Raw genomic sequence first — 144,179 nt, forward strand, 5'->3', positions numbered from 1 at the left:
ATGGCATTGCTCAGACCCTGAGGTGCAGTCCTGGTGGGGTTCAGTGGCCTCTAAGGCTATACCCAAGGGGTTCTGGAGTCCATGGGGTTCTGGGTTTCAGCTCTGGTTCCCAACTGCTGAGGCTTGATCTTCCAAATGTACGGAACGTAAGTATATAGTATGAACTTTTCAGATATTACTAGATGTGGCCCTGAACCACAATAACAACAAGAAAAACAAAACCCATACCCACCGACCTGTCTGATGCCTTAAACACTCACATCAAGTGGGTGCTCATTGACTAGACACCCAACTCTGTTCTCTCAGGGGTCCAGGTATGTGGAGCTCTATTCAGCATCACTGCCTGTATAATGAGCAGTGACAATGTTCAAGGCTTCTGCAGAAAATTAGAGAACATAGAGGCCGGAGTAATAGCTCAGCGATAGGGCAGAGTATTTGCCTTGCACAGAGCCAAATCTGGATGGAACCCAGCTCGATTCCCAGCATTCCATGTGGACCCCCATACCTGCCAGGAGCTAATTCTGAGGGCAAAGTCAGGATAACCCCTGAGCACTGCCGGCTGTGACCCAAAACCCCCAGCAAAAGAAGAAAATTAGAGAACATAGGAGTTTGATTTTGTGATTAAAAATGATACTGTTCAACTCCTACAGCACTACAATTCAGAGCTGAGGATGCGGTTCAGAGGAGAAACACCTACCTGCCCATAGGAGGCCCTAGTTTTAATACTTGGCACCAGAAGAAAAAACTTCTTAAAATAAATAAGAGGGGGCCAAAGAGATAATATTATGAGTTTGTCACTTGCTTACATCCATATGGTCCCCTGAACTTTCTTGGGTGACCAGAGAGCCTGAGCACAGCCAGGTCTGGCCCTCAAACCAAACCAAACCAACAAGTAATAATAAGAAGGTAACACTTCTTTATTCATTCAATTTGCTACTGTGGAGGAGGAAACCAAGGTGCAGAAGGAGGAAGAAGTTTTCTGGGAAGTGACAGAATCTGCACAAAAGCCCAAGTTTATGACTTCAATCTAGAGCTGAACCTTTAAAGACTTAGATTTGAGTGTCAAAAGAAGAAGTTGGCGGTGAGAAACTGAAGCCTGAACACAGAGAAGTTTCATTACAGAAACTCAGAGTAAGACAGACTGTAACAGGAAGAGGTGGAATCAGAATCAGAGAGCCATGCCTCTGGAATAGAGCGCCTGTCTTGCATGTGTCCACAGGCTTGAAGCACCACGCTCCCCACCACCATCTCAGAGTGCAATTTTGACATGGTTACTGTGATCTCTGCTGCAACAGAGATAACCTTTGATGAACATTAACTCAGCATCTGAGTTCGAGGAAAGATTTCACCTGGCTAGAAATTTCACCTATCTAGAAATTCCAGTACGTGATTTCTCTTCTCCAGTGGAGAGAAAATAAATATGGTTTTTTTTTGTTTTTTGTTTTTTGTTTTTCGGGCCACACCAGTTTGATGCTCAGGGGTTACTCCTGGCTAAATGCTCAGAAATTGCCCCTGGCTTGGGGGGACCATATGGGACGCAGGGGGATCGAACTGCGGTCTTTCCTTGGCTAGCGCTTGCAAGGCAGACACCTTACCTCTAGTGCCACCTCGCCGGCCCCGAGAAAACAAATATGGTCTGAACTCAACACCTGGAATTTTAAAAAATGACTAAATTGGGTTTAGAATCAATTGCAGAAAGTAAACATGGTAAAGAATGTATGTTAACTGTCCACACTCTTCTTGTCTGTTGCTAGAATATTCTCTTACAATCTATTCCGAGCTACACCTTCGTATTCTCTTATCACAGTTGCAAAAAGATCTTGCATGGAAAGATTGGAAACAAAAAAAAAAAAGGTCTATGTTTAAGATGTCTTAGTCACTTGGATATGACCATTACTTTTGTTTACTTAGAAGACACCAGAAGAAAAAAAGCTTTTTTTTGGATTTTTGGGTTTTTGGACTATGCTCAGTGGTGCTCAGGGCTTACTCCTAGATCTACACTCAGGCAGAGCTCTTTGTAGCGCTAAGGGGACTATATGGAGTGCCAAGGATCAAAGTTGGGTTGGTCTTTTTTAATAAAAGGTTGGCAAGCTGAACCCTGTAAGACATATCAAGAAACTAGACTCACGCCCAGGAGCCTTCAAAGGGCTGGAGTGCAAGTTTTGCATGCAGGAGTCCCTGGGTTTAATTCTATGCACTGTGTGGTCACTTAAACATCAGCCTGGAGCAACTTCCAAGCTCAGAGGGGAAGTCCCTGAGCTCCACTGGGTGTGACCCAGAGGAAAATACAAGACACCAAATATCTCAGGTTCTTCCAAGTGGGGGGGAAAGTGACTTGCTGACTCTTTTAATACACCACACACTTTCTCCTCGTGTACTTCCTCCTGCTTCATGTTGTGGAAGAATCCATTTTCTTGCAGGGGTAAAGGTTTAGGGTTTATTCCAGGATCTGCACTTGGATTCACTCCTGGAAGGTCTGGGGACCATATATGGTGCTGAGGATCAAACCCAGTTGGCCTTGTGCCTATCTACTGTACTAGCTCCCCGATCACCATCTTTTGGCTTTTTTGCCTTTTTTTTGGGGGTGGGGGCACACCTGGTGATGCTCAGGGGTTACTCCTGACTCTGCACTCAGAAACTGTTCCTGGCTTGGAGGACCATATGAGATTCTGGGGTATGGAACCGCCATTTGTCCTGGGTCAGCTGCGTGCAAGGCAAATGCCCTACCTATGGCCATCACTCTGGTCTTGACTTTTTTGACTTTCTTTTTTTTCTACACAGGGCAGTGATTACTTCTGGCTTACATCTGACTCTGCAATCAGGGATCACCTCTGGTGGGTTCAGGGATATAGTAGGGGACACCATATGGGGTCCTAGGGGTCAAACCTAGGTCTGCAGCTTGCAATACAAGTGTCCTAACTTACTTAGGCTCCTCCTTGCTTTCTTCATCTGCTATTGGCTCAGCTCTTTCTGACTCTCTCAGAAGGAATTTGTGATAATGGATGCAGATGAATGGTCCAGGATAATCTCTCCATCTCCAAATCGATAATCAAACCCAAGAAGTCTTTTACCATGAAAAGTGGTGAATTTGCAGGTTCTTGCAGGCAGGTGCTGCTGGTAATGGCACCATCAAGGCCCACTTCCATGTGTTACTGTGTATCTCAGGTTTGTTCTAGTGTACTTTAAAATATTTGGGTAAAAAGCATTTAAGAAATAGTCTTCGGTCATCAAGATCCATGACCTCCAGAATTTGGACTTTACATAGTAAAATTCCCCTTATTGAAACACTTGTCTCCGCCTCGCCTATTTAATCTATTCCCTTGTTGTGTTTTTTTTTTTTGTTTTTGTTTTTTTGTGTGTGGTTTTTGGGTCACACCCGGCAGCGCTCAGGGGTTATTCCTGGATTCAGGCTCAGAAATTGCTCCTTGCAGGCATGGGGGACCATATGGGACACCGGGATTTGAACCGATGACCTCCTGCATGAAAGGCAAACGCCTTACCTCCATGCTAGCTCTCCAGCCCCTCCCTTGGGGTTTCAACATTCACTTTCCCTCCAACCGAACCAAGGCCACAGCAGCTACCAATTTGCCTATTTGACCTCATCCAACTTGACCTTCTCAAAGTATTCAACACATTGCACTACTCCCTTATTGAAAAGGTATTTCGGGGCTGGAGAGATAGCGTGGAGATAAGGCATTTGCCTTTCATGAAGAGGGACGGTGGTTTGAATCCCGGCATCCCATATGGTCCCTGAGCCTGCCAGGAGTGATTTCTGAGCGTAGAGCCAGGAGTAACCCTTGAGCTCTGCTGGTTGTGACCAAAATAAATAAATAAATAAAAATAAAAAAATAAAAAAATAGAAGAAGAAAATAAATGGTATTTCAATTTCTGGGACTGGAGGGATAATTCAGTGGGCAAGACACCTGCTTTGCATGTGGCTGACCCTTATGCAATCATCAGTCCTCATGGACCCTCAATCCAGCCATCAGATATGGTCCACCTGAGCACTGCCAGGAGTGATACCTGGGTACAGAGTCTAGAATAGCCCTCAGGACCACCAGGTGTGTCTACCCACCACACACCCACAGTCTCAAAAAGAAATTTTCACTTCAAGCCTTATATTATCCAATGTCCTTGCACCTCAGCCCTCCATGTCATCACCTCCAGAACCATTCAGTATCTTGTCTTCTTCTCCCTGATCGTAAGAGTGGGAAGGTTACAGGTCCTGTCTCAGAGCCCTTGGCCTCCTCTCTCCTCAGGGAATCTCATGCAGTTACATCTTAATTACCAGCTCTTGAAGTTGAACCTCAACTTTCCTGATCTCTGCAGTCCTGATCACTCGCATGATCTTAAGTCCTATGACCAACTGACTACAAATGCAACCCATTAGGCATCTCAAACCATCCCAAAACAGAACTCTTTTTTTTTTTTTGGTTTTTGGGCCACACCCGGCAGTGCTCATGGGTTACTCCTGGCTGTCTGCTCAGAAATAACTCCTGGCAGGCACTGGGGACCATATGGGACACCGGGATTGGAACCAACCACCTTTGGTCCTGGATCGGCTGCTTGCAAGGCAAACACCGCTGTACTATCTCTCCGGGCCCAAAACAGAACTCTTGACCCGTCCCTCTCACCATGTTCCCATCTTGATAGATAACACCATTATTCACTCAGTTGCTCAGGAAACACCATAGGCATATAAAATTAATCCTCATGTTCTAAAACCAGGATACTGGAGATACACAGGTCTGGAAGCAGTCTATCTAAGAAATAACACACATACACATAGTCTATCTAGGAAATAACACACACACACACACTCACACACACACACACACACACACACACACACATGCGGATTCAACAATTCCAACATATAAGTCTCCAGCCTCTAAGAAGCAGCAAGCTCCGGGGGAAGTCTGGAAATGTTTCTGAAAATCCAAATATTTATTAGAAAGGAACAGATCACACCCAGAAGTGGGATTAGGTGGTCTAAACACCAATCCAAGGTGCTACATATAAAGATGTTTCCAACCTATGAGTAACAAGGCATATACTGAGTGGGTGGGATCCGAACCCAAACATAGGAAGGAGTCACCTCTAACTAAGTCTCAGAAGATAAACGCTTGTGTCAGACATCAGGGCTACCTCCAAAATAGTCCTGACTGCAGCCACTTTCCCACATCACTTTGTTGTTCCAATTCCATTTTTGCTCACATGGACATACTAGTTTGACTATACCCCCTACCCCATAGTTGACCCCATTATGACCCTTGCTTCAACACGCAGGGCTCTTTAAGCAGCAAAGGCAAACTCTTCACTACCTAAATGGGACTGTATCTGATTTCTGATTGAATCACTCCTCTTGCACTAAAGTAAAATTAAAATTTGTTGGGCCCGGAGAGATAGCACAGCGGCGTTTGCCTTGTAAGCAGCCGATCCAGGACCAAAGGTGGTTGGTTCGAATCCCGGTGTCCCATAGGGTCCCCCGTGCCTGCCAGGAGCTATTTCTGAGCAGACAGCCAGGAGTAACCCCTGAGCACCGCCGGGTGTGGCCCAAAAACCAAAAAAAAAAAAAAAAAAATTAAAATTTGTTGATCCCTTGTCTCCCCCCAAGCTCATCTGTAAGTAAGTGGTAAATTCCTACATTGTGCACTGGCCATCAAATCTTCACTCATTTCCTCTTCATTTTATTCCTTGACTACACCAAGCATTTCTTTCCCATCAGGCCTTTGTGCTTGTTCTTTCAGTCCTTCAGACCCCCTTCTCCCCGACATTTGCACAAGTATCTCCTGATCACACTTAATGGAAACCTTCTTCAAAGGGGCCTTCTGTAACTTCCTTAATAAATAAAGAGAAAATAAAGAAAAAAAATCGCTATTTGCTTTCTTCAGCCCAGTTTTCTCTTCCAGTTAAAATGCTTATCACGGGGCCAGAGCAAAAACACAGCATTAGGGCGTTTTTCTTTCACGGGGCTGATCCAGAAGGGACCTCAGATTGATCCCCGGCATCCATATGGTCCCCTTGCCAGGAGCGATTTCTGAGGGCACAGCCAGGAGTAACTCTAGAGCGTCACCATGTGTGGCCCCAAAATAAATAAATAAATAAAATGCTTATCACTAGGTGAACTTGGGCTTCTGACTTAATGTTCTATTGACTTTGTCTCATCTTGATAGAATGGAAACTTCTTGAAGATACTTTTGATTTGTTCACTGTTGAGTCCCCTAGCACCTGTTAAATAATTTCTAAATGAGTCAGCAGCCTCGAATTCTAAAAATGAGTGCACGAGCTGGATAGTACAGTAACTAAGGCACTGTAAAGAAACAAAAATAACAAGTCACCCAAACTAAAATACATGCATGAGAGAACTTGCAATTTATGTTAACTTCTAATTCTCTAACAAACATATTCAGTGAATATGGATACAGGTCAATAATTTTCATCTTAACAAATGCTTCAAGGGATTCTTGGGCTCAGCTCCGTTGATCAGACTTTTGAGAAATATTTATTCATTCTGTAGTCATAATGTTTGTAGGTTGGAGAATTTTAAATAATTAGAATGAGCAGAATTACCTGTTCAAAGTTCATGAATCAGCAAGTGAATTCGAAGAAATTCTACACGTAAACTAGTCCTCCCTTGTAAACACACACACACACACATCCCCCCACTATTTTGAATCACAAATGTCTCTCATCTCAATCATTAATTAGATTTGCACTGTCTATTTGAATAACTATAATGAATTGTTGAGGAAAGTAATATTCTTTAAAAAGGATTAAAGAAAAGCCAGAAAAGTATACTGTATTTAGAAAAGAAGTCATCAGAATTTGCTTTGCAAACTTTGTTCTTCAACAGGAGGAAGGATGCTTGAAGAGTAATTCAGATACCAGTTTGTGACATGACACTTCAATGGGGGGTGGGAGGGGCCACAAAGGTCAGCTAACAGTATATACTGTTAGACATGAAAAGTTGCAATTGATGAGGAATTTGGTGGTCTGTTACTCTCCCCCAAGACACTATTTATTAGTTGTGAATCACACTGTACAGTGTATAGTGCTGGGGGCTTACTCTTGGCTCTACTGGGGAGTAGGTTTGTAGAGCCAGGATCGAACCACGTATCCTGCATGGAAACCATGCTCTTCAGTCTGTGGAACTATCTCCCTGGCACCAAAGGACATTTAAAAATTCCCCTACAAAGAAAAACAATTTATTCTGGATCTTTTTTCATTTAGAGTTCAGACATCAGAATTTTTAGTGCACATGACATTATCTTTCCCATAATCCTTCCCAGGCAAAGAGGACCTCACTTCACTCTGGATAGCAGCTCTGCATATCAAAGTGAAGATTTATTTGTATAAAAATCCTAGTTGTAGTGTTCTCAACTCTTATCTGACAAGGTTACCTTGTTTCCTTCCTGGGGCCCTCCAATCTCTTACCATTCCCCTCCTTCATTTACATGAATTTCACCTGGACTCCCAACTATCCTGCAGGTCTAGAGGGGCCACATATCCTGTAGAGCATCCCCAAATATCAAACTTGTCCAACCAATGTTATTTCCATTTGTTTTATATTTTAGACCACACTCAACAGTGTTTAGAGATTGTTCCCCATAGTGGCCAGGGGACAGTGCAGTGCTGGGGAATGAACTTGATCCTTCCACATTGTATGTATTTAGCTCTTTACACTCTCTCCAGTACCTATTCTTTTTTTTTTTTTTTGTTTTGTTTTTGTTTGTTTGTTTGTTTGTTTTGGCAATACCCATTTGATACTCAGGGGTTACTCCTGGCTAAGCGCTCAGAAATTGCCCCTGGCTTGGGGGGACCATACGGGACACCGGGAGATTGAACCGCGGTCCTTCCTTGGCTAGCGCTTGCAAGGCAGACACCTTATCTCTAGTGCCACCTCGCCGGCCCCTAAGTACCTGTTCTTAATTCCTTAAGAGACTCTCTCCTTTCCTTTACTGGTCTGTAAGCCTTGATTTTAGTTCACCTTTGAATCTAAAATATGATCTAAGAGGGCTTCCTAATTTTTCCACCTTCGATATCTTTGTACCCAGCTGAGTGCTGCCAGAAACAACTTACGTTATGTGATCATTATGCAATTGATTCTGAATTAAGTTTTAGTTATTTAACACTCAAAAACCTTGTATGGCTGCCATATTTTTCACAACTCCCATATGTAGTACTTAACCCCATGGAGTCAGGACACATCAATTTAAGAAGGTAGGCTCTAAGGTAGCACTGTCTAGGGCCAGAGCAATAGAACAATGGCTATGGTGTTTGGCGGCACACAGCTGGCTTGGTTTCAATCCTTGGCATCTCATATGATCCCCTGAGCACTGCTACCCCTACCCCGAAAATGAAAGCACTAACAGAAATGTGCAAATCACAAATGTAAGCCTTGTAAAATTTTCCAATAGCCACATAAGAAAAATAAAACAGATAAAATTGACATTCTAAACCCCAAACAACTTAAGGACAGCAAAAACATTTATTTGAAAAAATTACTATGTATTGAAAATATACATCAGAAATTATTACATACGTCTCCCTCCCCCACCACAAAAGTAGAAATATCTGCTTGCTAGGCTAATGCCATAGGTAAATCCAAACAAAAAGGAAAACATTATCAGTGCCGAAACTTTCCTCGTACAGTAGAGTTGGGGGAGAAGAAAGGTCGGTTTCCACCTGCCAATCAATAGGAGTTTAACAAGTCCCAGTCTTCCACAGCCAGACACACGCAGTTCTGTTTTGAAGCTGGGGGAGAGTCACTCTCCTTCTCTGGCTGCTCGAAAGCTCTCTTCTTGCCCTTCTTGGGCTCCTGGCTGGAGACTTCTTCATATTTCAACACTGGCCCATGGCAGTCTGGGGCCTTCTCTTTATAGAACTGGAGCTTCTCAACAGAATTCACGAGGGAGTCTGCCAGGGGACACTTCACTGGGGCCTCGGTTCGAGTCCGCGTGCCGTCTATAAGAAAGGCAGGGGAAAGGGAGTGAGTTGGCCTGTTAAGCTTGGCCATGTGGGGCTAAGGGAAGGACAGGGCCCAGCAGGACTCCACTTCTGTATGAGCCCTGTGCTGCAGCAGTGCATGTACACAGGGATGGCTGTGTAAACCCCAAACCTGCAACTTCCTGGATATGTGTATTTGTGTGTGTGTATGTGTTTGTGTGTGTCTGTGTGTATACAAAGATCTGTCTTTAGATTCAGTTTTCTCATCTTTATAACAAAATTTGTTCCTAAGAATGTGAAAAGAAAAGAAATAATTAATATAAAACACTCAATGCTATGCCTTGGCATCCAGTGAAAGTTATTATTTTTTCAAAACCTGGACTTGGTTCTACATGGAGTCAAATTTGTAGCATAACTAGCAAATAATACCACCATCTTTATATTTTTAGGTATGCTTTGGGTTCTTATCTCATTACCTTACTTTTCCCATCACTTTGCTTGTTACATTTAGCTCTTTTTATTTGTTAAAACATATAAACATATATTTACCTTTTCTTTTTTATAAACACCAGTGGTTACGGTTACTCTTGGGCTCTGCACTCAGAAATCATTACTGAAAATTCTTGGGGGACCATATGGGATGTCAGGGATAGAACCCAGATAGGGAACATGCAAGGTAAGCACCTTACCTATTGTACTATCTCCCCAGCCCCTATTAAACCGTTTTTTGAGAGTGCATCAAGTTTTATGCATTAAGTACCTCCACAAGTCGCACAAAGCTGAGACTCTGTAACACAAGCTCTATACAGTCCCTCCCTGACTCTAGTCCCTGACAACTACCATTCTATTTTTCATTTCTAGGAACTTGACTATCAATGGAATCTCAGGTAAGAATAATGCATTCAATGTTCATCCATGCTTTAAAATGTATCAAAGTGCCATTCCTTTTTTGTTATTTTTTTGTTGATTGTTGGGCAACACCTGGCAGTGCTCAAGCGTTACTCCTGGTTCTAAGCTCAGAAATCACTCTTGGCAGACTTGGAAGATCATGTGGGAAACCAGGGATCAGACCTGTGTCAGCCACGTGTAAGGCAAATACCATACCCTGTACTATAGATTTGGCCCTGCCATTTTTATTAGCGTAAGTTGCTTCTTTTATCTGTTTTACACTTAATTCCTTTTTCTATTGGAAGTCACACCTGGAGGTGTTCAGGGGTTACTCCTGGTTCTGTACTCAGGAATCACTCATGCTGGGCTCAGGGGAGACCACGTGGAATGCCAGGGATCAAATCTGAGTCAGCCGCATCCAAGGCAAACACCCTAAAAGCTGTACTATTGCTCCAGCACCATTTAATTCCTTTTTTTTTTTTTTTTTTTTTTTTGGTTTCTGGGCCACACCTGGCTGTGCTCAGGGGTTACTCCTGGCTGTCTGCTCAGAAATAGCTCCTGGCAGGCACGGGGGATCCTATGGGACACCGGGATTCGAACCAACCATCTTTGGTCCTGGATCGGCTGCTTGCAAGGCAAATGCCGCTGTGCTATCTCTCTGGGCCCCATTTAATTCCTTTTTAATCATCTGCATTCTATCTACTTTAGTACCATCAGAAATCTTTGCTGAACAAGATGAGATCTAATTAAACATATCTCTAAGAAGTTACTTTTCTGGTGTTGGAGATCCAAGCTAGTCATGAGCTTAGGATATAAGCTAACATTTACATTTAGCTCTTTTTTTTGTTAAAACATAGAAAACAAATTTACCATTAAACCTTTTTTTTTTTTTTTTTAAGATTAGGACTTCTCCTGGCGCTGCACTCAGGAATTACTCCTGACAGTTCTTGAGGGAGACTTTGGGATGCTAGAGATAAAACCCAGGTGGGCACATATAAAGGAAGTGCTTTACCCGTTGCACTATCTCCCCAGCCCTCATTCAACTCTTTCTTGACATGAGTCAAATTGCCATAGGAAAGGGAAATTCTCACAAAAGTGCTGAGCTGCCTTTCGGGCCTCTGTCGTTTCCCGTGGCTTCACAGCTTCTGAAGTCAGACGCTCCCACTGCCGTACAATCTGAAATAAATTTGGGAGGATTTGACTGTGAACAACAAACTTGTGAACTTTTACTTGCCAGGGTTCTTTTTTTGGGCCACACCCGGTGACGCTCAGGGGTTACTCCTGGCTATGCGCTCAGAAGTTGCTCCTGGCTTGGGGGACCATATGGGACACCGGGGGATCGAACCGCGGTCCGTCTCCTAGGCTAGCGCAGGTAAGGCAGGCACCTTACCTCCAGCGCCACCGCCCGGCCCCTTTGCCAGGGTTCTTTGCCATACCCTCTTTCCAAATACACAAAGGGGTGTACATTCCACCCCTGTGTAAATCTTACTTTCGATGAGTGGTTAAGAATATGAGCAAAGTCAAGTTGAAGTTGTCTGTTTTAATGCATGAGCTGACCAAAATAGAAACAAGTTGGAGAAATATATTTGAATGACTCAGGAAAAAAAAGACTGCAATGCTAACTCCATATTTCCATCCTTATTCTAAGAAATAAATTGTAAAAATAAAAATTAAAGTGAAATCCTTAGTCATCATAATCTGTATATATGCATAAATCCACTATTTTGCCTTCAAATGTACAAACTCAACTTTTTTTTTTTGGGGGGGGGGAGTCACACCCAGCAGCCCTTAGGGGTTACTCCTGGCTCTGTACTCAGAAATCGCTTCTGGCAAGCTCAGGGGACCATATGGGATGCCGGGATTTGAACAACCATCAGTCTGCATGCAAGGTAAACACCCTATTTCCATGCTATCTCTCTGGCCCCTCCAATTCGACTCTTGTATGTGTGTCACCTGCTTGCATTTCCATACTCTCATGACAGCTCATGCTCAATTTAAACTGTTTACAAATATAGTTCTCTTAAAAACTATTCTTTTTTTTTGGGGGGGGGGTCACACCTGGCAGCACTCAGGGGTTACTCCTGACTCTACACTCAGAAATCAACCCTGGCAGATCCTGGGGACCATATGGGATGCTGGGATTCGAACCACCGTCCTTCTGGATGTAAGGCAAACGCCCTACCTCCATGCTATCTCTCCGGCCCCCCTTAAAAACTATTCTTACTGAGGTACTGGGATTTATAGTACCGTTGATAATACTTTTCTTGCATACATCAATTTCCAACACCATACCCATCACCAGAGAGCCCGCTTCCATTCACCAGCTCCAAAACATCCCTCTCAACACTTACTGCCATATAAGCTCAGCTCTATTGACAGAATATCAAGTCTCATGCAAATGTAGTTTGACACTTAAGTTTTAGAATACAAATTCCTTTGGAAATCTGGATGACTATAAACTATAAATAAATAAAATTTAGTGATTCTTTCACATATTCCCATGAGTAATAAGAATCTTATATGTAGCTGTTTCTCATTATAGGATTTAAAAAACAGCTAAGTAAAACATTTTCAGGACTTAGAGGCAGTACCAGGGTTTGAGAACAGAGTTTCAAAATTAGCTCTAGGGGCTGGAGAGATAGCACAGCAGTAGGGTGTTTGCCTTGTATGAAGGAGGGGCCAGTTCTATTCCTGGCATCCATATGGTCCTCCAGCCTGCTGGGGGTGATTTCTGAATGTAGAGCCAGGAGTAAAATCTGAGCACCACTGGGTGTGGCCCAACAACTAATTAAATAATCAATCAATACATTAAAAAAATTAGCTCTACCATTTACTAGTCACAGAGGTTCTTGGCAAGTGGTTTAATATTTGGGTCTTTATCTATAAAATAGAAATAGCAAACTAATAGTACACACTCCCACATTAGGCCGTTAGGAGAAGGGTTTTTGGTTTGTTTTGGGATCAAACCCGACAGTGCTCAGGGCTCACTCTTGGCTCTGTTCTCAGGGGTCACTCCTAGCAGTGCTTTGGGGACCATCTGGAGTGCTGGTTCAAACCTGGGTCAGCAGCAAATGCCTTACCTGCTGCACTATTGCTCTGTCCCTGTTGTAAGGGAAAACAAATCACTGAGGTGACTCAGTGGCAAAACACACACCTTTGTACATGTAAAGATTAAATAACATATGAAGATTTAGCGGAGTTTGACTTACTAAAAACTTAATGTATGATGGTGGTCATTGCTTCTGGAATACTTTTCTGATTATGGAGAAGGGAGAGAGATGGACTGTTTGCATCTGGTGACTCAGTGAACAAAGGGGAAAAAAAATCATGCTTCCACCCCCAGGAATTAGAACTGCTTAGGAAAGGGAAAGAAAGAAAAAACAAAAAACACAAGTCTGGTTTACTAGACAAGCTGAGCGTGAAGTGGCAGATAATTTGTAGACAAGATTTAGGAACAGGAGCAGAATGAGAGAAGGGGGAACCACTCTGTGCAGGAATAGTAAAGATTCTGGGAACAATAGAGAACCTTAGAAAACTGAGTGCAGAGATGAAGAAGGAAGGAATCAGCAAGAGCTGAAGGGAGAAGTAAAAAAGTTAGGGGAACTGGAAAAGGTCAAAAGAGAAAAAGCTTAAGTCAACAACTTTTGTGATTTATCAACAGTGCAGGAAAGTCCAGGAAGGTGAAGAATAAAGTTACAGAATTCCAGAGAACACCCAGTTGAGGCCAGAACTAGATTACAGGCACTAAGATTTGACTAGTCAGAGAGGGCACATGAAAAAAAAGGAAACTGGGGCCGGAGAGATAGCATGGATGTAAGGCGTTTGCCTTGCATGCAGAATGTCGGTAGTTTGAATCTCGGCATCCCATATGGTCCCTCGAGCCTGCCAAGAAAGATTTCTGAGTGTTGAGCCAGGAGTAACCCCTGAACGCTGCTGGGTGTGACCCAAAAACCAAAAAAAAAAAAAAAAAAGGAAATTACAAAACAAATTGGAAAGTAGGTCAGGGATGTTTGCTTAGCAGCAAAACACAATGCCTTGTATGCAGAGGGCTTCAATATCTGGAACTACAAGAATAGGAAACTGTAGCAAGATATTCCAAGTTCCTGGATTGGAAAATGAACATTATAAAGATTCAATGTAATCCCAATCAGAATTCTAGTGGGATTCAAGGACATAGAGTATTAAGCAATTCTTATGAAGTAGGAGGGGACAGAGAGATAATATAGAAAATTAAGAACTTGGCAGTCCATGCAGCAAAATACAATTTGATCGGGGCCGGAGAGATAGCATGGAGGTAAGGCGTTTGCCTCTCATGCAGGAGGTCATCGGTTCGAATCCCGGCGTCCCATATATGGTCCTCCCGTGCCTGCCAGGAGCAATTTCTGAGCCTGGAGCCAGGAATAACCCCTGAGCACTGCCGGGTGTGACCCAAAAAAAAACCACAAAAAAAAAAAAAAAAAAAATACAATTTGATCTACAGAGTGAGCCCTAGCATGGAGCCAGGAGTAAGCCTGAGCACTGCTAGGTGTGGCCTAACACGGAAAGCAAAAAAAAAAAAAAACAAAACAAAAAGAAAAAACCCCATGGGGCCGGGCGGTGGCGCTAAAGGTAAGGTGCCTGCCTTGCCTGCGCTAGCCTAGGATGGACCGCGGTTCGATCCCCTGGTGTCCCATATGGTCCCCCAAGCCAGGAGCAACTTCTGAGCACATAGCCAGGAGTAACCCCTGAGCGTTACCGGGTGTGGCCCAAAAACCAAAAAAAAAAACCAAAAAAACCCCAAAAAACCCAAAACATTATTATATTCCCCAACTTTAAACTATACTATAAACTTAAAGGCTAGAAACAGATTGTATAGTGGTGGTGTGAGGTAGGAGGAGCTTGCGCAGCACACAGCCAATCCAGGACTCCAAGTTCAAGCCTAGGTAGTACCATATGGTCCCAAGTCAAGAGCAAACCCTGAGTACCACGGGGTATGGTCCCCAAACCAAAAATAAATAATTAAGCTTAGCAATGTGATTTTTGGATAAAAGCAGAAACCCAGGCCACTGGAACAGAATCAAGAGTGTAGAAAAAACACTCAAGTTTATTACTCACAAGGAAACCAAGGGCATGAGATGGAGAAAGAAGTGTGTTTTCAAAAACTGAATAGTCAAAAGCAAAGTAATGAAATTGGGCCACTATCACACCATGTACTGCCAGAGATCCAAGCTGTCAGAGATGGGCCTGTGCTACCGGTGTCCGAAGGGGCCTTGCAGGCAAGCTGACAAAACACTTCAAATCTTTTCTGATTTATTTATTTATTTATTTATTTTTGGTTTTGGATTTTTGGGTCACACCCGGCAGCACTCAGGGGTTACTCCTGGATCCACGCTCAGAAATTGCTCCTGGCAGGCACGGGGGACCATATGGGATGCTGGGATTCGAACCACCGTCCTGCGTCTAAGGCAAACGCCTTACCACTGTGCTATCTCTTTGGTCCCCAAATCTTTTTTAATAGAGAAGCCCAGGTGCCTATGACAAACCTCTAAGCCGAGAGAGGGTGAGAGAAATAGAATGAGAAAGAGCTGGATTTTGGACCAGGGTAAGGTCAGATTGAGGGGTAAAGGGGAAGCCAAGTGTTCAAAGTAAAGGGTAACCAGTTCAAGAGATACAGTCAAAATTAGGGAGAAAAGCAGCATGCAGAAGTAGAAAACAGTTCGGTCAGATTGCTGCTCCAAATGCCTTTTCAAACTGCCACAGATGCTACACACTGACTCTCCACCGCACCTCACTTTTATAGGTCGAGCTAGCCAATAATAATTAAGGTCTTTTTTGGGGGGGGGTTGGGCCACACCCAGTGACACTCTGGGGTTACTCCTGGCTATTCGCTCAGAAATCACTCCTGGCTTGGGGACCATATGGGACGCTGTGGGATCAAACTCAAGGTCTGTCCTAAGCTAGCGCCGGCAAGGCAAATGCCTTACCACTCCTCGTCACCGCTCTGGCTCCAATTAAGGTCTTTCTTAAAGAGTTGGACCCCTTTTATGGCTGGTGCTGGACTTCTAATGGGGCAATATGTAATGTAGGACAAGATTGCACAAAAGTTAACTCAGCTGGGTTAAGAACTTACGACACTAAAAAAAAAAAAAAAAAAAAAAGAACTTAACACACTGACCCAAATCTCTAAAATACATTGATGAAAACACCGGCAAAACACTCCATGTTATTAGCTTCAGTGTTATCTTCAAGGACCTTACTCTATTCCATCAAGGAAAAGAAAAAGAAAAATAAACAAATGAGATGGCATTTACCTAAAATAAACTGCACAGCAAAAGAAAAAACTATTCAAAGAATTATTATCCTACTGAATGGGAGAAAATAGGTGGATGTTATATACTGGTAAAATCCAAAACATCTGAAGAATTTACAAAATTCACAGAGAATGAAAAACTTATCCTGGTCTGGAGAGACAGTGTAACAGTTAAGGCTCTTGCCTTGCATGTACCTGCCCCCACGTACCTGTCCCAGGCTTAATCCCAGGTTTAATGCCCCCATGTACCTTCCCCAGATTTAATCCCTGAGTGTAAAGCTAAGAGAAAGACTTGAGTACTGATAAATATGGCTTCAAAAACAAAACAAGACAAAACAAAACCACCACCACCACCACCACCAAAAATCCCACAAAAACAAAAAACCACACACCAGACTGTTAAGTATATGAGGCTTTCATAATATTTCTCCTCAATATTCATTACCGTGCCTGCTTTCCCACCTATGACCTTCCAGGTGCTGTTCTAATCCTAATAAATAGGAGATTAGCTGGGAAGTCAGGGTCCTTTTGGGCAGTTGGCTGGTGGGCTCCTGGTCTTGTGGGGCTACGTGCAGGCTGACAAAGGATTTCGCGTCTGACCTTCTCGACTTTATACCTTCCTGTCTGTGTGGATTATTTGCTGCAGATAGACATTACCAGGATCGCTTCACCACCCTGGGGGACAGGGGAATGGGAATAGCTTTCTGGTTCTGTGAGCTCTTTGGGGACTAGGCCTCAACTAATCTTGGAGAAAATGTCACACTTCACCAGACTACCCACTCAAAATAATTAGAAACGGGGAAAAGAGCTGAACAGACATTTACTCAAACACATACAAGGACCCACAAGATACTTGGCTCAGTGGCCAAGTATCAAGAAAATACTTGAGGCATCCTGTTAACCCTCCTAGTAGGGATCCAAATCTGTGGATGAGGAAGTATCTCAAGGCCTGTGTGAGGTACTGAGCTTGGTCATAATGTTTGTCTGGGATTTCAAGAAGGGAGAGGAAAAACAAGGCAGAGAAATGACCAATATATATGAAAAAAACTCATTACAGCTAATTACTGGGGAAGAACAAATCAAAACAGCAAGGAACTACAGGTCAGAGCAATAGTATAGCAGGCATGTGGCAGACCTGAATTTGATCCCTGGCAGCCCATATAGTTCCCTGGGCACCACCAGGAGTAATTCCTGAGTGTAGAGCCAGGAGTAAACCCTGAGCATTGCCAACAACAAAACCAAAACAAGGAGTCAGAGAATGATGTTGCATCACAAAGCATTTATCCTGTATACAAAAGACCTGGGTTTATTCCCTGGTACCTAAAACAACAATGTACCAATAAAGAGATAGCACTTCATGAAAGCAGGAATGGCGGTACCAAAAGGGATGAAAACAAGTGCTGGCAGAGGTGTTGGGAAAGGAATAGGGAGGGCCCAAGCAAGAGTACAGCTGGGAGTGCATTTATTTGCCTTGTATGCGGCTGGCCCAGGTTTGATCTCCATCATACCATATGGTTCCCCGAGCACCATCAGGAGTAAACCTGGACCACTGTAGGTGTGACTCCCCACAAAAATACAAAAACAAAAAAACCTTAAAAACCCTTAACTTGGGGCCGGAGAGATAACATGGAGGTAAGGCGTTTGCCTTTCATGCAGAAGGTCATCAGTTCGAATCTGGCTTCCCATATGGTCCCCTGTGCCTGCCAGGAGCAATTTCTGAGCATGGAGCCAGAAGTTTCCCTTGAGCACTGCCAGGTGTGACCCAAAAACCACAGAAACAAAAACAAAAACAAAAACACAAACACCTAAACTTCTGGTAGGAATGTAAATTGCTTGAGCTTCTATGGAAAAAAGCATGTGAATTTCTCAAAAGATTAAAACAGAACTGGCCTATGGTCTAGCAGTTCCACTCCTATGTGTCTACAAAACACTAATTAGAAAAAATACACACATACCAATGTTTACAGCAGCACTATTTATAAAGGCCAGAAAAATGTGCATAGTCACACTAGAATACTACTCAGCTATCAGAAAAGCTTAAAGTTTACTTTTTTTCTACAACATGAGTGGAATTAGAGGGAGTTACTTTGTGAAATCAGAAGGAAAAACACAAATATCAACTCATGTGGTATATAAAAGAACAACGCCGGAGAATAGATAGTCTGCAATAAAAATCAACTCTTGGATTCCTGAGCATAGAATTGAGGTTTCCAAGGAAGTGGGTGTGGGTGTGAGGGTCCAAATGACTGTGATTCAGAGATACGGGTACTCTGATGGGAGGCATGGTAAGGTAACACCGTAGTCCTAAATCATATAGACATTTAAACTTAAAAAACAAACAAACAAACAAAACAAAACAAAAGGGTAAGTACCATATAAAAGCCATGGTATTAAGATTAAAAAAATGTGGCAGAGCACATAAGAAAAGAAAATAAATAAATAAATATAAATGGAGACATCCACTTCTATTATTGTCAATGATATGTAAGCCACTATGATTAAAATAAAAATTATATTTAATAAAAAAAAAAAACAGAAAACTTCACAACTGTTTTGGTTGAGGACCAAGAGATAGTTAGACATACAGAAACTAAACAGTTGAGAGGGGGTAAGAATGAAGCAGCAGCAATGGGCAATAAAGGAAGACTGACTGGAGGAAGCTGGGGATATCAGGGAACAGAATGTAAAAGACAACTACAGGCTTTATCACTATAATAAAGTGGCCCATGTGTCCCCTAAGATAAGAGGGAAACAGACAGGGAGAAACTCTGACACAGTGATAGGGAAGTACAGAAAGTCCTGTTAGATGGTCTGGTTTTTCTATGTCATCCACCACAGAGAAGGACAGAAGAATGGCAGCAGTCTGAAAGTTTTAACGAGGATTAACAAGAGAGAGCACATTACTGTTGCCTCGTGAAAAGTGCATGGTGTGAGCTACCCTGAGCCCAACCCAAACTGCTCTCGGGCCAGGTTGCCAGACATTTACTTAAGTCCTCTCAAGTTCCCCTAGAGAGAGTTCCTGGTTTCTGCAGTTTATAGATAACACAGAGACTACTCAAAGTTGCCAAGATCAGTCACCTACTTGGTTGTTGGGCCAGGATGTCAATCCTAGGACTCTAAAGATTCCAGAACTACATTTTTTCCTACCATGTCACCTGCAGCCAAATTCCACTAAGCTTTTGTTTATCCCCCATCTGCCCAAATTCACTGGCTATGTCTAGGATCCATCCACTGCTACAGACTCTGGGAGTGCATTGTGGTACTATTTCAGGGTGCAGTTCCCAAACTGAGTGAGTCTGATACACAGATTCACCAGCATGTCTGGTCCAGCAGAGGGAGGTGAGCTGTGGTCAAGACAGACATGGTTGGGGCTGGCGAGGTGGTGTTAGAGGTAAGGTGTCTGCCTTGCAAGCGCTAACCAAGGAAGGACCGCGGTTTGATCCCCCGGTGTCCCATATGGTCCCCCCAAGCCAGGGGCAATTTCTGAGCGCTTAGCCAGGAGTAACCCCTGAGCATCAAACGGGTATGGCCCAAACAAACAAAAAAGACAGGCATGGTGGAAGGCAGTTGGAGAGAAATGAATAGACCTACCACTGGACACTGCAGGGTGGAAGCACGGAGAAAAGTAGAACAAGGTTTGGGGGCATCCTTTATGCTTCCCCCAAGAAACATAGGGGAAGAATATGAAGAATATGAAGGAGGAAGGCACCTGCACAGACCACTTGGCATCTTCTACTTCCAACTTCTCACTTGAGCCTGTACTTACCAGGTGAAGGAAGATCAAGTAAAGGTTGGGAAAAAGAACACGGGAAAGTAAGAAGACATTCCACACTAAGGTTCTAAGAGGTGATACACTTGCACACAGGAGTTAGGGGTCCGAGCTGAGACTTGAATCCTTGCCACTGTGACTTACTCTCTAATAGATGCATCTGTTAGCAGAATCTGCCTTTTTGAAGCTGGCCCTGAATTCACTAGTTTTCCAATTCATTATTTTTCTTTTTTGTAAGATCACATTTTCTCATAAGTCTATTAAAATGTGGTATAATCAAGGGATCAGACCATGAGACTTAAAGACTACCATCTGCCACCTTCCCTTTAAGTAGCCGGATCAGTTATAGGTTATCAGGATCTCTGACATGAAGATGACAAGTCAGCTAAGGACCCTTAAGAGCATTAACATCTGTGCTCAAGTGTCGAGAAAGGTACATGAAATGAGAATAAACACAGTGGCATGAGCTGGGATGGGAGTTCGAGCCACTTTACCTGGTCAGCCCAGCCCTCTGTCTTGCAGTTACTGTGATCAAACTCCTTCAGAGGCACTTTGGAGTGAACAAGGCCTATGTGGGTCTGGAGCTTGTGCTTGACAGCTTTCACATCCTAGGGCGAGAAGACAGAACAGGAATGGAGGATCCGAGTCACTCTTTCTGGCTTCTAGTGGAAAATAAAATCCAGCCTCAAAGCCTACCCTTTCTAAGGACATGAGCAGAAGCAGCGTATCAAATGGTGAGTTTCGAAAAAAAAAAAAAAAAAAAGAGAAGGGAGTAATCTTACCTTGAGCCCTGTCCCAGAAATATCTAAGCAGTTTAGTTTTCTGAAAGAAAAGAGGTATCCAATTCCTGCATCTGTGATCTCAGGGTTACCTAGATGTTAAGAACATAGGTAGCTTTTATTATATTATGCCACACTTACTATGATAATATAGATTTGTTGCTAAACAACAATACACTTGGGGGACAAAGTAAAATAAGATCAAACATAAATTACTCAGTGAGCAGTTTTCATAGTCAATGAAACACAGGGATCTCATCTTTCCTATCTATAATATGAAGGAGCCACACAAGAAAACCTGGGAGTCTATTTACAGCAGGGGTCCTCAAACTGTGGTCCACCAAGGACATTTTATCTGGCTCACTGGATGTTTTTGCCACTGCTACCTGTCCAGCACAGCAGCCAACTTATCCAGGACATGCAGTGGGCATGTGTAGGATGTGTATCAAACTCTCCAAACCGCCCCCCCTTATCTCTGTCTCTTGACTCCTCCTCTCAGTCTCAGGTAGGGGTCCTCAAAGTAAGGTCCACCAAAAGCAGGCCCTTAGTTTCCACTGAAAAACTGCAGTTTGTTGACTTAACTTTACTTGTTCTTCATTTTAAATACTGTATATGTTTCTGTTTTGTTTATTTACTTCAAAGTAAGATATGTGCAGTATGCATAGTTTTTTTTTTAACTATGGTCTGACCCTCCAATGATCTGAGGGACAGTGAACTGGCCTTTTGTCCAAAGTTTGAGGATCCCTGCTTTGCATAACATGAGAAACAAATATAAAAGTGTTTCTGGGGGCCGGGCGGTGGCGCTGGAGGTAAGGTGCCTGCCTTGCCTGCTCTAGCCTAGGACGGACCGCGGTTCGATCCCCCGGCATCCCATATGGTCCCCCAAGAAGCCAGGAGCAACTTCTGAGCGCATAGCCAGGAGTAACCCCTGAGCGTCACAGGGTGTGGCCCAAAAAACCAAAAAAAAAAAAAAAGTGTTTCTGGGAACAGAGAGACAGCACAACAGGTAGGACATATGCCTTGCACACACCTGACCTGATCTAGGTTCAATATCAAGTACAACATATGGTCCCCTGAGCAAGTCAGAAGTGATACCTGAGGGGGCCGGAGAGATAGCATGGAGGTAAGGCGTTTGCCTTTCATGCAGGAGGTCATCAGTTCGAATCCCGGTGCCCCATATGGTCCCCTGTGCCTGCCAGGAGCAATTTCTGAGCCTGGAGCCAGAAATAACCCCTGAGCACTGCCGGGTGTGACCCAAAAACCACAAAAAAAAAAAAAAAAGTGATACCTGAGTATAGAGTCAGGAGTAACCTCTGAGCACCATTGGGAGTAGTCCCCCACCAAAAAAAAGTTCACATTTTTGTTGTTGTTTCTGGGTCACACCTGGCAGTGTCCAAGGGTTACTCCCAGCTCTACACTCAGGGATTACTCCTGGTGGTGCTCAAAGGATCACATGGAATTTCAGGGATCAGATCCAGATTGGCTGTGCACAAGGTAAATGCCTTACTAGCTGAACTACCACAATTTGGCACCACCACCTTTTTTTTTTCTTACTTCTTTTTGTCACCAGAAACTTTTAATAGCCTTTTCACATCCAAACTTAAGATTTCTTTAATGAAAATTTTCAAGAACAGTCAGAGAAATTATTACTATTATTGTAACTTGTCTTTCTCTCAGAACCCTTTCTCATCCACTCCTTTTCACATCAGAGTGTGTGCATTTCACACTTCGCCTTCAATGCCATGAGCACAGGGCCTGACACATTGAAAATGCTCAAAAGATAGGCTGAATGAATACACTTTCCTCAGAGGAAGGTAAGAAAATACTGCCTTCATTTTATAGAAGCCAAAATCAAGGCTCAGAAAGGCTAAATAACTTGCAACTTTAAACTCTGGCTCCTTCTGTTCTTTCAAGACCATCTTGTCCTCCCATATATTCATTGGATGCTCCACAGTCAAAATGAGCTCATCAATTTTCTACCACTGGAGTCAGTATCTGGCTAATCCTGAGAACAACATCACAATTGTGGGCTCAATCAGATTTAAAGCAAATATTGGTAAAAGACTTAGCTGACAGAGACAAGAGATCACCAACTCAGAGGACATCCAGATGAGCCAGATATCCTTTGCTATGAATATGATGAAAGGCTGCTCAGCTGGCAGAGAGAGGAGTGGCACAGGCAAACCCCTAAGGCAGGGTGCCAGGAGAAAGACATCTGGCTTTCATCCAGTCAAGAGCCTCTGGATTTTATCCTGCTTGGCCATTAACTTACTGTGACACGTTGGACATTTGCTTCTCAATTTTATCACCTCTCAAAGAAGTATTAGGTGACTTCTAAGTCCATTCTTCCAAATCAATAAGCTATCGTTTCTAATGAACTTACAAGATAGGTCTAATAGTGTTAGATTTTCAAGGCCTCTTTTCATGACTCGAACTGGTGCTGTCATTTTTCGAATGCCGGCATCAGATAAACAATTATCCTTCAGGTGGAGCTGAGTTACACTAGGGAAAACGAAGTCCAGAAACATATGACTTAGAGGTTGAGAAGTATGGGAAATACGTTTTCATAAAACTCACCAAAAAAATTGATCTCTATATGTTATTTCATACCCAGTGGACTAACAGAACTAACGACTGCTTGGTTGTTAGTTTTCCTGAGGGTTAACTTAGGGAACTAATTATTTAATATCTACCTCACATTGCAAAGGGTGATAAAGGTAAGTATGGTTGCATACAGCATATAAGGGCTTCATTAAGGGGGACAACTCGTTTTTGTGTTGTTGTTACTGTGTTTTTACATTTTTTTTTATTGAGACCATTGTGAAATACAAGTTCTTCATAGTTGAATTTCAGGTATACAGTGACAGTGAATTAGGGCCAGGTTGACTCAATACCAATGATGAATGGAATCTGCGGGTTATTTCCTCCAGCTCTGGTTCTTGAAAAGGACTTACTGACTATCTTTAATGGTTCACTGTTAAAATTAATGTATAGTTCACTGATAGTTAAAACAGAAAATGATGGGCCGGGAAGGTGACGCTAGAGGTAAGGTGTTCTAGTGTGCAAGCGCTAGTGTAGAACGGACCGCAGTTCCAGCCCCCGGCATCCCATATGGTCCCCCCAAGCCAGGGGTGATTTCTGACCACAGAGCCAGGAGTAACCCCTGAGCGTCAAATGGGTGTGGCCCAAAAAAAACAAACAAACAAAAAAAAAAACCCAGAAAATGATGGCGGCACTAAAAGTCCTGACTTTTGCTCCCTTGCTAGAATAAACGAAGGCTGGATAAAGTCATGTTTGAACCCAATAAACTGTGAGTAGGTACTACAGACTAAAATGAAGATCATTTAGAAAAGCAAACCTCGGGGCTGGAGAGATAGCATGGAGGTAAGGCGTTTGCCTTTCATGCAGGAGGTCATCGGTTCGAATCCCAGCGTCCCATGTGGTCCCCCGTGCCTGCCAGGAGCAATTTCTGAGCATGAAGCCAGGAGTAACCCCTGAGCACTGCCGGGTGTGACCCAAAAACTACCAAAAAAAAAAAAAAAAAAAGAAAAGCAAACCTCATGATCTATTACTTATTTTCCTGTTAATAACTTGTTTTCCTAATCATTGTCCAATCTATATTGCTTTGGTGGATTTTATGGAGAGTGTACTTAGTTTTTGAGGGGAAAAATCAGTAAATACTTCTTCAAGATAATACCACTGGATCACCCCTTTAAAAAGATAGTAACATTCATATACAAGTCATGACAAGTCAGTACCTAGATAGGGCCTCATTGGTGAGATGTTCTAGAAGTTCATGTTCATCTCCAAGTTTACAACAGGAAAGATCCAGGCAGGTCAGTTCCCGGAAAGACTTAATCTCCTCAAGTTTTTCTGAAATTACCAGGTATCTGTAGGGCATGGAAAACAATCAGTGACTTTTTTTTTTCCTCCTTTCATAATGTCTATGGCTTTGGCTATAGTCAATATTCCATCAGGACAAGGGACTGTGAAATAATCAGATTTCATTGACTAAGATCAGAACATGGGTTAAAATTTTTAATTAGAAAATGCCTCAAAAAATTTTTTTGCACAATAGTGGAATATAAACTTTAAATAAATAAAACTAACAGCAAAGGCAAGATACTAAAACCTTTAATTTTTTTTTTGCCCATTCCTGGCAGTGCTCAAAGCTGCTCTAAGCTCTGGGACCACTGGTAGTACTGGGATATGAAAACTGGGTTAAGAACTCTGGCCCTATAACCCTAAGAATATATACACCAAGAGATATTTGGGTGATCCTATTTTATTTTTCTAATCAAATCACTGTGCTTGTTATCAAAATTTACTCCAAAAAATGGGGTCAAGGAGGCAGCTCAAAGGGTAAGTGTGTATGCTTTCTGGCTTGAGCGGTAGCACAACAGTAGGGCACTTGCCTTGCACATGGCTGACCCAGGACGGACCTCGGTTCAATCCCCAGCGTCCCATGTGGTTCCCTCAAGCTAGGAGTGATTTCTGAGTGCACAGCTAGGAGTGACTCAAGTGTCACTGGGTGTGGCCCAAAACCAAAAACAAAAAAGGAGTGCATGCTTTGCATGGGGGAAACTCAGGTTCAATTCCCAGCAACACATGGTCCCTGGAATAATGCCAGGAGTGGGCAATGCCACTCCTAAAGCACCACTGGGTATTCCATCTCCCCACCCCCACCACCAAAGTATGTGCAGCATGAGTAGGACATGATCTAATCTGCTTGATTATTAAGACAAACCTCTGAGCACAAACAACTTAATTATATTGGATTCTTTTGCTAAATTGCTATCAGGGAGCATCAGGGAAGCTTCTGGAGATTTAAAGAAAGGCAATTTAAAGGGAAAAAAAAGAGGTATTCCACAGCCAGGGCTCCACCCTACTTTTGAGAAGTCAACTCTCTCAGGTGACATCAGTTATAAAAAATGAAAATGGATCAGTTATGAGAGGAAACAGAGAAGGATCCTTACAGGGAAACAAACTCATGTCAAGAGTTGGCCTCGTCATCCACCTTCCTCCTGGGTACCAAAATGTTTCCACTGTAAGATGGTCTACTAGGACCAGTGGGTTATATTTAAAAGTGCTCACCACTTTCTTCTGTCAGCAAGATCTTAACTACCAAAAACAGGATGGGATAATTTGAGGGCAAGAAAGGAGTTAGTTCTCTCTCCTTTCTATTCCACAGAAACGAAGACACACTGAAGCCAATCTCTGGCCTGCCTGGTGGGGACAGATGGCCAGGGGCACTGATACCCTGTCTAAGCTGGCTGGTGCCTGAGCTCAGCTGCACACACAACTGAGCCTTATTTACTCAGAAGTAGTTTAATTGCACTGTAAATAAAGCTGCTGTTTTCCATCTTCCAATCTCAGAGTTGAAGTGGGTTAATAGGGATTTGGGGGATTATTGGCAACCAGAGAAAGGAAAATAAACACATCTTTGATCAATTAGCAGAAGGATTATTAGTACTCTAAAACAAGGGTTATCTGTGGAGGACATAACAATGTACAGTGTGATAAATAAATACCTCAAGTCAAAGTTGAGAACCAACATGCAGAGTCACAGAAATGACTAGACTTTTTTATCTAGGGCATAAGTAAGACTCTAGGGTCTTGCTGGTAATGATTCTTCCAATATATCACTGAAATGGTTTAGAACAGTGGAAAAGCAACACAAGGAGCACAGGCAGATTTTAATGTCATAGAGACCCGGATTTGATTTCTAATAACCATAATTACTGTGTCATAGTGAGAAAACTAACCTGAGTCTCAGTTTCTACAGCTACGAAATGGAGCTGATAATAACTCTTTTGCTTGTTTTGATTTTGAGTGCTAGGGATCACACTGAGGACTTCATATATGAAACTCAAATCACTGAGCTCATTTCCTGGCCTGATGATTCTTTTCAGTATTAAGAAAATGATAAACAGGGCCGGAGAGATAGCATGGAGGTAAGGCGTTTGCCTTTCATGCAGGAGGTCATCGGTTCGAATCCCAGCGTCCCATATGGTCCCCCGTGCCTGCCAGGAGCAATTTCTGAGCCTGGAGCCAGGAATAACCCCTGAGCACTGCGGTGTGAGCCAAAAACCACACACACACACAAAAAAGATAAAACAATTTTCCAAAAGTACGTGACACATCTCATAAGCTCTCATTAAATGGTGGCTACTTCAGTTATATGAGTTGCTATTTTTAGGAAAACATACATGCCTCTCTGCCACCAACCAGTGTGATTAAAAATCACTAAGTTCAAACACCAGAAATTTTGCTGAGATGACATTCAATTGCAAAGACATGGGTTTCTTCAGGCAGTCAGCTTTGTAGCCCACTCGGGACAGCAGCAAGTGGCTGCATCTACTCAATTATTTTATTTTTCAATTATTTTCCTTAAGCTCAGCCCCCTTTTTCAAAGATGGCGAAACTTTTGTGACTACAGCTTCAACCCTGGATTGCAAAGACAAACCCAAATCTCCTGTCCTCTTCCTGTTTTCCTTTGGGCATTCAAAAGGAGAGGAAACTTTTTTTTTTTTTTTTTTGGTTTTTGGGCCACACCCGGCAGTGCTCAGGGGTTACTCCTGGCTGTCTGCTCAGAAATAGCTCCTGGCAGGCACGGGGGACCATATGGGACACCGGGATTCAGGATTCGAACCAACCACCTTTGGTCCTGGATCAGCTGCTTGCAAGGCAAACACCGCTGTGCTATCTCTCCGGGCCCGAGAGGAAACTTTTAATCAAAACTGAAAATCTTACTCATAACACAGTAAGATGGTAAAGCTTGTAACTGTTACAGTTAACATATAAATTCAATGATTAAGATATTTCTTATGTTTTCCTAATTATAAAATAAGACTCTTAAGAGAAAAAAATGTTTTAAATGGTAATGGAAAATAAAACCAATTTTATTTTTATTTTGGGCCACACTTGCTCAGGGATTACTCCTGGCTCTGGGTTCAAGGATAACTTCTGGTGTTGCTCAGGGGACCATATGGGATGCCAAGGATAGAAGCTGAATCAGTCCACCTCATGCAAGGCAAGTGCCTTATCAACTGTACTATCTCCTCAGCCTGGAAACCAATTTCAATCCTGCAATAGATTATATTTCAGCCAGGGAAGTGGCTCAGCAGTAGAGCACATGCCCCGCAGGTGGTGAGCCCTTGTTCTTTTGCTTAGGTTTTCATTAGTTTATTATAGGAACACACCAATATTGGCTGAGGGTATATATAAGAGATCATCTAGTGCTGGGGATCGAATCCAGGGCTCTCTAATGTGGTCCAGCCTCTTTCTGAGCCATCTTCCCTGTCCATTAGTTTTATTATCTAATGAACATTTTATTGCATCATCTTGAATGACCTTTAACTATTATTATATAGCATTTCATTACCCAAATATGATTATTAATTTAACTAGTTTTCTATTTTTGAACATTCAGTTTTCAGAATTTCACAAGTAGGGCTATAATGAATGCCGTTATGTAAAATAGTTGTTTCCATATGCAGTCAATTTTAAATTAAAAGAATCTTAAACTTATGAATAGCACATTTTCCCCCCTTTTTGGCCACACCCATAGATATAAGGGATTACCCCTAGCTCTGCAGTTAGGAATTACACCTGGCAGTACTCGGGGGACCATATGGGATGACGAAATCAAACCCATGTCAGCCATGTGCAAGACAGGTGCTGTACTATCTCTCTAGCCTTGAGCATTGCCAGGTGTGACCTGAAAACAAAATAAACAAAACAAATCAAAAAAGAAATATGTTATTGTAATGGGGGAGGGTAGGGAGGAAACATGAGAACAAATAGATTATCTACTCCCAAACACAGAAAGTTTGAAAATAATTATTAATAACAAGCTGATGAATTTTTACATATTAGTTTGTTTCCGTATGATCTTAGGCCAGAGTGAGAGCACAGCAATAAGACATTTGTTTGCCTTGCATGCTGCTGACCCAGGATGGACTTAGGTTCGATCCCTGACATCCCATGTGGTCCCCGGAGCCTGCCAGGAGTAATTTCTGAGCACAGAGCCAGGAGTAACCCCTTAGCACCAACAGGTGCTAAAAAACAAAAATCAAAACAAAAATAAAACCAAATAGTATGTATTATCTTTATAAGAAAACTTAAAACAATGTATGCATCCTATTTTTTCATTTTGATTTAATTTGCAATGAACATAAATAATTTGGAATAAATGTGAAGTAATAGAATTTATTCAATTTTGCTTTGTTGTGCTTTGAGGCCACTTTGTGGTGTGCTCAAGGCTACTTCCTGGCCTGGTGCTGGAGAGTCACTCCTGATGGTGCATGGTGAGAAGCAATGTGTTGAGGACTAAACCTCAGATCATCATGCAAAGCATATGCTCAAGTTGTTGGGCTATTCTCTGGCCTCTAACATATACTTTATATATATATATGAACCACAATAATCACTTTTTTTCATCTAGGAAGATAAACATTTTCTTTTCTAGTATCAGTAACCAGAGATCCAGCCTGAGCTAAGACTCTAGCACTGAACATGCATTTGTTTTCTTTCTCTTTTTGTTTTTTGGACCATGTCTGGTAGTGCTGGGAGCTATTCCCAGCTCTGTGCTCAGGGGCTGTTCCTGGTAGTGTGCAGAGGACCATGTAGTACAAGGAACAGAAAGTGGGCCATTTGCATGCAAGGCATGCATTCAGCTAGTTCTTTAAGTCACAGATTCAGGACTCATCAATCGCGTGCTCAGTTATAAATTCATAGTTCTATTTCTGTCTACATGTGTTTATGCCTCTTCTTTTTAAATTAGGAATGAAACCACTAGATCCTGAGTTGACTAAATACAGATTATGCCTTTCTTACTTTTTTTGCGGGGGGGGGGTGGGGGGGGCATACTCAGCAGCACTCCGATTACTCCCAGTATGCTTGGGGGACCAAATGTGATGTCAGGAATCAAATTCAGGTCAGCCACAGGCAAGGTAAACAGCCTATCCATTGTGCTATTACTTCGGCTCCTCTTACTTTTGTTCAGAATATGAGCTTGATTTATAGTATCTGATGAGTTTTCCTTTTTTTATTTATTTAGCCTTTTTGTTTTTGTTTTTGATTGTGCATCCTAATAACAAGCTGCCTGGGGTGAGTGATAGCACAGCAGTAGGGCGTTTGCCTTACCCGTGGCTAATCCAAGATGGGCCTGGGTTCGATCCTCGGTCTCCCATATAGTCCCCCAAGCTAGGAGCGATTTCTGAGCGCATAGCCAAGAGTAACCCCTGAGGGTCACTATGTGTGGCCCCCCAAAAAAACAAACAAAAAGACAACAAGCTGCCTTTCATATTTTCTAATTAAAGACATTTGTGGAATGATTTACTATATTATATATAGCTTTACACATTCCACAGGTATCCATGACTTTCAAAATATGAGAAATGAAGTTTTCTAATAGTGTACAATAGTGAGCTTCCATTTGCATGACAAAAGGCAAAGCTACATCTGCATATATAAAGATACAGACTATCTTTTTGATATGTGATTAGGTGGTAAGGAGGCTTGTTTAACCTTTTGATAACTAAATTTTCCTATACTTGAAAATTTTATTTAAAATTCTTTTTTGTTTTGGAGCTGGAGCAGTGGCTAGGGTGTTTGCCTTGCAAGCGCTAACCTAGGATGAACCATGGTTCGATCCCCTGGAGTCTCATATGGTCCCTCAAAGCCAGAAGCGATTTCTGAGTGCATAACCAGGAATAATCCCCGAGCATCACTGGTGTGGCCCAAAAAGCGCAAAAAAAAAAAAAAATGTACAAAAAAATATTTTTTTTTTGAAGCTACATTTGGCAGTGATCAGGGACTACTGCTGGCTCAATAACTTCTAGCAGTACTCAGGGGCCCATTTGGTAGTAGAGTTGAACCCAGGGTTGCTACATACAAAGTCTACACTTAATCCCTTTGATCTATTTCTCTGGCTCAAGGATATGTTCAGAAAGTAGGATTTTATCATGTAGAATAAAGCCATACATATAGATAATAGAATTATGTAAGCAAAGGCATATCATAAGAAAAAGACAGCTTGTTAGAAAAACAGACTTGTTAGTGGTGCAACCTTAGCTTAAGAATTTACAAACTTTACACGATGCTCAAAAATTTTGCTTTTGTTTCCTTTTGGGGCCACACCTGATGAGGCTCAGGGGTTACTCCTGGCTATGCGCGACCATATGGGATGCCAGATGGGGGATGGAACCGTGGTCCGTCCTAGGATAGTGTGGGCAAGACAGACAGACACCTTATCTCTAGCGCCACTGCTCCGGCCCCAATAATGCTCAAAAATTTTAAATCCTTTAATCTTTCCTTTTTTAATTTAATTTTTTTGATGGAGGGCCATACCCAGCAGTGGGTGCTCAGGGCCTACTCCTGGCAGAGCTTGGCAGACCATATCTGATGCCAGGGATCAATCTTGGGTCAGTAGTTTGCAAGGCAAATGCCCTACCTGGTTAGTATCATTCCAGCTAAAAATCACGCTAAAGTTTTTTATTTTTAAAGAGGGTTTTAGGGATTGAACCCATGTCTCATGCATGTTTATAGTGGAGCCATCTCCTGGCACCTAAAGTTGCTTTATAATTTTAATTCCCCCTCCTCCCCCGACAGTACTCAGGCGTTAATTAAGCTCAAGCTCTGGCACACTTAGGGAACCATATATGATGCTGGGGAATTGAACCAGGGTCAGCCACATGCAAGTTAAACACCCCACTTGCTGTACTATCACTCCAGCCCCAAGTTGCTTTTAATGATCAGTAACTAATGTTCTAGAAACAAGAGCGGGGGACCAGAGCAGTGACGATAGCTGTAAGGTGTCTGCCTTGCCTGCGCTAGCTTAGAATGGACTGTGGTTCCATCCCCTGGCATCCCATATGGTCCCCCAAGCCAGGAGTGATTTCTGAGCACATAGCCAGGAGTAACCCGAGCTTTACCAGGTGTGGCCCCAAAACCAAAACCAAACAAACAAACAAAGAGCAGGGCCCAGAATTGATTACTATCTCTGTATCCCCTAAAACATATCAAAAGGTGTCTGGTAAATTGCATTTTGTTTTTTTTTTCCTATGCTCTCACTAGAAAAGTTGGTAGAAAAGTATTTTCTGGGGCCGGTGAGGTGGTGCTAGAGGTAAGGTGTCTGCCTTGCAAGCGCTAGTCAAGGAAGGACCGCGGTTTGATCCCCCAGCATCCCATATGGTCCCCCCAAAGCCACGGGAAATTTCTGAGCGCTTAGCCAGGAGTAACCCCTGAGCATCAACGGGTGTGGATTTTCTACCTAATGGAAAAGGTATGGTATAATCATAACATTTGCAAATTGTCTTCGAAGTTCAACTGTGTTGTATCAGAGTGTGAGCAAGTAAAAATGGATTTTTCTTAAAATGGTCTGCCACTTTGTGCTTCAAGGTTCTTTCCTAGGTGTTATCTGAGAGGAAGTCTCCAAGCCCATTCACCCCAGTTTTACAGAATTAACACAGCCAATAAAATGCTCAACTATGCTAATCAGAACACCCACCTGTTTCGCAAACACAAGGAGCAAAGCACCAGACTTCCATAGGCTTCAGTGAATTTTTGCAAAGCCCTCAGCCCTGCACCTGGCTCTGTGAACTTCTGTCTGGCTTCAGCAGCAGAGAACAGCTTTTCTGCAATCTGCTCAGGGAAGCCAATAAGGGAATCAATGTGATCTACATTGTCAGAGATGAAACCCAGGACGAGGCTGAAGAGGGATTTGGCGGAGTAGCGGAGATTCCCCTCCCGGGTGTATGTGAAGATGAAATGATCAGTCTTCTCTTTCTGGGCAGTATCATCTTCCCTGTTCATGCAAAGCTCCACAGAAAAGCCTTTGGGAAACAGTCTGAAGGGCCTTGGCTTCTGCAGGCTACTCCTGACGCCGTCCAAGGCCAGATTGACCATGTGCAACTGCCCATTTTCTCTCACATAGATGGGTCCTGGGTCTAGGTGGTTTGCGGAGTTGAGGTAGTAAGACATTGCTTTGGTTGCTACTGCAAAGGCAAAGGCACAGGGGAAGCAAATCCAATTAAAATGCGATTAAAATACATGTAACTTTATCTTAGCGCCCAAAGCTTTATGAGCCTACCAGGCAAGCCCCATGGGTGATTTGGAGAAAAAAAAACATACCAGTTAGCCTGTGAATTTTGGTACTAGAAATCAATGCTGCTGCCTCTACCTGAAATGCCCTTTCTTTTATTCTCATTTGGGGGAGGGTATTTGTATTTTTGGCTATACTTGGGGCTACTTGGGGCTTACTCCCAGTTATGCATTCAGGGATCATTACTGGCAGGGCTTGGGGACCATATCAGGTACCAGGGATCAAACATGAGTAGGTGGTGTGCAAAGTAGGCGGCTCTACTCATTGTGCTATCCTATGGCTCCTAGTCTCCCTTTCCTTGTCTATCTGGTAAACTCCTTTCTGTCTTTGAAAGGCTAGATCATGGCTCAGGGATAGTACTAAGTTTGTCCCCTCCCCACACCTGTAACTTCATGGTTCCCCAAGCACAGAGCCTGGAAGTAGTCCCTAACAGCTAATGTGACCCAAACACCTACCCACCTCTCAAAAAAAAAACAAAAAAAAAAAACAACTACTCAATTCTTTAATTCTACCTGAAAAGTCATGGGAGCAAAAACAGTAAGAAACAATCTAAATGGGTGGCTGAGTCCCACCCATTGAAGCTGCTGAGCTGCACTCATATCCCACAGCCTCTAGCCCAGCTTCACAGCTTCAGGACTAATCTCGGATGCCAAGCCAATGAAACTCCCAAATACACAGGTCTTCAGGCTGAAAACTCTAGGGCCTTCTCAGTGTGTGCGTGCATGTATGTGTTGAAAACTCTGAGGCCTTCAGAGTGAGGTGGGCAGCCTCTTCATTGCCCACCTGGTCCCTTACTGTCCCAGCAGCCGCACCCACACTCCAATCTCTGGCATATAAAAATGGGCACAGCTCTGCAATTAATCTCAAGAGATGCCAAGTCAAAGAATTATCCCTTGGGGCCAGAGCATACAATGGGTAGGGCATTTGCTTGCATGTGGCAGCCCAGGTTCAATCCCCAGCATTCCATGTGGTTGCCTGAACACTACCAGGATGACCCGAATACAGGGCCAGAAAGAAGTGACCCCTGACCACTTCTGGGTATGGATAAAAAAAAATATATCCCAGATCTACAGCTCCTAAAGCATGTGACCCATAGGCAGCCATGTGACTCCTCCAAATTCCATAATACTGATACTACAAGAACATAGTAAATTAGATGGGAAAGTAGCATAGATGCCAACTAAGCGCAATAAACAAAAACAATAATACAGAAGCTTAATCAGCACAATAAATCCTCAAGACAATGACTTTAATAACCCCATTGTGAGGTATAAAAATTTTCACAAATTTTCTTTTACTAAGTATTTTTCGATAATTCCATTAGCCATTTTGTTGTAACAAAGCAATATAAAATAAATCATTTTGTGCCTGCTAAGGCTTATGGTGGGTGGAAAACTGGTGATAAGGGTGGAGAGTCACAATGGTGGTGTGATTAGTGCTGGAAACAAAATGCCCAAAAGAATTGTGTTATGAACAACTTTGTAAACCACAGTGTTTCAATGAAATTAAAAAAAAATAAAATAAAACCCACAACCTAAATATCAACAGATGTCTTATTACTAAATTATGATAGATCAATATCATGAATGTTATGCAATCAATAAAGAGTTTTTATTGAGGTAAAATTTAAAAACAGTTCAGTTTGCATAGAGAATAAAGATTAGAAATTCCACACCACATTAACTACCCTCTCTCTCCTCTTCATCTCACTCAGTATATTCCCTCCCTGCACAGTTCACCCCATTCACTACCCTCCCACTACTGTTCATCTTATTCACTACCCCTGCTTCAATATTTAAATACTGTGTTTCTTATAAATTGACAGTCTTGAAAACAACAAAATAGAGGTTTGAAGAAATCTTTATTTCTGCAAGTCTATTAGCCCCATTTTTCCAATACCATGAGCTCACTTCAAGTTGTCATTTATCTCATATATATATATACACACATATATATACATATATATATTTAAATCAAGACATTGGTTTACACAGTATATGTTTTAAGGGAACAATCTCACACCAAAGTCTGTGTTACTGCACTTCACTGCCATGGCATCAATCTCTTCCACCAATCCATTAGACCCCTTCCTGTCCATCTCTGGTAACCACAGCTTTGCAGTTTTGTTCAGAAACAAAAAAAATTTTTTATTGAGAAATGGACAGTTTCTTTTAGACACAGGTAGACACAAACTTTTGTATGTGCTGGGAAACCAAACATTTTCAAGCGACTCACTTTATTGCAAATTCACTCCACTATGGCGGTCTGAAAATTAAACTGGCAGTCTCTGAGGTATACCTAAGGATTCCAAACAGTGTATTTGTGGAACTGACATTTACTCAGATGCTAACTCTACAAACACCAAAGCTACTGGGGTCTACAAACAAAACCACCATCACAACTGCCAAATTAAAATGTTTCTACGTGCTTGCTTTGCACACTCTGGTTCAATCCCTGGTACTGCATAGTCCCCCAATATGGTCGGGCATTGTAATCCCTAAGCACAGATCTGAGAGTTGCCCTAGTACTGCTGGGTATGACCTATACCCAGGGTAACAAATGATGGCCAGTGGGTCACATGCAGCCCTCTGAGAACATTTTATCTGGCCTGCCGGGTGTTTTTGCCACAGCTGCCTGTCCTGCTTAGCAGCCCAACTCGCCCAGGACTCACAGTGTGCATGTGTGGAATGTGTGCTGGACTCTGACTCCCCTCCTCTCTCTCTCTCAACTCCTCTCAGTCTCAGGCAGGGTTCCTCAAACTATGGCCAGCAGGCCACTACAGTTCATAGGTTTTTTTTCTTCTAAACTATATTCTAGCCTTCCAATGGTCTGAGGGACATTGAACTGGGTCCATTTAAAGTTTGAGGATCCCTGAACCCTCCCACCCCTAACAACAACAAAAGATGACTCCAATCCTTGGAAGCATAGTATCTATGAAAACTCCATTAAGGGACTTTTGAGGTGAGGCAAAACAAAAAAATGAATTGGGTACTTAAGATAATCCTGTAGGTGACATTTGTGCCTCCTCCCCTCAACCCTGTAATTATTTTCTTTTCTTTTTTTTTTTTTTTTTGGTTTTTGGGCCACACCCTGTGACGCTCAGGGGTTACTCCTGGCTATGCGCTCAGAAGTTGCTCCTGGCTTCTTGGGGGACCATATGGGATGCCGGGGGATCGAACCGCGGTCCGTCCTAGGCTAGCGCAGGCAAGGCAGGCACCTTACCTCCAGCGCCACCACCCGGCCCCTGTAATTATTTTCTTGAGAAATTGTGAGATTTCAAAAATGCTATGTCAAAGAAAAGGAAAATATCATTTTCACAAATTAAAGGGAGAATAGAGGTAGAAATTCAACATATCAAAAGTTAAAAAAAGCTGATAATATCATTAAAGACTCTAGGCAGGCTCTTAGAGTGAGCCAGGCTAACTTCTGCACCAGCACAGAACTAGAAGGCAGCACTGGTGCCACTTCAAAGCAGAGGGTTGGAGAGAGTTCAACAGGCTGGAGCATACACTTGGCATTCAGGAGGCCTAGGTTCAATTCCAAGTCCCTTGGGCTCTGTTGGGAGCAATCTCTGAGCATGAAACCAGAAGCTTCTAAGCACTGCTGGGTAAAGTCTAAAAACAAACGAACAAAAAGTGACAGCAGATAATCTTGTCCATGATAAAAATACGGAGTCTCTTTAGGCCAGAGAGCCTGTCTTTGGGCAGAAACATGAACCGTATCTCTTCTGAGGTTAATTACTTGTATAAAACACACCAAAAAAGGAGCAGGAGAGATAGTAGACAGCGACCCAGGTTCAATCTGTGCACTGCAAATGATCCCCTGAGCACTGCCAGGAATGATCCCTGAACAAAGAAGGTGGTGCCTCCCAAACAAACAAAACCCCAAAACCTGCACCAGCAAAGAAGGCCTAACTCTAGCCGCAGTTCCCAGTTCATCTGCCTGGGATAATCTCCCTAGCTTATCATGTTCCCACTTCGGTCAAGCCACACAACCCAAACAAGTGGCTACACTCACTCATCTTGTTAGTCTTTGCCCATTTTGCTGGAGCAGCCTCTGCACTTCCCTGACCTCGCTAATCCCTACCCCTCATTAACAGGCAGCTGAACCACCATTCCTCTCCTGGGAAACCTTGCCTGACCCTGCACCACTATATGCTTGCCTGGATTTCCCCAGGCACCAGAGGATCTTTCTACCTACTGTCAAGCACTACCTACCTCTATCTGTTTACCTGTTACTGGCTCCTCCAGCTGCAGGCTCTTTCAAGGAAAGGTACTTCTTTGACTCCTCCTCCTTTTCCTTCTTTCCCTGACATAGTCCTGAGTACCGAGTAAGCCCCTTCACAGACATTCAATGAACCGGAGAGGAAGGGTCAGCTCTCAGAGGGACAGAGTTAGTGCTCTGAACTGTGGGGTGTGCTGCCACTGTTGCTAGGAGTCGGTTCCTCTACCAAGCTCCTCCCCTATCTGCCAGACCCTTCTGCAGGTGGCAGAAGTATAACAGATGATGGGAGCCATTGATGCTGACACCACCGGGGGGGGGGGGGGGGGGGGAATCTAACAGCCAGAAAGAAAAAAAAAAAATCCCTGTCACAGTGCCAATTTTTATAGCCCAGATTTTTCCCAGTACTTGGTGTCCGCTGCTAAGGTGATGGACTCCCTTCTTCTTGGCTTTCTTTCTCTCAGAAAGGGTTTAAGGATTTGGCCCCTGTAACCCCACACTTGAATTTCGATAAGGTAAAATCCTCTTTATTCTCAACAACTAGAAATTCAGAACCCGACTGTACCTTCGGATCAGAAACTATGGTTAAGTACCAAATCTGGCTCCAAAAAGGGAACAGTCTGATTTTAATTGCAGAAAGGCAAATACTGTAAAAGAGAACATTTACACTATAAACTCACCTCCAAACATGTGTACCACAAATTCTACAGTAGACTAGACAAATGAATGAAAGGAAGACAACAGGGGGGGGGGGGAGGGGGAATTTCACAAAGTCTGATTCTATCCAGCAGAGGGCACAAGCAAGCAGCTTGGAACCAGTGTGAGGACATTCACAGGGACCCAAATCCTGCTGGCCCAAGCTTCTACTGAACATTTCTCCAAAAGGCGCAGTTTTTGGCTATATTTTAACATTAAATTACTCATCAAATGACAGTCTCTTTCTAAATAATTAAAAACGAAAACAACCTTGGTGTTTCCTGAAAATTAAACCCACATATTCTGTAAAAAAAAATACAAGGCCTGTCCTTCAATGATGATTCTTCAGGAGCTGACCTTGGTCCAGGAAATCCTGACAACCTTTGGCTTCTACTGACTAACTCTGTGCATCTGTCTTCTAGCCAAAGTGAAGCATCCTGAGAGTTTGTGGGGTGCTAAGATAAATGAGCTGAGAATTAAATTAGTGTTTAAACTTTTCAAGATAGAAAGCCCCACAAGGGGCCGGCGAGGTGGTGCTAGAGGTAAGGTGTCTGCCTTGCAAGCGCTAGCCAGGGAAGGACCGCGGTTCGATCCCCCGGCGTCCCATAGGGTCCCCCCCAAGCCAGGGGCGATTTCTGAGCACTTAGCCAGCATCAAATGGGTGTGGCCCCCCCCCCAAAAAAGAAAGACCCACAAAGTCAAGCAAAATTCACACATAGCTCCTATACAGATTTGATTTTGCTTATCCCTGCTGTTAGACAAGATGCTCTATGAAGCTCTCAGGAGACAGGGTCTATAACAAGGCAAATCCTCCAGCTAAGGGGCCCGAGAGAAGTCTCAAAGGCTAAGGACATGCTCTGCATGTGAAGGCCCAGGTTTGATTCCCAACCCTGCACAGTCACTTGAGTACTGCCAAGAGTGACTCCTGAGCACCTCCAGATGTGGGGCCAAAAAAAAAAAAAAAAAAAAAAGAAAGAAAAGAAAAGAAAAGAAAAAACCTTGAAAAATTGATTAGACTCTACATAAAAATGCCCAGTGTAGATGTGCATTAGCTATATTTTACATTAGCTTACAGAGCAATGGGGCATTATAATCATCTTCCAGTTCTTTACCAAGAGGCAGTTTGTAACCCACACAACATCAGAGAAAAAAAATGTCACAAAAGTGCGTGCCCCCCGATGGCCCCCACAAATGAGCCAAAGTTGCCACTGTACATAAAAAAAATAATCATACGACAGTAAAAACTCCTGTCTCTGCAGTCTCTTTGAATAAGAAGATACAATAATTGATCGCTAAAAATGTCTGCTTTTTTACTAGGCCTTGAAGCCATTTATTTTTTAAACGGAGCTAAAAGTATGACTAGTCCAGACAAGGCATGCTTTTCCAGAAAGAGACTACGGAACAAAATTAAGATGGTGAACTGAGTCAATGGCTATTTCACTTAAAAAGAGAATAAAACATTTAACGTTAGTAGATAAAATGAACAATCCCCCCCCCAAATAAATCATAGTAATGATTACGAAGATAATGTGAGTGGACTTGATAGCTACCATTCATTAAACACCTCTCAACTGTAGATCACTGTGCTGAGAATCATAGAAAATGCTCTCAACAATTCAACAGGTCAGGACTGCCATTTACTTAACAGATGAAGAGGTTTCAAGGAGTAACTCGCTGAAGGAAGAAATTGAGTCAGTTGGGAGAGCCAGAAACCAACTCAAAGGTGTTATTACGCCTAACCTTAAGTTCTCTCCAAGGCAGGAGGCTGCCTCTCCAGGCAAAGAATGACACGATTTTTCAAAAAGGATGTAAAAAATTCATCTCACCCACCTGTCTGCTTCCTCTGGGGTTCATTGACTTAGGCTAAGGGGGAAAAGAGGAGGAGAACTAAAATCACCACCCTGGCCATGGGAGGAAAAATGTTGGTGGGAGCAGAGCCAGGAGAGGGCTAGAAAGAGGCCTCCTTTCGTCTCTAGGGCAGAAAATCACCCACACTCCACCCTGATCACCATCTGGCAATCTCTGGTCTTCACCCCAAGTCTACAGCCACCTTGGAGTTAATAGAAAATGCAGTATTTTTGACAAAAATCTCTCCCAGAAAAAAAAAAAAACAACCCATACAGAGATGAGTTCCAAACCAACAACCAACTCAATCTTACAGGCATTGTTCTATGCCGCCACCATTATTCAATGTTCAACCCTTCTGGTTTTCCCCTGGCTTGCAGGTCCCCCCCACCACCACCTTGCCTTCTCCCTCCGCACCCATCACCCCATTCCTTTCCCATCCCTAAATTCCAGAGGGTCGCACCATCCTCGACTCCCCAGGGTCTTCAGGGAACAACTTAACCTAAGCCAATTTCTTTTTTTTTTAAATTTCTAACCACCCCCCTCCCCAACCCAAGGGAGCCACTTCCACACGAAATTCCCACCCCTCCCTGCACCCTCCCAACTCTCCTGCCCCCCACTTTCCAAACCTCAGAACTGCCCGACCTTCCCAGACCCCTTAGGGGCTTGCTGCCACGTCCACCTGACACCCCCAACCCCAACACACCACGCCCTTGGCCTCCCAATAATAACCCCACATCTTTCCCTAATCCCCTTCCCTCCCTTCTTCCCTCCCTGCCACTGCAGGATCCCTCAGTCCTACCCCCACCCCGTCTCCCCATCTTTTTGCAGGCCTTGGCTGCTCCTCCACCTTCCCCCCCCCCAAAAAAAGATCCCCTCCTTCTTGCAACTTCACCAGCCCCCGGGGCCCCAACTTCTTTCCTCCAGATGCTCCCCAGTCCCTTGTGGGCCCAACCCAGACACCCCCAACTCCAAAGCCAGACAAGACACTCCACCACCCCCAACCCCAGCCCCGTGCACGCCTCCAAGCCCATCACCCCTCCTCGCTCGCCGGCTCCCCATTCCCGGTGGGACCTCAGGGGGGGCCCCTCATCAACGCCCCCAGCCCCATCTCCCTCCCCCGCCCCTCCCCCGGACCCCGCGCACCCCGATTCCCTCCCTCCGCCTTCCCCTCCCCCTGCCGCCCAGGGAGCGGCCCAGCCCGCGGCCGCCACCTACCTGTACCCCAGCCCGGGGTAGCGAGCGAGCGAGCGAGAGGGGTGGGCGGTGGGGCTGGGGGGGTGAAGCGGCGCTGCACCCCGCGGCACAAAGCTAAAGAGGGGAAGGAGCGAGATGGGGAGCGAGGGAGCGAGCGAGGAGGGCGGGGACTGGGGGCGACCCGGCGCCGGGAGACCGCGGGGCGGGCGGGCGGAGGCGGGGCCGAAGGCGGGGCCGGGGACACGCGCGTGCGCAGGACCCAGACCTAGGGGCGTGGCCAACTGGAGGGGCGTGGCCTTAGGGGTAGGCTTGGCCACTATGGGGCGGGGCCGAGGAGACGCGCGTGCGCTGAACCCGGCCCGAGGGGCGTGGCCAACCTGGGGGCATGGCCTGAGGGAGGGGCGTGGTCGTGCTGAGGGCGGGGCCGGGAGACGCGCGTGCGCGTGCGTCCCCGAGGGACGGGGCCTGGTCAACCAGAGGGGCGTGGTCACCATGAGGGCGTGGCCAAGCTCTAGGCCGGCGACCTGAAGGCCCGGGGCCGCGGAGTCGGGAGGAAAAGACCCGGGGGCGGAGCAAATTGCACGATTGCGCTTGCGCGCTCGATCCAGGGCGTGTCCCTCTCTTACCCCCCCGCCCCCGGGTCGAGCCTGTGGCCTGTGGGGAGGGAATCTCGCGCGCTGAGGGCTACGCGGAGTTCTCTGGCGCTCGCTTGGGAAAAGGGCTCACAGAGAGAGGGGTCGGCGGACACGGACATGATGGGTCTGCGAGGGATGTGAAGGAGACCCACCACGGGCTGAAAGGGTGGAGCTGAGGGCCAGGGCTTAGCCTGAGGTCGTCCTGGGCGCGTGCCCGGGAACTCCGTGTAGGGGGCGGGAGGGAAAGACTCGGGCAGCTCGCTGGGCGGGGCCAGGCCCTGAGGGGGGGGGAGGCGAGAGGGGGAGGGAGGCCTCGCAAGGCGGGGCGGGAAGGGGCGGGGCTACCGTGAGAGTGAAGTGCGCGTGCCCGAGAACGACCTGAGAGCGGGAGGGGCCGCTGTGCGCGCGCCCGAGAGCGGTCTGAGAGGGCGGGAGAGGCATGGTGCGCGCGTGCCCGAGAGCGTCCTGCGAGGGCGGGGCGGCGCGGCTCTGAGGACCAGAGAGCGCGGCGCGCACGTGCGCGCATGCGCGCGTCCGGCCGCGGCTGGGTGGAGCCGGACGGCTCTGAGGGCGGGAGGGGCGGGAGCGGCTTGTGCGCATGCTCGGGGGCCGTGTGAGGCGAGGCGAGGCGGGGCGAGGCGAGAGAAAGCGAGAGCTGCAGCTGTGGTGTGGTGTGGGACTAGTCGGTACGCCGAGAGCTACGGGGACGCCCAGGCGCGCGTGGGGCGGGCGGGGCGGGAGCCTGCGCGGACGAGGCCGACGCTTGGAAACGGTCGTGGCGGTGGAGGAAGCCCGGGGCCGGCGGGAGCGGCGGGTGGAGCTTGTGGAGGCGGGCGGTGGGAGGGAGCCAAGAGGGCGGACCCCTCGGGAGGGCTGTGTCTATGTGGCTTCACGCTTCAAAATTTTTCTTGAGTTCGGAAATATTTCTGACGAACACCCTCACCCCCGACATTTTGCAAAGTGGAATTTAGCCGCCACTGAAACGTCGCTTCGCAGGCCCCGAGGCGACTGCGAGCTGGTCTCTTCCGGGCTGGGCGCCTTTTAAACGGGGGCGTGGCCTGTGGGCGTGGCCTGGGTTGCCTTGGTGAGGTGGGCAGGTCTTACTTTTTTTTTCCCCCTCTCTTTCGAGATTTTCCCCCAACTCAAGATTTGTCCAGTGGTGGGGCCGGAGAGACAAGCACAGCGGTTGGGCATTTGCCTTGCAAGTAGCCAACCCAGGACCAACCGTGGTTCAAATCCCGGCATCCCATATTGCCTGCCAGGAGCGATTTCTGAGCACGGAGCCAGGAGTAGCCCCTATGCGCTGCCAGGTGTGAAACCAAAAACACACAAAAAAGATTTGTCCAGTGCTGAGAGTAATCAGAATCCAAGGGTCAGGCCAGACACCAGCTGAGGAAAGCAGGACCCGAAAAAAAAAAGGATGTGAACTGGAAGGAAAAGGTTGACTCTGACCCTGGGATCCAGAGAACTGGATAAAGAGCATCAAGGAAATGGACTTGTCAGTTTTAAAAAAGATCCAAGATTCTGGCTAGAGAGATGATGACACACGCGCTCTACATCCAGGTTCAATTCTTGGCATTCAATCCCTATGGTCCCTGGACCCTCACCCCCCCACTTGGAGTGATTGCAAACTGGCCAGGAGGATGCTCTAGGCACTGCTGGGGATGCCCTCCCCAATAGCATAATTGACACGAGTGACACCCCAGAGTGTACTTCTTTTAATAAACTTAGGCACTCTTTTTTTTTTTTCTTTTAAGGCATCCCAGTGCAGAGAATTTGACCGTACCCCCAAGCTGCTTTTTTGGAGTAGTGGCAACAACCTGTAATCTCTTTGAGATTAGATTTGCTCTTAACGCAAAGAAAAGAACTTCAAAGAGAACCCAACTTCTGTCATTTCTTCTTAATTCAATCATTGCCCCAACACAGAAATAGGATGTTGGTGGTTCTAGAAAGTATGAACTAAGTTTGGTGTTCAAGTTAGTATTTGCTTCCCTTGTGGTTCAGAAAAGGAACATTTGGTAAATAAACATCTTTATAGTTCTACTATCCTTTAATGCCAGATGCATCGCTCTAAAATAGATCTAAAGCAGTTTCTTTTCTTAATCCTACAATCTCTTTATTTTCACCCCTAAACTTAGGGTGTCTCTACTTCTAAGTTTGTGCCTTTTTGATCTGGGAAAGTGATATACGTGTTGAGTATAGTCCAGCCTCTTAGAGTTATAAAAGAAAAATTCGAGTCCATTTTGCTTTTGTAAGCACCTGTTATTTGAGGGTGTGGGAAGATGACCCCCACCCCTCACTAAGTTCAGGATGTCAAAATGGCCACGAGGCCCTTCCCAAAGAGCCTTGGATGGGTCACTGTGAGGTACAAAGGATGCATTGTCCAGGCCACCTTGGCAGTGTTTGGGGCCTTCAGGGCTGCACCCTGTCATGATCTGGAGAATGTGGTCCCAGAGATCTAATGAGATTGCCTGCATGAAGAATGTGTACTTTGATTCCTGTACTATCTCTTCAGCCTCAACACTTGTGATTTTCTTAGACAATTTTGTCATGGAGCTGAGGAGGCAAGCAAAAGAGCACATACCGAATGTGTAAGGTCCTGGTGTCAACTCCTGATATGGAATGACCCTCACCAGCACCACCAGTTATAACTCTGGCTGTAACCAGGAGCACTGCCAGCCTCAAGCTCTGCCCTGAGTAGCCCCATTAAAAAAATGAATCACATTTCTCTTGGTAAATTATCTCTTGAAATAACTCAGCTCTTATAATTTCAACTTCCGTGTAACACAGTTAATATAGATGATGATGAACTTTTTGGTCTCCTCTGAACAATATCATATCTGATAATGTTCTACTTAATATATGCTATTAGTACTGAACACCTTGTTCTAAATATTAAATTATTAGTTGCATCTTACCCAACTTCTTTTGACTCTGTACTTGAAGGCAAAAAACCAAATCTTAGTCACCATCTAGTCTTAGGTCATAATTATTTTTTATTACTGGCATGGTGACTTGCTATTACATTGGATAAAATGTAATTCTTTCTTATCTGAATTAATGTGCAATCACATTCCATTCCATTTGGGACAAAGCCAGTATATTCTTGCCTTATAGTGACTTTATAATCAATCAAACATAGATTTTACATATCTTTTCTGTAAAGGACCAGCTTTTATATATATATATATATATATATATTATATATATTTTTTTGGGGGGGGGGCCACACCCGGCGGTGCTCAGGGGTTACTCCGGGGTTACTCCTGGCTGTCTGCTCAGAAATAGCTCCTGGCAGGCATGGGGGACCATATGGGACACTGGGATTCAAACCAACTACCTTTGGTCCTGGATCAGCTGCTTGCAAGGCAAACGCCGCTGTGCTATCTCTCCGGGCCCTTGTTTGTTTATTTTTAACAAGTAGTGGTACTCAGAGGTTACTACTGCTACACTCAGGAATCACTCCTGGAGGTACTGGGGGTACCATAGGGGATACAGGGAACAAACCTGTGTCGGCCATGTGTAAAGCAAGTGCTCTACCCACTGTACTGTTGCTACAGCATCTAAAACAGAATTTTTTTCAATAATCTTACTATAGTTTTAACACTGTCAATACTAAATTAAAAAAATCACAATAGAAAATGCCATTGAGGGGCTGGAGTGGCATTTGCCTTGCACGTGGATGACCTGATTCAGACCCAGGTTCAATCTCCACCATCCCATATAGTTCCCTGAGCCTGCCAGGAGCGACTTCTGAGTGCAGAGCCTTGAGTAACCCCTGAGCCTGCCGGGTGTGGCTCCAACCCCCCTCCCCCAAAAAAAAAGAGAGAAGAAAAAAAATGCCATTGAACATAAGGTAATTTTATGTGAAGTACAAATTTTAAATTTTCCTCACAAAGTTGTAAAAAAATTGAAGAAAATGGTAGAAAAAAATCAAAACTCACCAGGTCAAGTAACCCCTATCTTACACTAATTGTTTCAACAATTAGAAAATCAGGAAACTGCAGCTTTTTATGATTGGAATATAACCTTTATTCCAAACCTGATGTAAACTGAATAACAAAGCAAATTTGTTAGCAAAATGACTCCACTATGATATGAATGCTTGAGAGATCTTTATTAGCCTTTAAACTACAGGTAAGGTATTTGAGCAGTAGTAGAGCAGTAAGGGTGCTTTGCCTTGCAACATCAGTCAACCAGGTTGGATTCCTAACACCGCATTTGGCCACTGGAGCCTGCCAGTTGTAATCCCTTAGTACAGCTGGGTGTGACTCCAAAACATATATCTAAATTTACATATATCGGTAGATATAGATGTAGTTGTTACCATGTAGATGTAACTAGAGGGTAGAGGAGAGACATAGAATGACCTTTCTCACATGGGATATAAAGGAATATATTAAGAGAACAATGGTCAAAAGCAATAGAGCTGAGCTGGAGCCAGAGCAATCTCACAATGGTTAGAGCATTTGCTGCCTTACATGAGACCAACCCAGGTTCAATCCTCAGAATCAAAATTAGGTTCACCAAACTTGCAAAGAGTGATTCTTGAGTGCAGAGCCTGGAGTAACTTCTGACCACTATTGGTGTGGCCTGAAAACAAAGAACCCACCCCCAAAACAACCCCACAGTATGTGTGCATGTGTTTGTAGATTGGGACAGAGGGAACTTGAGACAATAGTGGAAGGAAGACGACACTGGTGGAGGCTATTGAACTGGAACCTTATATGTATGAAACCCTACCATTAACAGCATTGTAAATCATGGTAACTAAATTGTAAAAAAAAATACCACACACTGATTGTACAGAGTTTATAGTGGTAACCAGAGATAGTATAACATTTAAAAATAATTGGTCATGGGGGTTGGAAAAAAAATAATTGGTCATGTTAACACCCTGTAGAAAAATTACTTTCTAGTAACTACTAGGAGAGCATTTGGTCAAATTCAATGCTCATTCATGCTTAAAAGGAAAAAAAAATGCCAGAGGAAGGAACTTTAATCTGATGACCTGAGGAATGTCATCAAAACCTTTAGAAACAGTACATTTAATAGCAAAATGTTAGAAATATTGCTTGTATGGTAAAGAACAAGATGTTTTTAAATAACATTTTAAGTACTTGCCCTTGAGCCACATGTCCGGCGATAATGTTATTTTTAAGAACTCATTCACAGTGCAATGAAAACCATAAGTCATAAAATATCTGATGAAAAATGTTGAAGGTATGTTTAGAGAAAATCATGAAACAATTTAGACATCTTAAATGCATACCGATCTTGGGTTCAAAGAGTACATACTGATTCTAGATTTGAAGACTCAAAAATATGTCACTTCTCTTCTGGCAGAGCTTAGGGAACCATATAAGGTATTGGGAATGGAACCTGGGTTGGCTGCATGCAGGACAAGCACCTACCTACTATTGCTCCTGCCCTTGTTTTCTATTTTTTAATCTTTCGGTACAGCTCAGATAGAACCCAGGGCCTCACTTCTGCAAAGTAAGCATTCTACTGCTGAGCTGCTATCAGGGAGTTTTAAATTTCAATTTACTTCTGATTTCATGTATCCAAGTTTGTCCCTATTTTCATCAGGACTTTGGGATCTAAGTTCCCCAGACCAAAGAAATGTTTGTTGTTCAGCTCTCACCCAGTTTCCTGTAAAGCTCCTTTCAGCAGTTGATTTCTTTGATCTTGTTAAGAGTTGAGGTAGATGGGGGTTGGGTCAGAGATTTACATAGTTACTTTCAACTTTGGTACACAAACCTGGTTAAGTCTCAATCATATGGCAATAAACAGGTGCAAATGAGTACAACATGACTTCTATGAAGTTCAGATAAAAGTTACAGTCTTAGAAATAAAGTGGGGAAACGATAAAAATTGTGAAGGAACATGAGGTTTCTCTAGTGTGGGGGTCATATCTGGTGGTGCTTGAGGACTGCTCCCTGCACTTGGGGCCACTCCCAGCAGTGTTTGGGGTTCAGGGGCACTAGATAGTGCCAGAGATCAAACAAGGCAGAGCCTCCATGCAAAGCCTATGCTCAGTATTGAGCTGTTGTGCACCACTGGTCATTTTTTTTCCAGCTGTATAATGATTACCTCGGTGGTGGTTACCTGGATGTTTTTACTTTGTCAAAGCTTACTGAGCTTTCTACTTATAGTTTGTTTTCTTTCCTGCATGTGTATTCAATAACAGAAAAGGGGGCTAGGGAGAAACTTTTACACTAAACAACTAACCAGCCCATAAATTGAGTTTAAAATTAAGCCAGAAAATAGGAGAAGATACTTATCATACATAATAGAAAGCACTTATATGTGGAATATCTTTTTTTTTTTTTTTTTTTTTTTTTGGTTTTTGGGCCACACCCGGCGTTGCTCAGGGGTTACTCCGGGGTTACTCCTGGCTGTCTGCTCAGAAATATATGTGGAATATCTTATTTTTAAACTTCCTATACCATCATAGAGTATACAAGTTAAGTTTGCATATGGAAAACCTCAGTTTGATCCCTGGCAAAACATAAAGTCCTCTGAGTACCTCCAAGTGTGATCCCTGAGTACCGATGGACGTGGTCCCAAAACCAAAAAAGAAAATAAATATAAACACTCTCGAAGCCGGAGAGATAGCATGGAGGTAAGGCGTTTGCCTTGCATGCGGAAGGTTGGTGGTTGAATCCCGGCATCCCATAGGGTCCCCTGAGCCTGCCAGGAGCGATTTCTGAGTGTAGAGCCTGGAGTTAACCCTGAGCACTGCCGGGTGTGACCCAAAAACCAAAAAAATAAAATAGGGCCCGGAGAGATAGCACAGTGGCGTTTGCCTTGCAAGCAGCCGGTCTAGGACCTAAGGTGGTTGGTTCGAATCCCGGTGTCCCATATGGTCCCCCGTGCCTGCAGGATCTATTTCTGAGAAGACAGCCAGGAGTAACTCCTGAGCACTGCCGGGTGTGGCCCAAAAACCAAAAAATAAAATAAAATAAAATAAAATAAATACTCTCTTACAAATCAAAAAGTATAAAAAGAAAAAAATAGAAAAATTGGCAAAGGATAATAAATAATAGAAGACTGTTATTCAACATCACTAGTGGTTAAGGAAATATAAATTGAAACATTTACTGAGTTATCATTTCATACCAATGAGATTGCCTAGAGCCAAAATATCTTGTAATGCTAAGCAAGTGGGAATATGAGGAAATAGAAACTGCCATACATTGTTAGTAGTATTTGTTACAAATAGAAAACAAATTCAGTTATGGAAGATGATCTAAACTTCTTCAATTTTACTTCTATAAAAAACAAAAACAAAGCTTCCCATATGTGCTATAGATGTTTCCACAAAGTGTTATATCATATTTGTTTATTTAAAAAAACTGGGAAAAGATTAAATATCATTAGGAGAGTGGAGAAATAATAACAATTAAAATGAAGGACCGGAGAGATAGCACAATGGTAGGGCATTTGCCTTGCATGCAGCTGATCCAGGATGGACAGTGGTTCTAATTCCAACATCACATATGGTCCCCGGGCCTGCTAGGAGCAATTTCTGATGCAGAGCCAGGAGGAACCCCTTAGAGCTAGTGGTTGTGACCCCTCCAAAAAAATTAAAATGAATAAAATAGGGAGGTATCCCTGGATACTGCCAGATGTGGCCAAAACCTTCCTCCCCCCACAAATAAAATGAATAAAAACAGGAGATAGGACTTGGCATGTGGTTAACCCTGATTAAATCCCTGTTACTACTGATTTGGTCCCCCAAGCATCCCCTGGAGTGATCCCTCAGCACAAAAGTTGGGAATAACTGATGGGTGTGGCCCCAGGCCCTTCAAAAAGAAAAAAAAATCCTACTAAATAGTAAGATTGTCTTCTCCTTTACATTCTGTTTTTAAAAAGTGATGTCTTTTAATACATAAATAATACTATTTTCTACTCATTTGTTAAGAGTGTGACTAAACACTTCCACGGCATCAGCTCTTATGATTAAGATTGTTTATTTTTGGTGCTCAGGAGACTTTTGGGGATGCTAAGAATTGAACCTGGATTGGCCACATGCAAGGCAAACCACATAGCCGCTGTACTATCACTCAGATCACTTGGTTGAGATTTTTTTTTTTTAATATTAGAAATGTAGTTGTAAATAATTTTTTCTTTACTAATTATTTTAGCTTATGAAGTTTCCATATAATTATTGATGACCTTTTATTTTAGGAAACAGAAGAATAATATCATAGTAGTTGGGGATTTGTTTTATGCATTTTCCCCTGAGAGAGGCCAGAAGTTTACTTAGGTAAACAAATGTGTTAGAGTCCCTTCCATTTGTTGAACATCTTAGTTGCTAGACTATGTGCTAGGCAACAGACTTCCTCTCCCTTTTCTTGGAGACAGTTCAGAAAATTCACAAGCTGCTTTTGCTATTTGATTTATTTTGTTTCATTTTTAGGTTTAGCACTTTAAGATGAAAACACCTGATCTTTGTTTGAGCTCTGAAGGGGCTGAAGTGATTTTAGCTACATCAAGTGATGAAAAACACCCACCTGAAAATATTATTGATGGGTAAGCATGACTAATATTCTTAAACTCCTTACGTACAGGAACTATGTGTTTTATATAACTAATGCTATTAAATATTTAATAAATGTTTGATGAACTATGTTACCTGACAGTATATAATACTTTTGGTACTTTAAATGGACACTAATTCAGTGCACACTTAAGTTTTTAACCTACTCTTTATAGTTTCTAAACTGATCTTTTTATGCAAATAGGCTTTTTGTTTGTTTGTTTGTTTGTTTTTTTGCCATACCTGGTGATGCTCAGGGATAACTCTTGGCTGTGTGCTCAGAAATCACTCCTGGCTTGGGGACCATATGGGATGCCGGGGGGATAGAACCGAGGTCCATCCCAGGCTAGTGCATGCAAGCAGATGCCTTAAGGCTTGCGCCATCGCTCCAGCCCCTACAAATAGTTTTTATAAGTGGCTTATTAAGGCAAAACTGCCTCAATTTATGAAAGCTATGTTTAAGTGATTGTTATTCTTAGAAGATTTTCTTGGTAAATAGTTATATAAATATTCTATCTATTGCCTAATATCCTATCAGAGGTTACAGGAGATTATATTATAGTATTATATAATTTGTATAAACAGTGTGCTGAAATAAATGTTTCACTTGATATTAGTCACCTTCCTTGGTTGGTTCCCCTCTTCTTGATAATCATTCCTACTTCTACTTGTCATAGTGCTCAAGATTTTTCTAACAGAGACAAGTATCATTATCAGAATTTTAAGTTCCCAATTGGAAAACTCCTTTTGTGACAGTGCTGGCTGTGCTGTTACTCTCCTTAGTCAGAACTCCTTCTTGGTGTCTGTATAATACCCAGAGTCTGAATTACAGAAGTGTGTCATTAGAGGTAGGACAACTTCAGTATACATCTTATTTAAGCCTTCCATTTTAGGGCCTTGAAGTTAGTTCTGAAGATTAGTGTGCCTAACACTATCATGACAATGGTAGTGAGTGAGAGAAATAGAATGCTTGTCTAGAATATAGGTAGGAGGGTGGGGGAGGAGGGAAATGGGAGGCATTAGTGGTAGGAAGGTTGCACTGGTTAAGGGGGGGGGTTCTTTTTGTTATAAACCCAACTACAAACATGTTTGTAATCATGGTGCTTAAATAAAGGTATTATATAGAAAAATGAAGTATTAGTGTGCATACTTAGCATGCACCAGGCCCTGAGGGGAGGGTGAAAGAAATGATGCTAAAAACTTTTTCATGTGCTTATTGATTAGTCATAGCTTTTCTTTGTTCTTTTTTACTCTTTTTTTTTTTTTTTTTTTTGTGATTCTAGGGGAGAGAACCCAGGGCCTCACATACACAAGTCACATGATCATAATAGACTATATTTACAGCCCTTTCTTACATATAAGAAATGTCACATATGTTAAGTTTGCTTATTTTGGGTTCATATCTGATGGTGTTTCGTACCAAGGATTCAACTGTGTGCAAGACTGATGTCTTAACCCATGTAATATCTCTGGAAACACTGAATTGGATGTTTATAATCCATCTTGAATTAATTTTTATTGTTTTTATGAGGTAGGAGTTGAGCTACTATTATCATTGTTTAGGAAGCATGTTTAAAATAGTAATTTTTTTTACCCCCCAGTGCTGCCCGGGATGGAACTTACACATGCGAGGCAAGGCAACCTGAGCTACATTTCCAGCCTACTTTATTTATCATTATTATATTTTTATCTGAAAAAAAAAGGGATTTATGTAATATTGTCAAGGGAATTACATTTCTAGCCATGCAGGCTCTGCAGAACCCTAGAATTTAGAGAAGTACAGGAGGATGAAAAAGAGGGACCACCCTAAGTGAAAATGCATTAGAAAGAGCTAGCAACCCAGTGCAGTCTGCTTTGTTTTGGTTTTGTTTTGGAGCCATACCCTGATTCAATTTCTTGAGTACCAGGGGGAGCGACCCCAGCTCCTTGAGCAATAAGCCATGAGTAATCCATGAAAATTGCCAGATGTGGTCAAAACCTTCCACCCTACAAAAAATTAAAAATAAGCACACAGGCTTTCTTGTTCTGGAGGCTAGCTTTTGCCAGCATGGGGTACGGGGAAGCCCCAGGCCGAAGGCCTTTTCCCTAGGGTGCTGGGGAGCCAGGGAGGCTTCCAGCTGTCTCCCCTCTCCTTCCTTCCGGACTCCAGGGCCATCCCCGGGTGCCTGCCCAGGGGGCCAGAGAGTTCTTGGCTCCTCAAGAAGTAGATCATGGGCTTGGAGAGATAGCACAGCGGTGTTTGCCTTGCAAGCAGCCGATCCAGGACCAAAGGTGGTTGGTTCGAATCCTGGTATCCCATATGGGCCCCCCCCCCCCCCCCCGTGCCTGCCAGGAGCTATTTCTGAGCAGACAGCCAGGAGTAACCCCTGAGCACCACCGAGTGTGGCCCAAAAAACAAAACAAACAAACAAACAAAAAAACGTAGATCATTATCCCCATATAAAGCCAGTTGCCAAACAGCACCCTAAGTGATAAGATAGACTCTCAGCCTGAGAAGATTCCCATACACTGTTGCTTTTGATCTACTCTCAGAGGCCTCCTTTCCTCTTCCTTCCTTCATTGTGGACCTTTGCTTGCTAAAAGACTCGGTTCTGAGAAGTCACTGCTTAAGGATTTTTCCTGATATGGGACTATCATCAGCCGGTTATAAGACTGCACAGGTCAAATCACAGGCCAAAGTGGTGCACCGGATTTAACACACCACCAACTATTTCAGAAGACATAAAAGGAACATGTATACATGAATATCTTATATGTATTTCCTTAACAGCTTTAACCCTTACTGAATATTCTCTTACACAGTGACAATTTCCCCCACTGTTTAGTTCTGTTCTTCTCTTTGTGATCTGTTCAATAAGGAATTCTGGTAGAAGAGTCCCTTGGTTTAGAGCTTATGTTAAAACCAAGTTAAGGGAATGTTGGACTTGTCCCAGTGACCCTCATATGCATCAATAATACCAAGTGGCATTGTTCCTCTTTTGCATAGGCACATTAAAATGGGAAAATACTAAACATATAAACAAGTTCTTATCTAATAGAGATAGGAACACACAAATCTTGTAATGCAGTGGGACCTTTCACCCTGTACATTGTCATAATGACCTGACTCAGGCCTCAGAAGAACGGGCATTGTTCATTCACGAACTAGGGATGCCATCCATCTACAAAACAACCAAGATTGTCTAACAGGGGTCCTCAAACTTTTTAAACCGGGGACCAGTTCACTGTCCCTCAGACCATTGTAGGGTCTGACTATAGTAAAAACAAAACTTATGAACGAATTCTTATGCACACTGAATATATCTTATTTTGCAATGAAGAAACAAAACAGATACAAATACAATATGTGGCCCACGGGCCATAGTTTGAGGACCATTGGACCTGGAAGCAATCCTCTATCAGGGAAGACCCTACCAATGTTGGCATCGACCAACTCCAAAGAGGGTTCCCTTAACACCCAGAAGACTTACCAACAACAACCTGTTTTCAGGGCAGGGCTCTCCACATTGCCCTCTAATTGTGAGGTGAAACTAGAGGATGCTCCACATCATCCTGACTTCGATGTAGGATATGCACAGAATCCAGGATCTTTAACTACAGAAACCTGACTGACACCAACAACAGCAACTGTGCAAAAAAAAAAGTTTATTGACAACACAATGACTTGGGTTGGACAACCTACTATGCCTGGAGCCCAGAGTTGGTCTTATGCCAGAAAATTTTAGGGGTAAGGTCTCCTTGTATTTAGGCCAAGGCTTTTCCTTTTCATGTCCCCCATATTTTTCTGGGCCTCTGCAAACAACAATTGCTGCTCTAACACCGTTTTTACTGTATTTCTTTAATGCTTAACCTTAAAAAAAAAAAAAAAAAAAAAAGCTTTTACTACACCTTCTGCTAGGCCTTTAATTGGTGATTCAATAATTTTCAAAAATATGCTTGCGGGCCTGGAGAGATAGCACAGCGGCGTTTGCCTTGCAAGCAGCTGATCCAGGACCAAAGGTGGTTGGTTTGAATCCCGGTGTCCCATACGGTCCCCCGTGCCTGCCAGGAGCTATTTCTGAGCAGACAGCCAGGAGTAACCCCTGAGTGCCGCCAGGTGTGACCCAAACCCCCCCCCCCCAAAATATGCTTGCTACTGAACTTTTTCGTTCTCTCCCATCTCTTTAGTTTTACTGTTTGTTTGTTTGTTTTTTTAAATAACTTTGCCTTTGCTCTTCCTGAAACAAATGCATTATGATCAATTGTGTCAACTATGCGATGTATTTTCTTTGAATAAATTTTAAAAAAAAGCACACGGGCTGGAGCGGTGGCGTGGAGCTGTAAGGCGTCTGCTTGACCGTGGTTCGATTCCCCATCATTCTGAGCGCATGGCCAGGAGTAATCCCTGAGCGTCACCAGGGATATAAGCACACAAAAAAGAACCACTGGGTATGGACCAAAACTAAAACAGGATTGCTGTCGTACTCAACTAGAGTGGCATTCCTGACAGCAGTGCTCATACTTCTGGATGATCACAGACTTTATTTTAGAGCTAGGGATCCCAGACAGCAGAGTTGCAGGCCTGGGTTCATACATGTGCTTTCAGCACCAGGGACTAAGCTCATGACTTCAGCTTACAGGCAGGCAATTTTAGCCACTAGGCTAAGTAAAGATAGGCCCCTTAGCATAATTTTTTATCAGAAAAATCATCATCCATATCCCCTCTACTAGACTGATTAAAATGGAAAAGAATAACAATAGTAAATATTGACAAGGATGTGAAGCAAATAGACTTTTCTTACATTTCTAATAATGTAAAAACAGTTCTATTTCTTAAACATACCTTGACCTCACAGTTTACTCCTAGTAATTATCCAAGAGAAACAAATATATGTCCACAAAAACCTTTGTACAGAATATTTATTGCAGCTTTATTCCTAACAGTAAAAAACTAAAGCAATCCAAATATCTAATGCAATTACCAAACAAAAGAATAAATAAGCAAACATTGGTAGAAATCAGAAATTAGAACAATGTGTGTTTAAAGGATACAGATGACTTGTGTGTAAGGAAAGAGAAGAGAGGTTTCTGCAATGATAAAAATGTCCTAGATGGGGCCCAGGCAATAGCACAGTGGGTAGGGCATTTGCCTTGCATGAGGCTGACCCACATTCAATCCCCAGCATCCCATATGGTCCCCTGAGCTGGCCAGGAATGATTTCTGAGTATAAAGCCAGGAGTTAACCCCTGAGTGCCACCGAGTGTGGCCTAGAAAACAAAAAAGAAGAAAAAAAAGTCCTAAATCATTTCAATTGTCTTTTTTGTTGTTTGTTTTTGAACTTAGCAGTGCTAGGGACCTTCTCCACATCCACTCCAGGCTCAGTTTTTGGGAGAGCCACACCTGGAAGTGCTCAGGGAACTATGCAGTGCTGGGGATCAGGACTGAACTCACAGGGTTGTCTCCTGGCTCTGTACTGATCTTACTGGGGTATTGGTTATTGTGAGATAACAGTTATATAAGTATACACATTTATGTATATTAGTATAAATCAAAACTCTCTGGATTAGATGGTTAAAATAGAAATGATAGCTCAAATGGCAGACTGATGCCTATGTAGAAGGACCTGAGTTCTCACTTGCCAGCACCATGCCACATGTCCCCCTCCCCTTCACCAGAATTGCCAGTATGACTGTCAACCACTAAATCTTCAGGCTTACCCTGTCAGGCTAAGCATCTCCAGGAGCAGCCCCTATAAAAAAATTAGAATTGAGGACCAGAAAAATAGTATAATGGATAGTGCACTTGCCTTATGCATGCTTAACTCCTGGCACCACATATGGTCCCCAAGGCCCTCCAGGAGTGATCCTTGAGAACAGAGCTGAATTAAGCCCTGAGTACAGCTGGGTGTGACCCAAAAGAAAGAAGAATCACAACTGAATGTGGTCTAAAAGGAGGAGGAGGAATAGGAAGAAAAATATTAGTGTATCTACTATATATATTATGTAGATGAAATTGAATACAAGTTTTTCTTTCAGCAGGCATCTATATGCACTCACTTTTTTTTTGTTTGTTTGTTTTTGTTTTTGTTTTTGGGCCACACCTGGCGGTGCTCAGGGGTTACTCCTGGCTGTCTGCTCAGAAATAGCTCCTAGCAGGCACAGAGGACCATATGGGACACCGGGATTCGAACCAACCACCTTTGGTCCTGGATCAGCTGCTTGCAAGGCAAACGCCGCTGTGCTATCTCTCCAGGCCCCTGCACTCACTTTTTTAAAAAAATATTCAAACTTGTTTATTGGTCATCCCTACAGCTAATGAGTACACATGATGTTATTTAAACTTGAATTTCTGCTGTTTCTTTGAATGACATAGGATCTAGTCTAATCTATTTTTTATTTATTTATTTATTTTTTGGGTTTTGGGCCACACCCAGCGGTGCTCAGGGGTTACTCCTGGCTGTCTGCTCAGAAATAGCTCCTGGCAGGCACGGGGGACCATATGGGACACCGGGATTCAAACTAACCACCTTTGGTCCTGTATCGGCTGCTTGCAAGGCAAACGCCGCTGTGCTATCTCTCCGGGCCCCTAATCTATTTTTAATAATAATTTATTTAAGCACCATGGTTATAAACATTTGTAGTTAGGTGTCAGCCATAAAATGTAAACCTCCTTCACTAGAACAACTTTCATGCCACCAATGTCCCCGATTTTCCTCCTCTCCCAACCCCTGCCTGTCTTGAAGACAGGCATTGTATTTCTCTCTTTATCATTTTCATGGTAGTTGTTAGTGTAGTTATTTCTGTAATTGCACTTACCACTCTTTGTGGTAAGCTTCATATCATGGTCTGGTCTTTCTGGCCTTCATCTCTGTTTTCTCTTGGTATTATTACTATACTGTCTTTTATTTTTCTTAACTCCTACAGATAAGTGAGACTATTCTGAGTCTATCTCTCTCCCTCTGATTTATTTCACTCAGCATAAGTGAATTCACATATTTCACTCCCCATATCCATCCATGTAAAGGCAAATTTTGTGACTTTTTTTCCTAACAGCTGGATAGTATTCCATTGTGTAGATGTACCACATTTTCTTTAGCCACTCATCTGTTGTTGGGAAGATTTGGTGGTTTCCAGATTTTGGCTATTGTAAATATATATGCACCCACACTTGATCAGCCATCATAATAGTTGTTGGCAATATAAAGATGAGCAATGGTGGCTGGGCACAAAAAGTCCAGGACTTAACAAGAGCCTTAAAAACACAACGAATGGGATAGGAAGATAGTTCTGTCCACCAGAGCACATGGTATGCATGCAGAAGCTAGGTTTGGTCCTTGCAGTTCTAATGAGTATAGCCCAACAAGAAATTATTTTTAAAAAGAGGGCCATAAAAATAGTACAATGGGCTGGGGCAATATGCTTTGCATATAGGCGACCTGGCTTGGTTGCATCTCCAGGAGTGATCTCAGAGCATTGAGCCAGGAATAAACTTCCTGAGCACTGCTAGATATAGCCCCCAAACCAAATAAGTCATAATAGTACTACTAATATTTTTTTTGTTTTTTTTGGGGGGGGGCACACTTTTTGAACGTCAGGGGCTACTCTTGGCGATGCGCTCAGAAATCACTCCTGGCTTGGGGTCCTTATGGGATGCCGAGGGATTGAACCATGGTCCATCCTAGGCTAGTGCCGGCAAGGCAGATGCCTTACCGCTTCATGCCACTGCTCCTGCCCCACTAATAGTAATTTTTAAAAACACACTGAGTATGATGTGAGTGCAAAAGAGGGAGAATATGGTTCTGATTTGCCATACTTGAGAGATGGAACCAAAAAGTAAGGAAAACATTTATGCAAAGGAATGGCATATTTTTGTTCGAGTCTCTTATGTTCTAAGGCACAGGCACATGTATCTGCATGATATAATTGTAGGTTATTCTTGTCTGTTTTATTTTAGTTGGGGGACCATATCTGGTAGTACTTGGGGGCTATTCCTGGCTCTGTTCTCTAGGATGCCCATCGGCAGTGCTCAAGGACCATATATGGTACCCAGGATTTATGCCACAGTTGAGCCATTGCAGCCAAAAGCAAGAAAAGTGCCTTACTCTAGCAATGGTTACAGAATTGTATTTTGTGGGGTTATTATTATTATTATTATTTATTATTAGTTTTGGTTTTGTTGATGCTGTGACACTCAGGGTTACCCCTGGCTTTGTACTCAGGTATTTCTCCTGATGGTGCTGGGGGACCATGTGGGATACTAAGGATAAAATCTGGATTAGCCACAGGCAAGGCAAGCACCGTACCCAATGTACTTTCAGCATACATCTATATGCATCATTCTTGGTCAACCATCATTTTAGTTGTTGGATATATTAAAGATGAGAAACAGTGGCTGGATTAAGAGAGTTCAGGATTTAACAAGAGCCTTAAAAACAGAAGAGATGAGACAGAGATAGGTGCTCTGGATAATTTTAATTGAGATGACTTGGAACCAAAATATACAGGCCATAAAATCCCCTTTCTAAGGAATTTAGATTTACAGGCAATAAATAGCTACTGAAGGCTTTTGGAGAAGGGTGTCATAAATTCTATGTTTAAAAATACTCATCTGGAAATGGTAAAGATGAATGAGTAAAGTTGGGAAGAAATTAGAGACAAAATGAACAGTTAGAAAGATGTTATAAGAACCTTGTGGTTTTTAATTTTTATTTACTAGAACATAGAGATTAAGCATTTTAATTTGGTTACTCTGTTCTCTTATTCTTTAAAATGAACAATAGGAATCCAGAGACATTTTGGACCACCACTGGAATGTTCCCTCAAGAGTTCATTATTTGTTTTCACAAACACGTAAGGATTGAAAAGCTTGTCATCCAAACTTACTTTGGTAAGCAAGTCATACATTAATTTTTATTCTTAATTTTTCCATAAGCTGAGGGCATGTCTGTAAACTTGAGAACACATTTTTTTTTTCCTTAACAGCATGGAATTCAGTTTATTGCTGCAGTAGGGGTGGAGCATACTGGTAAACTGCCTTGAGCATAATTAGCCTCTCTGAAACAGCACATTTGAAACCCTTCCAATACTATAATAATTTCCATGCAATTTACTGTGTGAAAGTTTTTGGCAAAAGATGTCAAGAAGCCAGCTTGATTCTTTGACATCTTTATTCCAGATTCATTTGCCTGAAGTTATTGTCAAATTCTGATAACCCTGATTATTTATACCTAACAGTTTTGATTTTCTTTCTTTCTTTTTTTAATTTGGCCTCACTTAGAAGTGAGAGCTATTTTCCAATCTGTTCTGAGGAAGGGCGTCACTCAGGCAGTGTTCAGAAGACCATGTAGTGCTGGGAACTGAACCCAGAGCTCCTGCATGCTAAGCCAGTTGAATTAATTCTCTCTTAGGCCCCTTGATTCTTTTTGTTTCTGTGTGTGTATTGTTGTTGTTGTTGTTTTGGGAGCCACACCTGGCATTTCTCAAGGGTTATTCCTGGATCTGAATTTATGAATCAATCCTGGTAGTACTTGAGGGACCATATGGGATGCCAAGGATCATACCAGGCTATCCACATATAAGGCAAGCACTGTCCTATTGCTCTGGCCCTCTTAATTCTTTTTTTTTTTTTTTTTTTTTTTACAAAACCAAAAAAAAAATTTTATTTTGTGCTGCTTCTTTTTTTTCTGCATAAGCACAGTAAATATTGGGGAAAATAGAAAGGGAATTCCCTTGGCCTAAGAGATACAGGGTTTCTCCACCCTTGAAGAAAGCAGTTGTATTTTTAAAGATACAATTCTTAGTAGTAGTAATATATATTAGTATTATTGCCTCATTAAATTGGAGAGAGGTGTTAAATACCTTCCTAAGAGGTCATAAGGTTGACAAGTTGAAAAATAAACATAGAAAAATCTTTATTGTCACAAGTTGTCTGGTAAGCATAAATCAAACATGACAATGAAGATGAGAAGTTATCTGATACCAGTGATAATTTTGTATATCAAAATACTAAAATCATTGAACATTGTCAAGGATGTGGTGAATACACAAACAAAACCCTTATCTATTGTTGATGAGAATATATTAAGATTTAGCCATTAAGGAAAACATTATGGAGATTTTTTTCAAAGTTAAGAATATGCCTCCTATATGATGCAGTATTCCCACTCCTTGGTATTTGATCCTAAAACACAAAAATGTGAATTTGAAGAAATAAATGCACACTGATTATTCTTTACAGTGCTTAGTAAAATATCCAGAATATGGACAAAATTTAATTTTAACAAGAAATTATTTAATGTAGAAACTGTGGTATATAATAGCAGTGAAATATTATACAGCTATAAAAATATGAAATGTAGATATAGAGAGGTAGCACAGCATGTAAGGCTTTTATACGACTTACTGTGATTCAATATTGATATCCATACCTTATCTACTACCCTGAGCACCACCAGGAGGTTATCACTTAGCATAAGCAGATGTAGCCACAGATCCCTACTGTGAAGATGAAATTTGCTGTAATTTGGATGAATTAGAAACATCTTCTTAAGTAAAATAAGAAAATAGTAAAAGAACAAATAATGGATGAATTGACTTATCTGTGATATATAAAAAGAGAGGAAACTAGAATAAGTTAATTAAAACTCTTGGGATTTGATTGAAGAACTGAGTGTATCAACTGAGGAAAGAGGGATTTGATGGGTTAAGTGACATAGGACAGAGGGAGAGGCTCTGAAATACTTGGGGTGGTAAAGGCACAGTAACTTAGTGCTTAAAAATCATATCAAAGGACCAGAGAGTACAATGGGGAGAGGATCTGCCTTATAAGTCGTGGATCTAAGTTCAATACCTGGTACCACATATGGTCCTGGAGCCCTACCATGAGTGATCCTGACTAAACTCCTTGGAGCACTGTTGTGTGTGGCCCCAAAACAAGGAGGGAAAAAAGGTTGACACTTTTTTGTTTGTTTTGGGGCCACACTGGTCCTGGCTTTGTGCTCAGAAATCACTCCTGACTTCAGGGACTATATGGGACGCTGGGGATCAAACCCAGGTCTGCCTTGGGTCAGCCACATGCAAGGCAAACGCACTACTGCTGTGCTATCGTTCCGGCCCCATTTCAAGCTATTTTTTTTTGATATTTCTTTTTTTTAATTTTTAATTATGAGATCAAAGATGCAAAGAAAGAAGACAAGGTAAAGTTACAGTGAAAAGACAATCACCCATAACAGAATTCTCAGAAGAAGTCCCCTTGCTGATATCTTAATTGAACTTTCAGCCAAAGAACATTAAGATAAATAAAACAGAACCCATGTACAATTACTTTGTCCCTTAAGTTCCCAGATTGTAATACATTATAATATTTCTTAGCAGCACACAAAGCAATCTAAAGCCATAAAACTTATGTAACTCCTTAAACATTAGAGGCATAGTATTTTTTTACATTTCCATGCACATCCATATTAGTTTAAGTTAACCTTTTTTTTTAACAAAGGCATTTTCAGGAACTTCAGAGAATAATTGTCCATTGGACCATACTTCTTCTCTTGCTTTGTATTTAAGGATAGTTTTGGGGAAATGATGGTAGGAAACAGAATAATTCCCATCTAGTTCAACAGAAGAAATTGATAGGACTAATTCCCAAAATTATGATTTGGGGTAAGGAAATTTAACCATGAATGGTGAACCATTGGAAACTAGCAGGCCCCAGAAGCTATCACTAGTCCCAGGGCAGAACTATGCTGGAGCCCACTGAGGCTAGAGTCTGTGGGCAAGGATCTTTCAGGAAATACAGAAGCACTATCAAAGACATGCCACTTTGTCAGAAGGGAGAGGGAAACCCACAGCCTCATATCACTCCCCCAGTGCCCTCTAATTCTCTCCCAGCATCTCCTATTGGCCAAATCCCACCTGTGGATATGTGAATTAGATGATACAGCCCACAGAGGTACCCACACAGGACTGAGAACAGAAAAGGGGAGCAGTGGGTTTGGGGGATGGACAGGCCAGTACAGAGGAAGAGGTTTGCATTCTGGTAAATCTCTTTTGCCATGTGTGGGAGGCACTGACCTACGTGGATTTCCATGCTGACACTCCAGTACTGACACTAAATAACACTAAGGTGTCTAAGTTCCCTGATTGCTCTTAAAAGATTAGCAGTAAAGTAGGTTAGTAATACTTTTCTCTGCAAGGCAATCATACAATGGTTGAGGCGCTTACCTTGCATGTGACTTAATCCAGTTTGATCCTTGGCACCCGAGGTGTGATCCCTGAGCCAGAGCTAGGAGCAAACATTGAATACAGCCGAGTATGGCCCATCCCACCTTCCAAGTAATAATAATGCTTTTTCCGAAAGACATAAGTTGGATGTGAAAAAAATATTCCAGACTCATAGTAGGATTCCTCATTAAATACTCGAGCAGAATTAATATGATTATTACCAATTTAAAAACCTGGATGATGCTTGATTCAACTTATTCTAGCTTGTATGCTTTCAAACATCCATAGTACAGCTACACAAGGGTATTTTTACTATAGGAAGTCCAGAAAATCAATGAAGGAGTGATTTTTGATCACTCATGGTGATCAAACTCATGTTGCTTTGATCCTCATACATTTAGCACTCTGCTAATGCCTAATAGTCTCAGGATGGCAGGGAGGAATATAGAGATAACAACAACATAGAACCAATAGTTAATCAAAATTTTAACTCATTTTGTTTCCAATGTCAGTGCGGACCTTGAAGATTGAAAAAAGCACATCTAAAGAGCCATTGGAATTTGAGCAGTGGATTCAAAGAGGTATGTGCTTATTTCACCAGCCTTATTTTAGGACAGGAGAGAGCAGAATTGTCCTTTGAGTTAAAAATGCAATTCAAGGGTCCCGGAGAGATAGCACAGAGGTGTTTGCCTTGCAAGCAGCTGATCCAGGACCAAAGGTGGTTGGTTCGAATCCCGGTGTCCCATATGGTCCCCCGTGCCTGCCAGGAGCTATTTCTGAGCAGACAGCCAGGAGTAACCCTGAGCACTGCCAGGTGTGGCCCAAAAACAAAAACAAAACAAAAAAAAATGCAATTCAAGATTTCTGAGCCAGTTGTACTTTTATGAAAAATAGTTACATGAATGATTCTTGTAACACTCTGGAATCCTAGAAAACATCTAGTTTTAAATGCAAAACTCTTCTCTCTATTGGTTCTGTAATTATTGTCATGTTACTTAATTTCTCTGAATTTCAGAAATCTTATCTGAAAAATGGGGCTATTACTTAACATCTAAGGGTTTTGTAAACATAGTGCCTGGCATATGGAGAGAAACAATAATAATTTCCACCTTCTTTCCTTTCTGATTTACAGTATTTAAATATCATCACAAAATTATAGCCTCTACTTGAACACTGCATATAGACCTCATGTGTCTATCTCTTTTACTGCCTTGCATGTATGAGATCTTCAGTTCCATTCACCACCTGTATACACACACACACACACACTAAAACACGCACGCACACACACGCTTACAAAAGAGAAACACGGTAATCCAACATAATCCTAGGAAGGTCAAGAACTTGAAAGCAAGTTTCCTTTAAAAGTAGAGTAAAGGGGCCAGAGAGATAGCATGGAGGTAAGACATTTGCCTTTCATGCAGAAGATTGGTGGTTCGAATCCCAGCATCCTCCATATGGTCCCCTGAGCCTGCCAGGAGTGATTTCTGAGCATAGAGCCAGGAGTAACCCCTGAGCGCTTCGGGTGTGACCCAAAAAACAAAACAAAACCAAAAAAATAGAGTAAGGCAGTGGTTGGAGAAATAGTACAGCAAGTAGTGCCATTGCCTTGCACACAACTGACCTGGGTTTGATCCCTAGCACCCCAGATAGCCCCCAAGTCACCCAGAAGTGATTACTGAAAACAGTATCAGGAATAAACCCTGAGCATTTCCAGGTCTGACCCTAAAACAAACAAAAAAAATATGAGTCGGGGGCCGGAGAGGATAGCACAGCGGTGTTTGCCTTGCAAGCAGCCGACCCAGGACCCAAGGTGGTTGGTTCGAATCCCTGCATCCCATATGGTCCCCTGTGCCTGCCAGGAGCTATTTCTGAGCAGATAGCCAGGAATAACCCCTGAGCACCACCAGGTGTGGCTCAAAAAACCAAAAAACAAAAAAATATGAGTCAGAAATGAACCAGAAAACAATTGTGATTAGTCGAACACTTATATAAAGAGTGATTATCTCCTAGCTTGGAAACTCTAGGTGGCCAATGTAGGCTCTCACAATCACCTTTAAATGACCATTTGAACACTGAAGACAAGGCTCACTGTCTCAGAGTGAGACATGGAGTTGAAAACAAAGAATCTAAGAGGATCTGTTATATTGGCTATACCATTATATTGGATGGTGGAAACGACAGCCCTTTGCTATATTCAGCTATTTCTGACAGTAATCAAGAAAATAGCAGCAGCCTGGAGATTGGAGAATTTATATATAGAGAAACTGAATTACCTGAAAAAAATATTTATGGATACTGACACAGGCACATTTCTTGGTCATCCTATTCAAGTCCACACTCAATGAGTGGCACATAAAACTTACAAAGGGTTAGTTCATAAGTCAAAGATCACCGGGCCTTAAATCCTGAACAAAATGAGTCTTTTAGTTCAGTTTACTTGTTTCTGTTTTGTTTTCTTATTTTACAGTACTATGCTTGAATTTAAGTATGCAAGTCAAATGCTCTACTGCTTAGCTGTATCTCAACCCTAATTATTTCTAATTCCTAAAATATAATAAATAAATAAATAAAGGGAATCTAAGAACAAATTGATTGTCATTATACAATTAAAGTCTAAATAATGTCAGTTACTGTATCATTGGTACATGTCATGTTTCCAAAAGGAATACTTTGATGAGCTCAGGACCAAATGGAACTAATCTGTCCTGAAATTATATAAGTAAGGGTATTATAGTGTTGGACACAGGAAGGATAATGATGAGTGGAAACTTGCAAGAAATAGAGCTCTAAACACTGCTTCTATATGTGGAGAGGGTACCTACCTGTCAGCCTTCCATTATTCTGCACTATCCTTACTTTGTCTTCCTTTCTAGAATTCACATTTGTTTATACTCACTATAAGTCAGAGAGATATATAAGCTAGAGATATTTTGTAGCTTATAGTTGGTCTTTCATATGTATTATAGCAATTACTCCTATTTTCACGTTAAATTTTAACTCCCAAACATCAATAATTCCTTTAAAACTGGCTATTAACTATAGTAGATCTGATACATGTTTTGCTGCATATCATTCTTGGTAGTTATCCTCATGAATCTTGAACCTTAACTAATATATGTTAAATTTGTATTTTAGATCTAACACACACAGAGGGACAGCTTCAAAATGAAGAGATTTTAGTAAGTAAATTGTAGAAATAGACATTACTGTTAGCCTGAACAATGAATTTAAATTTTAAGTTTATCTCCATTGTCAGAAAGTTAATCCTGTCATGATATTAAAGGTTTTGTACCTAACCAACCATTGGAGATTATTTTGGAGTTTTGTTGTTGTTGTTGTTGTTTTTAACTTGATTGATTTTTGGGCCACACCCAGCAGTGCACTCAGAAATCGCCCCTGGCAGGCTGGGGGACCATATGGGATGTCCAGGTCCCTCCTGGGTCAACCACATACAAGGCAAACACCCTATCACTCTCTTTGGCTCGGTTATTTTTGTTTTGTTTTATTTTTGTTTGGGGGCCATACTTGATGATACTCAGAGCTTACTCCTGACTGATCTCAAGGACCACTTTTGGTGGTACTGGGAAATCATTTGTGGCACCAGAGATCAAAACCAGGGTAGGGTACATGCAAGGCAAGCACCTTACCCACTGTATCATCTCTCCAGCCCCAAAAAGTTATTCTTAATAATATGTTGGTAAACTAATATTAATATTAGTTAATATGTAGTCTAACTAAATTAGGTTTATTTGCCATAAAATCAGAGTAAGTATAAAACAGATTGTACTTATTTTTTATTCTGTTCACTTATTTTGAAGTAATTATTTTTCTTTTGCTTTGCTTCATTTTGTTTGATTCTTTAGAGCTTTTAGAATAGGAATCTAGAAAGCAGGGAGGGGCTTGGAGAGCCCCCAGAATTGGATGTTAATTTAAGCGTGAAAGGACAAGGGAAATTTCAATAGGTTAACTGGAGCATAGGATCAGCAACAAATACACCAGAGATGAAGTAGAAAGAGAATCAGCTTTTCCCTGACCAACCCTTTGGACTCGGCCTGATAAGTGGAATGAATGTCAGCTCAAGTGGATGCCTTATCAGGAGTTCTTCTATTGATGCTAGGTCTGTGGGTGTTGGGGCCTGGTTTAGGCAGATACACAAGTGAATGCATTTATTTAAGGGAGGCAGTGTCTGTTAAATACATTGTTCTCAAAATGAAGGTTAAAGTTGCTACTGTGTCTATTCACTTCTTCACAACTCGCTGGGTACCTCTATTCATCATTTGAAAGATTTTGCGGAAAGTTTATGAATCCTGCAAATTTCCTTCTCTGCCATCCAAATATGCTCACTGACTTTGGGTCCAGAAGAATGATTAAGTAAACTGAATTGTTCTTTAGTGATTTTTCCTTTATGACTAATGGGTTGATTCGTGAACCAGCATTGTAGTTTATAGTGATAATGTAGGAACAGTGTTTTCTTTTTAAACTTAATGTTTTATCATGAGTTTCATAATTTTATTTTAAAATAATTTTATATAATTAAATAGCATGCAAATTAGCAAATGCTAACTAACTTCATTTGCCCTCTATCATTATAAGTAATTTTTTGTGGGGGGGCCACACCGGTGATGTTCAGGGGTTACTCCTGGCTATGCGCTCAGAAATTGTTCCTGGCTCGGGGACCATATGGGATGCCGGAGATTGATCCCAAGTCTGTCCTGGGCCAGCTGCTTGCAAGGCAAATGCCATACCACTGAGCTATCGCTCTGGCCCCTCATTTTAAGTGATTCTATAAGAGACCTCTTATGCAAATATCCTTTTTCTTTTAAGTAATTTTCTTACCTTTTGATAACATTAAATTTCAAGGAATGGAATTACTACACCTATAGTTATAAAAATTATATATAGCTTTTGAGATTATTTGGCTAGATTAATTACTAGACAAATGATATGTAAAAGGCTAGTAATGGGAATCCTTTTTGGCGGCATCTTTGAACAAAGGAAGTTTCTCATTGTGGAACAAGATTTTAGCAAAATGCTTTTAAAAACATGTTTAGAAAAGTAAAGTTGGGACAGAGAGATAGCATGGAAGTGGGGTGTTTGCCTTGCATGCAGAAGGACGGTGGTTCGAATTCCGGTATCCCATATGGTTCCCCCGAGCCTGCCAGGAGCAATTTCTGAGCACAGAGCCAGGAGTAACCCCTGAGCGCTGCCAGGTGTGATCCAAAAACCAGAAAAAACAAAAAACAAAAAAAAGAAATGTAAAGAAAATTGCCGTTTTTAACTCCCACTACTTATTTTTATCAAATAGATACTTGACAGTCACTCTTCAGAATCTCTGGACTATTTATCACACGTGTCTTTTCTTGTGAATGCCAGGTCTTACAGCTCTTCTCTATATTTACAGTCATTTATTTCTTTTGCACTTATTTAACAGTTAGCTGGAATTATTGGTGCTAGAGCAAGTAGTACAATGGGTAGGAAACTTGTCTTGCACGTCAATGACTCAAGTTCAATTCCCTGGTATCCTGTATGGACCCTTAACCCACAGCAGTAATTCTTGAGCATATAGCCAGGAGTAAGCATTTATCATAGTCGGGTCTGGCACCACAAAAATTTTTAAATTAAATTACTGATGACATCCATATTATCCCCACAGGTACGTGATGGCCATGCCACTTACTTGCGATTCATTATTACCTCAGGCTTTGACCACTTCGCATCTGTGCACAGAGTTTCTGCAGAGGGAATGGTCATCTCAAACATCAGTTAGAACAAAATGGTCTGGTATGATTTTTTTAACAGTATATTTATTGAAGAATGAAGTTGTAATTGGTATATTATTAAAGGGATTTATATTTATCTGATTCTGTTTCTGTTTATTTTCCCTGTGAATATTTTGCACAGCAGCATTTATTTCATTGGCCAGTAGTGATGGGCTTGTGTGGGAGAAAGACTTCAGCATCCAGCTGAAATAAGGGTGTGGTTATGCATGAGGCCAGCTATGCACACTATGCAGACAGTCCACTCCAGAGTTCCTCTTGCATTAAGTGATTGATTGATTGAGTGAATAGTACAGATGGATCAATGTCTGAGTTCAGAAAAAAGAAATTACTTAAGGGTAGGTTTTGTCTAAGTCATTGACACTGAGTGAGGCTCTATAAGGTCAAATTTTTTCTTTTAATATAATTTTTCCTCATTTGCAAACTGCTTAAAAAGTTAGGAAATCCTTACTTTCCTAATAAGAAATATTCTTAATTTCCAGAGACAATTATTATTGGACGGGGATACACACACACACACACACACACACACACACACACACACACACACACACACACACACACGGTAAAGAATAAGGTGATGACAGATGGGAGAGAAGTAAGATTTTTTTGAATAGGTATACTTTTCACTTTTTGCTTTCATTTGAGGTCTATAGACATCACAAGGTCATCAGCGGCTCTTGCTGGCTCTGTTCTCAGGAGTCACCCCATGGTGCTTTGGTGAACATATACAGTGGTAGATTCAAACCAGAGTCATAGGATGTAAGGCCAGTGCCCTGAATAGATATTATATAACTTTGTTTTGTAAACAAGTAGAGATTATGCCTCAAAATTTAAAAATCAAAAAATACTGCAGAGACCAGAGATAGTTAGAACACATGTTTTGCATGCTAGTTAGATCCTAGGCACCAGATGGTCCACCAAACATTGCCAATTATAGCTCTGCAGGTTCTTTAGCACCCTTGGGTAAGTCTTGAGGCCCCCTGCACAGCCCAAGTATCCTTGGCACTTCAGGGCCTGAGCAGCAGGATATCCTTTGGTTTTGTATGGAATTGCCAAACACAGATACACAGATTTATGAACATGTAAAAGTATATTTTGTTGTTGTTTTTGGGGGACCACAACCAGTGATGCTCGGGGTTACTCCTAGCTATGCACACAGAAGTCGCTCCTGGCTTGGCGGAACGCTGGGGGATTGAACCGCAGTCCATCTTAGGATAGCGCAGGCAAGGCAGGCGCCTTACTGCTTATGCCACCACTCTGGCCCCAAAAAGTATCATTTTTAACACATTGACACTGGTGCATAAATCAGCAGTTCACACATGGATAGACTTAACACAAGTTTAGGTTCTGGCATTAACGTGGTAAACCAGTACTTGGGATGGTCTGTAACAGAGCAGAAACTGACATATTAGTTAATCTGCTTTTTATTTGTTTTGTTTTGTTTTGGGGTCACACCCGGTGGCGCTCAGGGGTTTCTCCTGGCTCTATGCTCAGAAATCACTCCTGGCAGGCTCAGGGGATCATATGGGATGCCAGGATTTAAACCACGGTCTTTCTGCATGCGAGGCAATCACCCTACTTCCATGCTATTTCTCTGTTCCCAGTTAATCCGCTCTTAATTAAAAGAGGAGCAGATTCAGATGGAAACAGCTTGACCCCTTTTTTATGAAGCTCTGCACTCATCTTTCAGTGAAAGTTTTATCCATTAATGAGTTCTTTCAGCTTTTAATTTCACCTAGATTAACAATAATTATCTAATTTTATTATACTTTTTATATTAGTCACAGTTCTGCAAAGACTTTTTCTTAGTTACAAGATTTGTTCAGTAAACCCCCAAACTCATACTATGAGTGTCTAACTCTTGTTAAATACAAATTTTCAGGGAGGAATTTTTGGTTTTGTTTCATATCTCTTCAGAGAGAAATTCTTTCCTAATTACTTCCCTAAAAGTCCAATAAGGGTTTCTTTGTTTTCCCTCATTTTTGAATTCCATATTAGCTTATTAAAAGATGCTGTTATGATATTTTATGCTAAAACTTCTCCATCTTTGGCTATTAAAAGCACCTTCATATTCTGTATATATCTCTTGACACAATTCACTTGTCTTTTCTTAGTCACACAGTAATATTTCTAGACACATCTTCTGTAGTTGGGCAGGTGATTGAGTCAGAGGTAACTTGAACCACACTTCTCAGTACTGGGAGCTACTTCTGTCACAGTGATTGTTCTCCATAGTCCTTGGGAGAATATGAAGTCTCATAGATTGAGCCAGGGGCAGCTGCATGTAAAACACATGTCTTAACTCCTCTACTATCTCTTCCACCTATCTTGTCTTTTTTGTTTGCTTGTTTTTTGGGGGGGGTAACACCTGGCAGCGCTCAGAGGTTACTCCTGGCTCTGGCTCAGAAATCACTCCCTGCAGGTACAGGGGACCATATGAGATGCCGGGATTCGAACCACCATTGGTCCTGGGTCGGCAGCTTGCAAGGCAAACGCCCTACCACTATGCTATCTCTCCGGCCCCTATCTTGTCTTTCTTGTTCCATACCAGGAACCAGCCATTCCTCCCAAGAGCTGTGGCTCCAGTGAAAAGGAAGGACATTTAGAGACAACAATTTAGACACTTAGGTTCCTCTGCTGGATATCATTGTTTCTAGACCTTTCACTGAATGATAAAGAATAAATTTTATATTCTTTTTTTTTTTTTTTTTTTTTTTTTGGTTTTTGGGCCACACCCAGTGGTGCTCAGGAGTTACTCCTGGCTGTCTGCTCAGAAATAGCTCCTGGCAGGCACAGGGGACCATATGGGACACCAGGATTCGAACCAACCACCTTTGGTCCTGATCGGCTGCTTGCAAGGCAAATGCCTCTGTGCTATCTCTCCAGGCCCAAATTTTATATTCTTAGAAATTTAGGGCACACCATCCATTTGTAATCAGGGATTACTCTTGGCTCTGTGCCCACGGATTGGTCATGGCAGTGCTCAGGGAAACACAGAGTGCCAGAGATCAAACTGGAGTTGACTAAGTGCAAGGCAAGTATTCTACCCACTGTACGATCAGTCCAGTGACAGATTTTCTGAATAGAAGGATGGAAGGGGTTATATTAGTATTTTCAGTTAAAACAGAAGGAATTTAATTGATGTATTAGATTGTTAGACTTGTTTTTTTACTTTTATCTTTTCCCCCAAATTATTGAGATGCTATATGATTTTATTGAAGTACAGTATCATTAACTAATTAATGATAGAATTCTATGTTTACACAATTCCAGCATTACCACCACTACCACATACAGTGTCAGGCATCTTTCCATCAATGTCCCAAGGTCGCTTCTTACCACTCCCCTATTCCACCTGGGTAAAATCAATTCTACAGGTTGATTCTCAAGTTCTATTGCCATTATCCATATATTCCCCCAATAGGTTTCTTCAAATCCCACATAGGAGAAAGCATATTGTGTATCTGTCCCTCTCCTTCAGACTTCTCTCATTCAAGATGATACCTTCTAGTTCAATCCGTGAAGTGGTGGATTGCGGATTTTATCTTTTTTTTTTTTTTGGTTTTTGGGCCACACCCTGTGACGCTCAGGGGTTACTCCTGGCTATGCGCTCAGAAGTTGCTCCTGGCTTCTTGGGGGACCATATGGGACACCGGGGATCGAACCGTGGTCCGTCCTAGGCTAGCGCAGGCAAGGCAGGCACCTTACCTCCAGCGCCACCGCCCGGCCCCGTGGATTTTATCTTATAACTGCTTAGAATATTGTCATATAGGTCCAGAGCGATAGCGCAGTGATAGGGCATTTGCCTTGCACATGGTCAGCCTGGGATGGGCCTGGGTTCAATCCCCAATATTCTATATAGTCCCCCGAGTGTGCCAGGATCGATTTCTGAGCACAGAGCCAGGAGTAACCTCTGAGTGCCACTGGGTGTGGCCCCAAAACAAAACTAAACAAAATTTCATCATATATATATATAGATTTTTATAAATTATACAAATACATATATACATTTTTTTTATCCACTCACCTATTCTTGGGCACTTGTGTATTTGTTTGCTTGTTTTTGTTTTTTGGGTCACACCTGGAGGTATTTAGGAGTTACTCCTGGCACTGCACTCAGAAATTATTCCTTGTGGGGTTTGGGGACCATTATGGGATACCAAGGATTGAACCTGGGTCAGCTATATGCAAGGCAAGCACTCCATTACTCCAGTCCCAGCACTGTGTATTTTTAATTTCATTATACTTTTAGTTTTTCAGTTACATCCATCAATGCTCAGGGGCTACTCTTGGCTCCATGAGTGCTCAGGGGTCATTTCAGGTAGTGCTTGGAGAATCACATTGAGCTGAGGATAGACCCCAACTGGGACTCCCATATGCCTCCTGATCCCTCCTACCTATTGAGATATCTACTTTTATGTTTTTTTTTCACTTTTATTTTTGGTTATTTATATTTATGTTAATTTTGTGCGCATCTTATTTATGGACCCTAACATTGCCTCTTAGTATCTTTGTTTTTTGTGGGGACCATACCTGGCATGTTCTATGCTCAGGAGTCACTGCTGGCAGAGCACAGGGATTCATATGGGTGCTAGAATGAAACCTGAATCAGTTGATACAAGACAACTGCCTTATCTTTTGTACTATCTCTGATTAGCTGAGGCTCACACATATTATGGAGGGCAATCTACCTCACTTAAATTCAACAGTTGTGTGTGTATGTGTGTATACTTTCATCTATACCCAGTGGTACTAGTCTTTACTCCTGGCTATGCATTTTGAGGTCACTTCTGGAGGTGCTTGGAGAACCATAGGAGGGTGCCAGGGATCAAAGGTATGTCAGTGGTTACAAAGTAAAAGAGTGCCTTACCCACTTTACTACTTTACCAGCCCCATAAATGTTCACCAATTTAAATGTCAGTCTCATCTAAGAACATTAATCTCATTTATTTTTTTGGCCACACCCGTTTGATGCTCAAAGGTTACTCCTGGCTAAGCGCTCAGAAATTGCCCCTGGCTTAGGGGGACCATATGGGACGCCGGGGATCGAACCGTGGTCCTTCTTTGGCTAGCGCTTGCAAGGCAGACACCTTACCTCTAGCGCCACCTCACCGGCCCCGTTAATCTCATTTTTAAAAGTTCAATTTTCACTAATTTAACTGTTAAGCTCACTCAAACAAAAACATCTGAAATAAGGTTTGAGCAATTATTTGGGCACAGTGGTCCAGTCAATGATACATAAGTATCACAAATATATTTTACTCAGTGATTTAGGTTGATCTTTATCTTCAAAAATAAATCTCTGGCAATTTTGAAAATAAACTTACTAGGAAACTAGGTCATTGCAAGTGTAATTTGTTAAGAGGCCATACTTGAGTAGGGTGGACCCTTAATTTAATATGACTGGTGTTGTTATAGTGATATAAGGCACACAGGAACAAAAAAGCACAGAGGGACGATGTGAAGCCATACCACAAGTTTTTATTTGAGAACAGAGGCAAAGGCAGGTGTCCTGATGCCATACTAAAGAATCCAAAGAATCCAAAGTATTGCCATCATCACCCAAGGTTAAGAAAAAGGCATGAACATATTCACCTTCAGAACCTTTGGAACAAACTCCTCAATGACTTTATATCAGAGTTGTAGCTCCAGAACTAGGATAATTATTTTTTATTGATTTCAGACACCATGGTATGGGAAATTACTCCAAGAAACTTATGTATAGTGCATAGAAGACTATATTTTAAATTTTTTTCTCATTCTCTCTCTCTCTCTCTCTCTCTCTCTCTCTCTCTCATAGAAGACTATATTTTAAATTTTTTTCTCTCTCTCTCTATCTCTCTCTCTATCTCTATCTCACACACACACACACACACACACACTGTTTTATTACTTTCTCCTTTGTCCCCAATCCCCACCCTCCCACATTTTTTTAAATAAAACTATAAAAAAAGAGGAAGATGAGGACTGGAGAGATGGTGTAGTCAGGGCATTTGCCTTGCATGTGGCCAGCTCCTCATATGGTCCCTTGAGCACTGCTTGGCATGAACAGAGCCGAGAGTAATCCCTAGACCGTGCACACACACACACACACACACACACACACACACACACACACACACACACACACACACACACATACATTCAGAGAATAAAAGGATAGCAATGTTTTTGAGGACACACCTTGTGGTACTCAGGGACCATTCCGGGTTCTGTGTTTAAGGGACTGTATGTGGAGTCAAGATCAAACCAGGGTTATGGCCCTACAGGCAAATGCTAAGAGCCTTAACTTTTGTGCTATCTCTTGGCTTAGTAACTGACTTCCAGCCTATTGTCTGATTGATAAATGAATGAATCTAGAATGATGGCCTAATTTCTTCAATCAGCCATTGTTGAGAACTGCTAATTAAGAAGGGATCCTCTCAATGGGGCCCAACGAGGATAGCACAGTGGTAGGGCATTTGCCTTGCACGCGGCTGCCCAGGATGAACCTGGGTTCGATCCCCGTTCCATGTGGTCCCCCGAACCAGGAACGATTTCTGAGCGCATAGCCAGTAGCCTGGAGTAAACCCTGATTGTCACCGGGTGTGGCCCAAAAACAAAAAAGTAAGGGATCCACTCTAGATTTAAGAATATGCAAAAGTCCCAATAACCACATACCTTGTGCAGGTTGGTTGGAGCAAACCAATGAAAGAAATATATTTTAAGGTAATTGGGCAGCTCTGCTTCTGAACTGGATATTGCTAAGTGTGATGCAGGCAAATTAAGCTTTTATTAGAAAAATCAGGGGCCTGAGAGATAGCACAGGGGTAGGGCATTTGCCTTGCATGCAGAAGGACGGTGGTTCAAATCCTGGCATCCCATATGGTCCCCGGAGCCTGCCAGGAGTGATTTCTGAGCATAGAGCCAGGAGTAACCCCTGAGCGCTGCCAGGTGTGACCCAAAAACAAAACAAAAAAATTCCTGTATTTCTATAGGTGCATATAGAAAAATGTTGGGAGGGTATGAATGGTATCTGGTATCTAAAAGTACTTAAGCAGGACCAAGGAGACAGCTTCTGGGCTGGAGAGCATGCTTAGCAAACTGAGGCTTGAACCTAGGAACCTCTCTTTGTTTTGTTTTGTTTTCATTTGGGGGCCATATCCAGTGATGCACAGGGATTTCTCCTGGTTCTAAGGAGATTCTCCAGGAATCATTTCTGTCAGGGCTTAGGGAACCACATGTACTATCTGTGCAACCTCTGAACCTGAAAACCCCTTGATCTCCCACCTCGGCTCCTGGAGTGATCCACTGACCATCACAGAGTATGGCCCAATAGCAAATAAGACGTAAGCAGATTAAATTTTTTTGTTTCTTTTTTTTTTTTATTGTAGTGGGTGTCATATCTTGCATATCTTGCATTATCCCCTGTGTAAACAGACCTTGAGACCTAGGAAGGCACTGAGTTTGAAAAACTGGGGTGGTGCCTTCCTAGGTCTCAAGGTCTGTTTACACGGGGGATGATGTAGCATTGCAGTCTTTGGGAGACCAGTTGGGCCATAGCTGGAGATTCGGTGGGAGGCAGGTGATGATGGGGGACAAATACAAGGTATCCACAAGCAAGACATTATTTTCTACCACTTGAACCACATCTCTGACTCAATCATGTAATTTTTAAGGGAAAATGTATTAGTTGAAGTTAAAATGGTAATAAATTGTTGAATCTAGTTAATGGCTGCATGGGGCCATTTTACTCTTATATATGTTGGAAATTCTTCACATAGAAAGGAAAGGCATGCAAATCTATTGAGGATATTTTTTGCCTAAATCTCTTCATGACTCTCAGATGACCTCCTGAGAGCAGATTGTCAATATTAGGAATAGTTTAAAAGGTTCTTGATCATTCCTCATAATTTGGTTACCAAAATGTGTTTGCTCACACTCTTGAAAAGGCAGGTTTTAGTTAAACAGAGTAGAAAAGACATTTCTAAGACAGTACGGGGGTGCAAAAAGATGTGATGGGGAAATGCTTTTCATAAAGCTCATGTGTAGGGACTAGAGAAATAGCTCAGCACATAGGGTGCTTACCTTGCATACAGCCAACCAGGGTTCCATTCCTGGCATGGCACATGGTCTTGCAAAGAGTAATCCTAAGAAAAAGAAAACAGTGGCTACAAATACTACTAAGGTAGTCCAGGGTGGGCTTATATGGCTATGGAATTTTCAGGTGGGTGGTGTTAGGGTCCAGAGTCAAAGGACAAGACCACACAATTGAAATAAAGTAAAGCAAAGCTTTATTCTGTCAACTAACAAGTTACAAACTGACCGATCAGGGCCAATTCCCACAGGAGATGACCCAACCCAGGGGTCACCAGCCAGGTTATATAGGGCTAGAAGCAAGAAATCTTGACCTTTAAGTTGATTGGCTGTTGCCTAGGGTGTTTCTATGGTGTTTCATCATGTTCTTTTATGGCTAGATATCTAGGGTGGCAGATTGTAGTTTATAGAGCCTTGGGGTCTGCATCATTATTATTGTGATAGAAACTTAGCCCTTTCATGGAGCTTAGCCTTGTTAGTCTTAAATGGAAAATTAATTCTAGGTTGACAGTATGGAGTCCCTTCTTGCTACAGGCTTCACAAGTAAAAGCATATTTCCCTTTTTGTATCAACTAAGCAACCCAGTACCATGCCGTACACCCTTCAACAGAAATATCTCAGCTCAAGAAACTGAAAGCAAATCATGTGAGCATTCCTCTCAGGTGGGACTAGACTACAGGGCTGAAAACTATGGAACTTTATTTCAGAATGGGGTTGAGTTGAACACCCCACACCCCCACCCCCACCACTGAACACTGATTTAGCCTCTGCCTACATCCGTCTTCTTCCCAGTAGAAAAATAGCTCAGGAGCCAAAGCGATAACACAGCGGTAGGGTGTTTGCCTTGCATGCATATGACCCTGGACCCAGGGTTTGATCCCAGCATCCCATATGGTCCCCCAAGCCTGCCAGATGTGATTTCTGAGTGCAGAGCCAGGAGTAACCCTGAGCACTGCTGCCGGGTTTGGCCCAAAACCCAAAAAACAAGCAAGCAAAAAGAATAGCTCAGCCTCTCTAACAAGTCTAAAAGAAAATAGTGTCTACTGATATGGGATGCCAGGATTTGAACCACTGCAGTACTGACAGGAAGATGTTCTCAGATACTGAAAATGGAATGGAATGGCTGCAGTACTGACTGGTCCACTGCCTGCCGGGGGTGACTTCTGAGCGTAGAGCCAGGAGTAGCCCCTGAACACTGCTGGGTGTGACCCCAAACCCAAAATAAATTAATTAATAAAATAAAAAGACAAAAAATGGGGGGGGGTTGGAGCAGTAGCACAGCAATTAGGGCATTTGTCTTCCATGCATTCGACCTGGGTTTGATCCCCAGCATCCCATATGTTCCCCCAAGCCTGCCAGGAGTGATTTCTAAGCACAAAGCCAGGAGTAATCTCTAATTACCACCAGGTGTGGCTCAAAAACAAACAAAAGAGTGATCTCTGATTCATAGAGCCAGGAGTAAGCCCTGAGCACAGCTGGATGTGAATTCACACACACACACACCATCTGAAAGAAAACTCACACGCATATGGGGAAAGATGCATACTTAAGTCTGACTAGAGGAAGACCAAGGCATTGCCACAAGATTACAGAAAGCCTTAAATGCTTCCACATGTTTCCCTGTCCTACTGGAGCCATTTAAACTTTTTGAGAAAGAAGGTGACTTAGAGCAACTGCAGTCATGTTCAATAAAATGAAATGCTGAGGACTCACATTTTTTTGCCAAGTTCTAAACAGAAATGTCAATGATTCTTTGTGCAAGAAACACACAGAGGCTTACAGATTGCTGGAAGGGCTCTCCAGAGCTTATCTGATTGATCTCTTTCACATGGGCAGAGTCAATTCTCCCTTTTTCCTCTCTTCTGTCTTCCATGGGTGCAGTGGACCAGTCAGTACTGCAGCCATTCCATTCCATTTTCAGTATCTGAGAACATCTTCCTGTCATCTTCCTTTCCTAGACTGGAAATACTCATTTTCTCCTCATAAAATCACTTCCAGATTTTAAGCTATAGCTACAATAAATATGTGGCTTCACTTTTTTTTCTGGGGAAGTAACGGAGCCACAATCATCTATGTCAGAGGATATGTCTGGCTCTGTGCTCAGGAGATCATATGTGTGACTGGGGATTAGAACTGAGGAAAGCCTCCTACAAGAAAAGCACCTTACTTTCTGTATGGTCTCTCTGTCCCCAAACTTTTTTATCTTGCGAAGGCTTTATTTGAAATGTTTGAAACTTACATCCCACAAGAATTCAAGATCGGGCCCGGAGAGATAGCACAGCGGCGTTTGCCTTGCAAGCAGCCGATCCAGGACCAAAGGTGGTTGGTTCGAATCCCGGTGTCCCATATGGTCCCCCGTGCCTGCCAGGAGCTATTTCTGAGCAGACAGCCAAGAGTAACCCCTGAGCACCGCTAGGTGTGGCCCAAAAACCAAAAAAAAAAAAAAAATTTCAAGATCATCACCACAAGAAGAGAGAATACAAAAATATATATCACAACATAGGAACCAGGTGAGAGGAAGGAGGAAAGAAGCGACAGGGAGGAGCAGGGGGAAGAGAGGAGGGAGGGAAGGACCCCTCCAGGAGAGGGGAGTCCCCAACTTTTTGACTTTTCCAATTGTGGGGGTCTGCTTCAGGAGGGGATAGTGGGGAAGTGGGCCATGTGTTGCCAGGCATCAAACTCAAGACTCTGCACCTTTTTCTGCACTTGTTCTGCACTTTTTCTACATCTTTTCTGCACTCTCCCACTTTGGCCACATGCCTAAGCCCAATCATGTGTCTTGGGTCTCCCTTGGCTTTGAATGGCTCTCTCTAGTTTCCTCTTTAGGCCCTTTTCACACTGCCCAGGTGCCTTGACTGCCCCCAGTCAAAAGGGTTCAGAGCTTTGAGTATCTATCTCTCGCCCCTCAGCCTCTGGCCTTCTTAGACCTCTAAGATGAAACAATTATGTCTTCTCACTTGCTTGCAACAAATATCCGATCAATATTCATGTGTTTTTCTTCTTGTTCTAAGAACAGTCTCTGGTGCCCTCTGCTCAGGGGTTCTTGACTCGTGTCCCTGGTGCCTGACCACCATTAAAGTTTAACTAGGGATCAGAGTGATAGGACAGTAGGTAAGTTACTTGCCTTGCACATGGTTGACTCAGACTTAATCCCAGCACTCCATGTTCCCCTGAGCCCCACCAGCAGTGAATTCTGAGCACAGAACCAGGAAAGAAAAAGGAAACTAGAATTTAATGGGAGAGAAAGAATGCTTCTCTTTGTTTATTTAAAAAAGTGGATTATAAAAAGTAAAAGGATAATAACCTTTAACCATGTACTCAAGCAAGGCAGAAGTATTATGCAATTGGAAATTAATGGGTCAGGGCTAGAGTTACAGTACAGCAGACAGGAGGGCATTTCCTTTGCACAAGGCCAGCCTCCGATCACTCCTCAGCATCCCATGTGGCCCCAAACCCACCAGGAGTCATTCTCAAGTGTAGAACTAGGATTAACCTCTGAGCACCACTGGGATTGTCCCTCCCATATGAAAGTGTCCCTCAATGTAGTGAACCTTGGCTCAATAATGTTCCTCTGGGAGGTCATTCTTTTTTGTTTGTTTATTTTTGTTTTGGGGCCACATCCGCTGATGCTCAGGGGTTGCTCCTGGATATTCGCTCAGAAATCCCTCCTGGCTTGGGGGACCATATGGGACACAGGGGGTCAAACCTCGGTTCATCCTAGGTTAGCGCGTGCAAGGCAAACACCCTACTGCTTTGCCACCGCTCCAGTCCCTGGGAGGTCATTCTTGGGGTACGTCATCAACTAGGAGATGTCCCAACAGCCCCTTTGTTCTTCACCCTAATAATAAGCCTTCTAAAATACTATTGGGAAGCGTGCAGCAGTTTTAGCTATGAATTTAGTCTTCAGCACAGAAATCTCAGAAGGAATATACCTAATGAAATAATCAGAGAAGTGGAAACTGGATAAAGATTACACCAATGCTGTTTATAAGACAGGAAACAGGTTGGCAAGAATCAGGCATTGGCATAAACCAACACTAAGAAGAATGACAGATATAGGTATATATCATACTTTACCTGGGACAAAAATATAGTATGGTCCATCTGAATAAAGATTGGAGAGGGATTTTTCTCTACCTTGTTTCTCAAAAATCTTCACAACAAAAGCAAAGAAAAAAAGACTATAACCTTCAAGAACAATGTCACCACCTCTCCTGGGAAAGCTTGTTCACTGAGTGCTCTGAAGTTTGGGCTGGGAATGGGGGGCAGGGAGGGGTCATTTGGCTCAGCTGTGGTGTAAATTCAAGCTCCAGGCTTTTGCAAGCAGGTTTCGGTATGAAAGACTTATTCAACACTTTCCTGATAGAGGATTGGAGAGATCTTAATCCAAAAACAGCTTCAGGAGGATGGAGAATGGACTCAGGAAGATTTTGTTGAAGGAGAAACCAGGCAAGCTAGAGGAAACTGTCAGAGGGAAAGCGTGGTGAAGGAAGGTAGCTTAGTTGCAGTGCTTCGATAACATAGCAAACTGGGTGGCTCAAACAATAGACATTTATTTTCAGAGATTCTCAGATTATTTCTTGGACTTTCTGAAGAGCAGGCCAACGTCATTTCTGTTGAGATATGTGTTTTTGGCTGCAACACCAGTGACAGCTGATGTTACTGCTGTTGTGCGTGTGCAGAATTTTCTGCTCTTCCCATCTAAGATTGAATCCTATGGCACAGGGCACTGACCTTATGACCTTATGTAACACTCATTACTTAGAGAGCTTATCTCCAAGTACAGTGAAATTAGAGCTTTGACATCTGAATGCAGTCAAGGGCTGAGGGTGAGAAGCCGGCAGGGAATTTCTAGGAGCCCCGTGGCCGAGCAAGAACAGATTTAATTAGAGGCTACTCAAGACTACTCATCTCAGTAGAAGTTGCTATGTCTGTCCCAATAATAACCTCTATTTAAGAAGAATCAAGATTAGGGACAGAACTCTAGCTCACTGGACTGAGCTACATACATGCTTTGCATGGAGAAGTCCTGGGTTCAATCCAGGACAATCTCATGGTTTCCCCAGTACTACCGGGTATGAACTCTGAATGCTGAGATGAGAGAGGAGTCAGAAGCACAGGAAAAGTTAGATTAAACTGGACCATAGAACAGAACAGAATAAACATTTAAGAACTAATTAGGGAAGGGTGCTGATGACAAAATGAAGTCTGGTGAAGTGATAGGAACTTATGTTGAGCCTAATAGCAAGAAACAACCAGGAACTTCAACACTATCATCTGGAAGACACAAGCCCTCAAAACACTTGAGCCCATGTTTAACTTGTGGGTGTCTACCTTAGGCAAAGAAATGTTTTCTAATCAGACAGCACAGTGCTAATGGGAGGAAACCTTGTCAAGCAGTGAATGGTCAAACTTCAGTCCCAGGCCCCCCTTGTAGTGCAACACAGTTTTCTTTTCTTAGTGTGTGGGGTTAGTGAGAGGCACAGGGTGGCTGTAGATTTTTCTGAGTGTGCCTAAGCAGTGCCTAATGTGCCTCGGACCTAAAATCTCAGCAAATTCGCTATCATCCAGACCAGAGATGCTCTATGTTTGTATTTGGGATGGGGGACACCCCCAGTAGTGTTCTTGGCACTATGCACTGCCAGGGATCGAACCTAAAGCTTTCACATGCACAGCAATGTGCTTTGGACTCTCTCCCCAGTCCTTATTTTATATTATATGTCAGAAGATAGTCGTTATGTAAGGAAGGAGGTAAAATAGCATAGTTCCTTAATAAGAAAGAAGGACTGGGGGCTGGAACGATAGCACAATGAGTAGGGGATTTGTCTTGTTCATGGCTGACCTGGGTTGGACACTGGCATCCCTTCTAACCCCCTAAGCCTGAATGCAGAGTTAGGAGTAACCCCTGAGCATTGTCAGGTGTGGCCCCAAAACCAAAACTGAACAAACCAAAAAAGTAGGACAAAATGTAATGCAAAATATATTCAAAGCAGCAGGAAAATTCCCTGAAATGAAAAAAATAATAGCACCAAAGAAGGATGTGGCAGTAAGGTAGGGCCGAAGGGATGTCAATTAGTGGTAGAGTTTGCAGACATGATCCCAGGCACTTCCTGCCTCATGGAGAGCCAGCGAGACTGCTGTCATTGTGATACTGAAGTCATGACACAGATGATTCCTGGCTGATTGTGGCCAATTGACTACTGGGGTCTCCCAATGCCATCCTATGAACTGACCATAGCAGCAGCCACAGAAAGAAGGGAAGGCAGAGGACAGAGGCACATATACTTGCCTTAGTCTATTCCAGCTTCTACATGAAGATAGCAAAGAATGGTGGCATCTAGAACAACAGAACTTTATTTCCTACAGTCTGGAGTTGGACAGTCCAAGGCCAGAGTGCCAGCAAGATTGGGGGAACTCTTACTGGTCACAGATTGCTTGCTTTCACCCAGGATAGAAGGTGGCAGGGAAGCCAGAACCTCTTAGAAGGCCTCTTCAAAGACTTCTTCAAAGGCCCCTCCCATAGGCTCCACCTCCTAATGTTCTAGAAACAGGAGTTGGACTGTGAGTGGCAAGAGACACTGACCTTTTGGCCAGAGCAGGATGCCTGGGCATTGTGGCAGAAAACAAGCAACAATGGAAGATGATTCAATGATGCCAGTATAAGGGACACATCTGACAAGTTTCCAGGCAGGATAAAAGACATTTGGGAAGGACCGGAGTAATAGTACGAAGGGTAGTGAGGGCACTTTCCTTGCAAGCAGCCAACCTGGTTCAATCCCTGGCATCCCATATGGTCCTCTGAATAATTCCTGAGCTCAGAGCCAGGAGTAATCTCTGAACATCACTGGGTGTGGCCCAAAACAAAACAAAACAAGCCATTTTGGAGCCAGGGAAAAGAAAGGAGACTGGCCTGAGCCTTTTACTCTCATTACTGCTGTTAAAGAGCAAAGAAATGGTCATAAATCTCTGAGGCAGAGACTGAAACCCAAGTATCTGAAGCCCAGCCAGGTCTCCTGGGGAAGAAGCCAAGAGACTTGCAAGAACTAAAGAACTGGGGATACAGCATGAGGCAGCCCTTCTCTAAAAAGGACTCCAGTGGATGAGGTACCTGGAACCTTCCTCACTCATACACTGAACTAGGTTAGACAAAATGTTTTAATACACCTTTCAGATGAATGACTGCGCTCACCAGAAATAAAATAGTCTGTAGCTAGGAATGAATGGAGACTCCAGGGAATTAAGAATGTTGAAGTCAGTGAGCAGCTCTGGGGGCCTCTGCCAAGTCCTGATCATCCGAGTTTTGGTTTCCTGGGCTTCCTGCCAGGAACATAAGGCAATGTTTAGTGTCTGCCAGAATGGGGTGTAGACTCAGAGTACCCCCATAAATCCAAATCCCACAAAAGACATAACCCACAGAGAACAAGTAAACAAGGGAGAAAACCCTCCTGGGAAAGTAGAGACATGTTGGTATGAGGCATTTCCTGCAGACACCCTGGTTCTCTGATGTTGTTAGGGGGTATTTTCTCCAGACACACTGATGCTCTAGTGTCATGATGGGGGACTCCCTCCAAATGCTGGAATGGAGTCTTTCCTCCAGATCCTCTGAGTGCCAACTCGACTAAGAAATGGGCTGGACACTGCCTCTATTTGTCACTTCCAGTGCTTGACATTGGAAGTCAGCCGAACGGGCTCCTTCTTGGTCCTCATATGCAGAGGGTTTGCTTGAAAAGCATTATGAGTTAGATTTAAGTGCTGGGTTCAGGGCTGTAGCTCTGTGGGTGAACACACACTTTGAATGTCAGAGGCCTAGACAAATCCTGCAACCCATGTCCAAACCTCCTGCTGGTCTCAGCATATTTTCTTCCTTTTCTCCTTGTCCTGATCACTCAGGGGTGCTGAGGTCTTATTCCTGGCTCTTTATTCAGCGATCATTCCTGGTGGTGTTCAGGGGACAACATGTGATGCTGAGGATTGAATTAAGGTTGGCTATGTGAAAGACCAGTATCTTACCCTCTGTATCTTACCTATCTTCACTATCTCTGTCCCTTTCTCCCTTTTTTTTTTTGTAAAGGGCATTTTCTTCCCCTCTCTCTTTTGTTATCATCATATTGACGGGGCCTGTACATATTTGTTGTGGGATTCAGACACTCAGCTGCAGCACTCATCCGTGCTCAAAGCACTTTCATTGTGATATTCAGAGTCCTGCCCCTTTAGCTGTGTCGCTCAAGTGCATGCTAGTTGGAGTACTCACTAGGGGGCGCTGTAGTGCTCACAAGGGGCTGCACTCATGGCAGAGGTGCTCAGACTTCTTTGTCAGGCTTTGAACATTTAGTTGCCAGGTTAGCACATGCCTGGCTCTGTTGTGGTGTGGGGAATCTCAAACACAGCTTCTGGGATCTTGCTTGGGACATGTGGGTAGCCCTGGGGATCAAACTCATGACCTCATGTTGGCAAAGAAGTTTTATTTTTATTCCAGAGCTCACCCTACTCCAACCCACACTAGTGCTTTTCCCCACTTTTGTCCATGTAGTCTCCTCTACTTCAATGCCCTTTTCCTTTCCCTGTTGTCTAAGGTTTATTCAGCATGAATACATTCTTGATCAACTAGCAACAAGAGTTTCCTAACCCTTTTAACAATGACTTAATGGCCTTTTAGAGAAATACAATAATTTTCACAAATTTTCTTAGACTGTACTCTTTTTTCCTTTATTTTCTTTTTTAATAATTTTATTTCCACTTACCTGGAAACAAATGTATTATGATCAACTATGCCAACTATGTGATACATGGTCTTTAAATATTTAAAGTACATACATTCTTGAAGGCCAAAATCAATGGCCACCACTTCCATGAAACTTTCCTAAATCGTTCTGACTCAAAGTAATTGTGCTCTCTTCAATGTCCCTGAGCATTTAGTCCAGGGGTGGTGAACAGGATTTTACCCTCACTCAAAATGGCAAAATGCAATATGTGTTTAAAATATTGTTAAAATTATATGCTTTTGTGTGAGTGTTTGTCTGTTTTGGCAGGTCACTGCGTGGTGTGGCTCTCTGACTCTCACAGTTTAAAATTTTGGCTTTTTGTGTCGAACTTGTTCGCCACCTCTGATTTAGTCTGTTCCTCATCACCAAGCCATCACAGGAGTGTAAATCTTGGCCCTGCCAGGAGCGACTGGAGGAGAACAGTAGCTGGGATGGGCCCATCTTTACATCACTCAGCACCCACCAAGTTACTGTCCACTCTTGAAACTGAAGAGGACTGCACTGGAATGCCTAAGGCCGGTTACATCATTCTGAAAATACTTCAGTTCCAGCTATTCTTATTTGTTGAAAACTGAGAGGTTTTCTGTGCATTTATAATAGGACTAGAGGAGCATCTGAGAAGGGATTCAGGCCCGTGTGGCCTTACATGATCTCTCCTTTTGTGGCACTTGAGACTTGGAAGGGCAGTGCCCAGCTGTGCTGTGTCCCTATTTTCACAGCTCTCTCTTCCCAGCATAACCTCACAAACACAGGGCAGTATTGGTCATTTGCTTTGGCAGGACCAAGACTTTTTACTCAATGTCCTGTCTTCTTTCTATTTTCCATTCACTACAAAGGGGGCTCTGGGCTCTGGTAGAGTGGGTGCTTTGTATGTGTGGGATCCTGGGTACCACCTCCAGTCCCCATGCAAAATCAAAAGGAATAGAAAGTCTAGCAGTTGAGGAACAGTAACAATCAGAGCTCACAATTCCATATTGTTCCGCATCCTTCTCTAGGCCAGACACAGCTCTGGGTGCTTTCCCCATACATTCTCTATAGCAGGAGTCCTCAAACTTTTTAAATAGGGGGCCAGTTCCCTCAGACCTTTGGAGGGTCAGACTATAGTTAAAAAAAACTTTGAACAAATTATTCCTGAACAAATTATGAACAAACCATGACTAAATTCCTGAACTATGAACGCACACTGCAGATATCTTTTTTTGAAATAAGTAAAACAAAACAGGAACAAATACAATATTTAAAAGGAAGAACAAGTAAAGTTGAATCAGTAAACTTACCAGTATTTCAATGGGAACTATGGGCCTGCTTTTGGTGGGCTGTAGTTTAAGGATCCCTGCCCAAGACTGAGAGGAGTAGACAGACAGAGAGAAGAAGGAGAGTCAGAGAGTGTGGCACACATTCTACACATGTGCACTGCAGGCCCAGGACAAGTCAGCGGCTAAGCAGAACAGGCAGCAGTGGCAAAAAACACCCGGCAGGGGCCGGCGAGGTGGCGCTTGAGGTAAGGTATCTGCCTTGCAAGCGCTAGCCCAGGAAAGATCGCGACTGTGGTTCGATCCCCCGGCGTCCCATATGGTCCCCCCAAGCCAGGGGCAATTTCTGAACCCTTAGCCAGGAGTAACCCCTGAGCATCAGATGGGTGTGGCCCGAAAAAACAAAAAAAAAAAAAAAAAAAAAAAAAAAAAAAACACCCGGCAGGCCAGATAAATGTCCTCAAAGAATCACATGTGGTCCATGGGCCATAGTTTGAGGATCCCTGCTCTAGCGTCTGGGCACTGTTCAGATCCTGTTTTGGGGAGAGGGAGATCTGGGGACTGGACAACATCTAGCAGGCTATTCCCTGCTCTGTGCTCAGAAGTGACCCCTGTTGATACTCTGGGTCCCCCAACAAGCATGGCCCAAAGCCAGTACTCTAGGATTAAAGTTATTTGTTTTGCATTTTTGTTTTGTTTTAATGCCATACCTGCCTGTGCTCAGGGCTTATTGCTGGCTCTGGACTCAGAGATCACTCCTTATCCTGGTAGTACTTGGAAGAGACTAGTAGTGCTTGGGGGGACCATATGGGATGCTGGGATCAAACCTGGATTGGTTGTGTGTAAAATAAGCACCTTAGCCATTAGACTATCTCTCCAGCCCCTCCAGGTTTGAAGTAAGAGATGGAATTTGAGTCTTGATTTACAGTTAATTCTGAGACCATGCACTGAGTTAACTGAGTCTCTAAGCAAACAGAACTAATTCTGGTCTTTTCTTTGATATGTATGTGAGACTAAGTATGAGAGTATGCATGAAAGTGTCTGTGTTTGGCTGATGAGTAATGACAGTTATTTTAGAGAGTAAAACAGCATTATTCAGGGGTCAGAGTGATAGCACAATGGGTAGGGCATTTTCTTGCACGTGGCCGACCTGGGTTTGATCCCCAGCCTCCCATCTGGTTCCCCGAGCCTGCCAGGAACGATTTCTGAATGCAGAGCCAGAAGTAACTCCTGAGCACCACTGGGTGTGCCCCCCAAAACAAACAAATAAACAAATAAAACCCCAGCATCATTTATATTACTAATTTCATAGCAACTAAGGAAGAGATTAGGAGAACAATATTTTTCTAGAAAAACAGCTTCCAAGTCTGCTCTTTCTTTTTTTTTTTTTTTTTTTGGTTTTTGGGCCACACCCAGCGGTGCTCAGGGGTTACTCCTGGCCGTCTGCTCAGAAATAGCTCCTGGCAGGCATGGGGGACCATATGGGACACCGGGATTTGAACCAACCACCATTGGTCCTGGATTGGCTGCTTGCAAGGCAAACGCCACTGTGCCATCTCTCTGGGCCCATCTGCTCTTTCTTGTCATATGAAAGAGGTAGGTTGATTTTAGTGTGAACAAGTTAGAAGACAAAAATCACATTTCACATGGAACACAGCACCCGAGTCTTCCCCCACAACCAGGCCCTAAATAATATAGGGCGGTTTTGCTGATCAGAAAACATGGAGTTGTACCTGCAGGAAATGATATGGGAAAGATCACACTGAAACTATTCTTAATAGCCTGCTTTATTGGAAGGTTCCTGCACTCACTTGCAGCCTCTTTAAACATTTTCTCTGAAATCGAGTCACAGCTGTATGCACTTTAGGCTGTGGCCGTCATAAGCAAAATATGAAAAGAAGCAGAACCAAAAGAGACACAGGCTGATGGCTATGGATGGCCTCACAACCATCCAGGAGACTTGCAGAGAAATGAGACGAGCAGAACTTCTCATCTGAGACCCGTATTAATAAAGGACAGCATTGCAGTGCTGCCAGTGTCAAATCTACCAAGGTGGTCAACATTATTATGTTGGGGGGAACCAGTGCTCCACCTCTTCAGGTGACTTCAGGTAAGTGAAGACGAATAAAGACCCCAGGATTTGGATTTCAGTAAAATTCATCCCAACAGGGCCAACCAGCAGCCCTGCTCTCCTACAGTACTTTGGAGATGTGTTACCATGGAAACACACTCCCCTCTCCACCCCTGCACAAAGCTTTCAGCACAGAATTCACCAGCCTAATACAATTACTCCCATCCCTATACTCTCGGCCTCTGTTCCTTCACCCCCATAAAAGACAGAGTGCTTCCTTCGTTTGGTTCTCAAAACCAATGTGGTGTCTTAGCAGCTCACCAATGCCACGAATGACAAATTGGGAGAGGAGGTTCCTTCGGCAGCAGAGTGGTGTCCAGATGCTTGGCCCATGGCCTGCACTGCAGAGCCAGGCCATGGTCACAGTAAGCTCGGAAGGGCAGAAAGATTGTGACTTCTATACTCAGCTCACCTGTAACTTCATCTTTTCCTTTGAACACTTACTCCTGAGCCAGTGCTCTGGCGGCATGCCCCCAGCTGACCAGAAAAATCCAAATTAGAACACAGTGAGTTAGGGCAAGGTTCGAGTCTCATGAAGTCTCTTCCAGCTGGCCACTTAGAGCCTTGGGGACTGTGCAGATGACCTGCAGAGCTGCTCCAGAACAGCACGGACTTCCTCAGGATGGTAGTTCCAAGGGCCAGGTCCTCCCTGCAAAAGAATTCGTGTTTCAATTGCTGACCAGCTGGGCTCTGGGCTGGTGTCTCTGAGCACTGTGTGAAGGGTGATGACAGTGGCCATGACTGTGAAGTGGGTGGGATCACTCAGGATGGAGGAAACCTTAGGGTGGGGCGTGATGAGGGTTTCTCTGGAGAGGGGTCTGTCCACTTTGAGTCGGATCCTCACACTGGTCTTGGCTGCTTCTCCAGCCTCACACTGACTTTAGTCCCCTGCATTCTGGAAACACCTGGGTCTCTGCAGCCTCCACCCCCCCCAGCCCTGCCATCTTCTGATCTTCCCCCCTGACCCCACTGCTGTCCCCTCAATTCTATTTCCCATCCAGGAGCCAGAGATCTGTCTATACAACAGAGCTAACCAGGTTGCTTTTCAGTTCCAAAACTCTTGGTGATCTCTTGACCCTCAGTGAAAGGCCAATTCCTTTTGTGGGGAGGAGGTTGGGCTATACCTGGCAGTGCTCAGGGATTACTTTTGGATCTGTGCTCAGAAATTACTCCCAGTAGGCTCAGGGGACTATAGAGGATGCCAGGGATCAAACGTGAGTCTGTCTTGGGTTGGCCATGTGCAAGGCAAATGCCCTATTGCTATGCTTTTACTCCAGTGAAAAGGGTCAATTCCTTGATTCAGAACACAGTCCCCATGGCCTTAGCACCCTGATTCATTCTCAGACTTCATGCCTGCATGGCTTCTTCTTTGCCCATCAGCAGTATTGGCCACTCTCCATGCAGAGTGATTCTGTCACAGCACCTCAGGTGAGCAATCTTGGGGCTCAGTTCACCTGGTACATGCCACGTTGGAATCAAATTTCAGGGAAGCAGATGGGATAGAGGATCTTAACCCAATGGCACCCTTGGGGGCTCTCCTCCACAAGGAAACTATTGAGGTCCATAGTGAAGACAGTGCCACTTGCCTGGATTTCCCATAGGTGCTGAAAAACTTTCTGTCTGCTCTGGGGGGAGGGGAGGCCAGCAGAATTACAGGGGATAGAGAAGGGCCTGGCTCTCTCATTCACAGCTTCTAGAATCTGGAAGGGGTATAGGATAAAAATCCGGAATAGAGAGAGTCTCTCCTGCTTCAGTATCACAAGTATATAATCTAGTTTATTCTCTTATGTCTACTGGTCCCGTCTCACCTCAGGCCCACCCCTGCACTCCTCGGGGATTCAGCATGGAGCTTAGAGCCTGATGCCAAGGCCACCCTCAAACCTGTCATGGGCTTCTCTGAGCATTGACTCTACAGTGGAAACATCCACTAGGTCTCAGCTGCAGGCCAAAGACAAGGAATTTTCTCTGGCCTAGCTTATACCCAGTGAGAAAGAGCCAGTATCCCAACTTGCAGAGGAGAAATAGAAGCTCTACAAGGAACAGGGACCTGTTTGTGGTTCCTCTGGCTGGTGAGTAGTCAGGCAGCAATTTGAATATGGGGTTGTCTGAGTCAAAGCCCCACTGTGTGCCCCTCTCCCTGCCTGGTCACCCCACCTTGTAGAGGATCCTTCCCTCCTGGAGCACGTAGAGTCTCTCAGGCAGCGCTGCATACAGCTGGCTGCTCCTGTTTTTCATTGTGTCCACCACCACAGGGCAGCCAGGGTTCCTGTCCAGCAGCAGGCGGGCTGCCTGCAGGCGCTCCTGGAGGTCCCGGTGACGTCTGATGTCAACGTTGTTCTTGAAAGCCCAGCCGTCTGCAGAAGAGAGGCAGCAGTCACTTTCTGCAGAGAAATCTTCACGCCACCCCCTTTAGCTGAAGCCCTGAGAGAAAGCAGCGGGGCTAGGCTGGCCCAGTTAGTTCCCTGCTATGGACTGTACTGGACAATTGGGAATGAGGGTCTGATCCAGACCGGAAGCCTCCACACCTCACTAGCAGACCTTGCTTTATTAATTAGTGTGTGAGTTTAGGGCTCAAAGGAAAGTTCTGCTTAGTTTTCTATTTGGGGGTTACACCTGGCAGTGTGCAGGAGCTATTCCTGACTCTGTGCTCAAGAGTGATCCTTGGAGTCCGGAGAGATAGCATGGAGGTAGTGTGTTTGCCTTGCATGCAGGATGGTGGTTCGAATTCCGGCATCCCATATGGTCCCCTGAGCCTGCCAGGAGCGATTTCTGAGCATAGAGACGGGAGTAACCCCTGAGTGCTGCTGGGTATGACCCAACCTCCCCCTCCCCAAAAAAGAGTGATCCTTGGTGGTATTTGGGGACTTTATACGGTGCTGAAGTTTGAACCTGGAAGAGCCAGGAGTAACCCCTGAGCATCACATGTGTGGCCCAAAACCAAAAACCAAAAACCAAAAACCAAAAGAAAAAAAAAAAATAAAAAGGAGAAGATAGAGGATTTAAATGCAGCAGAAGCCCAAACAAAGAGAAACTGCTTTTAGAACCTCCCGCACCTGGGTTACCTTCAAAAAATTAACTTTCTTCTAGGTTGGTCTCTTGTTCTTATTTGCATCAGTCATTATATTTCTGGTTAAACTGTGTGTTCTACCTATATTATATTTTATAGCTACTGTTTTGTTCTATGCTCCACTGCAAACAGAAAATTTTGTATCTAACTTTAGTGGTTTAATATTAGTTTGCACAATTCTGGGGAAATGCATAATGTTGTTAGATTTAAAAAGTTCTCAGTTATCCTAGTGAATGTTTCCCAATTGCTATGATGTTTAATTGAGTATAATATTTAGCAATTTATTCTCAAATTATGTCTGCAAAAATGTTATAGTTATCTTTGTCCACAGAAGTCGATGGAAATGGAATTTGGATTCTATAGGCCAGTGGTCCTCAAACTATGCCCTGTAGGCCACATATTGTATTTGTTCCCATTTTGTTTCTTCACTTCAAAATAAGATATATGCAGTGTGCATAGGAATTTGTTCATAGTTTTTGTTTTTACTATAGTCTGGCCCTCTAATGGTCTGAGGGACAGTGAACTGGCCCCCTGTTTAAAAAATGTGAGGACCACTGCATAGATGCTCAATACCCCCTTAAAAAAGAAATCAGATTTTATTTGGAAATTCTGAGGAGAAGGTTACCAGATGAAACCCAGCTGTCACACATGCAAGGCAGGTGCTTTACTGTTGAGCTGCATCCCTGTTTTCCCGCACTATGTGTTTTTGTTTGTTTGTTTGCTTGTCTGGGTGTGTTAATAACCTGGCAAATATAACCTGGCATTGCTCTTTTTCTCAGGGATCAGTCCCAGGCCCTAGCTGTTTGCTCTAACAAGCCTTCCAGATGTTTCTGATGTTTGCTAAAGCTTAGGATCAAGTCTAGTCTCAAAGTGATTGAAACTTGGACAGAGATGGATTTCATCTCCAGAGGTTATTTCACTCCTGGTCTCAATTGCTGGCTCCTTATTAGCTCCTCTGCCTTTATTTCACTTAAAACATGAGGGACAAGAGTCTATGAGAGAGAAGTTGCCTTGTATGAGGGAGGCACTGGATTCCAAACACACACACACACACACACACACACACACACACACAAATCCCAAAGTTAACTTTCTGCCAGTTTCACCAGATGCCAGGCTTTCTGGAACTGTGAGCGATTGCTTAGAAGCAAATATGTGGAGTCAGGGTGAACCTAGCAGAGACCAGAAGGTGGTGGGTGCTTTCTCTCCTCTACCTCTCTGCCCCTCAGCTTTGGACTGGATCTTGGGGAAAAAGAAGGGAGATCAGAGAGATGAGGAAGAGATGCACAGCTCTGTACCTGAAGCATGTGCTTCTTCAATGTAAACGATGAGAAAATCTGCCACGGAGCTCAAGTCTTCCACAAGTCTCTTGAATTGGTCAAACTTGAAAAGAAATGAAGGTCAGGAGCAACTGCCAAAATTCAGCACCAAGGGTCTGTTCCCTGCAAGAGACATGTAACCGTCATGCACCTGTTTCTTCTGTAAGTGGATGGAAATTGAGGGAGGGAAGGAATGAGTACATGACCAGCAGAGGCTGGAGCCATTTGGTTCCATCCTGAAATGATGGGTTTTATCAGGCAGAGTTGCTGCAGCCAGTGCATTTTCTCCATGGTTCCTGGAAGTTATCCAGGGCACCATTTATGTAGCAAGGAAGTTAGCTGCTTTCTTACTCCCAAGATTTGCTCCAGGCCCCCCATGTATGGGTCAACAACGGGGTGACAATGTGCAGCCCAGCCTCTCTGCTCAGTGCTCTTTTCCTCCCAAGCATCTGTCATCCGCACGTGGATGTACTATCATCATTCACACTTCCTTCTGGCTGTTCTGAGAATGAAATCAAAGGTCATGCATATAAGGGCTTAAAGTGGTGCTGGTTCCAGTGGGTTCAAGACACCCGGAGGCTGTTGGGTTGGCTGCTTCTGTGATGAGGGGAGGAAGTGGGCTGGGCTGGGTCCTGTTGTTGGCAGGTCCCTGTACAAAATGTAAAACCATAGCATCCTGGCTTCAAAAGGGCGGGAGTGCCATCAAGCATATTCCAACACCATCTTTTGCTTTTTTACACTCTCGCCTGACATGGTGCTTAGACTGGTTGGTCCCTATGGCCCTTCCCCCAGGCACTTCTGGCATTTCCAAGGCCAGGTGAGCAACTTTGATGGGAAGGAGTGGGCACATAACTTATACAAAGTCACCCCCAGTCACTGGTCAAATTGCAGCCTGATACAGCCCACTCCTGTTAGAATTGTCCCCACTATCCCCCCATATGCCCTATCAAGAGGCGCTGTAGCTTGAGGTGGTGTGGGTGTATATACGTGGATGGGGAGAGCCCTGAGTTCACTGGTCTCAAAGCCTTGTGTAAAAAAGCCAATAAGTGCATAAAAAATTGATGGCAAAATTGCAAAAGAGATCCTGGGCCCCAGACATACAATCAATTACTCTTTCATAAAGGGACAAAAAACAAAGAATGGTGCAAGGAAAACCTCTTCAACAGGGGAGTCTAGCAGGAGGGGGTTTGGCAGGCCACCGCCATGCTGGAGGTCTTCTTAACCAGGCCTAGTGGGGGTGTGGGACTTGGGTAACCCCAGCACCCTCTACCACCTTGCTCCAGATCTCCAGGGCTTCCCCGGGCCACATGCCTGGGCAAGCCGGTGAGTTGGGCCCCTCGGTGGAGCTTGAAGGTACCCTAGGCTTCCCCCCACTATCCATTCAGCTCCTTAGGAAGGGTCTGGGTGGGGCCCTGAACTTCTGGCCTCCCAGCTTCTTGAAGTCACTGGTAATCTCTATCCAGTCTATATTTTCAAAATCGCATGGGGCGATAAGAAACATTAATAGTACTCACTATCATTGAATTATGTTTTTATGTATGCAGAATGTCCATTTTGTACTCTGCCCTTTTGCATACCCCTTCATAATACCATATTTCTCTTTAACTTCCTTAACTCCTATCATCATTCCTCCTCATTTACCCTTTCTAACTTAAGTACCGTAGAGTCCTAAGTCACAGATCAAAGTGGTGCCCTGGAGTTAACACCCACCCAACTATTTTAAAAGGCATAAAAAGGACACTTATGTCTCTTCAACATTTTATGGGTGTTTTCTTTGACGGCTGTAACTTTTGCTGAATATTTTCTTATACAGTGATAATCCCCCCCCCATGTTTTTTATCTTCTCTTTGTGAACTGCTCAATATGAAATTTGGTGTGAAAGAATCCCTCAGTTTAATGCTTATGTTTGAATCAAGTCATGGGTATTGTTGGAAATGTTCTTATGCCCCCATATATCTGATAGCACCACGTGGCTTTATTTCTTGTTTGCTTAGGCACACTAAAATGGGAAAATACTATACATACCAATAAGTTCTTATCAAATAGAGATGGGAACACACAAATCTTGTAGTGCAATGAGACCTTACACCCTGAACATTGACATAAAGACCTGGTACAGGCTTCAGAAGAATGGGCATTCTCCATTCACCCCTAATCTAGAGAAGACATCTACAAAACATCCAAGGTTGTATATAACATCACCTGGAGGCATTCCTCTACCAGGGAAGACCCTACAGCTGCTTTGACATCGATCTACTCAAAAAAGACTTCCCTTAACACTAAGAAGACTTAACAAAAACAATGACCTGCTTACTGGACAGGGCTTGCTGTATTGCCCCTTAATTGTGAGGTTTGTCTATAACATCACCTGGAAGCAATCCTCTACCATGGAAGACCCTATCACTGCTCAGACATCGTCCTGCTGAAAAGAGACTTCCCTTAACAATGAGAAGACTTAACAATGACCTGCTTACAGGGCAGGGCTTCCTGCATTGCCCTTTAATGGTGAGGTGAAACGAGAAGATGCTCCACATCATGACTTCAGTGTAGGATATGCAGATTCCAGAATCTTTAATACAGAAACATGATACCAACAACAGAGACTGTATGAAAAGTGTGTTGGCACTATAGACAATGTCTTGGATCAGACGATAACTTGCCTGAAGCCTAGAGTTGGTCTTATGCCAGGAAACTTCAGGGGTAGGATCACTTTGTATTTAGGCCAAGGTTATTCCTTTCCATGCCTCTCATATTTTGGTGGGCCTATGCAAACAACAATTGCCACTCTAACACCGTTTTTACTGTGCTCCTTTGACTCTAATCCTTAAAATGCACCCACTTAAAATTTGAGGTTAAATGCACCCACTTAAAATTTGAGGTTAACTTAAGCTAATATGCATGTACATGGAAATGTAAAAAATACTATGCCTCTAATGTTTAAGGAGTTACGTAAGTTTTATGGCTTTAGATTGCCTTGTGTGCTGTTAAGAAATATTATAATGTACTACAATCTGGGGACTTGAGGGACAAAGTAATTGTACATGGATTCTGTTTTATTTATCTAATGTTCTTTGGCTGAAAGTTCAAAGTTAAGATATCAGCAAGGGGACTTCTTCTGAGAATTATGTTATGGCTGATTGTCCTTCCACGGTAACTTTACCTTGTCCTCTTTCTTTGTATCTTTTGTTCTCATAATTCAAAATAAAAAAAGTTTAAAAAAAAAAAAACCTCTTCAACAAGTGATGTTGGGACAACTGGTCAGCCACATGCAAAAACGCGAGCTCGAATCTCTATCTAACACCATGCACAAAGGTCAAATCCAAATGGATTAAAGACCTGAATATCAGACCCAAAACCAAAAGATATATAGAACAACACATAGGTAAAATACACCATGACATTGAGACCAAAGACAACTTCAAAGAGGAAACATCACTGTCCAAACAAGTGGAAGCAGAGATAAACGAATGGGACTATATTAAGCTGAGAAGCTTCTGTATCTCAAAGGAAATAATAAATAGTGACTAGGATACAAAGGCCACCCACAGAATGTGAGAAACTATTCACTCAATATCTATTAGATGAGAGGTTAATATCTAAGATATACAAGAAGTACTGACAGAACTTAATAATAAAAAATCTAACCCCATCAAAAAATGGGGAGAAGAAATGAACAGACACTTTCTCAAAGAAGAACTACAAATGGCCAAAAGGCAAATGAAAAAATGCTCCACATCACTAATTATCAGGGAGATGCAAATAAAAACAATGAGGCATTCGTCTCACACCACCAGAGACTGGCACACATCACAAAGAACAAGAACAATCAGTGCTGGGGCCAAAGAGGAAGCATGGAGATAAGGCATTTGCCTCGCATGCAGAAGGTCGGTGGTTTGAATCACAGCATCCCATATGGTGCCTTGATCCTGCCAGGACTGATTTCTGAGCATAGAGCCAGGAGTAACCCCTGAGCGCTGCTGGGCGTGACCTAAAAACCAAAAAAGAAAAAAAAAAAAAAGAGAGAACAATCAGTGCTGACGGGGATGTGAAGAGAAAGAAACTCTCATTCACTGCTGCTGGAAATGCCATCTAGTCTAGCCTTATGAAAAACAATATGGAGATTCCTCAAAAAACTGGAAATTGAACTCCCATATGATTCAGCTAAACCACTCCTAGGGATATACCCTAGGAACACAAAAACACAATATAAAAATGCCTTCTGTACACCTATATTCATTGTAACACTATTTACAATAGCCAAAATCTGGAAACAACCCAGATGCCCAACAACGGATGAATGGCTAAAGAAACGGTGGTACATTATACACAATAGAATATTATGCAGCAGTCAGGAAAAATGAAGTCATGAAATTTTCCTATACATGAATGGACATGGAAACTATTATGCTAAGTGAAATAAGTCAGAGGGAGAGAGAAAGACACAGAATAGTCTCACTCATCTATGGGATTTAAGAAAAATAAAAGACATTGTAATATCACCCAATGACAATAGAGATGAGGGCTAGAAGGACCAGCTTATGACCTGAAGCTTACCACAAAGAGTGGTGAGTGCAGTTAGAGAAATAACCACACTAATGACTATCATGACAATGTTAATGAGTGAGAAAAGTAGTATGCTTGTCTCGAATACAGGCAGGGAGTGGGGGAAAAGGAAGATAGGGGCATTGGTGGTGGGAAGGTTGCACTGGTAAAGGGGTGTGTTCTTTTTATGACTGAAACCCAACTACAGATGTGTTTGTAATTACGGTGTTTAAATAAAGATACTATTTTTAAAAAAAGGAAAGGATTCATAGGTAAAAGTAAAATCCTGGGGTGGAGGCAGAGCGATAGCACAGTAAGTAGTGCGTTTGCCTTGCACATGGACAACCCAGGTTTGAAATCCAATATTCCTGAGCCCACTAGGAGTAATTTCTGAATGTAGAGCCAGGAGTAACCCCTGAGCACTGCTGAGTGTGTCTAACGCCTCCCCCCCCCCAAGAGACAGAGATCTTTAAAGAGGGGCATTAGAGGAAGGAGACCCACTTTACATGAGCAATGCAGGGAGGAAGGAGCCTGCCTTGGGCCCTGGGAAGGGGCAATGCAGCCGAAGGGCCTGTTCAAAGTCTGAAGCCACTGTGACTAGAACTAAGGTAAGGGTGCAGGGAGGTGACCACAGGGGGAGTGATAGGTGGGGAACCTCTCATTATATTGCCTCTTGTTTGGACGCGCAGCTGGGGAGTGGGTGGGTTCATATTTTATTCTCGGCCCATCCATGGAGATACAAAGTGATGACGGTGGATGCTTCTTTCGTTGTTTTGCAACCCAGTTCCTAACCTTCCTCCCTTGGAATTTCCTGTTTTGTGTGCTGTGGTGGGTGAGAGTGCCTAGCAGCAGTGGTTGCACTGCTGGGACCACATAGATTACAGAGACACTGAGAGCAGAGAATTCATCTATGAGAGGCCCAGCAGAAGTGCTCTTGCCAGGGCTGGGCTGGGCTGGGGTGTCCCACAGTGGTGGTGGCTCCCATGGTGCCAGGCCATGAGGCTCAGATGTGCCAGGTTCAGGTTCCCACCCGGCTGATCCTAGACTCTTGTACCATCATCCCCCTGTGTGTGACTTACAGGTCTGAGTCTCACCAGCTAGAACCTGTGATAGGGGAGATCTGGCTTATGCCCCAAGCGCCCCCTGGCTGCTCTCTGGAGAAAGAAGGAAGCAGAACAGACATGGTAGGGACTTATGGTGGTAGGGGGGAGGGGGTCACTGGAGAAATGCACAGAGTTAAGGAGACAATGGGCTGGTGGGTGAGCACTGGAGAAGGAGGAAAGATGAGATGACCAACTTGTTGATGGATGGGGCTGGAGGCCACCATGGCAGTCATAGTGTTTAGTCAGGAACATCTTCACCCTGTTCTTTTGTGCAGGGAAGGGGACATTACTGATGGAGCTCAGGAATATACTCCAGGCAGACTTGGGGGGACCATATGAGGTGCAGGGGATGAAACCCAGGTTGGCCATGTGCAAGGCAAGTGCCCACCTGCTGTACCAACTCTTGGGCTCCCTCACTGTGTTTTGCAAAGATCTGAAGTAAATAACACACAATACAGTATTAAATAGAAAAAAATTTAAATATTCCTCCCATCTAGAAGGTGAAGAATAGGAGGGGGATATGAAACACAAGTAGATGGGCACGGGCTCACGCCTTGATTCGTAGAGCCAGTATCGACTCTACGTGGTAATCAAAGGAGTAATCTATCTGCATTCTTCACAATAGCCAGGATAAGGGAACAATGCAGTGACCAATGGCACATGCGTGGACTAAAAAGTTGTATGTCTATATAACAAGATACCACTCAGCTATAAGAAAAGATGGAATCTTGCTGTTCAGTGGAACAAACTGGCTAATGATAGCAAGTCCTGAAGTCAGCCTGTAGAACTGAGTTTGTTCTGTATGTGTGTGAGAAAGAGAGAGAGAGGGAGAGAGAGAGACAGACAGACAGAGACAGACAGAGACAGAGACAGAAAAGATAGAGGGAGAGAAAGAGTAAGAGAGAGAGACATGGGGTATAGAGAAGAGGTGAGAAGGCACCTGGAGACAGTGACGGGGACACTGAGGGCAGTGCTGAGGTTGAGCACTGTATAAAACATTCATATTAACCATAACGGGAATCCTGATGCCTGAAAATCCCCATAGCAATGATTAGTTAGAAAAAAAAATAAAATACTGGTTATGGCTCATTTTTTTAGCACATGGGCAGAAAATCAAATGGCCTCACTGGAAATACAAAGCAAAACGCTCCTTGCTGGGCTCAATGTTTTCTTTCAGGAGGCCCCAGAATTCCAGGGGGCCCCAGGCTTGCATGTGACCCCTCCCTTATGAGGCAGGGCAGGTACAGGGGCCAGACATGGCCCAGTGATGGGGCCAATGGGCCCAGGCTTGCTTCTCAGATAAGAAGCTATAAGACTTTGAACTGGGGCTTCAGTAGGGAATTTTGTTCTTAATTGGGCAGAAAATGCCAGCCCCCTACCTGTGAGTCCCTGAAGGAGACAGTGAGGCACTTGTTTAATTATTTGCAATGTAATTCGGGCAGCAATCAGCATTGAGGGCAAAGTTTATGCTGAGCTCCCAGCTTTCCTGTTAGCAGAGGGAGGAAGGATGGGGGCATGGGATGCTGGGCCCAGTTGGCCCCCTGCCCGTGAGCATAGGTCATGGTGCAGAGCCAGAGCTCTAATGTGGTCAGAACAGGGCTGCAAGTGTCATTGTTTCACCGAGCTGGGAAATGGGAAAACAGCTCTGAAACAGAATTTGACTCAAATTTCCCATCATAAGCCATAAGCTAAGAAACAAACCTCATTCTGAACTCTCTTGGCAGGGAAAAGCCTTTTGGGGCCAGAAAGATAATAGGGTAGGGCATCTGCTACATTTGAATTCTGTTTCTAGCATCACTGTTCACCCCTCTTTACTCCCCCCACATTCCTGCCAAACTGACCCCTACTCCTACTCAGCTCTGCTCCCCACTTCCTTTGCTTCTTCTACTCTGGGCTCCACCGGACTATAAACTTTCCAGCCTCTATTCTAGGAAGCCTCTCCTGAGCACCTCTGTAAGACTTCAAAGTCTTACAGCTTCTTATCTGAGAAGGGTCTTCTGGCCCTTTCTGCCACTGCACAACCTCCCTCTTGGATTATGAGTTCCTCCGAGGCATAGCACCTATGCTGATCCCATACCCAGAACTAGCCATGCCAGGGAACTCTGGGTCTTTATGCTAAAACCCAACTCTGCTTTGTAAACAAAGATTTCCCCCCATTTTTTGCAGGGGGTACACCTGGCAGTTTGGGGCTACTCCAAGCTCTGTGCTCAATGGTCTCTTCCAGAGATGCTCCAAGAATCACACAGTGCTGGAGCCTGCTTTGTGGAAAGCATGTGCTCAGCTTGTTGAGCTAATCTTTCTGGTCCTAACTCTCAATAGAGAGTTTCCTTTGTTGCTTAGTCTGCTCCTTCCATCCTTCAGCCTCCGGGCAACAGCAGAAACAAACAGCACAGACTTTGACAGTCCAAACTAGCTATCGAGAGGACAGTTAGGAGGGGGAAGCAGATTCTGTGACCCAGCAAGTGACTGCTTGGGAATTATAGTCACAAGCACAATGACAGCAGGCTTTCTCCTTGCTCACTTAGGGGATGTTTGTGGAATAAAGAGAGGACATATGTTTACCCAGGCTTAAAATGAGCCAAGATCTCTTGCCCATCCCTGTAAAAACATTTCCCCTAGCTGCAAAGAAATCTTACTCATATTCAAGGCCTCATTTCAAATCCACATGCTCAGGAAACCTCCCAAATTCTGCAGAAAACCTTCCTGTATGTTCTGCCTTCCCCAACTCATGGGCCTGTAAGGATCTGCCAGTCACATCAACCTCCTCATGGAAACATAAACGGCTTGAACAAGAGATATTTGCACCCTGGCCCAGATCAGGGGCCCAGGAGAGCATGGGGGGGAGGGGTTCATGGAGGCCTGACAGGGGACATCCTGGTGAAGAGGCTGATTCTGACTCGGTCAGTTACTGGTTGTTTGTTTTCATTTCCCTTCATTTCCTTCCTAAATAGAGTGGATTAGATCAGTGTTCTCCAAAGGGTGATTTGGGGGAACCAACCCGAGGAGAAGACATTTCCTGTGATGGAGAGCAGGGAATTGTGCATATGTTAAGAACATAAGTGTCATTTCCAATAAAAACTTTACTTTTGTTCCAGGAGGCAGGCAGAATACTCAGGCTTCTCCAACTACATTGACTAGGGAACACTCCAGGAAAGCCTAGTTGTGGAGTTTGGGTTCCAAAGAACACCCTTTAGAAACCAACCTCCTGGGCCTTCTTCACCCTCATTCTGTGCCCAGGCTGCAGGAGTCCAGGGTTGAGGAGCAGAAGCCCTGGCCTGAGACTCCCTACACCCCCACAGTGTGCAGCAGCAGCAGGTGTGAGGAGGAAGGAGGTGTGAGTGTGGGTGGGAGGTTGTCCTCCGACCCCTGAGCAATCCAGTAGAGCTGTACAGTGGGTGATGGAGGGAAAGTTCCAGCAAAGGCAGAGAAAAGGGCAAGAGTGAGAAAACACCAAGCCTGAAGCTTGTCTGAAGGAGGTGCAGGGACAGAAGAGAAGGTGGTGCCCAATAAGAGATGCCCTAGGGTGCCTGCACCGTCTCAGACCTCAGACCCAAACCAGACTTCGGCTCCATCGACCTTCAGGGCTGTGCTTGAGGAAGGGAAGTTTGCAATCTCCACAGACTAGGTGAGGGGCCTGAGAGATGCTACAGAGGCTGGGTACTTGCCTTGCATACAACCCACCTGGATTCCAGACCCGGTCTTCTGAGCTCTAACCTGGAATGATCTCTGAGCAAAGGCAGGGGTAAACCCTTAGTACCATTGGCTGTAATCCAAAAACTAAATGAAAGCCACATACAAAATCCATAGATACTGGGAAAGAAGGTGGGGGTAAAAGTAGTGGAGGTCTTGGCAGGAAGCCCCTGCCCTGAAGACAAGAAAAGGAAATTGATCAGCCTGGGGGTATTCCCAGATGATATTTCTTCCCAATAAGCGAGTGGTTTGTGGCCTGGAAGAAAGAGAAGAGGATTCAGCCAATATTTCCTGAGTAGTTCTCCTGAGCCCCCAGGGAGAGGAGATTGTCTCCTCTGCACAGAGCATGCAGGCCAGGCAGGAAGCTGGGCATGAAGTCCACCCTCACCCACATTGAGACATAGAGCATGGTTGGGGCAGCCCAGGTGCACTGGAGTGAAGGGTGAACAGGTATAGAGCAGGCAGGAAGGGTGCTCAGGGGTCTTCCAGGCTGCCACCAGTAGTATTCCCCACTACTGCTGGGGGGAAGGTCTGAGTGCCCCAGAAGGGAAGGGGATATTGTGCTTCTGAGAGCCAGAATCCCAGAGAATTCCAATATTCAAGAAGGGGAAAGAAGCCAGAAAAGGAGCAGCCAGGGAAGCAGAATCCAGAGCTTCCTGCCACCACCTTCTGTGGCACCCCCATTCTGGAGGGCACCCCTCCAGCCTGCACCCGCCTTCTGACCTTGCATGAAGTCCCACAGACGGGCCCTCTGCCCGGAGAGGTGCACCACAGGGCTGTCGGGGGCGATGTCTCCTTGCTTTGTTCTGTCTTCCAGCTGTTGCCAATTGACCTTCAGGACAAACCAGAAATACTGGATGCTGAAGAAGGTGGGGGCCCAGTCTTCATAGGTGAAGTGGGGGTTCCTGGCCATGCCAGTCTTCTCGCTCATGGCCAGGAGGTGGGGCCTGATTGCACTGGGCCACAGTGTTAGTAGCACCTTACCCACGGCCACTTTCAGCGCCACCCGTACAAAGACCCCGAGCCTCTTTAGCAGGAGCCCCAGCCCCGGCAGCCCCATCCTGGCCCTGTTCAGCTGCCTCTGAAGTCAGCACCGAGAGGCCTCCCCAGGGGATCTGGGTGGGGCTGACCCCTATTGCAGGAGGGAGCCGCCAACCCTGGCTGTTCGTGGATGGTGCCAGGACAGGAGGTGTTTGCCTTTCAGCCTGTGAAGTAGAAAATCCCGGACCTAATGCTCAAAGGTCTGTGCCAGTCATGATCATTTCTGTTCTTTGCCTCACTTGATTCTTGCTGTGTTTTATTTCAGTTTGGGGGGCACACCCAGCTGTGCGTGAAGGCAAATCCCAGCGTAGGAGTTGGGATTCACTCCTGACAGTGTTCAGGGGACCACGTGGTATTTATTTGTTTGTTTGTTTGCTTTTTGTTTTTGGAGTCACATTCAGTGGCACTCAGGGGTTACTCTTGGCTCTGTGCTCAGAAATCGCTCCTGGCAGGCTTGAGGGGCCATGTGGGATGCTGGAATTCGAACCACTGTCCTCCTGGGTCGGCTGCATTTAAGGCAAAAACCCTACTGCTGTGCTTTCTCTCCAGTTCCCCATGTGGTATCTAGTACCCACCTAGAATTCCAGCCACAAAGCATGTACTCTTGCCCAATGAGGCATTTCCTGGATTCTTACTCAGAGTACTCCTGGCTCTGTATGAGCTCAGGGATCATTCCTGGCAGGGCTCAGAGGACCATATGGGGTGCTGGGTATCAAACTGGAGTCGAGCATGACCAGAGAGATAATACAGCCTGGTAAGTCAAGTGCCTTGCACAAGGCCAACCCAGGTTTGATTCCCAGCATTCCATATGGTCCCCTGAGCACCATCTGGAGTAAATCTTGGACACTGTTGGTATGACTCTCCAAAAAAAAAAAAAAAAATCAGGGCTGATCACTGGCAAAGCAAGTCCCCCTAAAAAGTCTCCAGCCCATGTTCTTAACTGAAGAGATTCTAGTCATGAGATACTTCTAATCATTCTCCCTCTGAGCAACAGTTAAAAACAGACACTCAGAAGAGGTCCTGTGGTGTTACTGAGGTTCTGGTACAGGGAATACGTTCTAATGTTATTCTTTAACAATGTCAATTGTTCTTTAATTAATGAGGATGGATCCCCCAATCACAGCTTCTAGCTGGTGTTGGAATGTCTCTGGAGCATGGCCCTTATCAGAGACTGGACCTAGAGGCTCTCTGGGCAGAGACCAGTTGGAGTCATGCCCAGAGAAATGTGGGGCCCAGTGTGCCCTGAGGATGTAGTGATAAATAGAATACTCCACTCTCAGCAGGGTCAGAGTCTAGGATGGGAAGAGATATGTAAACAGAAAATGATTGTTTCATGTCTATATCTTTCAGGACAGAGTCAGAGCTCAGGTAGGGGCAGTGGAGCATGGGGAAGAGACAGCTAATTCTGTTGATTTATTTTGTGGGGTCACCCCTGGCAGTGAGTGCCCTGAGGACTATGCTGGAATGGGACCCAAGACTCTTCATGCAAAGCATGTATTCTAGCTCCATCTCTCTGGTCCACTATTTAGAGTGGTCAAGAAGACTTCTTGGAGGAAGTGGTGTCCAAGCAGAGTCCAGAAGGATGAACTGTTAACAGGAAAAAGCAAGTGTGACAGTGGTCCTGTGGAAAGAGCCATGGTTCTCAGGCCTGAGAGCTAGAGAGAACAGGGCTCCTTGGAGAAATGGCAAAAAAAGAATCACAGAATTGGAAAGCATTTTAGAAAACAACTACCTCACTTCTTTTTTCTTGCCTCCCCTGGGCCCCCCTTTTTTGTTTGTGGGCCACACCCAAAGGTGCTCAAGGGTTATTCCTGACTGCACTGAGAAATTAATCCTGGCAGGCTCAGGGGCTCAGATGGGATGCCAGGGATCGAACACAGGTCAGCCAAGTACAAGGCAAACACCCTACCAGCTGTACTATTGCTCTGCCCACCCCACCCCTCTTTTTTAAGCAAGAAAACTGAGACTGAAAGAGGGAAATTGTCTGAATGCTTTTTGACTTTTAGTATGCCTTATAATTTTTAATATAATTTTTATTTTGATCATAGTGGCTTACATATTGTTGACAATAATATTTTAGGTAAATATTTACATAAAATCAGGGGGGATTCCCATCACCAAATTGTCCTCCCTACACCTCTGTTTTTGTCCTATCTCCCATATCCTCTTCCCTCACCCCCAGGGCTGCTAGAATATGTGGTCCCCTATGTACCTATCCTACTACATAGTAGTCTTGCACCTGTTTGGTCTAGATGCCTCCCTTATTTCCCCCTCTAATTGGGAGGCAGGACTAGCTAGTTCAATTTGCGTGGTTTTGTTTGAAGAAGAGAAAAGTAATAAACTGGGGTAAAAGTCTAATACTCCAAAAGTGGGCAGAATCCTTCTAGAGGCTCTCATCATCGATTTGAGAGGTGAAGGAGAAAAAGAAGATGAAACACTCCATCAGTACAAAAAAGAAGTGTCCAATATCCAGTGAGGGCTCCAACAATAACGATAAGCACCACAAAAAACAAACAAACAAACAAAAAAACGCCATGGTCTTGAGATAAGAAACATGGCCTAGCACATAAAGAAAGAAAAGAAAAGAAGAGAAAAAAATAGGTATAATTGGGGACAACAGCTTCAATAACCACACCCAAACAGAGAAATCAACCAAAAATAGATAGGTAAGTAAAAATAATAATAATAATTTTTGTTTTGTTTTGGAGAGTCACACCTGACAGTGCTTAGGGCTTTGTTCTTTCTCTATTCTTAGAGATCACTTCTGGTGGGGCTCGGGGTGTTGGGGATTGAACCTGGGTAAACTGAATGCAAAGCTAGCTTCCCACCCACTGGACAATTGCTCTAGTCCTCACCTTGTAAATTTTTATTGGCAGATGGCAAGAGATACCATGTCAGGCACTGCAGTAAGTGGTCCATGAGAATCAGGGTTAGGGACTCTTTCCAGCCCTATCATCAGCCTCAGGCTTCCAGCAAGCCCATGTCTCAAGATTATGAACTTGACAAGTTCTTATCAATCCCTTAATCTGATTTAGGTGAAGCAGAACAGCTAGAGGGGACTAGAGTTGGATATTTCTTTTCTCCCAGCTTAGACTTTGATAATCTGGTAATAGTTTTTCTGGATTGTGGATCTTACTAGAAAAAACATACTATTCTTGGTGCTTGAGACATAGTACAGGGTTAAAGCATTGACCTTACATTTGATCAATCCAGGCCTGACCCTCTGCACAACCCCTGGCATCATGTATTGGGCCCATGAGCCCTGCCGGGAGTGATCCCTGAGCACAGAACCAGAACTAAGCCCTGAGCATCGTCCATCCCCTCACCTCTGTAACAGAAAAAGTTCAAAATAATTTTTTACCCTATGTTGGAAGCATAAGGAATTTTCCTGTGATTTAACTGAAACATGATAGAACTTGAGAAGGTCATACTTACAAAAGTGTGGCTGTACTTTGCAGAGGCACATGTGCTTCCATAGGGTTCCCTGTTCTTGCCAGCTGCTAGGGAAGCACCTGCCACTGTTGAGCTTTCCACAGAAGCTTTTATTCATGGGCTTCCAAGGCCTGAGTTGTGAGTTTCTGCATTTTCTTGTTGTCTCTCCAGTTTGGGAGATTCTGTTCCCCAGAAAGATAGAGACCTCACTTCAATTCTTTGTCTGTGTTCTCAATTCTGAGACAGATCTAAAAAGAGATGGCTTGAGTGGGGTTGGGGTGGGGGGTTAAGGCTAATTTGTTTATTGTTAGGAAAGAAGACAACTCCCAAATAGCTTGCACACTGACTGCAAATGAGGAGATAATTTGGTTTCCATGACTACTGTCAAGTCTAATCTTTTTAGGAATTTTGCTTGCTTAAGATTCAAAACATCTAGTGGCCTATTGTATAGATGTGCCACAGTTTCTTTATCCTCTCATCTGTTCTTGGACACTTGGGTTGTTTCCAGATTCTGGCTATTGTGAATAGTATGGCGATGAACATAGGAGTAGAGATACGTTTTCTGCTTCATGGTTTTTAGGAAAAATGAAGTCATGAAATTTGCTTACACATGGAGGTGAGTGATATGCATAGTGAAATGAGTCATAGGGAGAAAGACAGACATAGAATGATCATACTCCTTTGTAGGATATTAAAAAAAAATAAACCAAAGACAATAGAAAGTAGGGCCAAGAGGACTGGTCCATGGTAGAAAGCTTGTCACAAAGAGTGGGGAATGCAGTTTGGACAGGGAAGGGACCACTATGACAATGATAGTTGGAAATGACCACTTTGGACAAGAACTGGATGCTGAAACTCAGTAAAGTAATATGCATGATAAAAGGGAGAGAGAGGGGCCAGAGAGATAGCACAGCCATAGGGCATTTGTTTGCCTTGCATGCAGAAGATTAAAGTTCAAATCCAGGCATTTCATATGGTCCCCTGTGCCTGCAAGGAGCAATTTCTGAGCGCAGAACCAGGAGTAACCCCCCGAGTGCCTCTGGGTATGACCCCCCCCCAAAAAAAAAACAAAAACAAAAACTAAAAAAGAGAGTGGGGGGATTGGAATGTGCACTGGTGAAGGGATGGGTGTTGGATATTATATGACTGAAACTCAATCATGAACAACTTTGTAACTTTATCTCATGGTGATTCTACTAAAATTTTATTTTTTATAAAAGGATTCAAACACCTCATGCAGGGTTGGGATGATAAGACAGGGGGGTTGGGTGCTTGCCTTGCTCATAGCTGACCCAGGTTCAAGCCTGGGCATCCCATATGGTCCCCAAGGCATCACAAGATCCTGAGTACAGATTGAGGAGTAAGTCTTGAGTACCTCTGAGCACCAGAAAGACAAAGAAACAGTACACACAAAAACACAATCCCATATGTTGCATATGCTTAGATGAACCATTTCGGTTAACTAAAAGGAAGTGGTTCATGAGATTATGGAGGCTGACCAGTGCTTAAACCTTCAGGGTGAGTCAGCAAACTACAGTCTTGAATGAGCTAAGAATGTAGTTTCTGGCTTCAGTCTGCAGGTCTGGGACTCAGAGAGCTGATGGATTCTTCTAGATTGAATGCCAGCAGCTTCCAGAGCCAGGAAGAGGTGATGCTTGAGCCAAGTCTGAAGGCAAAGAAAAGCTAACGTGCAAGTAAGTACATGTCTGAAAGCACCTTCTGAAGAAAATCTTTCTCCGTTAGGGATGACTGTGGTTATGAGCCAGGCAGGTCTTCAACTGATTAGTTTGGGACCTACCCAAAGGATGGAGGGCAATATGCTTTACACGTAGCCCGCTGACTAAAATATTTATCTTCTCCACAGATATCTTCCCAGATATACCCAGAATAAGATTCGGTTATGTGTCAAACACCCCATATGGTCCAGTAACATTGACATCTAATGTTAAACACATTTGCCAAGTCTCTGTGGTTCTCACTTGAACTCACAATTCTTAATAGTCTGATAATATTTTGTATCCTGATACACACACCAGTTTTATTTATTTATTTATTTTGGTTTTGGGTCACACCCAGGGGTTACTCTTGGCTCTGTGCTCAGAAATCACTCCGGGCAGGCTCAAGGGGATCTGAACCACTGTCTGTCCTGAATCGGCTGCGTGCAAGGCAAATGTCCTACTGCTGTGCTATCATTCCGGTCCCACATCAGTTTTTTTTGAGAATTTAGATAATGTTTAATTTTTTAAAATAATTATTTATTTATTTACATATTTATTACATAAGCACCATAGTTACAAACATGTTCGTAATTGAGTTTCAGCCATAAAATGCACACACCCCGGGGCCAGAGCAATGGCGCAAGCTGTCTGCCTTGCACTTGCTAACCTAGGACGGATGGTCCCCCAAGCCAGGAGCGATTTCTGAGTGCATAGCCAGGAGTAACCCCTGAGTGTCATCGGGTGTGGCCCAAAAACAAACAAAAAAAATATGCACACACCCCTTCACCAGTGCAACATTCCCACCACCAATGTCCCTAACTTCCCTCTCCTATTCCCTGCCTATCTTCAAGATGGCATTGTATCTCTCTCTATCTTTGTCATGGTAGTTGTTAGTGTACTTATTTCTCTAACTGCACTTACCACTCTTTGTGATAAGCTTCTTATCATGGGCTGGTCCTTGCAACCCTCATCTCTATTGTCTCTAGGTATTATTATTATACCGTCTTTTTTTTTTCTTAAATCCCACATATGAGTGAGACTATTCTGTGTTTCTCTCTCTCCCTCTGACTTATTTCACTCAACATAATAGTCTTCATATTCATCCATGTATAAGCAAATCTTGTGACTTCATTTTTTTCTAACAGCTGCATAGCATTCCATCGCATAGATGGTACCACAGTTTCTTTAGCCACTCATCTGTTGTTGGGTATCTGGGTTGTTTCCAAATTCTGGCTATTGTAAATAGCACTGCTATGAACATAGGAGTGTAAAGGGCATTATAGTATTGTGTTTTTGTGTTCCTAGGATATATCTCTAGGAGTGGTATTGCATCATATGGGAGTTCAATGTCCAGGTTTTTTTTTGTTTTGTTTTGTTTTTTGGTTTTTGGGCCACACCCGGCAGTGCTCAGGGGTTACTCCTGGCTGTCTGCTCAGAAATAGCTCCTGGCAGGCACAGGGGACCATATGGGACACCGGGATTCGAACCAACCACCTTTGGTCCTGGATCGGCTGCTTGCAAGGCAAATGCCGCTGTGCTATCTCTCCGGGCCCCAATGTCCAGTTTTTTAAGAAATATCCATATTATTTTCCAGAAAGGCTGGATTCGACAGCATTCCCATCAGCAATGAATGAGCATTTCTTTCTCCATACCAACAGTAGTTGTTCTTGTTCTTTGTGATGTGCGCCAGTCTCTGTGGTGTGAGATGATATCTCTCTGTTGTTTTGATATGTATCTCCCTGATGATTAGTGATGTGGAGCATTTTTTTTGTTTTTGGGCCACACCCGGTGATGCTCAGGGATTACTCCTGGTAATGTGCTTAGAAATCGCTCCTGGCTTGGGGGACCATATGGGACACCAGGGATCAAACACGGGTCTGGCCTGGGTCAGCCACATGCAAGGCAAACACCCTACCCCTGTGCTATCCTCTGGCCCTGGAGCATTTTATTTTATGTGCCTTTTGGCCATTTGCATTTCTTTCTTTTTTTTTTTTTTTTTTGGTTTTTGGGCCACACCAGGGATGCTCAGGGGTTACTCCTGGCTGTCTGCTCAGAAATAGCTCCTGGCAGGCACGGGGGACCATATGGGACACCGGGATTCGAACCAACCACCTTTGGTCCTGGATCGGCTGCTTGCAATGCAAATGCTGCTGTGCTATCTCTCTGGGCTTGCCATTTGCATTTCTTCTTAGAGGAAATGTCTGTTAATTTCTTCTCCCCACTTTTTGATGAAGTTAGATTTTTTTTCTTGTTAAGCCTGTCAAGTACCTTGTATATCTCAGAAATTAGCCACTTATCTGATGGTTGTTGAGTGAATCATACATCTGTTTTAAATGTCATCAGAATAATTTAGTGTTAGAGCTGGAGCAATAGCACAGCAGGTAGGGTGTTTGCCTTACACACAGACAACCCAGGTTCTATCCCCAGCATCCCATGTGGTTCCCCAAACATACCAGGAGTGATTCCTGAGCACAGAGCCAGGAGTAACCCCTGAGTGCTACTAAGTGTGCCCCCCCAAAGAATAATTAATGTTATAATAATATGCAAAATTAGACTATTTCTTTCTCACTGTGCTTTCTGCCCCTAACATTATCAGAACTCAACTCCACTGCAGTAAGGAAGAGGCTTGCCTTATACATGCATGACCAACAGGTTCTATCTCTGGCATCTTATATGATTTCCCCAAGCACTGTTGTCACCTCATCCCCTATCGTCCTGTGTAACCTTACCTGATGGTAAGACCAACCCACTTCTGGGCTGGGGTCTATGGAAGGCTACAAAAGGGTTGCCTGAGGAGTGTAAAGGGGGACTTATGGAGCAAGAAGCAGCTAGAGAGGTTGTCAGCATGGGGAGTTATCAGAGAGGTTTAAGTGCAGGGCTGCTTATGGAGCCTGCTTAAAAGGTCAAGATAGAAATCACATATGTGGGGCCGGGCGGTGGCGCTGGAGGTAAGGTGCCTGCCTTGCCTGCGCTAGCCTAGGACGGACCGCGGTTCGATCCCCCGGCGTCCCATATGGTCCCCCAAGCCAGGAGCGACTTCTGAGCACATAGCCAGGAGTAACCCCTGAGCGTCACCGGGTGTGGCCCAAAAAAAAAAAAACAAAAAAAAAAAAAAAAGAAATTACATATGTGGCCTATTATTAATAAAGCTTCATGTTTTCTGAACATGACTGGCTGTGAGTCTTTTTCCTGTATTACACCAAACCTGAGACCTGTGACTGGAAGGGGTTGCAGGCACCCTGGCCCGGGCTGACAGAGAAAGGCCACCACTCAATCTCATCATTATCCAGGTCCATATCGGACTCAAGAATTAATATGTATTTCTACACACTGTCAGGAGTCATTCCTGAATGCAGAACCAGGAGTAGCCCCTGAGAATCTCTGGGTGTGGCCACCCCAAAACAAAATAAAAATAAAAATAAAATGACACACACACACACACAAAAAAAAAAACAGAACTCAACTCAGTTGAACTTTGTTTCTCACATGTATCTGTGCTTACAGCCAGGCCCTTATGCACAATATTTGTCTTCTGGCAGAAGGAAAAGAGAAAGGCCAAATATGTAACGTGTCTATCGGAGGAGTAGATTTTGGGCCACAGAGTGTTCAAAGGCTATTCCTGACTCTGGCAGTATTTGTGGTACCATACTGCATAGCAGGGATTGAACCAAGGTCTACTTCATGCAAAATAGGTGCTTTACCTTCTATACTGTCTTTTCAGCCTCTAAAGAGATAGCCTCTTGGGCTGGAGTGATAGCACAGCTGGTAGAGCATTTGTCTTGCACATGGTCAACCCAGGTTTGATCCTCGCCATCCCATGTGGTTCTCCCAAGCCTGCCAGGAGTAATTTCTGAGCACAGAGCTGGGAGTAACCCCTGAACATCTGAGTGTTCTCCCTCCAAAAAAAAAAAAAAAAATGAGGTAGCCTCCTAAAATTTCTGCTACTACAGTCCAGAGAGATATCTCAATTGATGAGAGCATGCTTCACAGGAGGTAGGCTAGGGTTTGATCAAATATGGTACCCTGAGTACTGGGAACTGCCTGGAGCAACTCCTGAGCTCAGAGATGAGAGTAGTCCCCGAGTACCAACAGGGGAAGCCCCTAGATTAAAAAACAAAACAAAACAAAGAAAAGCATGTTCTGGTAGTTGAGATGCATGACTTCTGCTAATATTATGTTGATAAGAGAAAGTCATAGGATTAAGCCTGATCTCCATGAGGCCAGGAAATAGAATGCTTCCTCAAGAAGAGAGTCTATTTTGAGGGAACCAAGTATTTGGGAACTGGAATATTTGACAAGTTGCAACGTACAAATTTACACAAGAAAGCATGCTGTGTAAATGCTTTAAACTAATTTCAAAAATTAAATCATGCTCATGTCTATGCTATGTATTTTATTACATTGTTCTTTCTTCACATAAAGATAGTTCATAAAGCAGGATCAGAAGAAAGCTCAGGATATAAGGACAAAGGCCTTGCATGTATCTTTGTTGAACCTGAGTTCAACTGTAAGTATCACAGGGTACAGCCCTGGAGGCTCCAAGCACCACTGGGGTGTGCCTGGTGCTCCTAAGCATCACTGAACCTGAGCTCCATTTCATTGGCTTAGCACTGAATTATTTGGCCTGTTAGCTGAGTGTTGTCAAAAATGGCCCCTGGGGGACAGGAAAAATAGTACAGTGGGTAAGGCATTTGCTTTGCATGCATCCCACCCAGGTTAAATGCCTGGCACGGAATATGCTTTCTCACCACCACCAAGAGTGGTCCCTGAGAGCAGATCCAAGAGTAATCACTGTTGGAAGTGGCAACAAATCCCCTTTCCTCAAAAAAGAGTGGCTCTAGGGCCTCTGAGCACTTCTTGGCAGGCCTCCCACCACCAATTGAAGTTATTTCATGAATATACTATTCAGTCAATACACTTATATTTACCACAATGTTAATTGATCAAAGGGATTCTAAATAAATGTCTCACAATTTATCCAACCATTTTATTTGGTTTTGTTTTGTTCTTTGGCCACATCCAGCAATGTTCAAGGGTTGCTCTGCACTTAGGAATCACTTCTGACAGGTTCAAAACCATCTGGGATGCTGGAGATTGAACCCTGGGTGGGCTGTGTGAAAGGCAAATGCCCTACCTGCTGTACTATCACTCCAGCTCTATCCAACCATTTTATTATTGGACACTAGCTTTAGTTATGATAAATAATGCTGCAATAAAAATTTACCACATAACTGGTCTCTTGTGTTTTTTTGTTTCCTCGGTTGTTTCCAAAAAAGTACAGTTATTTGGTTACAAAGAAAGTCCCTTCTATATTTTTTGTCTTTTGTTTTGTTTGTTTATTTTGGGGCCGCACTTGTGTTTCTCGGGCCTTATTTCTGGCTCTGCACTTACATATCACTCCTGCAGCACTAGGGAAGTGGACCTGTGAGGTACTGGGGTTCAAACTCCAGATCATCAGCTCATGCATTACAAGTACCCTACCCATTGTACTATTTTTCCAGGAAGTCCCCTTAAAATTACAATAGGGGCTGGAGAAATAATATAGCAGGAAAGGTACTTGCCTTGCATGAGGCTGACTGGATTCAATTCCCCAGCATGCCATAATGTCCCCTAAATCCACCAGGAGTAACCCTTGAGCATCTCTACGTGTGATCCCCAAACCAAGTAATAATAATAATAAATTAAAAATTAAAATTCCAGTAGACTGTTAAATCAGCACAAAGTTAAAAAAACTTACATTTGATGTGAGAAGAAAAATGGAGCTCATCGGGGTGACCTGAGAGACGTTTAGAGGGGCAAAAGTAGAGGAACAATGAAGGAACCTGTTGCAACACTCACATTCCTTCTTTCCTCAACAGCAGAACCTGAATTCTTTGCTTTTCTTTGTCCATTTGCCATTCCCAGCACTGATCAGGGCTAGATTTCCAGGTTCCATACTCAGTGGCAGGGTTCAAGGAAGAGTTGAACCCAGTAAGGTGTGTGCAAAGTATTGCCTTACCAGAATACTAACTCTCTGGCCTACTTGGCTTCTCTCTCTCTCTCTCTCTCTCTCTCTCTCTCTCTCTCTCTCTCTCTCTCTCTCTCTCTCTCTCTCTCTCTCTCTCTCTCTCTCTCTCTCTCTCTCTTTGTGGTGCCAATTGAACCCAGGTCTTGTACACATAATAATTATGACTAACCACTGAGTCACATCCTCACTATAGCAGAACTTGAAACCCCAATTCTTCCTGGTTTATATGCCACCCAGAAGAATTGCTCAATTCCTTGGGAGCTAGATGTCATCTTTTTAATTTAAATTTTGTGTGTGTGTGGTTTTTGGGTCACACCCAGCAGTGCTCAGGGGTTATTCCTGGCTCCAGGCTCAGAAATTGCTCCTGGCAGGCACGGGGGACCATATGGGATGCCGGGATTCGAACCGATGACCTCCTGCATGAAAGGCAAACGCCTTACCTCCATGCTATCTCTCTGGCCCCTTAATTTTAATTTTTAAGTTTTTGGTTTTTGGGCCACATCTGGTAGTGTGGTTCTGTGTTCAGGAATCATCACCCAGAACATCCTGGTTCTGTGCTCAGGAATCATTCCTGGTGGGCTCGAGAGATCATGTGGGATGCCGGGGATCAAACTCGGTCAGTTGTGTGCAAGGCAAACATCCTACCTGCTGTGCTCTTGCTCCTGTCTCAGATGTGGTCTTTTTGAAGATAGCCAATGGCCAGTGTAATTTGTTTGTTACCTGGCCACAAGGAGATAAGAACTTTACCCAGAATGGAAATGGGTAAATTTCAGTTGATCTTTTATTTATTTATTTATTTATTTATTTATTTATTTATTTATTTATTTTATTTTTGGTTTTTGGGTCACACCCAGCAGCACTCAGGGGTTACTCCTGGCAGGCTCGGGGGAACCACATGGGATGCCAGGAATTGAACTGGTGTCCATCCTGTGTTGGCTGTGTGCAAGGCAAATGCCCTGCCACTGTACTCTCTCTTCAGCCCCAGTTGATCTTTTTTGTGAAAACACTTCCTCAGTGAAGGAAGTAACTTATTGCTTTAGATTTATTTATTATCATTTATATTTATAAGAATTCACTATTACCATATTTAGGAAAGTATATTAAATTAAATGTAAATTAAATGACTATTATAGGGGCCAGAGAGATAGCATGGAGGTAAGGCATTACCTTTCATGCAGAAGGATGGTGGTTCTAATCCCGGCATCCCATATGGTCCCCTGTGCCTGCCAGGGGCGATTTCTGAGCGTGAGCCAGGAGTAACCCCTAAGCGCTCCTGGATGTGACCCAAAAACCAAAACAAAAAAAAAAGACTATTATAATATCTTCATGCTTCCCTATGGTTGGAAGGAATAAGTCTGAAGTCCCAGAGTTCTCTCTCATGGCCTTGATTTGGTAAATTAGAATCACATGATTATGAAAATAAACCTCATTCCCTGTTGCTGCAAAAAGGCGTCAAGACCAAAATTAATCTTCATCATCACCTCCCTTCAATATTTGTTCTAGATTTCCCCCACCCTCTTCACTTTCAGACTTTTGAAGCGTCAGATGCCCTTGTGTGACCTTGGAAACTGTAATTGCTCATTTATTATTATCACTGGGTGTGCAAGTTCCAATAGATGCCCAGTGACTCCCCCTAAACTCCAGGCATACTATTCCCCAACTTTATAAAGTAACTGGGGTTGTTTACGCCCACGCTGGAATTGGCCTTCCTTTACCAGGTAAAGGAAATTTAAATACTAAATGCAAGGAACATCTATTTGCTGGGCATGGCCCAGAGGCATTGCTAAACCAACAGCCCCTAAAGCATTTGGTTGCTTGCTCCAACATGCCAATTTGAATATGATAAGAAATACCTGGAGGAGAAAAGAAAACAATGAGCTCAATAGTTTTACATCCCTGGGATGCTCTGGTCCAGAGCTGCAGGGATGAGACTTTCTGATGAAGAAGGTGGGAAAGAAACTCAATTCACTTAGAGGAGTTAAAGAGTGAGGCAGAAAGAGGCTGTGAGTCCACGCAGAGCAGAGGGGAGTGTGAGCGCCTCACTGGTTCATTTTGAATTTGGGAGTGGAGAGACATTCCTGGCACATGATTGTTGGACAGTGCCAGCATAAACGCTAAGCCTCAGCTCTCCTTTATAGAATGAGATCAACACCTAGAGCTTCAAGGAACATTCAGGGAATTTGAGATTTTTGTTTTGTTTTCTTTGGAGGCTGCACCCCGCTGCTCAAGGGCTCTGAGCTGGGGGCCAATGGAGACAGTCGCTGGTGATGCTTGGAGGATCGTGTAGTGCTGGGGGTCAAATCGGGCCTCTTGCATGCAAAAGCATGTGCCCACTGATTCTGTCTTCACTCCCATGGAATTGGAATTTTAGTATATACATAGATATATTATGTAATATATAATTACATATTATAATATGTAAGGAAGGAAGCTGGGTCCCCAGATCCGCAGAGCTTCAAAGCTGTAAGCCCGCAGGCTGAGCCCAGGGCAAAGAGGGAGGGAGGGGAAGGAAGGAAGGAAAGAAGGAAGGAAGGAAGGAAGGAAGGAAGGAAGGAAGGAAGGAAGGAAGGAAGGAAGGAAGGAAGGAAGGAAGGGAGGAAGGGAGGGAGGGAGGGAGGGAGGGAGGCAGGGAGGGAGGGAGGGAGGGAGGGAGGGGAAGGAAGGAAGGGAGGGGAAGGAAGGAAGGAAGGAAGGAAGGAAGGAAGGAAGGAAGGAAGGAAGGAAGGAAGGAAGGAAGGAGGAGGGAGGGAGGGAGGGAGGAGGAAGGAAGGAAGGAAGGAAGGAAGGAAGGAAGGAAGGAAGGAGGGAGGGAGGGAGGGAGGGAGGGAGGGAGGGAGGGAGGGAGGAGGAAGGAAGGAAGGAAGGAAGGAAGGAAGGAAGGAAGGAAGGAAGGAAGGAAGGAAGGAAGGAAGGAAGGAAGGAAGGAAGGAAGAGCGCAAACCAAACCCAGCAGCTTTCCCACCACGCCAGAGGTGCTTCTGTCTCTTTAAGAGCCTCGCCACGCCCTCCCCAAGGGGCGGGGGGAAACTGCCCGTAGAACCTAGGGAGGTCTCGGCTCCATGGGGTGCTGTCTCTTTAAGAGAGCGTGGCTCTGCCCGGAGGTGGAGGGAGGACCTGTCACCCACCCGGAACTCCGACTTCCGGCAGCTCAGCGGGGACCGGAACCGGCGCCGAGCACCCGAGGTCGGAATCGTAGCTGCACTGCCACGACCTCGAGCGCCCCCGAGGTAGTCTGCGGCCCGCCCGAGGTCTCCTGCCCCTTTTGGCCCTGGCAGCTGCTCAGCTCCTTCCCACCACCGAAACACTTCAATCTTCGACTTCTTCCGGGACCAGTCTGGGTTCAGGGCGCCCCAGGCTGCTAAGTTTTGCTTACACCGGCACCTACTAATTGCTTGGCTGTGCAACTAAGTTCCTTACACTCACAATCCCATTTAACTGGCCTCTAACACGCACCGTGCGAATAGGTGTCACTATGAACCCATTTTACAGATGAGGAAACCATCTGAGAGAGGCCCCGAAGACCCCACCAGTCACACAGTGAGAAGCAGCAGAATTTGGAACCACACCCAGGTCTGTCCCCGTCATCCTTGTCCTTAGCCACCAGGTCGGCTGAAATGCCTTTGCCTTTCTCAACCTCAGAGCTCCCTTCCAAACAATCCTCACACTTCAGGATCCAGGCTGGGCCTGGTCCTCAAGTGCTCCCAGCCAGTGAAATTGGAAGCTTTGGACTCCGAAGCTTAGGTTCCTTTTAAGCATGTTAACGGTATCCCATGGTAAATGGTTATTTTTATCTAAACCTATAAAGCTGACTCAGAAAATAAAAAAGAGGCCAGGGAAAACAATAGTGTTTCTAATGCTGAAATCATGTTTATTGGCAGATGCTTAATTTTGCTACTCTAGTAAGCATATTCATTTTCCCTTTTAGATTTCTACGAAGTTTTTTCCTGTTAATTGGGAGAAGATCCTGTGGCTGAATGGCATCTGTAGATGACTTGCAGTTTGAAGGTAGACAGTTTGGAGCCTCCCTTTGTCATTGGGATCAGTAATTTACAGTCTCATCAATACTTTTACATTGCTGTTACCAGAGTGTACACTAAAGAAGATAATTGCAGTCTGGTAAAAGAATATTGATCATCAGATTTTTCTATTTGTCCATACCAACCGTTCTTCCCTACTTCACCCTCAAACTAGTCCTACAGATTTTTTTTTTGGGGGGGGGGGGCCACACCCGGCGTTGCTCAGTGGTTACTCCTGGCTGTTTGCTCAGAAATAGCTCCTGGCAGGCACGGGGGACCATATGGGACACCGGGATTCGAACCAACCACCTTTGGTCCTGGATTGGCTGCTTGCAAGGCAAACACCGCTGTGCTATCTCTTCAGGCCCAGTCCTACAGATTTTAATGTTAATTCTCTAAAGTGATCAGAGAGCATGTAGAGAGAGCTCCTGCTTGGTTCAGTAAACAGTCAATGACTGTCTTCTGTGTACTTGGAACTGTACTAGATGCAAGAGATAAAAAAAAAATCTGCTGGAGTAGATCAACATATAAAAAAAGAACAGGGGGCCCAGAGAGATAGCACAGCTATCCAGGACCTAAGGTGGTTGGTTTGAATCCCGGTATCCCATATGGTCCCCTGTGCCTGCTAGGAGCTATTTCTGAGATAGCCAGGAGTAAACCCTGAGCACCGCCTGGTGGCCCAAAAACCAAAAATAAAAATAAAAAGAGAGCAGGGATGTGGCTCAGTGGTGGAGCATGTGGTCCTGGCTACATGAGCTCTTGGAAACTCTGAGAGTGATTTCCCGAGCACCAGGCTAGAGTAACCCCTGAGTACTCACTCCCTAAAAAAAGTCTAAAAAGATAATCAGGGGCCTGGGTGATAATGCAATAGGTAGGGTATTTGCTTTGCATGCTGCTGATTTGGTTTGATACCCAGAATTCCATATGCTCTCCTCCACCACGTGAACCATCAGGAGTAGTTCCTCAATACAGATCCAGGAAAAAACCCTGAGTATAACTGACTGTGGCCCGCCAGCCAATGGAACAGAACAAAACAGAAATGAAATTAGAGGGGTCAGAGTGATAGTGTAGCAGTAGAGCATTTGCCTTGCAGGTGGATGATCCAGAACAGACCTCAGTTTGATCTCTGGTGTCCCATGTGGTCCCCCAAAGCCAGGAGCGATTTCTGAGCACATAGCCAGGAGTAACCCCTGGTAACTGAGCATCACTGGGTGTGGCCCAAAAACAAAAACAAAACAAAACAAAAAGAGAGAAACACACCAATATTGCTCCTAGGTGTCTAGACAGAGAAGAGTAACCCATAGCAGGATGTATGATAGTCTTCGTGAAAGAGGCTGACCATCAGCTAAATGGTGCCATCTGCAGATATGGTGCATGGTCACAAGATGCCATTCACCCCCTCATCCCCCAACCCTTCACTATGGTTTTCCAGTGGCGTCTTCTCCCAGAAGCCTTTACTAATCCTGTCAACTAGGCTATGTCCTCCTGGGAACCTCTTCCTTTGTAATCTGAAAGTCATGCTCTAGCTGGATAGATAATACAGCACCTGCTCTGCTTTACACATGCCTGATGTTCATGGAGTGGATGGATGGTGCCGGCAGCCCCTCTGGCCTAGCGGGTCTGTAGGTATCAGGGTAACGGCGAGGAAATGATCCACAGCCAGTCATTAGAAGTCAGGAGACATGCAGCTTTGATTCTCAGCATCCAATAAGGTCTCCCAAACTCAGCAAGAGTGATCCCTGAATGCAGAATAAGGAGTAATCCCTGAGCATTACCAGGTTTCCCCACTTCCCCAAAAGTGGTGCTTTGCTAGCCTTCTTTCCACTGGTAAATACTGGTACATTTTTATTTTTGTCCTCAAATTTTTGATAGGGATTACAGAGACACTTATGGGGAAGGACAGAAATATCCATTACTTTTTTTTTAATTCAAAGCAGAAAGATTTAGAATGAGCACTAACTGTGGGCCAGACATTATACGAAGGACTTAGATTATATTCATTATTTTCTCAAAATTTCTTAAAGTAGGGCCCGGAGAGATAGCACAGCAGCATTTGCCTTGCAAGCAGCTGATCCAGGACCAAAGATGGTTGGTTCGAATCCCGCTGTCCCATATGGTCCCCCGTGCCTGCCAGGAGCTATTTCTTTTCTTTTTTTTTTTTTTTTTGTGTGTGTTTTTTTTTGGGTCACACCCGGCAGTGCTCAGGGGTTACTCCTGGCTCCATGCTCAGAAATTACTCCTGGCAGGCACGGGGGACCATATGGGACGCCGGGATTTGAACCGATGACCTTCTGCATGAAAGGCAAACGCCTTACCTCCATGCTATCGCTCCGGCCCCTACCAGGAGCTATTTCTGAGCAGACAGCCAGGAGTAACCCCTGAGCACCGCTGGGTGTGGCTCAAAAACCAAAAAAAAAAAAAAAAAAAAAAAAAAGAAAAAAGAAAAAAATTTCTTAAAGTATATATCTCCCCATTGTATAGCTGAGAACACTGAAGATTATAGAGGTTAACTTACTCAGGCTCATAATGTTAGCAGACAGCTGACAAGTTTAGTTCTGACTCCCAAATTCTGTTTTCATCATTTTCTAAATCAGCTACTCTTCAGATGAGAGTTTTTCGGAGCCACTTTTCTGCCATTCATAGATTACCATAATACTGAGATTTAGACAGCTTAACTTCAGTAAAGAAGCATTTCCAGTATAGCTCAGACCTCTGACAACCTGTGCTCTGGTCAGTTTCAGAATTTGCTGAGCCCACTGCTTCTCTGGTGGCAAACCCAGATGATACCACAATAAACATTGATGATCCTGGTGACACGCTCAAACATCAACCTGGTCTTGCCAGGGGCCCCGGGAGAGAAGACGACGAGGAGTTACTGGGAAATGAAGACTCTGACAAAACCGAGGTTTGAGCTTGTGTTTGAAATCGGTGCTTTCCTTTAATTTAAAAACAAATGCACTCTCTCTTTTATTCACTGTCTGCTGTGTGCAGGGCAAGGGCCCAGGAATGGGCAGTCACATGTGCATCTGCATTGGGGACAAAATTCCCTTTGTTTCCCATGGAAAACTCTGGCAAAGAGGAAAATAAGGCTTCTGGGAACAGAGGGATGCTAGGAAGGCTTCCTGAAGGCACTCTCCCCTAAATTGAGTGTAGAAGGCAGCCAGGGGAAAAAGACAGGGCACAGGGATTTTGGCATTGAGGATAGTTTTGGCAAAGTCACAGTGGCATGAAAGGACAAATAGGTACATTTTCATACATGTTAGGAGCAAAAATGAATGTGAAGGCGGGAGAAGAAGCCATCTGAGAGGGGAGGAATCATTCTTGTGCAAAAAGCTTATATTCTGAAAACTGTTAGGAGTCGTTTGAAGCAACTTGGCCTACTGTAAAATTTAAAGGTTTCTAAGCTCTGGCAACCTTGTGGAGGGTGTTGTAGGAAGCTATAGGTAGGAGGCGAGGTGGCCAGGCCAAAGACTGCTGAAGCAGTCCCAGTTGCAAATGGCCAACACTGAACTAAACTTGATCTCACACTCTCTGTGGTCAGCTCAGTAGAACTTGGTGGAGGAAGGGAGGGTTGTGGCAGTTTGAACCCCTGTTTGGATAGTGAATGTCAGAAGCTCTTTCTGATCACAAAGATTTTTGTCTGTATGTACTGAGGTTGGTGTGTTCCACTATACAGTATTTTGAGAATAATATTATGGTTTTGGTGCTCTGTAAAATCACCCTATGTGTTGTATGAATTATTAATTATAAAGTCCTTGATGTTCATGGAGTGGATGGATGGTGCCTGCAGTCCCCCTGGCCTAGCGGGCCTGTAGGTATCAGGGTAATGGCAAGGAAATGATCCACAGCCAATCAGTAGAAGTCAGGAGATATGCAGCTTTATTATAAAGCCCTAACCACCATGTGTGGCTTCTAAGCTAAGCAGCCTCTTTCCTGCTCCTGCATCTATCCTGTCTCTCATCTCTCCATGCTACATCTTCCTTGCTGAGCCTCTGTGGGTTGGTCTGACCATCAGGTAAGATTAGCATTTAGCCTTGGGGAGGGGTAACACCCATGCACTGTATCTCCTACCCCAGGTGAACGAGTCTGAATCAGGGTCACGCATGAAATAATCCACACCAGGTTGAGGGTGAAGCAAGTGTAGTCTGGTAGTTTTCTACCTCATATCTTCTGCAAGCTGCCTGCCAAAACCGATTGAATTGAGTACCATGACCACCCCCAGGTGCAGCAGTAAGGACATAGTAAGGGTAGATAACTCAGGCTATTCTCAGCCTGTCCCACCCAGCTTTATATATATAAAAAAATCTTTGTTTTGGGTGAATCCAAGTTGTAAACAGGTACAAAGAAACCAGGGATGATCTTTGGTTTAGGTGAAATAAGGTATAACCTAACATCCACTTTCCCTATAGGACTGAAAAGGGAGCAGCACCTCAGAAGTGTGGGTGCTCTTTGTGGATCCCCATGAACTGTCAAAATAAGAACGACAATTGATGCTAAAGTCGATGCCATCCTCTATTAGATACAGGGACCAAAACTTGAACTTGGGAGCCTGTGGTTGGATTCTGACTCTGCCCTGTAGAGTTCCACTAAAGTACTTTAAACCCCTATATCTGCATCTCCCCAAAATGTAGACAAGAAGAAAAGAGTATGAATAGTTTGCTAACTAGTGTCTTGGAGTTCTCTGGGCATCTTCACTGCAGTCACTAATTCTAACTCTTATTAAAGCTTATCTGATATCTTTTAAGTTCCTTTCTTGCATAAGCCCATGTAATCCTTGAAAGAGGTCTGTCTGCAGGGAAGTCTTGTCCTTGTATGAATGAGAAGCCTGAGGCATAGATGGACTGGAACTTGCAGGTAGCAGTTCGTGTATATTATGTGTTTATTAAAGTGGTCATCGCCCAGGGGTGATCCAAGAATGATTGTTAGTGTCGCTAACTATATTAGTCTGGACTTGCCAGCAAAATAACGGGACAGGTGGAAAGGGAGAGATGAATTGACTTATTTCCCTTTATCCTGTTTTGGTTTTGTTTGCTTTCACTTTGGGGCCACATCCAGCAGTGCTCAGATCTTTTTTTTTTTTTTTAACTTTTATTTAAAGACAAAGATGCAAAGAAAGGACAAGGTAAAGTTACAGTGGGAAGACAATCACCCATAAACAGAATTCTCAAATATCCCCTTCTGATACTTTGATTTTGAATTTTCAACCAAAACCAAAAAAAAAAAAGAAAATAGGGGCCAGAGAGATAGCACAGCAGCGCTTGCCTTGCAAGCAGCCGATCCAGGACCTAAGGTGGTTGGTTCGAATCCCAGTGTCCCATATGGTCCCCCGTGCCTGCCAGGAGCTATTTCTGAGCAGATAGCCAGGAGTAACCCCTGAGCATCGCTGGGTGTGGCCCCAAAACCAAAAAAAAAAAAAAAGAATCACTCCTGGTGGTGGTGCATGGATCAGTCTGTGGCCTCACATATGCAGGGCAGCTGAGTCACTGAGCCACAGCCCCAGGTACCTAGAAAGAGATTTATCAGAAAGAATTGGGACCAGAGAGATAGCATGGAGGTAAGACGTTTGCCTTTCATGCAGAAGGATGGTGGTTCGAATCACGGCATCCCATATGGTCCCCTGTGTCTGCCAGGGGCGATTTCTGAGCATAGAGCCAGGAGTAACCCCTGAGCACTGCCAGGTGTGACCCAAAAAAAAAAAAAGAATTGATTCTTGGGGCCAGAGAGATAGCATGGAGGTAAGGTGTTTGCCTTGCATGCAGAAGGTCGGTGGTTTGCATCCCCATACCCCATATGGTCCCCTGAGCCTGCCAGGAGCGATTTCTGAGCATAGAGCCAGGAGTAACCCCTGAACACTGCTGGATGTGACCCAAAACCAAAAAAAAAAAAAAAAAAAGAATTGATTCATGTAATCATGACTGCATGGCAAATTCAGATTCCCATGCAGTAGACTGGTGGGCTGTCGACACAGGAAGGAGTTGGTGTTTGAGTCCATTGCATTGTGCTAAAGGGCCAGGAAGAGCTGGTGCTCCTAAACTGGCTTTTTTTTTTCTCTTCAGATCTGCTCCTGATTGGCTGAGTTTTACCACTTTAGGGAGGAGAGTCATCTTACCTCAGAATATCCTCCCACAGGAATGTAAGCCAGGTTCAAACATCTGCTCATAGAAACATCAGGATAGTGTTGGACCTTTGACTGTGGCCCAGATAAATTGATACATAAAAATAAAATGAACCTTTGTAGACAGGAGAGATTCCCAAGCCTGCCAGGAGTAATTTCTAGGTGTAGAGCTAGGAGTTACCCATTAGCACCGCTGGTAGTGGAACAAAAAGGGAATTAGGGGTGGAGAGATTGTTCAGTGGCTAGGGTGGATAGGGCTTTTGCTTGCACAGAGATAGTCTTGGTTTGGTTCCCAACATCCTATATGGTCTCCTGAGCACTGCCAGGAGTAAATCCTGAGTGCAGAGCTAAGAGTAACCCCTACGCATGTCCGGTTTGTGGTCCCCCAAACCAAAAGAAAATAAAATGAACCTTTGCACTGGGCATCATGAGCCCTCAGAAGTTTAAGAGGAAATGGAGGGGCCTGAGATATAGGACAGCTTGCACACAGCTGATCCTGATTCAAATCCTCACACCCCAGATGGTCCTTTAAGCACAGAGTCAGAAATAAGTCCTGAGCACTATTGGATGCAGTAAAGAGGAGAAGAGGGAAGAAGGGAAGAGGAGGGAAAAAATACACAGGGGTAAAATCTTGAAACTATCTAACTAGAAAAATTTACTCATTAGCTTAACTGTGTGAGTAGGGAAGAGGGTCCCTTACTATAACGAGGGACAGAATTCCTTGGGCAGGAGCCTTGGGCTCTGTCTCTGGTATTCACTGTCTCTTAATTCAAGACTGGAAAGCACTTCCCTTTTTTCTGCTTTAGCTCCTCCCAAAAGGGATTCTGTCGTGTGTGTGTGTGTGTGTGTGTGTGTGTGTGTGTGTGTGTGTGTGTGTGTGTGAGAGAGAGAGAGAGAGAGAGAGAGAGAGAGAGAGACAGAGACAGAGACAGAGACAGAGACAGAGAGAGAGACAGCAGTGTCTGATGGGCTTCTGAGAAACCATCCTTTGTGGTGAACACAAAGACCACCCTGCCACTTGGGCTCCCCCCCAAACCCTCTGTGCCTGATTCTGCTCCCTCTGCCACTGACAATGACTCGGTGGCACAGTCCCAGTACAGTCGTAAATCCAACCAGCAGATGCCTATGACTGTAATTTTGTTTTCCTGCCAGGACAGAGTGTTCAGTTTGCAGTGCTTTGGCGAGTCTGTAGTCAGGTTTTGAGTATCCAGGTGGTGTTAGTAGTAAGGACAGTGAGGAGGCAGAAAAGACATTAACACCAACTGCTTCTGCCTATGATACATACATGGAGGTGTCGTGTACATATAGGTATTGCATATTATGTGACTGATTGTATTCTTGTATCCTCCCTATAATCCTGTGAGGTGGGTTCTCTTGTTGGATGTACTATTTAGCTAAAAGTATTTCAGAGAGGGTTGGGGATGGAGCGTGGGGCCTGCATTGGCCTCGAATATATGAGTCACTGAGTTCAGCTCCACCCGAAACCCCTATCCTCACTTCTCCCCACCTTCTAAAGGGAAACTTTAGTAGTGGTTTGCCGAATCTGCCCCCTAGTGGCAGCTTGGCTTCAGAACTGGGTGTGGCTACTGCTAAAAGCCCAGAGCTGGCCTGGTAGCCAGACTTGGGTACTTGGTTTCCCAGGGATTCCTCTGTGCTACTGGAACCAGACAGGGCATCCATGTTCATTATGTTTCATTTTACCTCTGACAGTTGCTGGCGGGGCAGAAGAAAAGCTCCCCATTCTGGACATTTGAATTCTACCAGACATTCTTTGATGTAGACACGTACCAGGTTTGTAATGTCTTTCGCTTCCCTATAATATATGTTAGACAGTCAAGTCACACAAAATCCTTATAAGTGGGGTTTGGGCTTCCCCAAGTGAAGGATTACTAGCATTTAAAAAGAGCATAAAAGCTTTGATTGTTGTGTTCTGATTTGTAATAGTTGAATTGATTAAACTTAAAAAAATTGTTCAGTTGACTTACTGCTTTGGGGGTTTTCCAGGTCTTTGACAGAATAAAAGGGTCTCTTTTGCCGATGCCAGGAAAGAATTTTGTGAGGATATACATCCGCAGCAATCCAGACCTCTATGGTATGTGAGTCACCTACCCCACTCATCCTATTTTTTGTTTGTTTTTATTTTTTTGCTTTTGGGTCTCATCCAGCTGTGCTCAGGGCTTTACTCCAAGCAGAATCACCATTGAAATGCTTGATCTCTACACTCCCAGGGAGATTTTGCTTCCAGGAGAGAAAATTAACATTTGGGGAGACTGACCCAAGTTGAGTCACAGAGTTAGCAATAATGACAGTCACAGGAAACACGAACAATACTTATTATGGGCCACTGTGATTAGGGGAGAGCCTGTAGTCCCACATTGAATTCTAACAACCCCGTTTATAAGGTAGTTGTCACTGTTGTTCTCCTGCCATATTTCTGACACTGAGTCACATATTTGTGACACTGAGTGCACAGAGGTCAAGAACCTTGCCCAAGGTGAACCCGTGAGTGGCCGTGCTCAGTTTCAGATCAACCCTGGAGTGCTGAAGGTGTGTTTCTTCCATGCTGTGAAACTGGCTCTGATGACAAAGCCAAAATTTGATCCCACATCCTGGTGGAAGCCTCATAAACTCATTGACTGAATGAAGAAAGAAGCTGCTGTCTAGGGGAACTACTTTTCAAGCCAAGAGCTCTGGACTGGGTGGGGTGAGTGCAGGAAAGTGGTCAGGAAGAAGATGGGTTGAGCAGAATCTGAGAGAAAGAGTGTGACTACCCTTCAACTAAAATTAGGATTTTCCATCCTGTAAAAGAAACCATAAACAACGTAGAAGAAGAAACCAGAGCTGCTATTTGTAAGACACAGCACCACGAAGGGACACAAAGTAAGACCGTAGCTGGGATTCCTCCCAGTTGCAGGATCTGGGGGCAGTGGGCAGTTCATAGAAGAGGAGACCCAATGGCCAGTAAAGATGAGAACTGCTTAGGACCTGCCCCCCTAATTAGGAAATAAGCAAAAACAAGATCTTACTTATGGCCATCTTCTTGTTTGTTTGGGGTCATACCTAGTGTTGCTCAAGGCTTACTCCTGACTCTGTGCTAAGGGATCACTCCTGGCAGGGTTTGGAAGATCATATGGGATGCTAAGGATTCAACCTGAGTTAGTCATACGCAAGGCAAGTGCCCTACCCACTGTACTATCGCTCTAGTACCTTGGCCTGCTCTTTCTTTTTTTTTTTAACAAATGATTTTATTGATCATTCCTTTTGTAGTGATTGTTTCTGGGATGACCAGGGCTCACATCCATCTGTCTGGGTGTGACATGGTGGCCCAGACTACCACTACACCCATGGCACTGTCTGGCTGGAGAAGGTTCTGTGTGCCTTTTGTGTGTCCAAGTGTGTTGGAGGTGCCACTTTGTTGTGTGTTGTGATCCCAGCACCCAAGGGAGTGGGTGCTTCTAAAAGTAATAGGAGACACATCTCTGCTCCATAGACTCCTGAGCATATTTGGGATGGCCCAAGTCACCCTGGTACTGCAGGACACGAACAGTTCATGTTCTCAGTGTCTTGAGTTGAGTCACTGGCTGGGTGCTAAAGAAACACAGGGAGGGACCCCAGGGCTCCTGAGCACTGTTTGGGGGATACCCTTTTTCATCCTCCAAAAGAACAAGCTGCTTATTGTAGATAGTTATAGTAGAACATTCAGGATTCAGTGAGGGTGAAAGCACGTTATTTATATATACACATGTATTTCCATCCCCCTCACTTCAAAACATGCAAATATGCATTTGCTTAAATGTGACTAGAAAAATCCAGCAAGATTTACCAGAAATTCTTTATAGAAGTAAGCTTTGAAGAGAGTAAATGCAGAGTTAGGAAATAAAGAGGGAAGGAAGTGAATTTTTCTCTATGTTCCCTTAGTACTTCTTTATTTTTGGAGGGCAGGTCATGTCCAGTAGTGCTCAGATAGATTTGCTCTCAGGGATCTTTCCTGGCCATACTCGAGGAACCATATCAGGTACTAGGGTTTGAACCTGGGTCGGCTGCATATAAGGCAAGTACCTTTCTTGCTGTGCTTTAGTTCCAGCCCTCCTTTGTACATCTTGAAGACTGAACTATGTGCATAGTTGTTTTTTTCACCCAAAGTCAATGATGAAGACTTAAACACACAGATATACACATGCAGAGCTCACCTCTTCCCTGAGTGTCCTGTCTGATGTACTCTGCCACCAAGACTCTGGGAGGAGCGCTTATTTATTTTCTCAAACTCTAGCACTTGGATAACAGGTGTAACCTACACTTCTCATAGCCTGGTAAAGATTCAACATGTTGTCCATAACATTTTTTCTGGTGGAGAGGAGTAGTCCACCAATAAAAGGAACCAAAACAAATCTCTATGTATCCACTTAATTATTAAAGGTGTTTTGGCCTTTGCATTCCAGCTCCTTCCTGTCTTTAGTAATTAAGCTAATAGTGTTTGTTCTTTTAGAAAAGAAGAACAAATACTTTTAAATGAGTATTGATTACAGCCAAAATTCATTGTCCCTTGCCTACAAGAGTAGGGCAAGAGGGATAACAGTGTTTCACAATGAGTCTAAAAGCCTCATGCTGCATTTTCTTCTGTCTGTGTTTTCTGGTTTCCTCTGCAGGCCCCTTTTGGATCTGTGCCACCTTGGTCTTTGCCATAGCGATCAGTGGGAATCTTTCCAATTTCTTGATCCACATGGGAGAGAAGACATACCATTACGTGCCTGAATTCCGAAAAGGTTGGTATGCAATTTGATTTCCTTAGAATATATATTTTTTATCTCTGGGCCACACCTGGTGATGCTCAACGGCTGCTACTAACCTCATTCTGGGGAAATCACGTGATGCCAGGGATCAGATCTGGGCTCGTGCATGCATAGCATATGCTCCATCCCTTTGAGTCATCTCTCTAGTGCCCCACTCATTAAATATAATAATCAAATACTCACTGTATTTAGAACATTTGTTGTGTGACCCTTGAACTATTTCAGTTGTATAGTCCAGTGATCTGTAACATCTTTTTGCTGTGCCAAAGAAATAGAGCATGGGTAGAGCACTGCCTCGGCATGTAGTCGACCCTAGTTCAATCCCTGGAAACATGTATGGTTCCCCAAACACAGTTAGGAGTGATTCCTGAGCCCTGAATCAGGAGGAGCTCCTGAACCACCACCAGGTGTTTTTCCAAACCTAGAAAAATAAAATAAAATAAAGGGCCAGAGCAAAAGCACAATGGATAGGGCATTTGCCTTGCATGCAGTCAACCCAGATTTGATCCCCAGCATCCCATACGGTCTCCTGAGTCTGCCAGGAGTGATTTCTGAGTGCAGAGCCATGAGTAATCCCTGAGCGCTGCCGAATGTGGCCTCCCTCAAAAAAATAAGTAAATAAAATAAAATTTTATAACATTTATTTGCTATTAGTAAATGAACGATGCAAACCACAGGAGCATCTGTGGTCCTCACCATTGTGAGAAACACTAAAGATTACCCCACTCAGTACATCATGGAGTACGTGCTGGGGATCCTGTCAGGAGGAATCTGTGTTCAGAGCTGTGAGGATGCAAGTCCAGGAAGGGGAGGGAAGGTTCGGGTGCACACTCAAGGCATAACAGGGCTTGGCCCTCGCCTCCTGTCCCCTCAGTGTCAATAGCAGCCACAGTCATCTATGCCTATGCCTGGCTGGTCCCTCTGGCTCTCTGGAGCTTCCTTGTGTGGAGAAACAGCAAGGTGATGAACATTGTGTCCTACTCACTTCTGGAGATCGTGTGTGTCTACGGGTACTCTCTCTTCATCTACATCCCCACGGCGGTAAGTGCCACTCTCCGTCCAGTGCTCCCTGTCCTTATGACCCGTTCAGGCAGCATAATTTATGACCATAATTTCAATACTGATGGGCGCCTTCAAATTCAGAGATTTGACCTGAATGGAGCCTTTGCAGTGGGGTGATTCTTCAGGGCTTTATTGGGAGGCTTGAACAGAGCTTTATCTTCTGTCTGTGGTGGTGTCTCTCAGCACTGTGTCAAGACTGGCTGTAGATTAGCTTCGGGGCCTTTACATACATGTACCTAAGGCCAGAGCAATAGCACAGAGGTTGAGATGCTTGCCTTGCACACTATGATCCTGGTTTGAACCCCGGCATTGTGTAACCCCCCCAACCCCCGAAGGTATCAGGAGCAGTCCTGAAGGGCCCTGAGCCCAACTGTATTCTCAGGCCCTTGCATAAACCCTCAGGACAGGTTGAAAAAGCCTTGCAGGGAGAGGCCCTTGGAGCCCCTAAGTATTGTCTGGGAGTCCCCCATCCCTCAAAAAGGTGTCTGAAATGAGGCATGCCTCTGAAATACCTCCAAATAAATTCCTTCTCCCTTCTCATCTTTCAGATTCTGTGGATCATCCCCCAGAAAATTCTGCGTTGGATTCTTCTCACAATTGCCCTGAGCGTCTCCGGCTCTGCGTTGGTGATGACATTCTGGCCCGCTGTCCGTGAGGATAACCGGCGCATCGCGCTGGCCACGATGTTGGTGATTGTGCTGCTTCACCTGCTGCTCTCTGTGGGCTGCCTGGTGAGTCTCGCTGCTCCGTTCGCCTGGGGCCGACGGGTGCAGCCTGAGGCCTCTTGTCTAGGACGTGAGGACCACTTTACACCTGGCCCCATGAAACGTAGGCAGCACATGATGAAGTCATGAGAGTCTGCTTTCATCTTTGGCTTTCCCTAAGTTCTGAAGTCAGAGAGAGAGGTGGAATCTGTGAGAGAAAGCGGTGGCTGAGTGTTCCAGAAAAGGGCTGGGGATCTCTCATGGGTAGCGCTACCTGTGAGGCTCTCAGTGGTTCTGTGCATGTCCCTAGAAAGCCTTGGCATTTAAGGTTTTATAGATGGAAGGTGGAAATTGAAAGCAAGTGTGGAACAGGGCTTGTTTGGAAGGGAAACAGGAGTGTCTTGAGTTCATGCATGAGGTGTCTGTTTAGGGAGAATAAGTGTAGTTGAGTCAGATGGGCCCAGACTGAATCCAGAGCAGCTCTGTCTGTCAGGGGCTGGGATTGGGTCAGGAGACTTCATCTCTCAGCTCAGCCTTCATGTTCATCTTCATCTGACTAGGGCCTGTGTTTCTTCTCAGAGTTACAGTCACATCATACTTGTCCATGTTAGCCTTCTCCTTCAGGCTCCTCCCATTTCATCCTCTCTTGTCTCTGATTTTGTGTTTTCTCTCCACATTGTTCTCACAAATTGTAGTCCATAGCAGTAGCACAGAATAAGTTGGAGAGAAGGTACTGGCTTATTCTGTTCTGCAGCAAAAATTGGGACAGGAACAGGGATAGGGGTATACAGGCTATGTATGCAGGAGACCAGGCTTGCCTCCTGTCAGCATATGTTCCCCTGAGCACTGCTGGGAGCAGCCCAAGTGCTACGTTGGGACTTGTTTCTGAGTTCCACCAGGTATCACTGCCAAAAAAAGAAAAACAGCCAACCATGGGATCTCTTACTTTTCCCTTTAACACCCTTTTCCTAAAGGTAACAAAAAAGACTAAGAAGGACCAAAGCCATTGTGTTAAGACTTGAGTGCAGGGAAGGGAGATAGCCCTAAGTAGCTGAGCACCCCCGGGCACTGGGCCCCGTTTCTGAAGGTGGTGCCAGCACATTGCCTCAGCGACAATTAAGAAAACCCTGAAACTGTGGCCTTGGCCAGTGTCTTGGGAGCTTGGCAAGCCTGTACTTGAGTAGATCCTTCCGGGAGCAGAGGTTTTAGTGCACTAAAACTTTTCACCAGGGATACTTCTAACACTCCTCTGCTAGCTGGTCCATCCTATGGTCCTTACAGTCCTTGCATCCATGCCTGCTGAGCACTGGGGTCAGGCTGCAGACTCTGAGAGAAGAGGAGGGCTTCGGGTTTAGAGCCAGACCTGATTAAATTGAAATGCTAGTCATATGGTGGTACAGCCCCAGAAGAATCTCCAGTTCTTTGGCCTCAGTTTACTCAACTTTAAAGTGGGCAGAAGGGAGCAGAGCAATAGTACAACAGATACAGCATTTGCTTTGCATATGGCCCACCTGAGATTGATCCCTACATTGGATCCCTAGCAGTGCCATCATCCCTGGGCACAGAGCCATGAATAAACCCTGAGTACAGCTGGGTATGACTCAAAAATGGATCGACACATGAGACATTGAATGGGAATAAAATAGCCTGTTGCAGACTGAGCATCCAGGACGTGCCTGGCCCAAAATGAGTTGTTAGCAAGTGTTTGCAGAATTAATGAATCCTGTCATTAGAATTCACCTCAGTAGTTGCTTTTGCTAGTTCTATGATTTTGTGGTTGAGTCCTGAGGCCCATTGTGAGTTAGAGTAGAACCAAGCACCCTGGTCCCTGCAGCTGTCTGCCCAATGAGGAAAGTAAGCCAGAGACAGGGGCTGTGTGCAACAGCCCCACAGACTGCAGGAACAGCCTAGTGACACGGGAACCGTGCCTGCCTCTTCCAGAGCCTGGAGGAAGCACTGGTTGGACACTGTTTCCTCATTATCAGCTTCAGGCAGAGACCAGTGGAAGGAGCCTACAGAGACTGGGCATGTGACAAATGTACTAGAAGCCCTTTGAAACAGACTGATTTAACCCAGTTAACCCAGGACCATTCCAGCGTGTCATGCTGCTGCCCCCTGCTGGCTAATAGAAGTCAGCACCAAGTGGGGAAAATGATTTTTGTGTCTTTGCACCAGTCTTGGCCCCAGGATTTTAATTTTATTTATTGAATTATATTTGTTTTTGAGCCATACCCAGAAGTGCTCAGGGTACATTCTTGGCTCTGAAAAGTGCTCAGGGAACCATATGGAGTGCCGTGGATTGGCTGCATGCACGGCAAGCACCCCACCTTCTGTGCTATTTCTCTCTAGCCCCTTGGCTCTTGATTACTACAGAATTCACCTGCCTATGATGGCGCAACACTGGAAGTGGCTAAGGAAGTGGTGTTTTCCCTCTATCCTCAATGCTGTGCTTCTCCCTCCACCTCCTGAATTTGATGATTAAATTGTGGCTGGTGAGAGGCAGCCTTTCAACCTTTCAACTCCGATCTGAGATCGAGAGCCAAAGTCTGCCTGACACATTCCTTGGAAGATTTTTACACAGTTCTGCGGGTTTAGCTATTCAGGACATTCATATGTATTGTTGACATTGTGAGGGTGATACAGAGTCCAGAGGAGATAGCCAGGGCTGTGGTTGGAATGATCCCTCCTGGAGTCCCTATGCCTGGTGTCTGCTCAGGCGACAATTCTCTGACTCCCTTTCTTTTTCTCCCAGAGTGGGTGGGTTGTTTGGGAAGTTAAAGGTAGTGAGTGTTATTTGTGGGATATAAAAAAGACAGCATATGGGCCCGGAGAGATAGCACAGCGGCGTTTGCCTTGCAAGCAGCCGATCCAGGACCAAAGGTGGTTGGTTCGAATCCCGGTGTCCCATATGGTCCCCCGTGCCTGCCAGGAGCTATTTCTGAGCAGACAGCCAGGAGTATCCCCTGAGTACCGCCGGGTGTGGCCCAAAAACCAAAAAAAAAAAAAAGACAGCATATGGGGTCAGAGCAGTGGTGCAGCAGTAGGGCATTTGCCTTGCATGCATCCTAGGATGGACCATGGTTTGATCCCCTGGCTTTCCATATGGTCCCCCAAGCCAGGAGCAATTTCTGAGCACAGAGCCAGGAGTAACCCCTGAGCATCACCGGGTGTGGCCCCAAAACAAAAAGCAAAGATAGCATATATTAATATCCAGAGACAATAGAGATGAGGGCCAGGAGGACCAGTCCATAATAGGAAACTTGCTGCAAATAGCGGAGGAATGCAGTTAGGATAAGAGAAGGGACTACTATGCAATGATAGTTGAAAATTATCACCCTGGACAAGAACTTGGTGCAGAAAGGAGATAGTGATATGCATGATACCCCATCAGTCACAATATTGCAAATCACAGTGTCTAAAAAGGAAAAGAAAAAAGGAAGAGAGAGTGAGCAAATGTGTGTAAGAGAGAGAGAGAAGAAAACTGTCTGCTTCAGAGCAAGCAGGGGGGAAACTGGGGACATTTGGTGGCAGGAAATGTGCACTGGTGAGGATTGTTGGACATTGTATGACTGAAACTTAATCATGAACAACTTTGTAGCTATGTATCTCTCAGTGATTCAATCAAAGATTTTACTTATTTTTTATTTTTATTTTTTTGGTTTTTCGGGCCACACCCATTTGATGCTCAGGGGTTACTCCTGGCTAAGCGCTCAGAAATTGCCCCTGGCTTGGGGGACCATATGGGACGCTGGGGGATCGAACCTCGGTCCTTCCTTGGCTAGCGCTTGCAAGGTAGACACCTTACCTCTAGCGCCACCTCACTGGCCCCAAAGATTTTATTCATAATTATAAAATTCAAAACCTAAAAAAGAAAATGGGTAGTGAGTACTTGGTCAGTAGATCTGAGTTTCCTAGGACAGAAAGGGCTGTGGCTCTTTGTGATGAGCAGAGCAACTGTGGGCAATGGGATTCACAAGGGCCCAGAAGCCTCTCTACTGTGTGTGCATGCAGGAACCTCAAAAATGCCCAACTGGGCCCCTGTTTTTTCACTCCCCTGGTGGATCTCCTCCCTGCAGGCATACTTTTTTGATGCACCAGAGATGGACCACCTCCCACCAACTGTCGCCGCTCCGAACCAGACCGTGGTAACTGCCAAGTCCAGCTGAAGAGGAGAATGGAGGCTGTGCCCCATCTACTGGTCTTGCCTAGGTACAGTTCTGTGCTCCGTGTGTGCAAGTGGAATAGTGCAGCGTTTTGAACGTGTGTGTGTGTGGAATAGTGCATATACCATGCATGCATGAACAGATGTAGTACAGTGTGCCAGGTAAGTGTACGATACAGCACAGTGCACCAAAGTGCATGGTACAATGCAGTACAGTGTGCAGTGCATCGAGTGTGTGTGTTGTGTGTCTGATATAATACAGTGCAGTTCACTGAGTGTATGTGAGTGTGGCAGCCCTGTTAGTGGGGTGGCTCATATCTCACCCTCTGCTTCTCCCTTTGGTACAATTCAGGAGGACTGGTGTGTGTGTGTGTGTGTGTGTGTGTGTGTGTGTGTGTGTGTGTGTGTGTGTGTGTGTCCTTTCTACATCAGGCTCGAGCTGGACTCTGTGACTCTAGAGTAGAAAGCCTAGATTCTTCCGGAAGGGGAGAAATCTGGTCCCAGTGCCTCTCTCCTTGTCTCAAAGTACTGGCCAGTCCTGGTGGCTTTTCCTGGCTCCTCTGTGACTTCTTGTGCTGGCCTCAGACGTAGAGTGCAATTTCCTGGGGTTCAGCACAGCTTAGAAATTCTCTACAGGTTTATTTACTTATAGACTTTTTTGGTCTCTTTGTTTAATATAGTGTTTATTCATTTAATAAGTTTTGATTCACTTATAGTGCGGCTGGGGATCAAACCAGGGCCTCACACAGGTAAGGCAAGTGTTCTACCCCTGAGCTGCATCCCAGGCCTCAAAGCTTCTCATTTGATTCACTGACAGTGGCTAGTTCAGTGGGCCAGAGTGCAGGAAAAACCGACTTCTTTATGAACACTGCTGGCTTTGGCCCCCAAACCAAAACAATAGCACAAACAAAAAAAAGAATGCTAATAAATAAATAGAAACTTCCCTTTTGCTCTCCAGTGATATCATCGTCCGTATAAAAGTCGATCTCTTGGATGATGCTTTTATTTCTCTGCTTCTGTGGTAGTTAGTTCACTAGCACTCTGAGACTCTGGCCAGTTTGTATCATTCAATTGTTATGACCCCAGGAGTCTCTGATATACACCTTAGATCTATTTGGATAGAATGCTGCAGGCCAATTTTTGAGTATTTCCTGTCCCAGACCTGATGGCACCATTTATCTGAGGAGTCCCGAGAGCAGTATTTTCAGATCATCATCTGGAGGTGAGAGGGGCTCATTACAGCTGGCCTGCCTATTTTTCTGCCCCTCTGGTGCTCACAGCTAGGAAATAAATGTTTGTGTGATTATTTTCTTGAAAGAAGACTTGTGAACTCAACTCACACTTTCAGTTCCTATTTAATTCTGAAGAGCTTATAGAAATTGCTTTTTTCTGGGTGATGGGGACATACCTGGTATGCTTCAGGGTCACTCCTGTCATGCTGGGATCGAACCCAGAGCTCCTGCTTGCAAAGTGTATGCTGAATTTTTGAGCTATCTCCTCAGTAGAAATTGCTTTTAGCTTTGATCCTTTTTGGGGGTAGGGGTAATGCACAGCCAGTGATGCGCAGGGCTTACTTCTGACTCTGTACTCAGGGATCCCTCCTGATGGGACTCAGGAAACCATAGTGACACTAGGGATCAAAACCAGGTTGGCTGTGTGTAAGGCAAGAGCCTTACCTGCTGCACTGTCTCTCCAGCCTATTACTTTGCATCTTTTTGCCCTCTCTCCAGTGCTGGTCTTCTCACATTTCTTTTTTTTTTTTTTTTTTTTTTTGTTTTTGGGCCACACCCGTTTGATGCTCAGGGGTTACTCCTGGCTATGTGCTCAGAAATCGCCCCTGGCTTGGGGGGACCATATGGGACGCCGGGGGATTGAACTGCGGTCCTTCCTTGGCTAGCGCTTGCAAGGCAGACACCTTACCTCCAGCGCCACCTACCCGGCCCCTCTTCTCACATTTCTAAAGCTCACCGATGAGAACTAGATTGTCACTTGAGCACTTGTTTTATCCCAGTATTGCTCTGTAATTTAAGAATAGCAATAGGGGGGCTGGAGTGGTAGCACAGTGGTAGGACATTTGCCTTGCACGTGGCTGACCCAGGAAGAACATGGGTTCAATCCCCAGCATCTCATATAGTCCCCTGGGCCAAGAGTGGTTTCTGGGCACAGAGCCAGGAGTAACTCCTGAGCACCACTGGGTGTGTCCCCCCCCCCCAAAAAAAAAAGAATAGCAACAGGGGCCCGAGTGATAGCAGAGTGGTAAGCCTTGCATGCTGCTGACCCAGGAGGGACCCTGATTCAATCCCCAGCATTCCATATGGTCCCCTGAGCCCACCAATAGTGATATCTGAACACAGAGCCAGGAGTAAGTAACCCCTGAGCGCCATTAGGTGTGCCCACCCCCTCCCCCCAAAAAAAGAATAGCAATAACATTACCACTTACTGCTGGGCACATTACTTAACTCTTTTTTTTTTTTTGAGGATTTTTTTTTTTAATTTTAATTTCGAAATGCTACTTAAATGCTTAGAAAGTAAATATTCTTGGGGCCAGCAAGGTGGCACTAGAGGTAAGGTGTCTGCCTTGCAAGCGCTAGCCAAGGAAGGACCACGGTTCGATCCCCCGAAGTCCCATATGGTCCCCCCAAGCCAGGGGCAATTTCTGAGTGCTTAGCCAGGAGTAACCCCTAAGCATCAAATGGGTGTGGCCTGAAAAAACAAACAAACAAAAAAGTAAATATTCTTTATAACCTACTTCAGCAACTTCTCCTGGATGAGGTTTCTATTACTTATTCTATTTTCTTTTTTTTTGTTGTTGTTGTTTTTTGTTTTTTTTTTGTTTTTGTTTTTCAGGCCACACCCGTTAGATGCTCAGGCATCTGGCTACACGCTCAGAAATTGCCCCTGGCTTGGGAGGACCATATGGGACGCCGGGGGATCGAACCGTGGTCCTTCCTTGGCTAGCGCTTGCAAGGCAGACACCTTACCTCTAGCGCCACCTCGCCAGCCCCTATTCTATTTTCTTGCTACTGTTTGTTCCTCAGTTCTGTGTGTCTTTGGGGGCCATACATGGCAGCAGTGCTTGGAGGACTGTGGGGTGCTGTGGATCCAACCCTTGCAGTTGGCCACCTGCAAGATAAACTTTGTAATCTCTGTAATCTCTCCCTCCATCCCTGTCTGGAGCTTCCTCTGTTTGTTTCCTGCATCCCTTGGCACCATCTGCGTAGCCCTGGTGATCCCCAGTACCACAGAGCTCTAGTAGCATCTCATTCTTGGACCTCTGCATTGAATTGTGGGCCTTGTTATGTGAAAATCAGTGGGAATAGCACTGTAAGCACTGCTGGGAGGCTTCAACCCTTACTGTTTCCCAAAATAAAAACAAAAAAAGCAGCAACAAAGTTTTTGAAGGACAAAGTCCAAACTCCGTGGGTTACTATGATCCACAACTACATGCTTGTGCCCCAGAATCAGCCCTGGTCCCTGCAACTTTTCATTTTCACAGCCACAAGCATTGCTCCAGTGCTGAGCCTGTGACTCTTTGCTCACCCACATTTGCTCACATTTTGAGAGCTGTCACAAAGGAGAGAGAAAGCAAGGGCCACAGAGGGATCAGAGTCACAGTGCATCATTGGGTTGGTTTCCAAGGGAATCTAGGCAGCTTGCAGAAATGACCTTTGCTCCCCACCAGGAGAGTTTCCCAAGTCACCTCATCATACAGGGCTATCAGCTCTGGGTGTCAGGACTGTTTGTCTTTGCTGGTAGAGTGATGCTTCCCTATGTCATAAATAAATGCCTTTCTCTATCCTTTCTTTGTTTTCAGTACCCGGTTGTGGAGTTGGTTCTTTTGGACCTGACATCTGGTACAGGCAAGCAGGAAGACCAGGGTCATCTGGAAAGACCAAAGACCAAAGACACTCCCCACCATTGATTGAGGCACACTGAGCCCAGAAACCTGGTTGGCTAGTGGCAATTAAATGATGTCCAGTGCTTATGCCTCCTCTTTTTTCTCTGGCCCTTGATTGCTGTGCCCATGCACTGCTTTGGAGTGAAATGCAAAGCCCTGGGCTGGGCCTATCCCTGCCTTGCCATTTGCCCCTTTTGGTCCTCATGGTGCTTCGCTTCCCTGTTGGGCTTCTCCCCAACACTCACACACACACACACACACACACACACACACATCTCAACAGACCCACTTGTGCTACAATTGGTGTGTGAAGCTTACACAGTGACCCCTTCACTGCAAGTTCTTGTCCTCCTAAAGTGGCCTCAAGTGTGAGCCTTGGTCAGGATCTATTGGGAGGGGACAGTTTGCCTTTGGAGATTTGACCCTGAGCCACTGAACCAGAAGATGCTGGGAAATGTCATGGAGCATCAGCACTGCACCTGGTCACCTCACGATCTTCCTCAATACTTTCCCTGTAGTATTTTGCAGGCTGCATAGGCCTGGTTCATACTCTCTGTGGTGTAAGGCTTGAAAGAAACAGCGGCCCTTTTTTCCCCTTGGGTGGAGCTGCGGCTTCAGAGCCCTCATGCCTTGGAGACTGTTGGGACACACAGGTTTTAGAAAGCCCTTTTGAGCCCTTCGAGACCATTCTCAAGTTGGCCCAGCTCCCTGACCAGAGTGCATTAAAGGAGACACAGTGATCCCTCAAAGAGGCTTTCTTCCACACCTTACTTAGAAGGAGCCCATCCAGCAGTGTGTCTGGAAGAACAGGGTCATGGTTCCCTCCTCTTGCTGCTACCCTGTCAGGACAAGCATCCCCCCCAATATGGCCACCAGGTCACACAGGAAGTCATGCCCAACTTCTACTGCAGAAGCTCTGGGTCCCTTCAGCAGACTTCACAGGGGCTGTGCATGCTATACTACACTAACATGTCTTGGGCCTCTTTTTTGCAGGGCCCAGCAGGGTGGGCTCAGTGGGCCACATTCCTGTTATCCCAAGTTTGCCAGCTCAGGAGTCACTGCTGCAGGGCCCTTGACCTTTCTCTACCAGGAGGCCTTTCCTCTTCCACAAAGCTTCCAAGGCCATGCAACAGTCATGGGGCAAGGTGTGTTTTAGCTCTATTCTCGCCCTGTACCAACCAACAGAGTTATTCTCCCTTAAGCTATTTAGGGAGAGCAGTTCTGAGCCCCTGTGCTCCTTAGTCTTCTTTAGCTAAGAACTTATGTCTTCTCATCGGAGAATTTAGTGTCCTTTTCTTTGGGGGAAGATACCCTCTCTGAACTGATGCCCCCCCTCTTGCTCTTTTTTCCCCCCATTTTTAAAAAAATGTATTTAAAGAAAATGCATCACATAGGGGCCGGAGCAGTGGTGCAGTGATAGAGTATTTGCCTTGCACATGGATTGACCTAGTATGGACCACAGTTTGATCCCCTGACGTCCCATATGGTCCCCCACTTCAGGAGCAATTTCTGAGCGCAGAGCCAGGAGTAACCCTGAGCATCAGATCCAAGTGTGGCCCAATAAACCAAAAAAAAAAAAAAAAAAAAAAAAGCATCACATAGTTGACATAACTCATAACTGACCATAATACATTTGTTTCAAGATGACCGCCTCTTGCTCTTTCTCAACCTTATTCCTGCTGTCCACAGCAGTGAGTCTGATTTATGTAGGTTCTGTGAATTCCCCCCCCCCCCAAAAAAAAAAAACCATCTGACTTCCCTTCCTTGCTCTCACTCAAAATAATAGGACTTTAGCTTGTTGGAGAAGAAGCATATAAGTAAATTGTAAGGAGTCAAAATGGTCTCTATTGCAGTTTCTGAAACCAGAGTTCTAAAAACCAAAAACCACCCTTGTAAATAGGGGTCTTGGAGGATCTTTGGTTCTAATATTTGCTCTTTCACCCTGGACCTGAACATATTTTGAGGCTCTCTGATTTCCTGAGAGAACTCCTAGATTTCAAGATGAAAAGAATTGGTAGTAATGAATTGTAACTTGGAATGTAGTGTGGTGGTGGGGCAAGCAGGACAGCAAGTCATAATTAAAATACTTTTTAACCCCATTATCATTCTTTGGAGATAAACTTTTTCCCCTTTGTTTTTGGGACATACTTGGCTGTATTCAAAGCCTACTCCTGGCTCTGCACTCAGGAATCACTCCTGGTGAAGCTCCCACGACCACCACATGGGGTGCTGGGGATCAAACTTGGGTAGGATTCATTCAAGGCAAACAACCTACCCATTGTCCTATTGTTCCAGTCCTGAAACTTGTTTAAACTTAACAAAATCAGCCTGAATTAAGCATTCTTTCCTAAATGTGCATAAACACTTGTTTCAGATAAAAATGAACAAGAGAAAAGACAGCAGTCAAATCCTCAATGAAATTATTACAAGAAAAAAGGGAATAAGGCAAAGCAGAGTCACATTCCTAATAAAAGCATTTTGGAAAACATCTACAAAACCAGATAGTTCTCACTTCTTATTTAACCATGAGTTAAATATGGTTAGGTAAGAAAACAGACCAAGAAACATAAGGAAAGCACAGATCAGAAAGCAGAAATTAGGTAACAAAACTGAGGAGAGAAATGGAAAGCAAAGCAGGGAAGCAGCTCCTAAAGAATCAATTTTTTTGCACAACAGATAATGATGCCTTGAGAGAACAAAAGTACCAAGAAAGAAAACATGAAATCCAGAATGAGTTAAATTAAATAAAAAAAAATTCAGGACTTGGGGCTGGAGAGATAGCACAGCAATAGTGCATTTGCCTTGCATGTGGCCAACACAGGATAGACCCTGGTTTGAATCCCAGCATCCCATATGGTTCCCAGAGCCTGCCAAGTGTGATTTCTGAGTATAGAGTCAGGAATAACCCCTGAGCACTGGTGGGTGTGACTCCAAAACTAAATATATATATTCAGGACTTTACAACTTTCCCCTCTGATTTACTATGTTCCTGGACTATAATATGTGAAATTAGGAGGTGTTGCATGGCCTCATATGTGGCTGCATGCTTCAGGAGCTGTGGGACTGGAAAAATTCAGCAACTTGGCATCTCTTTGGGCTTAGTCTATGAGCTATGAAGCTGGGCCATGACAGAGGATGTCAAGTGCAGGTGGAGGATTGGGTCTCTCAACAGGGAAGGGACTTGCCCTGCCTCTATCCCAAGAAGGCTCCGGAGATCTCAGCCTGGAGACTGGACTTATCTAACTCAGTTGTGGTGTGATTAATTATAAATTTAATACTTGCATATGGTGGATATAGAAGATCCACCAAAAGGAGCTAATGGAATGTTATTTGCGTTCCTGAAAGATGGGGAGAAAACCCCACCAAAACAATGGAGGAGAATATTCATGCTGCTGGTCCAAGATGAACCTCGGTTCGATCCCCAGCTTCCCAGATGGTCCCCAAGCCAGTAGCTACTTCTGAGCACATAGCCATGAGTAACCCCTGAGCATCACCGAATGTGGCCCAAAAACAAAAACAAAACAAAACAAACAATGAAGGAGAATAAATCCAATTTATTTAAAGAAAAGGCATTTGTGCAACAACAGCGAAAAAGACGAGAATTCAAGGGAAAGGGCAATTTTCACACCAGGGAAATCAGCCCAGAGGATCAACGCTAAGAAACATTCTAGTAAAATATATGAGTTTTTAGAAGATTATCTTAGTCGTTCCGTTTAATAAGAGTGAGAAAAATCCAACTGTCATCAGACTTTGTTTTGTTTTTGACTTTTGGGCTACACCCAGCATTGCTCAGGGCTTACTCCTGGCTCTGTGCTCAGCATCTCTCCTGGTGGGACTCTGAGGACCATATGTAGTTCCAGCAATCAAATCCTGTAAGCTGTGCATAAGGCCAACTCCTTACCCGCTGTCCTGACTCTCCAGCCTTGCTTGTTCTTTCTTTAACCAAAGACACTGCTCTCCTCAAGGGTTCTTTGCCAGAGAGATCTGCTCCATTGTGTTTGCATTTGCTCGCTTGTTGCCTGGCTGTTTGTTTTCGATTTTATTACAGTCATTATCAAATAAATAGAAGTAGAGAACACGGTCTGAACCTCCCTGCACCTGTTCCCAGGCATTAATATTTCACCTTGTCCCCAGGTCTTTACGAAGACAGAAACTGGCAGTTAAAATGAGCACAGTAATAAGCTGAAACAGTCCTCAACCCTCTGAGTATGTAAACCAAGAGGCAGTGGGCCCACTGGAGACCCTGGAGCCTGCACTTTGGAGAAGACCTCCAGGTGCCTGTGACATAAAACATCTGGGACCACACTGGGGAGGCACTGCTGGTCCCACCTTGCTAATAGCAAACTCTGCTTATAACACCTGGACAAGAAGTCAGGCTGATGGGAGAAGGAAGGAAGGGAAAGAGGGAGGGTGTGAGTTCAGTAATACGCCCTTACATATGTGGATAGTTAATTTATGACAAAGGAGCCGAGGGAATAAAATGGAGAAAGGGAAGTCTCTTCAACAAATGATATTGGGGAAACTGGATAGCTCGAGGCGAAAGAAGGAAATTGTATTCTACCTCCCATGATGCACCAAAGTTCTAAGTAAAGACATTGATGCCTGGGGCCCATGAACTAGTAAAGGAATTAAGGCACTTATCTTCCATGCAAGCCCACCCTGGTTCAATTTCTGGCTCCACATTTGGTCTCTGAGCACAGGAAGGGAGAAAGAGAAAAAGGGAGGGAAAGAGGAAGGGAAGAAGGGTGGGAGAGAGGTTTTATAACTATTCAGCCCTTTTTTTTAGGTTGCTGCATTTATAGGCTTACTTTTTGTAGGATTCCCGGAAAACCAGACCATTTTATGGATCCCCTGATAACAGCGGTTGAAAACAATAGCATTTGATTTCTTGTTCATGTCACACATTCCCCACAGGTCTCAGGAAAATTGTTTATTGTGGCCACTGAGTTCCCAGTTGATGGGCTGCCATCATCTCAAAGGGGATAGGTTTCTGCAGGGTGTCTGAGGATAAGGAATTCCCCCCCCCCATTCCCCCACTCCCCCCGTGGATGATCATGTCTTTTCTGGCCACAACAGCAGCTCAAGAGCTGTCAGCACATTCTCCAGGATAGCTCAGGATCCTGGGGTGCTGGCTGCAGACAGGTGAATAGAAAGAACAGCCCCTCCCCTTCTTACAGAAAGTATCATGGACTCCTCACCTCAACTCACTGTAAGCCAGGAACAAGGATTCACACCTAAACTGGCTGACTCCAAAATCTCTGCCTGAGATCGAAGGAATTAAGTCATTCCTGGGAAAATCCCAGACAGACCTGCTGCTCTCCCGGCTTTGGTTCTGCCTCTGTGTCACTGGCACAAAGTTAAACCACACTCTGCAAACAATAAAGGCCAGTT

The 144,179-nt window shown here is 44.1% G+C and overlaps 4 protein-coding genes across 4 annotated transcripts; 2 read left to right on the forward strand and 2 right to left on the reverse strand.

Annotated features, from left to right (window-relative positions):
• Positions 1–8,472: 8,472 nt before the first annotated feature.
• Positions 8,473–40,938, reverse strand: LRRC42 (leucine rich repeat containing 42). The gene is made up of 8 exons (XM_049774855.1): positions 40,761–40,938; positions 32,187–32,673; positions 24,433–24,564; positions 23,058–23,176; positions 20,678–20,766; positions 20,390–20,503; positions 10,929–11,013; positions 8,473–8,967 (listed from the first exon to the last, which is right to left on the reverse strand). The coding sequence occupies exons 2-8, from the start codon at positions 32,657–32,659 to the stop codon at positions 8,696–8,698; spliced, it is 1,284 nt and encodes a 427-aa protein (XP_049630812.1). The 5' UTR covers positions 32,660–32,673; positions 40,761–40,938; the 3' UTR covers positions 8,473–8,695.
• Positions 40,939–42,006: 1,068 nt separating this feature from the next.
• On the forward strand, positions 42,007–67,913 carry IFT25 (intraflagellar transport 25). The gene is made up of 6 exons (XM_049775106.1): positions 42,007–42,060; positions 49,800–49,912; positions 58,679–58,785; positions 62,630–62,698; positions 65,256–65,299; positions 67,774–67,913. The coding sequence occupies exons 2-6, from the start codon at positions 49,815–49,817 to the stop codon at positions 67,885–67,887; spliced, it is 432 nt and encodes a 143-aa protein (XP_049631063.1). The 5' UTR covers positions 42,007–42,060; positions 49,800–49,814; the 3' UTR covers positions 67,888–67,913.
• Positions 67,914–88,551: 20,638 nt separating this feature from the next.
• On the reverse strand, positions 88,552–102,930 carry DIO1 (iodothyronine deiodinase 1). The gene is made up of 4 exons (XM_049775009.1): positions 102,567–102,930; positions 92,488–92,631; positions 90,277–90,476; positions 88,552–88,771 (listed from the first exon to the last, which is right to left on the reverse strand). The coding sequence occupies exons 1-4, from the start codon at positions 102,901–102,903 to the stop codon at positions 88,679–88,681; spliced, it is 774 nt and encodes a 257-aa protein (XP_049630966.1). The 5' UTR covers positions 102,904–102,930; the 3' UTR covers positions 88,552–88,678.
• Positions 102,931–117,197: 14,267 nt separating this feature from the next.
• YIPF1 (Yip1 domain family member 1) lies at positions 117,198–138,871 on the forward strand. Its single transcript, XM_049774961.1, has 10 exons — positions 117,198–117,611; positions 117,967–118,046; positions 120,793–120,962; positions 125,883–125,963; positions 126,177–126,264; positions 128,819–128,935; positions 129,837–130,003; positions 130,573–130,755; positions 134,805–134,937; positions 138,705–138,871. The coding sequence occupies exons 2-9, from the start codon at positions 118,016–118,018 to the stop codon at positions 134,892–134,894; spliced, it is 927 nt and encodes a 308-aa protein (XP_049630918.1). The 5' UTR covers positions 117,198–117,611; positions 117,967–118,015; the 3' UTR covers positions 134,895–134,937; positions 138,705–138,871.
• Positions 138,872–144,179: the final 5,308 nt, after the last annotated feature.

The sequence above is a fragment of the Suncus etruscus genome, chromosome 6, assembly GCF_024139225.1.
Source record: "Suncus etruscus isolate mSunEtr1 chromosome 6, mSunEtr1.pri.cur, whole genome shotgun sequence".
Lineage (NCBI taxonomy): Eukaryota > Metazoa > Chordata > Mammalia > Eulipotyphla > Soricidae > Suncus > Suncus etruscus.

What these genes read in the sequence shown, in the direction of transcription:
- LRRC42 (XM_049774855.1), bottom strand. Translation starts at nt 32,659, where the DNA reads ATGTCTTACTACCTCAACTCCGCAAACCACCTAGACCCAGGACCCATC. An exon ending in TCCTTGTGTTTGCGAAACAG is followed by an intron (nt 24,565 to 32,186) that starts GTGGGTGTTCTG and finishes CATGCCCTACAG; the next exon opens with ATACCTGGTAATTTCAGAAA. An exon ending in CAGAGGGCTGGGCTGACCAG is followed by an intron (nt 11,014 to 20,389) that starts GTAAAGTGGCTC and finishes AATTTATTTCAG; the next exon opens with ATTGTACGGCAGTGGGAGCG.
- IFT25 (XM_049775106.1), top strand. Translation starts at nt 49,815, where the DNA reads ATGAAAACACCTGATCTTTGTTTGAGCTCTGAAGGGGCTGAAGTGATT. An exon ending in CCTGAAAATATTATTGATGG is followed by an intron (nt 49,913 to 58,678) that starts GTAAGCATGACT and finishes AATGAACAATAG; the next exon opens with GAATCCAGAGACATTTTGGA. An exon ending in TGTCATCCAAACTTACTTTG is followed by an intron (nt 58,786 to 62,629) that starts GTAAGCAAGTCA and finishes TTCCAATGTCAG; the next exon opens with TGCGGACCTTGAAGATTGAA.
- YIPF1 (XM_049774961.1), top strand. Translation starts at nt 118,016, where the DNA reads ATGGCATCTGTAGATGACTTGCAGTTTGAAG. An exon ending in CAGCAATCCAGACCTCTATG is followed by an intron (nt 126,265 to 128,818) that starts GTATGTGAGTCA and finishes TTTCCTCTGCAG; the next exon opens with GCCCCTTTTGGATCTGTGCC. An exon ending in TCATCTACATCCCCACGGCG is followed by an intron (nt 130,004 to 130,572) that starts GTAAGTGCCACT and finishes CTCATCTTTCAG; the next exon opens with ATTCTGTGGATCATCCCCCA.